Genomic DNA, 144,179 nt, shown 5'->3' with positions numbered 1-144,179 from the left:
CACTGCAGGGAATGTGTCTGTGTTCAAAACTTAGTCTGAATGAAAGGAAAGAAGTGTTTACCCTTTGACTAATTTCCTCCTGATTTATTTCTCATCTTGGAAAGCTTGTGGTTCATTTGTAATCTTATGTAAAGTACCATATGTGAAGTAATTTGACTTTCATCTAATCTGAAATGAGAACCCTAAATCAGGCCTCCGTTTCAACACACTGCAACCGTTTCTCTCGATAGTCTCAGCACTACGGCTTTCTTCTGTTCCTCCCTATTGACCTGCTGTATCTGTGGTAGATTCCTGGCAAGGAAAAAAAATGCATAGAAAAAAATGAATCTGTCAATCCATTTTGTGAATTATAACTGTAAACTTTAATCACATTTCTCTTTCTCCAGAACTGAGGAATTTTTAGAGTCCTATTATCAACAATTAATTAAATCAGATGTGACAGAAATGCTGGATGAAATCCTGGCTCCATTGACATCAGTGGGGCCAGAATTTCACTTGCTGTGTTTTGGAGTCTCATGATCATTATATTATTTGCATTATGGTAGCTCCTGGAAACCATAGCAAAGGATCAGGCCTCATGGTGCTTGGTGCTGCCCAGGCATGTAACAAAGATAGAAAGCTCACAATCTAAATGACAAACAGGACGCAACAGGTGCATGAAATGGACAGCTGGATGTAGGTAGGTTGGAAGGAAGAGAGAACAATAAAGCTAACAGTTTGGCATAAAAACGAACAAACTTTAGTAGAAAAACTTGTCACAATTCCTCTATGTCTCCCTATACTTTGGGTCAAATTTTCAAAAGTGCCTGACTTTCAATGGGATTCCTAAATGACTTAGCATCAGATTTACAAAAGTATTTTGGTGCCTAAAGATGCAGACAGATAGGCACTGCTGAAAATCCCACTAAAAACCTAAGCAGGATGGGCACCTAACTCCCATTTAAAATCAATGGGAGTTAGGCATGTTACCTGTTATAAATCTCAGTTGGCACCTATCTGTAGGTGCCCAAATGCCTTTGAAAATCTGGCCCAAAGTTCCTTTTGAAAATTTTACACTGTGTCCATAGTATTTTATTGCACAGCAGTTGCTATACTGCTATTTATCACTGTACATGCCAGTAAAGAAGATAGATCATGTAATATCAAGGAGTGACAGCTAGAAATTAAACCTCAGAGTATAAAATGTGGATGGGGAAGAACCAAGCTATCAAGCCCCAGCTGGATTCAGTTAGGTACCAAAATCTGAAACAGACTTTCAGTTGGCCACAAACCAGCCTTTGACGTCTCATATACAAATATAGTACAGACATCTGTTCGCAGATATGAGCTGTACAAATACTGGCTCTGAAGCAGGAAATGGATGCACAGGAATTTGTGTTCATATGAGTTATAGATTATGGCTGAATATCTGGCACTAGTCGTTTTAATAACTACTCGATGTAGGAAACCTAGGATGGGAGAGGTTGTTTGGATGATCAGGATTTCACATGCCTAAATCACGGAAGTTGCATGGCCTAGGAGTTCATGAGCGGGACCAGGCTGAAGAAGGAGATCTGGGTTTTCCTACTAGCTCTGTCACTCAATTGCTGTGTGACTTTGGAAAAGCCGCTTCACCTCCCTTGCTTATTTTCCCTATTGGGATATTAATGCTCACCCACCTCACAAAATCTCAGTGGGCCTGGTTCCACACTATTAGAGCAAATGGTAGTTTTGCTATTGGTTGCAATGGCAGCCCGGTCAGGCCACATTTATTTAAAATAACCTTGAGGAGAAAGGCACTAGATTAGGTGATCTGATACACCTGGACAGGCATACTTCAACCAGCAAAATTTGATAAGAATTAGCATCTGTAGGGATGTCTCCATGATAGAAGCTGAAGTAAGTGATGTTTAGGGATAACATGTTGAATGAGCAATCTAAACAATGCAGCAGAAATTGCTGTGAATGTTTCTGGATCAGTGACAAAATAATATCCCATTTCTGCTTGTGATATCATTAGGCAAGCTTATAAAGCAGACTGAGATATAATGTGGAATGACTAAATGGGAGTTTAGATGCTACCAGGTTTGTGATGATAAACCAAAGAGATGCAAGGATGTACACAGTTAAAGCTGAATCCTCTGTCCACATCCAGCCTCTTCATATCTAGAAAGACTAGGAAATCTAGGAAGATAAGATTTGAGTGCATTGATCTGTGTGTACTCTGGGAATTGTTTCAGAGTGGTAGCTGTATTAGTCTGTATCAGCAAAAACAACGAGGAGTCCTTGTGGCACCTTAGATACTAACATAAGCTTTTGTGGGCTAAATTTGTTAGTCTCTAAGAAGCCACAAGGACTCCTCATTGTTTCTGGGGATTGTGTGCCTGCAAGTCAGATGAGCACACTTTTAAATATGGGGGCCTTTCTGTTTCCCAGTTACATCTTCCCTGGTGTGGAGTACAGTAGGAGATGAAGAGTTATGATCTCTATTCCCATTGCAGCTCTGCTGTTCCAATCTCTACAGCTGAGATTTTGAGGTTGGGAGAGGAAGGAAGTGAAGTCCTTGTGTGCTGGCCCAACCTTCTCTCTGGAGGTTGCTCTCCCATTGCACCTGAGGTATATGCAGACTCCTCAGGCTCAAAAGGCCACTCCCAGTAGTCACCACTGAAAAGTCAGCAATTCCAACAGCTATAGTGAGAAATGAGGTTTCCACCATACTTAGAACAACAGATAGCTGTGACGGATGTGTTACCATGGCTGGTGATTGTTCTCTTTGTGAGGTCTTCTACCAGATATTTTCTGCCAAATGGGGCTCCAAGGCAGTTTTTAAAGTGACCAGTTCCAAAAGTTCAAACAGGCCCTGATACAGGACTTGATCCTTCTCTCACTGAAATCAGAGACCTGACCAAGGGAAGGGGGGCCCAGTACATTTGTTGCTTTAATTCGGCTGATATTACTGGTCAATAAGCAAAGGTTCCAAATAGCGGAGCTATCATAAGAAGTACATTACGAGAGTGTCACGGAGTCACCGGGCGATGCTCTGGAACTGCTCCCCACCAAGCCAGTCAGGACTTTGGGGAGCCTCCTCTCCCTTGGAGCAGACTTGTTCAGGGCAAGAAGCTCACACGTCTTCACCTCCTGGGTCTCTCCTTGGAGCATTCAGCATCCTCTGCCCCTTCGTGCGCTTCCCACAGCAAGTCCACCCCAGCGGGGTCCTGGGGAAGCCACCGGGTTCTGCACCCCCACTTTGCAGTCAGACGTGACTCTCAGCCAGCCAGTAAAACAGAAGTTTATTCGACGACAGGAACAGGGTCTAAAACAGAGCTTGTAGATACAGCGAACCGGACCCCTCGGCTGGTTCCATTCTGGGGGGCAGTGAGCCAGACCCCCAGGTCTGCCCTCCACCCTTGACCCCAGCCAGCTCCAGACTCACCACCGCTCCCAGCCCCTCCTCTCTGCTCCGCTCCTTTCCCGGGCCAGGAGGTCACCTGATCTCTTTGTCTCCAACACCTTCAGCTGGCACCTTTGCAGAGGAGGGGCCCAGGCCATCAGTTGCTAGGAGACTGAGTGTCAGGCATTTGGGTGCACTGACCCTTTGCTCTGCTAGATACTTAAGAACTGCCATGGGGACACTGAGGCACCAACACAGTATTTAGAGAAAACATTAAGAACATTTCCAGTTCGTCACAGAGAGTATCAATCATTGCTGGGATCGGTGATGTATTTCTGCTCGCCAGAAGAAACAGAGGTAAGAATTATGATTAATGGATTTTGTGGGGGTGGAATTAGTCAATAATATGTGACCTAATCACTTTTTGTATTTTGAAAATTGCCCTTTTGTTATGGAAAAGTGGCTACTGCACATGCAAAGTGACCAGTTTCTATGTATACCATAATTTTCATAGCATCTCTGCATGGTCCAGTCAACATCCCAATTCTCCCCCAGTCACTGAGGGACTATGTGATGGAGTGGAAAGGCTGAGACCAGCTAAGAAATGATGAACAAGAGCCCATGGGCCCATCTAGCCCTACCTCACCGTACCTGCAGCCAGTGCCAAGCCTGGAGGGGGAATAAAGGAAAGAATCTGGCTCAGTTCCAGGCTGACTAGCAAGGAAGCAGGATGGAGCTCTGCCTCTTTGCATAAAGGGAGCTTTGCTAGTGGAGAATCAGGCCTGATACCAGGGGCATCCACTGGGGGAGAAACACTTAGCCCCCAGAACGATGCTCAAGTAAGAAGATGCTGAGGATGACCCAGTAGTGAGTTAACTTTACATTTTGCTTGAGAAGATTTTGGGGCTAAGCCCCTCCAGGCCCCCCCCCTGCAAAAGGAGTTAAGACGGTAGGAGTGTGCAGTGGACACAGGGGACAGAGACTTCCTCCCCTCCTAACCTCCAGGGAGACCCATGGCCACATCAGGATGCCGGTAAGGTCCACAAGGGGCCGTTACTCTAGCCGCACTATTACTGGGTGATAAAGGTGAACAGCTCTAAGATATATGATATCCTGTAGCTGCTGCTACTCCACAAATAACATGAATTTGCATGTATACGTTCTCTGTAAGCTTGTCTCCTTCACCAACAGAACTTGGGCTAATAAAACATAACATACTTTCTAAGTTTTTACCATGCATTTACTATCCTACTTACAGATCGGTGTATTTACAATGGCAGCAGGGTTTTGTTGCGACTTTCATCATGGTGTGATTTTTTTTTTTCCCCTTTCTGTATCACATACACCGCACACAAATTTGTTTCTCTTTCTCCCCCTTGACAATCCCTGCTCGACTGTAGTTCAGTTAGAAGACAGCATGAGGGCAGTATCTACAAATCATTGTTTAGTTCTGCACGAACAGTAGATGGCTGAAGAGTCAGACTTTCAAGTTCCTTTGGTTTCTCTCTGCACTGAACTATTAAGATCTTGCTTTAAAATTGAAGTATCAGTAAACAGGACCGCCGCCAGAACTATAGCCTGTTAGTATCAGAAGCAGAAGTATTAGTGGGGCTTCACATGGGATTTTAGGCTAATATGACAGATACCAGATACAGCAGGTTTGGCTCCTGGAATCTAAATTTGTGCTCACTACAGGAATGTGTAGCAACAGATCTAGAGGTATGTTTATTTTTCTCTCCCAGCTGTGCTTTTTAATCAGATAGCTTTCTATTTTGTCTTTAAGGGCTCAATTCAATTTGGTCCATTGGGAAGCAAAAAAGATTCTACTTGAGTCATCACCACAGTAGAGATGCATTTTGTTGTTGTTCTAGGCATCTTTTGGCTTGGAGCCATCAACTGTTCTCATGTCTTTGGAGTGGGCAGGCACTCAGGATATCTGGTGGTCTCACTTCGTGGATGGAGGAAGACATGGACAGGAAAAATCTGGGGCAGATTAGTTTGAGTGGTTGGAGTTTTGGGATACTACATCAATAAGGAAATAGGATGGCCTGCATTGCCCTCCACGTGTTCACAACATTCGCCACTCCACATTAAAACAATGACTGTAATTAAATCTCATGCTTCTGGGCTTCAGCCAGGCATCTGCAGGGGACAGGAAGGAATATTTTTGCCTGATTGTATTGTCAGTGTGGGGCGTTGTGGGCTAGCTCCTGGAACCACTAACAGTCCATAAACAACTTAGTGTCTACAGTGATGCTGCAGTGACCTAACTGCATCTGTACCTCTACACTGCTTGGGGAGGTGGTGTTACTAAATCAGCATAGAGAGGCACTTACATCGGTGGGAGCCAAATTTAAGTGGAGACACTTCCACAGTGAGGTGGGTGCAAGGCAGCTTACATCGACCTAATTGTGTAGTGTAGTCCAAACCACAGAAAAGTTAATCTGACAGCTTGTCTATACTTGAAATGCTACAGCAACACAGCCGAAGCTGCTCAACTGTAGTACTTTAGTGTAGACACTACCTCCATTGATCTAGCTACTGCCTTTGTCAATGTAAGAATTCTTCTATTGGTTTATATTGGTTTAACTACACCACTCTGGGATGGGGTGGATTTTTACACCCCTGAGCGACATAGCTGGGTCAAGCTAATTTTCTAGTGTAAAGCAGCAGCGGAGGGGTCGGTGCCTATATAAGGAGCCGCACATTAACTTCTGAAGAGCCGCATGTGGCTCCAGAACCACAGGTTGGCCACCCCTGCCTTAGGAGATGTCATGATATTTGAAGATGACACTAACAGCAGCATTACAAATAAATGAAATGCATGTCATCTATTTTTCTGAAAGGCTTTTAGGTTAAAGTCATTAGAATGCCTTTTGGATTATTACCATTGAGGAGATTAACAGAGTATCATACATTTATGTCGGTGTAAGTCACCTTACTTGATATGACTGAAGTAATGGAGAATGTCAACTACAATTTAAGGTACGGGAAAGGTTGGGTTATAAAATATAAGATGCTATCATATAGGAAAGCAAAGAAGCCCTTGAAGATTAGAAATCTGGAGTTCGTGGCTTCCATTTTATTACTCAGATGACTAGACTAGAAAGCTAGCTTGATCTACTGCAGAGCAAATGTAGTGATGTTGCTTCTCCAGGATTCTTGCAACTACATTTGAGATTAAACACACCCCAAATTGAAATCAAAACTCAGTCAAAAAGTTAGTTTAATCTCAAAATGGCAAGTCCCCCGTGGTTTTACATGAAACCATGAACCAACTGGCTTGCTCAAAATTAGTCTTCTCCACAAACCTATAGTGAGTGTCTTTTTAAAACCAGGCCTGTTTATGAGTTTGTAACAAAAACCACAGAGGAGGTGAATTTCATTGGTTTTAGGGATTTGCTGTGAACATTCCATATGGCTCCAGCTTGCATTGCAAAGAAAGAATGTAGCTGTTTTGTGAAATGAGAACATTTGCTATGGAAGGCACCAGTTGAGGATAAACATGTGGCTAGATGCAAGCTTGGGATGTAGCATTCAGATCCTGATACACACTTCCCAATTTGAACGTGTTTGGCCTGAGATTTTGGTTTAGTCCATTACCACATTTGAACTCTTCCAAGTTCAGAGTTTACTCAGACCTGGGATTCAAGCCCAGCTGTATATGCAATACCAAGGTATTGCAATTTTGCTCTCACAATTGTGGTATAATCATCTGCTTTAAATAGAGTCCAATGTGCGGAGTTATAACTCTTGGAAAAATGGGCATGTCATCTCACTTTGATAGCCCTGCTCAGAGAAATGCACAGGAAATGCACCTAGGTATTTAAATCCTGACCTTATTAAAACTGCAGGAAATGAATAACCCAGGTTGCAAAGTCAAAGAACCCTGGTTGTATGTAATCTAATAATAGCTGCCACTTGAAGAAAGGAACTAAGGGTACGTCTACACTACAGGATAAATTCGAATTAGCTAAAACTGATTTTATAAAACAGATATTATAAAGTCGATTGTGCGCGTCCACACTAGGCACATTAATTCAGTGGTGTGCGTCCATGGTCTGAGGCTAGTGTCGATTTCTGGAGCAGTGCATTGTGGGTAGCTACTGTAAAAGAATGAGGCCAATAACGTCGATTTGCATCCACACTAACCCTAAATCGATATAGTAATATCGATTTTAGCGTTACTCCTCTTGTTTTGTAGGAGTACAGAAATCGATTTAAAGAGTCCTTTAAATCGATATAAAGAGCAGTGTAGTGTGGACGGGTGCAGCGTTAAATCAATTTAACGCTGTTAAAATCGGTTTAACAGCGTAGTGTGGACCAGGCCTAAAACCAAAACACTCTCATTCAAAATATGTAACAAGCATATCTCTTCCTCCACGGCATCTCTATTTCCTTTATTACTTAAGTAATTGCAAAGGCTGTCATTATGACTGAAAAATCTTCAGTATGTTTATGGAACAAGCAAATGATAAAAACTTCAGCCAGCTGTCTTGTATCTTTCACTAATAAAGGAATGCCAACCTGTGATATACAGACATCTCAAAAAGAACAGGAGCACTTGTGGCACCTTAGAGACTAACAAATTTATTTGAGCATAAGCTTTCGTGGGCTACAGCCCACTTCTTTGGATGCATGGAATGGAACATATATTGAGGAGACATATATACACATACAGAGAGCATGAAAAGGCGGGAGTTGCCTTACCAACTGTAAGAGGCCAATTAAGTAAGGAGGGGAAAAAAAAAACTTTTGAAGTGATCATCAAGACAGCCCAGTACAGACAGTTTGATAAGAAGTGTGAGAATACTTACACGGGGAGCTAGATTCAATGTTTGTAATGGCTCAGCCATTCCCAGTCCCTATTTAAACCTAAGGTGATTGTATTTAGTTTGCATACCAATTCTAGCTCAGCAGTTTCTCATTGGAGTCTGTTTTTGAAGCTTTTCTGTTGCAAAATTGCCACCCGCAGGTCTGTCATTGAATAACCAGACAGGTTAAAGTGTTCTCCTACTGGCTTTTGAGTGTCATGATTCCTGATGTCAGACTTGTGTCCATTAATTCTTTTGCGTAGAGACTGTCCGGTCTGGCCAATGTACATGGCAGAGGGGCATTGCTGGCACATGATGGCATATATCACATTGGTAGATGTGCAGGTGAATGAGCCCCTGATGGTGTGGCTGATGTGATTAGGTCCTATGATGATGTCACTTGAATACATATGTGGACAGAATTGGCATCGGACAGTCTCTACGCAAAAGAATTAATGGACACAAGTCTGACATCAGGAATCATGACACTCAAAAGCCAGTAGGAGAACACTTTAACCTGTCTGGTCATTCAATGACAGACCTGCGGGTGGCAATTTTGCAACAGAAAAGGTTCAGAAACAGACTCCAACGAGAAACTGCTGAGCTGGAATTGGTATGCAAACTAAGTACAATCACCTTAGGTTTAAATAGGGACTGGGAATGGCTGAGCCATTACAAACATTGAATCTAGCTCCCCGTGTAAGTATTCTCACACTTATCAAACTGTCTGTACTGGGCTGTCTTGATGATCACTTCAAAAGTTTTTTTTTTTTCACCTCCTTTACTTAATTGGCCTCTTACAGTTGGTAAGGCAACTCCCACCTTTTCATGTTCTCTGTATGTGTATATATATCTCCTCACTATGTGTTCCATTCCATGAATCCGAAGAAGTGGACTGTAGCCCACGAAAGCTTTTGCTCAAATAAATTTGTTAGTCTCTAAGGTGCCAGTAGTACTCTTGTTCTTTTTGCAGATACAGACTAACACAGCTGCTACTCTGGAGACAGATCTCAGTGCAGATCCTTATCTCAGTGACTCTTATGCAAATTGGGGTAGCGCCATTAAAGTAAATGGAGATGAACCAATGTAAATGAGATCAGAATCAGTCCCACAGAATGTCATGGAAATCCAGAATCCAGTTCATGATCTGCATTCATTAGGGAATTATTTTAAAGTTTCAAAACAGTCCTGTGTGTTTTCTTTCTTTAATGACAACATCAGAGATAGCTTCAGAGGGGAGAGAAAGAGAAGAGAGAGGCATATTGTTCCCTGAGTTCTGAATGTGCTCAGGATGTGAATTTATACCTCAGGATCACTGCTGAAGGGGCCTACTCTTGATCCCACTGAACCCATTGGAAATTCTCCATCCTACTGATTTCTGAGGAAGCAGGAACAGCCCAAAGTTGAGCTGTGAGCTGAAACTGAGCACAAAGCACCACAGGATATAAAACAGGCAAGTTTTTTTTTACTCACCTAACCCCCTCCTGTGCTTCTCTTTAGTTCAGCTCTAACCTGTGGTGCTACAGAAGCAGCCAAATATTTGTCTTTCCACTTTGAGTAATGCCTGGGATACCAAAGCTCACATTTGTTTCTCTATGCCATTGACTGTTTGGAACTGGTTTGCATTTGTTCACTGGAAACTTAGACAGCAAACAGACTACATTCCTTTTCCAGTTCAAGTTCAGATTAATACCCTTTCCCAGTCAGTTAATCCAAACTGGACAGTCAGTCACACTCCTTTTATAGGCTAAATGGTATTTATAAACTTTTCACCTCTCTATTGGGTCTCACAACTCTTTTTTGACATGCAGTATGGCTTCCAAGAGAGGGAGCTACAATCAAATCCAAAGCCTATCATCGGGCGGATGCTCTTGGGGAAAAGCATGTTTGCAAAAATCATTGCAGAATGAGAATTGTTAGCTCAATGCTACGGTTCCAGGCAGAATGATCAGTTTGTATGTACAGCCTCAATTAAAGTACGTGTCCTTTTTAGTGAAATTGTTCAACATGTATTTCTTGTTTTAAATATACTCACTACCTAAACTGTCAAAGGTGTTTGAACGCAGAACTCAAGTGAAATGATTGATGTGTTACACGTGTTATCCAGTAGAGTGCATTGCTTTAAACTGACAATTATTAAAATACTCTTCTTCTCCCCTCTCCCCTGTCTACCCAACCTCTTTCTACTACCATCTTTCTTTGTTGTAGTCATGGGAAAGGAAGAGCGAACTTTACATTTTCTTCTGAAAGTACCAAGATCTGTGTTTATTTTAATATCCCATGGAAGTGAGTTCCCCAATGCTGGGTCAGCTGTTCAGAATGCTGGCTCTCATGAATTTCATCCTTGTAATTGACAGTTCAGTAGTTACACTGAGGGCTTTGAAGATTTGGAGGGAGACTTCGAACTGACCTGGTATTCTGTGAGGAGTCTGTGTAATGAGCTAGTGATGTACTCTTGGTGGGCTGTGTTGCTGAGATGTGCAGACACATTGTGGACCATATCAGGCATCTTTTAAGACCATCATTTTCATTCCTATGTATAATGATCTACCATAATGCAGCAGATTGACATGATCAGAAGGAGGTGCAGTCCCCTAGCCACCAAAATTTCGCAGTGGACTTGGTTACCCATGCTATTTCTGTTGTGGAAAGGAGTGAAAATTCATTCTAACTCTGTCACTGGAAGGTCAATGTCCAGAAGGGGGATACTGTCTCTCAGGAAGGTCTCTGGTAAAGAGAACAATATGAATCCCATTATTCCATTCTCTTTGAATCATATGACTCACGCACCACATAATAGCTCCCTGCATTTCTGAGGTTGGAATGGTTGAGCTTGAAGAATTCATGGAATGTTCAGCTTTCCTTAACTCACAGCCCTTTGAAGAGCTGCTTTCTTTTCTCTCCTGTCCCTTTTTTTTCTCTCTAATTGCAGTGCACTGAATCAAAGGAGTAAACTCTCTACCCCATATTTCTATTTATAATCACAAGATCTTATTTGTTGCCAGCTGGGCTAGTGAACCTTTACTCTTTTAATTGGTCAAGTCATTTCATTTTGAAGCCCTCTAGAATATGTATGGTGAGAACAATAAGAGAAAAAGGCAGATGAACACAATTAAAGTCATGTGCGAAGGGACAGTCATTGATGGTTATTTTTAATGCAGTCATTTTAATGGTCTTTCATTTCCTGCCATGGAAATGTGAAACTAATTAAATCTATGACATTTTTTAACTTGAGCAATAAAAAGTCCCTCATGTCAACAGAATTCTTTCCTAAGTAAGTGTCTTCCTGAAGGAGGGGGAGGGGGAGAAAAACCTTTAAATGAAATCATAAAATAAATTGGCTGTAGCCTTTCTAGATTCTGATAAAGATGTTGCTGTCATTGAAGACTAAGATTTCTCTAGTAACAAGAATGTTTCAGCTACACAATATCTGGGAGTTGGGCTGGAAAATAATAACTCACCACCTGATCTGGGATTTGGTACCAAGATAGGAAGAGAAGAGGAAAGAGAAATTTTAAGCTCCGTAGCAATCATGTGGCGAGTTCACATAGTCATCTTGTAGACTCAGGTCCTGGTGCTGTTCAGGTATGTCTACACTGCTGTTAGACACTCAAGGCTGGCCCATGCCAGCTGACTCAGGCTTGCAGGGCTCAGGCTTAGGGGTCAAGTAGGGCAATTGCTATGTAGGGGCTGGGGCTGCAGCCCAAGCTCTGGGACCCTCCTTCCCCACAGGATCCTAGAGCCTGGGCACTAGCCCCAGCCAAAATGTCTACACTGCAGTTAAACAGCCCCTTAGCTTGAGCCCAAGTCAGCTGGCTTGGGCCCACTGCAGGTTTTTAATTGCAGTTTAGATGTACTCTTAGTGAGCATCAGCTCTGAAATTGCAGCGAGAACCTTGTGTGGATATAGGTTATACTGCTGAACTTCTGGACCAAAGAAGAGATGGAAAAGATAAGACTAGAACTTTTCATCTCATGCTTCCCAGGTCTGTACAATGTGTGGCTTAGTGGATAAGTGCATTTGGCTCCCTCTCTATTACCTAGTGCTAGTCCACTAAAAGGATGAGAATCTACTATTACTACCAGCTAGCGAAGTTAGGCCTTACCTCAAACAGCAAACACATGTGCTGAAGGTCCCTGCTAAAAACCCATGGTGAGGGTCATTGCATCTATACTTGCGCTTCCCTATAGGAGGGAACTCCTTTTCTTCTTCATCTCAGAAATTTTCTATACCTATCTCTCAATATAGAGCAGTTTCTAGTTATGTCAGCATGATTTTCTTTTTTTTTTACGGTTGATTTAATTGGCAACAAAAGTCAAAGGTCATGTGAAATCCAGGCTGTTTCTCATTCTTTTTATTTCATTTATTTTGTCAGTAAGGAAATTCTAAACAGAGCTGTTGGAATTAATAATGTTTGAAATTAATAATATGGGAAATCACCAAACACCAAGTTAGCCCTAAATTCCTTTATTAAATCCAAAGGTCACAGGGTACTTTATGCAGGTTCTCTAAACATTCCAAAAAAGCCTAACTGATAAGCAATTTAATAGATCCAAACAATCACAAAACATTTTAAAACACATTTGATCAATATACTTTCAAAAAGGGCTAAACCCATGGGCTCAGTCCCATCTTGGTCGGCTCCAGCATGGTCAGGCAGGTATTAGCAATGAACCCTTTAAGAGTTTATTTTTTATACTCTTTAACAAACAAGTGATGTCATTGCCACTTATTGACTCCAGCTAAAATTTGAGACTGTTCACCCTTATTTCCAGGCTTAATTCAGATAAAATTTACAGTCTCTTTTCTTCCCAAAGCATTTCCTTTCTTATCTTCTTCCCCACTTCTTGCTTACTAGCAGAACAGTGGGAACGTTTGGGCTTGTTTCTTTTAAGACAGTTTTTCTTTGTCTTCTTACTGCATCTCTTTATTTTATTAGTTACTTTTGAAACCATACATCCTTCCCACACTACAAGTAATACTACTTATTATTCTCATGGCCTCTTTTACTTGCTGATTGGGGTCTTCTTTTCAACACATATTTATCCTTAACCAAAAACTTAAGCTAACTTTTAATTCTTTAATTTTATACTTATCCTACAAGAGCTAAGGCTTTTCCTCCTCCAGCCCTCTTGAAATGAAGAAACCAACCGTGAAAGAGAAATTCAGGCAGGGCTGGGTTTGCTGTTTTCCAAAGAGTGCTTCTTGACCTTATCAAGTTCCATGTCCCTCTTGTACATTTCCTTCATCTCTAGCAGATAACTGGCACCTGTAATGCCTCCTATACATGTTAGGGGCCAATCTTGAAAACACTGGTGCACCTGCTTAACTCTGCTCCATTAACTAGGCCCAGTGATGGCAGTGCAACTGCTCATATGCATGAAGTTATTTATAGTCTGTAGAAGTGTTTGTCTAATCAAAGCTCTAGACCAGGGGTTCTCAAACTGGGGGTCATGATCACTCAGGGAGTCATGAGGTTATTACATGGGGGTTCCTGAGCTGTCAGCCTCCACCTCCAAACCCTGTTTTGCCTACAGCATGTGTATATATAAATATAAAATAAAACATAATACAAAATAAATTTTTTAAAAGTGTTTTTACTTGGGGGGGAGGTCGCACTCACAGGCTTGCTGTGTGAAAGGGATCACCAATACAAAAGTTTGAAAACCACTGCTCTAGACTATAAACTTTAGTAGCAGGGACTCATTTTTATTTTTACCTGTAAAGTAACCAGCACACTTTTGTGGTGTTTACTCCTTCTCTTAATACAAGAACTAGGGTTCACCAAATGAAATTAATAGGCAGCAGGTTTACAACAAAGAAAAGGAAGTATTTCTTTGCACAACGCAGTCAGTCAGTCTGTGGAACTTTTTGCCAGAGGGTGTAGTGAAGGCCAAGGCTTAAAAAAACCCCCAAAACTAGATACATTCATAGAAGATAGGTCCATCAATGGCTATTAGCCAGTATGGGCAGGGATGGTGTCCCTAGCCTCTGTTTGCCAGAAGCTAGAAATGGGCAAGAGGGGATGGATCACTTGATGATTACCTGTTCTGTTCATTCCCTCTGGGGCACCTGGCATTGGCCACTGTCAGCAGACAGGATACTGGGCTAGATGGACCTTTGTTCTGACCCAGTCTGGCCGTTCTTACATTGCCACTATACAAATAAAAATAATGGGCTCTATTCTGTAAGATGCTGAGCATTCTGTCCCCAGTCCAGTAAAATCAGTGGGATTATTCATGTTCTTAAAGTAAGCACGTGATTATGCGCCATGTTGGATTGAGGCCAGAGCTCTCAGAACCTTGCAGGACTGGGCCCAAAAAGAGCAAGTCAGAGAAAATGGAAAGAAATCTGAGAGGAATCCCTTAGTTATTCCTGGAGTGAGATCTTAGGGAAGGTGTCAAGACAAACCACCAGTAAAGCCTGTGTGTTAGTTAAAGCAATTTACTGTAATTTAGTCTTCTGGAAGTTGAAGACACAAATCTCTTTCTGGCTGGCAATTTGGAAATCACTAGCATTCTAAGTGTTAAATGTAGATTGTCCTGTAAAAAGCACAGAACAAAGAAGATGAAAACAGTTCTGTAAAATGTATTTTATTATGTATCATCTTCCCCTAAAGTGAAACCACTTTGAGCGTATTCGGACACCAGCAGGAATAATTCATTGTATCATCTCCATTCAGGGTGGCAATTTGCTTTCATATTCCCTGTTGCTTTGAACGAATTAATGTTTCTATAGAACCTGTTGTCATCAAACAACTCCAATAATAATGTCTAGCAAGGCTCAATGCAAGGAAATTATTCTGACTTGAGGGGGAGGGAGATGCAGCTGTTTTCCATTGAGCAAGCCAGTTTCAGAGCACTGCCCCAATTTCCCTTTAAGATAGATTCGGCACTTGCACAAAGCAGGGGGATTTTCTTTGTGTCTGTTCGTGTTTCATTGCAAGTCCACCAAGCGTTTGACATGTAAACCACGTGCCCCACCCACACCACATACCTTCCAGCAAATCTAGTCATGGCTAATCATGCACAGTGGCAGGGCATATGTTTTGTTTAGTCTACTCAGTTTGCTTTGGTGTTCAGTCTTACATAATTTATGCCTGGTTTCTGAGCAGCGTCTGTTATTCCTAATTGAAGCTTATTGCAAGGGTCACAACAGAGAACAAAATGGGTGGTTCAGCTGAGCACGAGGTAATGAGTTAAAGTTGAAATAATGCACTTCAGAAAGGTTCCTCCTAAAACTCCCTATGACATCTCTACATTTCCTGCTGAAATCAGCGTTGAGCGTAATCTCTGAAAGGATTCCAACAATAAAGTATGGGAGGGAGGGAGAAGAGAGCTGAACAATAATATAGAATGGACCTTTTGAAGTTTTTCATGAAAAATAGAAAGAGAGAGAGACTCACCCCAGAACAGCCTAGTAGCTAGGATACTCACCTCACAGACCCAGGTTCAAGTCCTTGTGAGAACAGGGATTTGAATCAGGGTGTCCCACATTGCAAGAGAATGCCCTAACCAATTGCCTATTTGGAGTAGGGTTCTCTCTCCTCCTCTCTGGCTTTTACCAGAAATTCCATTTTGGACTTGAGAAACTTTCCCAACAAAACTGATAAAACTTTTCAGAGGAATGTGTTTTTGACAAATCAGTATTTTCCGTTGTCAAATAATTCCCCAACCAGCTCTATTCACAACAAGCATGCCAGCAAACCCCTCTTTCAGGGATCTCATTCTAAACACTGACCCCCTTCCCTGGGAGCAACTCTGCTGCACGAATTGACACGGGCTGCAGAGATTAAGGCAGAGAGCAAACTTCTTTGATTGCTGCAGCTCCCACAAAAAATCTGCCACAGAAAATCAACTCCAGCACAGCATTTTCTTCCAAGCCTGGAAACTTGCTCATGTACTAAGAAAAAGAACTTATAAGACTGTGTGTTTCCCAAATGCTTTCTTGTTTGCAGAGGACAATTCAAACAGAAGTTATGACATCTAAGATTAAGATGCAGGCATCTGTAACTTTCACTCCATGCATCTGAAGAAGTGAGGTTTTTAACCCACAAAAGCTTATTCCCAAATAAATCTGTTAGTCTTTAAGGTGCCACCAGACTTCTTGTGGTTTTTGTGGATACGGACTAACACAGCTACCCCGGATACTAACATTAAGAAAGATTGATAAATTTCTACAATAAAATAGGTGTCTCTCTGCAAAGTTATATTTCGCAAACTATCTCCTGCATGTCATATTGGAGTTCAACTGAAATATGCCAGTCTTGATGTGAAATTATTTATCTATTAAATGCAACATCATAAGATAACATGTTTTAAAGGAGAAAAAAATGTTTAAGAGGAAACTTTAAACCTTTCTTTCTTTCTGTTTATAACTGTTTGGAAACTTGAAACTGCTTTCTAAGCAAACTTTATATCCTCAGAACAAACAGTGTTTTTTTATTTATGGTTTCTCATGAGAAGCTCAGGTCCTGCTGGCTCTGAATTTATTTATTTACTCGAGGGAAATGCTGCAGTTGCTAATAAAAGTCTATAATGCATAACAGTGCTTAGTTTCTTGACCATGCGGTATTATAGTATAACATTTCTTCTAAAAGATGAACTAGTCTTTTTAATCTTTTCAGCTTGCCAGAAAAGTTAGATTTGAACAAGAAAGGAGGAATCTAAAATGAATTTTAAAAAATGTTTGGTTTTATTTGTGGAATGTGTGATCTGGGGAAATTAAGAAATTAAATCCATGTGGGTCTTCGTTGATCAAAATCTCCAAAGTCTATAAGCACAATAGAGATCAAGGACTCTAATGACATTGATGGTCTTGGAATAAACAGATTTTATATTAGCTTAACAATGAGTTTCATCTCATGTAGTTATAAGAAAGCCATCCTGATATCCTGCATCAGTGATTCTAACTGTTGTAGTGAAACAGACCAGTGGTCCACCTAATCTAATATCTGGCCTCCAACAGTGAGCCAGTCACAGATTTTTCAGAGGCAGGTATAATGTTCCCATAATATACATTTTGTAAAGATATGATACTGCATCATGGTATAAGGCAGTGCAGCTCTATGGAAATTAATGGATTTGTGCTGACGCCAAAGCTAGATTTAGCATTTACTGTTCAGTCTTTAAAAGGATGTCACTGTGACATATCATTCCATGTTCTTTATGAAAAGATGCTTATGATATGAATGTGATATAACTGAGATATACTTTATGCAAGATTGTTCATGTGAGATATCATTGGAAAGGTTGCAAAGAGTCCTGTGACACCTTATAGACTAATAGACGTATTGGAGCGTGAGCTTTCGTGGGTGAATACCCACTTCGTCAGATGCATGTACGCATCCGACGAAGTGAGTATTCCCCCACGAAAGCTCATGCTCCAATACGTCTTAGTCTATAAGGTGCCACAGGACTCTTTGCTGCTTTTACAGATCCAGACAAACACGGCTACCCCTCTGATATTGGAAAGGTTATGATTTACCAAATGCAATTATGCAGTTTGTTTGCCAGTGTCATTTCTGTATCTGAAGTTAGGAATATTGACTATGTATCTGTAGTTCCACTATACTACTTCGGGTGATGCCCAATGCTCTCTCTTCAGCTATAACAATGGAAAAGCCAGACAGGGCGGATGGCCCATCAGTGAATACAATGGACTGTGAAAAGCTTGGCCTTCCGATGGACACTCCATACTGCCGCTGACTTATGTACGCTGTGATCCTACAGAATCGAGTGGTCTTGTCACCTGATACAAGAAGTCCCAGGTAATGTTTTAGTAACTTTCCACTATAAGGAAGTGTGGGGGGGTCAAGTGTGGGGAACAAAGGATTCCCGCCTTATGTAAATCCTATTTCAGGGCGAGGAGGAAGGCAAACCGGACTCCTCCTCTCCATGGCTGTCTGCCCAAGAAGAAAGACTGCAAAAGCCACCTGAAGGGAAGGGGAGTCCAGACTGAGACAGGAGTCCAGTCTGAAAAGGAACAGAACTGGAACTCTGAACCACAGAAACTTTGCAACCTGCCTGCAACAACATCTAAAGTGAGAAAGGCTATTTGTAACCAATTTCTTTAGTGAAACTAGCTTAGTTTGAGTGTTTGATTTCATTTGGTCAGTAATCTGCTTTGTTCTGTTTGTTATCCCTTTTGCCACTTAAAATCTGCCTGTTATCGTTAATAATATTTGTTTTGTTTATTATTAAACCCAGTTTCTGTCATTTCTAACTGGGGCACAAGAAATGTGCACACCTCTCTCCACATTGAGGAAAAGGGCAAATTTCATAAAATCTTTGGGTTTGTACCCCTTAAAAGGAGTGAGCACCAGAATGCTGGAGCAAGTCCCTTAAACTAAGTCTTCCCAGAGCTAATCTGCAGCTGGGTGTGGCTGTGCCTGTGTGTGTGTTAGAGACAGACAACAATTGTAGTTCTGAGCAGAGGGCACCAGTATCATATTGTTTAGGCATGGGCTATAAGGTGGCTATGATGGGTTATGTGGCCCCTTAGGAAGCCACCTGATGTGCTGAGATACCACTGAGTCTACCTGTTCTGCCAGCTTGGGCCCCCTTTAACCTGTCTGGCTGTCCCAGACACCCAATAGATTAACCTGTCTGGCTGAGCCAGGCAACTGAAACTCCTCTAACACAGTGGTTCTCTGTCATAAACAGATAGCTAAGGGTTAATGTCTTTTTCACCCGTAAAGGGTTAACAAACAGTGACCTGCAACACCTGACCAGAGGACCAATCAGGAGACAAGATACTTTAAAATCTGGGTGAAGGGAAGTTTGGGTGTGGGTCCTTTGTTCTTGGGCTGTTCTCTCTCTGGGCTCTGAGAGTGACCACATGAATCTCCAGGTTCTCTAATCTTCTGTCTCCAATTTGTAAGTACAACGGTAGAAAGACAATAAAGGCTTTTACATTGTTTTTCTGTATTTGCAAATGTGTAGTTTGCTGGAAATAGTTTAAATTGTATTTTTTTCTGGATAAGGCTGTTTATCCATTCTCTATAAGCTAAAAGACCTTGTAACTTTTTACCATCTAAATTGCAGAGAAAAACCTTTTACTTTTTTCTTTCTTTTTTATTAGAAGTTTTGCTTTTAAGACCTGTCTGATTTTTTTCTCCTAGTTAAGGCTCAAAGGAACTGAGTCTGTATGTACCAGGGAATTGGTGGGGAGAAGGTTAAGAGAGCAGGGAGGGAAAGGTAAATTTCCTCTTTGTGTTAGATTCATGGAACTGAAGCTGTATTGACTCTGGGAGGTGGGGAGAAACCTGATCTCTCTGGGTTGTGTTTCAAGGAGTGGAAGCAGGGTAATCTCCTGGTGCACCCAGGCAGGAAAGATCTGGGAGGAAGTAAAGAGGGGAGAGGGAATGGTTTATTTCCCTTTGTTGTGAGACTCAAGGAATTTGGGTCTTGGGACCCCCCAGGGAAGGTTTTGGGGGAGACCAGAGTCTATCAGGCGCTCTTCTCTAAGTCCTGATTGGTGGCAGCAGTATAGGATCTAAGCTGGTAATTAAGCTTAGGGAAATTCATGCTAGTACCCATATTTTGGACGCTAAGGTCCAGATTTGGGAATTATACTACGACATTCTCAAAGTCTGTCCACTGCTTGCTCAGGGAAAGCCCCTGGCGGGCCGGTTTGTTTACCTGCCACGTCCACAGGTTCAGCCGATCGTGGCTCCCACTGGCCATGGTTCACTGCTCCAGGCCAATGGGGGCTGCGGGAAGGGCGGCCAGCATATCCCTTGGCCTGTGTCACTTCCCGCAGCCCCCATTGGCCTGTAGCGGTGAACCCCAGCCGGTGGGAGCCATGATCGGCCAAATCTGCGAACGTGGCAGGTAAACACCTTGTAGCCTATGCGTAAACAACATGATACTGGTGCCCTCTGCTCAGAGCTACAATTGCTGTCTGTGCATTATCATTTATAAACCCTTCCTTTGCCATAACACCAAACTGTTCCTGGATCTAAAATGGACCTCAAATTATAGCCCGCTGAAGATTATACAGTGAAACTCCCACTGATTTTTGTAAAACAAAAATGTTAAGTGATTAAAAAAAAACCTGGTTTGAAAAGAAGCGTAATTCATTCACATGTGGATAGTTCCTTTTTTAAAAAAAAGGAAGTCAGGTTGTAGCTGTGTATGTTCTTACCCAAAATTAGAACGAAGTGAATTTAATCTAAGATGTATGAAGAATCCATTATAAAGTTCAGAACACAAAATTTCAGGGTGGGTTGCATTTCCCCCTTGAAAATAAAAATCCTTCATCCGCAAACAGCTGGCCTGGTCTTTACTTACTCTTGGTGCTGACAAGCCTTCGAAACGATGGGAAATCCTGTGCTCATGTATCCCTGATATTCTGTTACATTGCAATCTGTGACCTTGCTGTCTGAGCCTGCTTGGGAACTGAAATATCTTTCTCGCTCACTGATTCCTGTCAGAGGTTGAGGTCATTAGAAGGGCAGTACACACAGCAGCTACGTTTTCTTTCTCTGAGTTGGGGACTCTTTACTACCAGTTTTCTAGCTTTCATGATCCATGTCATTTGGTACCTTAAACAAAATAAAAAACACAAAAAAAACATTTATCATAATGCAAAAAATGTGTTCTCTGGTAGCTTAGAAGGGCCCTTTACATACAAGCCATTCATTTGATTCTTGCAGTAAGCAGCACAATATTTTACCTCCGTTGTAGGAAAGGGAAATCTCCCATAAATTATAGTTGCAATTTAAAATGTTGGCAACTAAGCGGTCATGAACTTCCTTTAATCTTTGGAAGAGGCTCCTCTTGTTAGCTGCAGGGTACCTATTGTATGTGGTCTGGCGAGTGAAACATTCCAATGGCTTTCTCTGCTGTCCCGTGAGGGTCTACTGGTTGAAATGACACACACATTCAATCTCATTCACGAGAACATGCTCATGCAGTGGAACAAGAAGATGCCCCACTAAATAACAAAGACATGGGGGCAGGCTTTTATAGACTCAGCAACCACATCCCCTGCATTTTGCACAAGACAAAGGAATCAATCCAAGTGTCAGAGGAAACCCTGATTCTTGGCTCCTGATCCCCTAGGGTCCTAGTCTTATACAATCAACAAAAGGGGTTTGTTCAGGACCAACAACTGTTTTCCCAGTTTAGCTAAGTTTATGAGACTACAAGTGAGAGTATTCAAAACCTTATGCCCTCATTTATGTTTCACTTTGTAGGTTTTCCTTAGCCCTCATTTCACAGCTGCAGCTGTTTAACCATCTCTGGGCAGGGGGGAGATTCGCCTTTGCTAACAACAGTGTAAATCTGGAATGACTAAGGATTTACACCAGTGTAGACGAGAGCAGCGTTAGGCTCTTTGTCACTAATTTTGATCCTTGTGTTATTCTTGGTGCTGTATTATTTGAACTGAAGTAAAACAGCATAAATCTGGAGTAACTCCCCTTTGGGACCAGAGTTTACACAGAATTGTCCTTGTTCTTAAGGAATTTCCACTGCAGAGCTACGATAGATGACTTTCCATGTAAATTTTGGTTCTGGAATTGGTTCAATATAGTTGGAACATTCCAACTGGTAGTTAGGAGGTTGAATGATGTAGTTAATTTTTTCCCACTGTATTATAATATATAGCTGGTCTGTATTACAACATACAGTCTGTTCTTCCACTGATTGAACCACATTCCACTCTGATTCAGAACTGAGCAAGCCTGTTGAAGTTAATATGGGATGGCTGAAGTGAGTCCAATATGGGTTGAAAGTGATGCATTTATTCTGAAAACCTCCCAAGCCTTCCAACACGCTTGGGGGGAAATGAAGTGTCTGACTCCATGGTGTATTAGCAAAAGCTGCTAATGGGTTTGAATCACAATTGATGCAGTTTTTCTAAAGGAAAAGCCTTTCCTCAGAATCTCATCTCCACTCAGCAGGCAGCTTCCACAATCATGCACTGTTGCTCCAGTCAAAAGAAATTAAGGGGACTAACAGCATTTCCCTAAGGCTTTCCAATGGAAGCAGGGTTTGCTAATCTTTAGGAAATTATGCTAACGAGCTCTAGGCCAGTTGAACTGCAGGAGTTCAATACACCAGTCTCTGAAATCACTCACAGCCTCTAATCCATCAGGGCTTTAATGAACTAGAAAATTTGTGCTAAGCAGAGATAGGAAAGAAGCTGTAAAATTCCTCCCCTTCAGAAACTAGGTTGGTGACAGTGAAAAATGAAAGCAACAAAGTTTGGTGTCAATATCAGAAGGAAACTCACCTTTCAGACAATCTTCCATATTTCCTATTCTTTCAGGAGGCAGAAGCTGTGAGAGAGACTCTTAAAACACATGGCTGATCAAAACACAATCACTAGAAATGGCTGGAAAATTTAAAAATTAAGATGAAGTTTTAGCAAAATTTAAACTGCTTTTTAAAAAACATGTATTGCCCTATTTTCCCCAATGACCCCTAAAAGTTACTTATTTCCTGTGCAGTATTCTAGTCTGCTTGATTTCTATGGAATAATGTTGCTTGATTACTATGAAATAGTATTTCTTATTAGACAGCATGCAGGGTTGCTTGGTCTGTAAAAGAAATAAGCTGCTGTTGCACTCATGGTAGACATCTGGAGAAACTAGAAACAAATGGGGCCTCCTCCCCCTCTCATTTAAGGGCTAGAAGGCTGGTACAATTAGCCCTACCTGCCACACCTGGGAAAGGGGGTGGGGTTTAGTTAATAGAACCAGCTGGGTCTAGAGGAGATGATGCTCTGAGAAAGAACAGTGGGAAAGGGGATGTTTGGTGATAGGAAGAAAAGTTAAGCTCGGGGTGAGAAGGTTCAGCCAAAGCCTACTAAGGCAGGGAATGGCTTCTAGAAGTAAATGGACTTCTGTTGGGGGCTTTTAGGTATTAGGTGGGAACTGAGAGACTATAGAGCGAATTGGGAAAGATGACACTAACTGCTGCAAGTGAACAGGCTGTAGTCTTAGGGAAAAGACTCCAGGCAGGGAAGGCCTTGGAGGCCCTAGGGTGAAGGATTACATGGGTGGACTTGTGGGAGGTTTGAGAACACTGTTTTGGGATTGATTTGGTTACTTTTCTTGATAAATCCGGCCCCATGAAGAGGTTTGGCAAAACCAAAAAAGTATTTGGTTTTGAAGGTTGATTTAAGGAGCCCTGAGTTGAAGGAGCGTGAGAAAACTGAGGTAGGGCTGCTGCAGACTGACCTCACAAGAGGGTACTTGGGAGCTGGCTGGTCTGGTTACAAAGAGTTTTTACTCACAAGGAATTCTAACTGGCAATCCATAAGCAGCTTGTTTTAATTTTCTCCTTAAAAGAAGCAGCCTGAGAATTTTTTTTTCCACTGATCTTGCGAAGAGTTCAGAGTATATTCATGTGCCTAAAGTTATGCACATGTTAAGTCATTGCAGGATCAGTGCCTAAATTAAGGGGTCTCTGCTTTAAAGTTTATAAGACTAGTGCCTAAGCCATCCTCCTACTATATCCAACAAACTATAAAGCCTGCCAAGAGTGAAGGTGGGGAATAACTAGCTATTTTTAGAAGTTGGAGGAAAGTTTTTTTTGTTTTTTTTTAAGTTTCAGGAAAGGAGAATCAGAAAAATGTTGGTTTTTTTTGTTTTTTTTTTAAATATAGATAGGTGTGGGAAGAATCTTGGAGCTAATCACCATCCTTGTGGGGAGGGGAAGGATATTTTCATTTGCTTCTCTCCCTTGCCTTCTATTTCAAACACTTCTATTTCAAGTCACTGCATATGTTGGCCCCAACTCCAAACAGCTCTGTGGTGGTCTTCAGCAGCCCATCAATAGACTGTATACACTGTTTGGCGTAGCTCCAGCTTCTGCATGATGTCTTCCCCAAGAGAAGGCCAGGGAAGTCTGTGTGTGGGCTTTATATTTGAAGTAATTAAAAAAATAACACACCATCTTTGTTTGTTTTTTGGGTCAACTATTTAGCCTTCTAATCTCTGGGGGCAGTTCATCTAAAAACAGAAGGCCCTCAGTGTCTCAGCTGTATTGGGATGAAAGGAGTGTCAATTCTATCTTGTGTTTTTCTAATCTGGGACTGCTCCTCATCTCTCATCAGCAGTTACTGCTTTTATTCTGTAATCTCTGCCAGACACGAAGGGTCTAACAAAGCAAATTTAATGTTTATACGTAAACTGCAAAGATATAATACAACAATCAGGAGTTTCACATATTTCTGTTTGTCTTGACCCTTGGGAGATCACTTTGAAGCTTTTAATAAAATGCCCTACATGATGAAAGGGAAAGCGCCAATTTAAACTTGGCTCCAAATTAAAATTTTGTTAAAAGGCGATTCTGTGCCCCTCAAATGGATGGGAACTTTTCCATGCACAAACTTCCTCACGAAAACTTAGCTGAAAGCTGGTATTCACACCCCTGCAGTGCTTAAAACCCACACATTTCAGCATTGAGTCTGTAATTCTTGCCTTACTCCAGTCGATGGGCGTTTAGCTATTAATTTGGGGGAAGGCCAGTATTTCACCATAAGATTTGATGAACCTATGACAATTTATACCACCTGAGGATTGGCCCTCTTACTGTGAAATTGACCATAACTAAAAGCCAGAGGGTCACAACTTGAAAACCTGGCCTGTTTCAAATACAAATGAAAAGTTATTTCAGGACATTGAGTTCCCATTGCCAAATGTTCTCATTTTACAATCACATTTCCCTTTTAAAGAAAAACGTTTTTCCTGTTTATTTTGTGAAAGACTCACATGGACCACAGGGGCAACTGACTCCTAGATACAAGGGGCCTGGTTCTCAGTTATTCTAAGGACACTACACTGACTCCTTAAGGCACCTTTGTGTTACCAGAGCCATGTAAAGGAGCATCAGTGAGAATCAGGCCCAATGTGCTGTCCTGAGCACGAAGTAAATTGAAAAGATAGGGAGCTCGATTTCAATGTAGGGTGAAATCCTGGCCCCATTTAAGTCAATGAGAACACTCCTATTGGTTTCAATAGGGCCAGGATTTCACTCCTGATCAGTTCCAGTGATCTTGGGTGACACTTGCTTTTTGAGGCAGGGACTATCTTTTGTGCTCTGTTTGAACAGCACTCAGCACAATGGGATCCTGACTAGACTTCCAGGGCCCTATGGCAATATAAATAATAATACTTGTAACAATAGGCAGTAAAATGTTTTCAGGCAGGAGTGGCAGTTTAAAGTCTCTGGCTGTCCCTTGAAATTGGCCTTCATTGATTTTCATGGCCCAAGATGATAGAAATGCAAAAATCAAGGGCTTGTGTTTTACACAACAAACTACCACTTAAAGTGAATGTTGCTTCTTGCAGCATTTAGGGCCTCAGTTGGGTGCTGCTCAGTGTTTGCTCCCATGACTTAAAAAGGAGCTCCGCCTGTGTCAGGAGTCAGTGAAGATTCCAGGATTCAATCCTATGTCCTGATATTGGGCTTTTACCCCCTCTCAAAGCAGGAGCCTGCTTGCAGGTATGAAAGGATAATCAATGGCAGCACGTTGGGCCAATTCAACTCCCATTGAGTTCAGTGGAAAGATGCCAATTCTCACTGATGGGAGATGGATCAGACCCTTGATGGAGGGAGGAGGAGTGAGCTGGCCATGCTGCCTGGCAGCTGTGGGGCTAGAACAGCAAGCAGAGGTGCAGACATTACACATGTCCCAAGCTATGCAAGGATGGGGCTAAGAATCCATGTGGAACTTCATGCCCAGTTTGGTTCTGGGCAGTGCCTCCTGTCCTTTCCACTTCCCAGTGGTTCTGCCAGTAACTCAGCCTGGCGAATACCCATGTAGTATTTTGTGAACACTTTTCTCCCTTTTATGGGTTTTTTCCCATAGACTCAGAACATCAGGTTTGTAAAGAGCTAGTCTACAAAACTCTGAATCAAAAATTCACTGCTTCTCTATCTATCTATCCTTTTACATGTAAACCTTCTCCTCTGAAACTGTGAGCCCAAACAGCACTGGCCTAATGCATGAGGATGAGACAGTGAAACTGACTAGACCCCCTCACTCCCCTTCCCCCCACCACTGAAAAGTGAAACTGACCAATCCATTCCCAGTGTCTAAATTGAATGAAAAGCACTGGGTAAAAATATGGGGTAGGGGGGGATTAATGGCTTTTGGATGGAGCTATGGAACTGAGGGAACTTATCAGTATTTGGCAGGGAAGAGAAGAATTTTATCCTGGGAATGTGCCATGTTTCACCATCCACACTTGGAGCTAGGGGAGTGATTCCCAACTTGCACAGACACGCTCGCACTAGCTTTGATTGAGCTAGTGCACTAAAAATAGCAGTGAATCAGGGATAGCATGAGCTGGCTGTGCCACGTAGGTTAGTACTCCACACCGCTAGCCTGTGCCACTGCTCTCTGCCGCCCATGCTACCCCGGCTACACTACTATTTTTAGCATCCTAGCAGGATGAGAACTAGCATGTGCATCTATGCAAACTGGGAATAACACCTCTGCTCCAACTCTAGACACATCGTGAGATGAACATTTTTTAAGGTAGCCTTCTGTTAAATTACTGATAGCACATTACTGGGTAGAAGTGAGATAAATAATAAACCACCCTACTTTTGGGTAGCCACCTAGTTGAGCACAATTTCTACATATTCCTGTCCATCTCTTGAAGTGACAGCTCTGTTTAATGAGTCACTGCTTCAGGGGGTAGACTGTGCCTAATGCTTTAGTGTATGCATTTGGCTCATCAGCCCCCAGGGAACACACAGTTCACTAACAAACTCTCAGAATAAAGGGCCTGCTTCTGAAAACAATTACTCACATTCTTAAGTGTTAGCAGGATCAGGCCCTTAGCAAAAGAGTAATTTGCAAAGTGTCTTCATCCTCAGATACTGATAGGATTGAGGCCCTGATATTTATGTTTCTTCCAAAACCTGAACAAAATTAACCTATGACTGAGAGGGCTGAAAAAAGCGACTTGAACAGCTGAGGAAGTTATATCAGCCAACATCCAGATTAGCAATGACTCATCCCCTTCATTATAGGTGCACAGATTCAAAACGGGCACTGGTTGAGGGATCTTGCATTTGCCCACCTCATTCGATGGTCATAAAAGGTCTGCTAGCTGCCTACATTCAAGTCTCTGCAGTTAGACAGCCTTCTGCCAATTCACCACGTGCAGGGCCGGCTTTAGGCCAATTCCACCAATTCCCCTGAATTGGGCCCCGCGCCTAAGAGGGCCCCGCACCCAGTGAGAATCCCTTCCCTGGCTAGAGGTGCCTTTTAATTTTTACTCACCTGGCGGTGCTTCGGGTCTCCGGCGGCACTTCGGCGACGGGTCCTTCACTTGCTCTGAGTCTTCGGTGGCACTTCGGTGGTGAGTCCTTCAGTGCCGCTAAAGACCTGGAGCGAGTGAAGGACCCGCTGCCGAAGACTCAGAGCACCACCTGGTGAATACAAGCCCCACGTGTTTTTTTTACAGGTTTGTTTTGTTGTTGTTTTGGTTTGGTTTTTTTTTTTTAGTCATCCCTGTCGGGGCCCCATCGAAACTGTTCGAATTGGGCCCCACACTTCCTAAAGCCAGCCCTGACCACTTGTGTGGGAAAGCTATTGCACCAGTGCTCAGCAATATAGGTTAAAATGGACTAGCTGCATAATTTTTGGAAGCCATAATACTTCTTCAGGAAGCTTTTCCACCATTGCTGTATTGTTGCCAGGTTTCTTTTTATGTGATGGCACCTGTTGATTGCTGCATGTGCCAAACAGAATAACTGCATAGTGAGATTGCAAAGAAGGGGCCAGATTCTTATCTCAGTTACACTAGCATAAAACTGAAGTCAGTGGAGAATGAGATCAGAATCAGATCCAGGAGTTTTGCATCGTTAGCAGATTCCAACAAAACTGTGACATAGCAGAGAACCCAAGGACTGAAAGGAACAGCTGGATAAAGGAAATATATGTGATGTGACAGTTTCTGGTTTCCTGGCCCTCTTAGGGTTGCCAAATTTGGCTGGACATATTCCTGGAAGATTCATCATATGACATAATCTTTGAATAAAGATTAATCTTTAATTTCTGGAGAGTCCAGGACAATCCTGGAAGGTTGGCAAACTTAGCATTCTGCTTCAAGACATAAAGGAGCACTGGAGGATATAAGTCCAGGCACAAACAGTTCAAAATACCACAGCTCAAGGGACAAGTTATGCACTTACCATGAGAGGTCATCAACCAGGTTTAGATACAGCCTTCTCTGAAAGTGTTAAATGAAGGTAAAAGGCAAGAAAGAGTCTTTTGATATCATAGAATATCAGGGTTCGAAGGGACCTCAGAAGGTCATTTAGTCCAACCCCCTGCTCAAAGCAGGACCAATCTCCAACTAAATCATCCCAGCCAGGGCTTTGTCAAGCTGCACCTTAAAAACCTCTAAGGAAGGAGATTGCACCACCTCCCTAGGTAACCCATTCCAGTGCTTCACCACCGTCCTAGTGAAAAAGTTTTTCCTAATATCTGACCTAAACCTCCCCCACTGCAAGCCCTTGTTCTATCATCTGCCACCACTGAGAACAGTCTAGCTCCATCCTCTTTGGAACCTCCCTTCAGGTAGTTGAAGGCTGCTATCAAATCCCCCCTCATTCTTCTCTTCTGCAGACTAAACAATCCCAGTTCCCTCAGCCTCTCCTCATAAGTCATAATATCCTCCTCATAATATCTTTTTTCCAAGATACAGGAAGAGAAGACAGACCAGCTAACTCCTGATCTTAACAATAGGATGATATAGCTGGATGAGACTCGCAGGGCCCACAGTGCTTAGGTGCCTTCTAACAAGTCCTCGACAAGCATCCTTGTCAGACAGCAGTTGTTCCCCTGCAAGGTTGACTGGCTGCAGTGGTGTCAGTCCCTGACAGCCCCTTTACATGCTTCTTTCAGTGCAGTAGGGCCACAGTATACCAGGAGTAGGGTGATCAGATGTCCCGATTTTATATGAACAGTCCTGATATTTGGGGATTTTTTTAATTTGGCTTCTATTAGCACCCGCCCCTCCCACCCTCCGGTCCCGATTTTTCACACTTGCTGTCTAGTCACCCTAGTCAGGAGCATAGCTCAAGTTCTGTATTGCCAGCTCCGAGGGGAATGATTTGGCCACCGCTGCTGTGGAGAGTGTGTGACGGACTGAGGCAAAAAACTCTGGTTTTCACAGACATCCTCATGCATTTGCATTGCAAGAGGGGACTGGCACATTGCTCACAGCCACTGCCAAAGTGACTCAGTGCCTCTCGTTAGGCACAACAAAACCCGAAAGAAGCGGACACTGTTTTGAGGTGGTCACTTTGTTGAGAGCTGGTGTAAAGAGCTGCACAAAGGAAGCCGAGTGCGGTGAACAACAACAAACTCTATAGCAGAGATCCCCAAACTGTGGGGCATGCCCCCTAGGGGGGCAGGGAAGAACATACGGGGGTGGGGGGCACAGCAGGGTCCAGGCCAGTCCCCACGGGGAACAGAATGCCATCCAGCCCTGCTCTGCTCCGCTCCTAGATCTGCTATGATCCTGCTCCAGCCTCAGCCCTCAACCATGGCCCAGCCATGTCCCCACTCCCAGCCACAGTCTCTGGCCCCATCTCTGGCCCTGACCCTGGCCCCAGACCCACTTCCAGCCTTGGCCCCTTGAATCCTTTTTTCCCGCCCCACCCCATCATGGGAGCCACAGCTCCACTCCCAGCCTCTTATCTAATAACTATTTAACATCTATACAGCCATAGAGCACTCTCATAGCAGGGAATCATTTATCTCCTGAAATACATGTAGGGACCGTTCAAGTTCTCAGGGTGATGCCCTTTAAAAGGTGCATGCAGAAAACTGCCCAACTCCGTCCTGTTCGTGACTCAGCCACCCTGGGATCCAGGGATCTGGGCTTCCGGAGCAGGGGGCTCTGTGTTCTATCCCCCACTGTCCCTGTGGAGTTCTGACTACCCACAATATGGTGAGGGCTCTAGCGTAAAGATCGTGCAGTCCCAAGATCATAGCAGCCTCCACAGGGCTGGAGGAGGGCACAGTGTGTCAGACTGGCTCCTCCAGCCTATCTAGTCTTCACCTCTCCCCCCTTTACAGATTTTGAATGCTCAGAGAGGCCTCCTGGGAGGTCTGGAGAGGTGGGGGAGACAGCCACAGAGGAAATGGGCTCTGCAGGGGACAGTCCCACCCACAGGAGCTATTTTGGTTTCCCACAAGTTCTTCCACATGCCTACTGAAATAATAAAAGCTACTCGTACAAAAAAAGCAAAATTCTTCTCCAGATTGAGTAAATGTGGCTCGGAAGCTTGTCTCTCTCTCCAACAGAAGTTGGTCCAATATTACCTCACCCAACTTGTCTCTGTAAACTTCCCCTTTGTAAGTGGCAAAATGTTTTGAATACAAATATTGATGCTTCCTCTTAATTTTGTTAGCAGGACATAGTGTTTCCCTAATCAAATTCATTTGCCTAACGTATATCTTATGCACCATAAAACTAGTTAAGAACCAGTAACACTTTCTATCCCATTTACAGTGCTTTCCAAATGTCTGGGGCTGCTTATATTTGACCTTTGCAAGGCTTTGTGATGCCTGAGGCCAGATGCTTAAACAGAATCACCTGCCTGCATTTTACAGTCCCTTTCATCTTTTATTCCATGCTATAAATTCCCTGCACCCATTGCTAACAAACATCTGGCCCAGAACCCAGCAGCCAGCTTTTCCCACTCACAGAAGGAAACTATATTGAAAAGCAAGATTCATTATCTTCCAATGGTACTGAGCCTAAAACCACCACCTCAGAGGAGAATGGTGTCATCTGGACTCTGTGAAATGAGCAATGGCCTTAGCTCTGTTCTTGGTGGGCAGTTTTCCACCAGGGGCCAAATTGATTATAATTTTTTTTTATTGTGCTTTCATTCCCCCATTTGTCAGATTCCTCACCTATTGCTGGATGTTTGACCACCTAGAAGTTGCCATAATAGAAATAAATAATAACACTAATAATATTTAAGTGGAGCAATGAATATGATATAGTGGCTTTTTTTATTCTACAAGCTCAGGCGACCAATCTTGCATCCCAAGAGAGAGGTCCAAATTTCCAATTGACTTCAACTGAACTTCCGGGGCTTTGCTAGGTGAAAAAGGAAAGCAGGGCTTAAACTGCAGCAAGGGAAATTTAGGTTGGACATTCGGAAAAAGTTCCTAACTGTCAGGGTAGTTAAACACAGGAATAGATTGCCTAGGGAAGTTGTGGAATCTCCATCTCTGGAGATATTTAAGAGTAGGTTAGATAAATGTCTATTAGGGATGGTCTAGACAGTATTTCGTCCTGCCATGAGGGCAGGGAACTGGACTCAATGATCTCTCGAGGTCCCTTCCAGTCCTAGAGTCTATGAGTCTATGAGGATCAGGAGCACAGATTTGCATGCTTTGATCATAAGGCTTCATCTGCCAAGAAGAAGAAGAAAAAGAAATAACCATGGTAGATTTTAGCTCAATTTCCTCTCAGCCATTTTTCTCTGTGTGCCTATCCCCTTGCTCTAACAGAACAGAACCTACACCTGGATGATAAGACTGGAGGCAGTTCTCCTGTCATCGGAACATGTCTCAAAGTGAACAAGCAAGAGGGGAGTTTCGTGCGGTTGTGACTTTTTCTATAATATTCAGCTAGTCGTTTGTTCGTGTGGCTAACTTCTTGGTTATGTTTTCTGGTAACAACAACCCACCAGCTGCATACGTTATCATGTGATATGAATAGCTTTTACTGAAATCCATATGTGTTTCTGTGAGTTGAAGAATTCTCCTCACCCATAGTTCAGTAAGTGCACTTACACTTGTATTCCTGATATGAACAGTCATAAAGGGAATTTGGATTAGGCCATATATGACTAACTAAAGGCATTAGATCCCTAATGAGCAAGTTATCCAACAAATTAAATGGCCTAATTTTTTACAGACAACTTGACCACCTCCCTGGGCATCAGCAATGTAGCATAACAATCTCACTTAACCCCCAGCCTCACTACTGCCCCTTACCTCATCATACAGACTTCATCCAGCAGCTGGCAGAGAAAACAGAAGGTCTGCAAGCTCTCAGTGCAGGGAATTTGCGAGAGCCCCGGCATGAAGGAACTGTGACCGAGTCTGGCCAGAGTGAGTTACCCTATCCTCCAGAGTGGTATGAGAGCCATGTATTCTGAGGAAACACTCAGCCTGACTTAACCTTTCCCTAAGAGTCAGACCTTTCTTCTGGGAAAGGGGGAAATCTTGGCACTGTCTAGCCAACCTAGTCTGTTTTTGGCTGAACAATGGCATTTTTTCCATGGCTGCGCAAAACACCCTCTGAGTTCTATTTGGAGCCTCACTGAGAACATTTTTTTATTGTTATTTAATTTATTCTGGTTCAACAGTGAGAGTCTGACTCCAAGTGTGATTTTGTTCTCCAAGTCCTACGAAGTTGTCTTCCCATCCAAATGCTGCTAACCTGATCCATCACCCTGTGCTTCTCTGTAATGAATAATGCAGCAGGAACGCCTAGTCATGTCTCTCAGGTCTTGGGACCATAGGCAAGCTTGCATCATTGGATGGATTCTACAGGTCACATCCCATCATGGAGGCAAAGCCTTAGCTGCTGTGTATCATCATGACTACAATGGAATTACACCAATTTCCAGCACTGGGGGATCTGGTTTATACATTTGTTGATTGTAGAATTACACAGAGCCATGCGTGTAGGAAGGTGACGCTCCATGTTTAGGGCTACTCAGCTAGGGTGATGAAACTGCCTCATCTGACAGTTGTGAAGTCAGTAGGAGATTTGTGCCATGAAGAGAGAAGGACCAAGCCCCACAACTGTCCCATTGTTTTTATACACACTGTGAGTGGGAAAAACTGGACTCGTTGTGGAATCACATATCCCCAGGTTTTGTCCCATGATAAAATATGAAGAATACAGAATAAAATATTTTATTATGGAAACGATCTTTTACCAATGAGCCCAAGACAGTCTCTGGCTTTATCAAATATGTCTAAGACATGGGCTACACCTATTTTTTATGGTATAACTTTCTGTTTAGGGGGTGATTTTTCACTTTGGGGTTATACTGGTGTAAATATTTATGTGCACTCAATTAATTATACTGGTATAAAGGTGGCTTATACTGAGATAGCTGACTCCTTTTCCCATATGGGAATGACTATACTGATATAAGCATCTTTATATTGGTATAACTGCATGAATGGCACCAACTGGGGGCTTCGTGGGGGGAGTAACCCCCTGTTCCCCTCCACCAAAGGTTTTTGCAGATTCTCAAAATTCCATAGGTTGCTGAGACAGCAGGGGTCATAGCCATGATTCCATACTCAATTACTATAGACGCTAACAAAATGGTACGGAGCATCTCTCCAGCTGTGTGGCTGAAACACCACTGAACTTTGATCCAGCCTCTTTTCTGTACAGATAGATGGATGTCTGGGCCGAATTTCCATGAATAATGGTGTGATCTGGTACATGGAAACTGGCAGGAACCAGATTTTACCCCCCTCCATCCCCGCCCCACGAAATATCTGAATTGGCTCCTCTGAACTGCACCCCTACTAGAGGGATGGTAACACTTAAAATATACTAGTAACATTGCATTAATGCATGAACTCTCAGAGTATGAAAGGGTGAGATCTCCAGGAGTGACTAGGGCCTGCTTTCTCTGTTCCTTTTTCCCATCACTTGTAGAGGCCAGCCACAAGCTGAGCACAAGAACTGCTTAATTATACCCGTAGAGCTACAGAGGTACAACTTCTGTGTGCAGATAATTGAACAGAACAAGCGGTTAACATAATTCCTATGTTGCAATCTCTGTTTTAATACCTAGCAGTTAAAGTCATACAGTTCAGAACCTTGCTGAGAAGTAAAGACAGTTCAACTAAAGATTTCAACAGATCATAAGAAGGTTAGAGGATATTCCTTTTAAACTTCTAATTATTGCCAGGCTCTCTCTTTGCTAAGGATTTGTGCCTGATTCCGATAATTACATCACAGGCAGCCGAAATCCTGTAGACGGACAGCGAGAGCCGTAAACCTGCTGTAAACCACTTTGTTAAACTAGAGTTCTTCAGCAAGTCAAAGCTCCTTTTTTTTTTTTTTTTGAATGGATTGTTTAAATCCAAGCATAAAAGTGAATTTGACAAAACATAGCAACGGGGAACAAAGCTGCACCAGCTAGTGGGTTCTTACTGAGTCTACAGCAGAAATAAAGCAGCAGTTTCCAAGGCAGGAAGAAAGTGGAAACACTACCCCTGAATGAACCCTCTCAGAGGACAATTTCTCTGGCCCTGCCCTAGCCAGGGTGAATCTGCCCAAGTGGTTCCTTTCCATCTCTGACATCTGAGATTCTAAAATAGATTAGCATGAAGGGGCTGCGTCCTCTGAACCCTCAGGGGATTTTCTGGCTCTGTTAGAACGTATTGCAAAGAATGGAAGCCATGCCATATGAGAAGGAAGCTGGGACCGGTGTGAGGAATTCGTAGCTGATAGAGAGTATGGCTGATTAAGGGCATGGCTACGCTTGCAGATGTAGAGTGCAGGGAGTTAAACCAGCCCTCGGAGACGGCAGCAGGGAAAACGCTGCCGTGTGTTCACACTGTCAGCTGCAAGTGCAGTGGCGTGGCTACATTAGCAGCTCTCGCAACGCCACAGAGAGCAGTGCATTGTGGTACGTATCCCAGTGTGCAAGTGGCTGCAGCGTGCTTTTCAAATCGGAGGGTTGGAGCGTGACAGGGAGCATGTTGTGTGTATGTGGGGGGAGAGACTGTGTTGGGGGGCAGAGAGTGTGTCAGCATGCTGTCTTGTAAGTTCAGACAGCAGCAGAGGGAAGGGGAAAACCATGACATCAGCCCCCACCCCCACCCCTACCTCTCTTTCTCACACACAATGCACAAATGCCTGCCTCTGCAGCAGGAGCATTCCACAGTGATGGTTTGTTTTGTGTCCCAGAGCAGATAAGCATGCCGGGTGTCAGAAACCGAGCTTTGAAAGGGGATATCCGCATGCCTGCAGCCAGGGGCGACTCTAGGAATTTTGCCGCCCCAAGCATGGCAGGCAAGCTGCCTTCAGCAGCTTGCCTGAGGACAGTCTGCCGAAACCACGGGACCAGCAGACCCCTCGCAGGCAAACCGTGGAGGCAGCCTGCCTGCCGCCCTAGCAGGGCCGGCAGAGCACCCCCGGCGGCTTGCCGCCCCAAGCAAGCGCTTGGCGTGCTGGGGCCTGGAGCCGCTCCTGCCTGCAGCCGAGTTCAAAACAATGAGAAGAGTGGCTATTTGACTTCAAGGTATTATGGGACATTTCTGGAGGCCAATCACAGCACAGTAATGCAATACGTCATCCACGCTGACACCTGGGCATTTCAGCCAGGAAGGAGCAAGCTTTATGCTTCTTGTGGAGGTGAATTACCAGGAGCGCTCCAGCCGCGGAGTCCAGGCACTCTAAGTGCCTTGCCAGTGTGGACACCTCAGGAGTTAGGGTGCCCGGGACTGATTTAATGTGCTCTAACTTGCAAGTATAGCCAAGGCCTAAAATAGGTGGAACTGTGCTCACGTATAAAAACACTGGCACTGGGCCGGCATTTAACAATTTCTTTAAGTGGATATGGCATCATGGGAGGAGTCAGGAATCTGAGCTCCATCACCTGTTCTGCTACTAATTTACCCTGAGACATTCAGCAAGTCGCTTTAAATAAAAGCCAAAGAAACCCCCTCTTGGACTCAGTTTTCCCATCTGTAAAGTGGGGTTAATAATGCTCCCACAGCTTTGTAAAGTGCTTTGGAAATTTAGGATGAAAACTACCAAGTAGATAAGTGCTAAGATTTCTTAGAACTCATGTGTTGGCTAGTGAGATGAGGGCTTTAAATTGAGACCTTAACCACCTCCTAGATATTTAGTAATGCAAGGGAATTCCTACTTCCTCAGTGTGCAATCTATAAACTATAGATGAATGCCCTTATTTCTAGTGGATATGTGTCAAAGCTGCATATCTGCCAAGAAAAGGGCCAGCAAATGATTTCTACCCTGACCATTAATCTCTAGAATTAGTAGCTCCAAATCCGGCATGTGCGTGTATTCAACAAAATAATGAACTCCGGGAGATTTATAGTGAATAACTGTCATTTAATGCAATTTTTGGTTTCAGAGATGAAGAGAAATATCTACACAAGCATGTAGATGAAGTGGAAAAACTTTAATAAAAATCACTTGTTTCTTTCAAGCATTCGGTCCTGGCATTTATCACCCAACACACAATAGGCAGAATACTCAGATGTTAGCAATTGTGTATGATCAAAGCTTTATTAAAGTGTTCTTTATTATTAACAGCTACAAAAGGAGGAACCACATTCTAAAAAAGAATGAAAACAGTTTGAGGCACATAATCATGTCAGCTGAAGACAAATCTTGCTACTCAAGCTTTCCAACAGATTCTAAATCCAGCCACAAGCAGATGATTGATTGATTTATATGAGGGATAAATTTGTCTTTGGAGGTACTTAAATATCTGAGCCATCACGGTACTACTCCAGGTTTATGCTGGCGATTGATTTCAGTCGAAATTTAGGATTGATTCAGGGGTAGAGGTGATGGTGATTTGTAAAGAGACACAGGATGATGGGCTCTAACTTTGGTACTGGAACCACCCAGGGTGGGGCTCAATTTCCCAGGGAAGGAAATAGGTCAGTTCAAGGCCCTCACTGACTATAAAGACATGGAGTATGAGCCTGAGATCTTTGCCATCAGTGGGGTAACTGAAAGTAACCTGCTAGACTGAACCACAGCCATGAGATGGGCCTTATTAAACACAGAGGAAGCAGTGAAGGCTTTTGTGGCAAATAGCCTCCTTCAAGGAGAGCCAGCCCTTAGGTGCTCAGCACAACCTAGAAGGTGGTAATGCCTCTGCTTCCCAAAGTAAAGGAAGAGCTTTCTAGAATGGTCTAAGAGAGCACATTGGAGAGGCAAGGGGCATGAGGCAATATCTTTTATTAGACTAACTTCTGTTGGTGAGAGAGGCAAGCTTCTGAGCTACACAAGATTGTGTCTTTCACCAGCAGAAGTTGGTCCAATAAAAGATATGACCTCACCCACCTTGTCTCTCTAATATCCTGGAACCAGCCCAGCTACAACAACACTGTACATCCACACCTGCTTAGCTCTAAAGACTCTACAGAGCAGTAAGACTGAGCCTTCCATGAACCATGGAAAAGAAGGGCCTAGATCCTTGGCTGTGGCTAAGACGCATACATCACAACTCGGGAGGTGGGAGAACAGGGGTTAAGGCAGCTTTGCATTCTCAGGATCATAGGCCAGCAACAGGCCCAGCCAGACCTGCCGACAGGGGGCCAATTGCCTGGGCGATGCCAGGTTATTTAAAAGGGCCTGGGAGGGCTCCTAGGTGCGTTCAACCGCTCCGGGCCCCGCACTTTGGGGAGCCCCGCAAGCCAGTGCGATTGGCCAGCGTTGTCGGTCCCCGAAGTGAAGCCTTCATCACTTCCGCCCCAGGCCCCAACTCCCCATAGGGACGGCCCTGTCCCCAGAGTCAGGAATTGCTGTTGGCAGGCCTGTACCCAGCATAAGATAAAGCAGACCTGGAAGTGACACAACAAGAACTGGCCTGTTTCTAGGAGCAGCAAGATACTGGGGATTCAGTTCAAAATACTTTTCAAGACTCTTGGACAGAGAAGGAGCACGTCTCCCGAACTGCTGGGAGGGGGGCTGCTCCATGGGGTCCCACTGTCACTATCGACAACCAGGGAGGCCAGCTCACAGTGTTCACTGATAGTATTCTGCTTTCCATCCCTGGCGACAGACCGGTGTTAAAGCAATAATGTCTCCTTCCCTGGGCCACTCACCCTGGCCTCTGTAGGCAGGAGGTTAAGGTCATTCTCCTGAGGAGAGGGGTCACAGGAGGTCCATCCCCCCTCTGGCTGAAAACTCCATTGTTTCACTTTCATTTTCCTACCATGGTCGCAAAGCAGGCAAAACAACGTCCTGCTAATCAGCAGGTCACGATGGTGCAAGAGCAGCACAGATCAGGCAGCAGGGCCGACCTTAGGATTTATGGTGCCCTAGGCGAGATTATTAAACTGGTGCCCCTGTGCCTGATCTGCTCTTAGCAACACAAACATAAGCTTATAGTATTGGAAAACTTGCCACATTCACATTATTAAAACCAGTTTAACTTAATTAAGCACACTGTAATGCTGATGGACTAGCCCTAAAGAAGCAGCACTATAGAAAAAATTCTGATATGAGAGAATGATGCAAATAATATATATTTTTTTAATTTATCAAAATTTTATTGGAAATTTATATGAAGAGGTATTGAAACAAAGATTTGTTTTTAATTAAAAGCAATCTTTCTGGCTTTTTTGGCTGCAAAATCAGTAATAATGTCATCATATGACAAAGACAAAGTCGTGTCTTGTTCGATCGCAAGAATAGCAAGACCAGTCAAGCGTTCCTGACTCATTGTAGAGCGGAGATAGTTTTTAATGAGCTTTAGTTTTGAGAAACTCCGTTCTCCTGATGCTTCTGTTACAGGAATTGTCAGTAGAATACGAGTGGCAATGTACACGTTAGGATATATGTCAACAAGTTTGCGGGTATGAATAAACTGTGAAATGTCCATCACCGATTTTGCATGTGGCAACATTGATGACAGTGTACTCAATTCTTCGTACAGTTCAAGTCCATTTAAATCAAAACTATCACCGTGCTTCAGGAGGCTCTCTAGATTCTTGCACTTTGTCATTAGTTGCTCTTGTTTTCCTATTTTGTTGAATTTAGTTATGTCATACAAAAATCCAAACTGTTCATGGTGTACTTGCAAGGTGTTAAACCTTTCAACAGCAGATACTGCTTTATCCATCACAACATTAAAAAATTCAACCTCAAATTTCTTTTCTGGATCGTCTATGGGCATGATCTGCTGTACAGATTCTTCACAAAGAAGTGTCCCTGGCCTTTTTAACTCATATTAACTATGTATTTACTTTATGAAAGTTGGAGAAAACATTGTGAAAACGTAAAACATTGGCTGCCCAACTTCTGGGCTGGCAAAAGTTATACTGACTCACAGGGAAAAAAAAAAAAGCAGGAGAATCTTAGTACAACATATGGTCCCTCTACACCAGGGGTCGGCAACCTTTCAGAAGTGGTGTGCCAAGTTCACTGTAATTTAAGGTTTCTCGTGCCAGTGATACATTTTAATGTTTGTAGAAGGTTTCTCTCTATGTCTATATTATATAAATAAACTATTGTTATTATCTGAGGTCTTGGCCACCGGTCCTGCTCAGGCCACTGCCAGCTGAGTAAATGAAACCCCAAACCGGCAGCGGGCTGGTGGCTGGAACCCTAGACAAGGATCCCAGGCCCTGCTCAGCCCGCTGCTGGTCTGGGGTTCTGACCACCAACTCCTGCCAGCCAGGATCCCGGCCGCCAACCCCCCCTCAGCCCGCTACGAGCCTGGGATTCTGCTCACCCAGGCTGGCAGGAGGCAGAGTGGGGCCGGCGGCTGAGCTCCTAACTGGCAAGGGGCCGGCAGCCGGAACCCTGGAGTAGCAGTAGGCTGAGTGCTGCTGGCACCCCAGACTGGCAGCAGACTGAGCCACTCAACCCCCCACCGGCCCTGCTCAGCCCGCCACCAGCCCGCTCAGCCTGCTGCCGGCTGAGTGAATGGAACCCCAGGCTGACAGCAGGTTGAGTGGTTCAACTGGCCTGCTCAGACCACTGCCAGCCTGGGATTCCTTGGGGGTCCCCAGGCCAGCAGCAGGTGCTGAGTGGGGCCAATGGCTGGTATCCCAGCTGGCAATAGGGCAGCAGCCGGAACCCCCGAGCAGTGATGGGCTGAGCCGCTCAGCCTGCTGCTGCATACCATCAAAAATCAGCTCACCTGCCACCTTTGATAGGTGTGCCGTAGGTTGCCGAACCCTTCTTTATACACTAGTAAGGAGATGAGCATATTACAGTTGTTGGAGGGCTCTTATCAGGAGTAACAGGCTATAGGAAAGTCAGTCAACATTTTTTGTTTCTCTGATGAAAACTGACCCACTCCCTGCCTCAAACCAAACCTGTCACTAATAATTGTCAACAACTTAATTGTCTGTTTTTGGCTAAGATATTGATTTAAAAAAAACATTGAAATTGGATTCAGGATTGTTATTTGTGGCTTTGTCTTATATAGGCACCAATTACCCCCACCTAGAGTGACCAGACAGAAAGTGTGTAAAATCAGGACAGGGATGGGTGGGGGTGGGGGGGTAAAAGGAGCCTATATAAGAAAAAGACCCCAAAATTGGGACTGTCCCTATAAAATAGGGATATCTGCTCACCCTACTCCAATCCCCTATCCTGATTTTTCACACATCTGGCTAACCCCAGCCAAGCCCTGTGTGACATTCCAATTCTGGCTGCCTGCCGAGGAAGTGAGTTACTTTCACTTTCATTCCTCAGCAGGCAGGCAGGCAGGCTCTCCTCCCCCCACCTACCCCCAGCACCTCACCCAACCCAGCCCTGACGGAGGGGAGGGAGGAGAAAGAGAGGGGTGCTCCTGGGGAGGAGGGAGAAAGGAGGGGGTGCTCCGTGGGGCAGGGGGGAGAAGAATGGATGTTATGAGAGACAACAAAGGATACTGGTTCCAGAGCCACAGCCTCACCTGACCTCAGCCGGGGGGGAAAGAGTCACACTCACAGGTGAGCTCCTTTCCCAACCCCCACCCCCTCCCCTTCCCAGAGACCCCAGCAGCCAATCCCATTCCTCAGACTGTGCTGCATTCTACACTGTCTGGGCTGCCTGCAGAGTGGTGCCCCCAGGGAGAGTGAGGCCCTACGCGGCTGCCTATGCCTAAGGACGGCCCTGTCAGGCAGGCTTATTATGGGGAGTACACACTGGCCCCCATCAGTGCACTTTGTAACTCCTGCTCCACTGAATTCACAGGAGATTTTGCCTAGGTTAAGACTGAGTAAAGAGTTCAGAATATGTCCCTAAGAGGAAGAGCCAGGCAGGGCCCAGGCCTAGAATCTCAGCAGGGTGCTGGGAAGATCTGCAGAGGGAAGAGTCCTCCCATCAGAGCCGATCTATGGCAATAGAACTGTTCTACCAATGCCGTAGCCTAATGGTCTGATTAGACTCTGTGATGCTAACTCACTCACTCCGGGAGGAGTTATACAGTATGGGATCCTCTGCCCAGGCCTCACCTCCAAATACTTCCTGGACACTGCTGTGCAGGGACCTCCTGCAGATCTGCATTGCACAAAGTGCAGGGTTCCACATAGCCCTGGCAGCTTCTTCAAATCCTGTCCCCACACCTGGGGCAATGGAACTGCCCTTGTTCTATGCTTGTTGGGAGTATGGGGAGCAGGACTGGCCCCTAAGTGCATGGTCTGTGACAAACACTTGAAATCATTTTAACGTTCCATAAGTATTATGTTGCACCCAAACCACAGAGAGCATAAAGCATGGGATTTCCACTGGCATTTGTGAATCCAATCTTCAAATGTGGCTGCCTCAGGATTGGGGCCTAAATTCAGGAATCAGCAGCTACCTGCTTCTCTAGAGGCACCTAGGGTTGGATTTAAGTGGCTAAAACAGGAATGTAGGTGCCTAAATAGTGATTTCTGCAATCAAGTTTGAAACTAGGGCTCTATCTTGTTATCCAAGAGAACAGTCTCAAATCCAGTCCCTGCTCAATTCCACCCATTGTATGGCACTGTAAGCCTGCCATTCATTCCATATTCCTTAAATAAATTCCTTTCCCCTGGGCACAGCGTTTCCAATTCATTCCCAGCGCTGGCAGCTCATCTTTCCCCAGTGGCCCCCTCTTCCCCTAATTTAAATCAACCTTCAAATGAAAGCTAAAGTCAACTTGTTTTAATGACCACATCCGTTTGTTTATCGGGGTTTTAAAATAATTTCCTTCTGGAAACGAAGCCTCCTTCAGAGAATAAACCACCCTGCAGAAACAGGGTACATCTCCTTGGGGGGTGGGTGAGGGTACACAATAAGAGTACTTGTTTTCTTGGAAAGTTTGCAGCTAGAAGCTGCTTGGGGCACTCCTCCAAGACCTTTCTTTCCCCCTGTAGCAGCTGCCATCTGATCCCATGCTTTGGCTTTGAATGGAGCGCCCTGAGAGAGCCAGATGTTGTGAACAAAGGTCTAAAAATAATCTGTCCAGTGATCATGCAAGGGGAATATGTGCCTCGTGGGAACAGGAGATGGGAGAATCTGATCTATCCTTGAACAAGAAAGTTCAACAGCAGCTCCTGGCTCCTGATTCTGGGCTCCCAACGTTTTTTTGTTTGTTTTTTTTGCCTCCCAGAAGCTGCCCAGCAAAGAGTCGGTTGCTTCAGCAGTCAGTTCTCTCCCTCCCTCTGATTCGTCCGGCTCCTTGAAAGCTGGAATCCGTATTTTTTTTATTTCTCATCAGGAACATGGACTCCAGCAGCAATCGCCTGGTGCCCAAGCTGCATTTCTGCAAAAAGATCTTTGCTGCAGCCTTGTGTGTCTCAATCTTACTCCCAGAATCGGGCTTTGCAAAGAATCTCTGGAAACGTGCTCTCCATCTGAAACTGGCAGAGAAGTCTGATGTGAGTACCTAGCTGAGGGGGGCACATTGCATGTGAATTAGCGAGAGGCAGGCTTATGTAATGGTGTGAGTTCTTTCAGTCCAGTGTGTCCTTTGGGAATGATCAGTATTTGGATCCTATGCTTTTTCTGTTTGCAAGCTTGCTAGGCTGTGTTAAATTTTTACCACCTATTTGCTGCAACATGAGACAGACAGACGAGGGCACACTTTTATACACTGAAAAATAAATTTGTAATGCCATAGCCACAGCCCACAGAGGTGCTCTGCACTGGGAAAGGCTGGAGCAAGGAAACTTAAAAGGAGAATGTAATTGCAGGTGCAAAACCCATATGAATGTACATAGATGTGCTAGCATGAAATACCAAAAGGAAAGTAGCATCGTGCACTGGTTAGAGCAGGGGAACTAGGAGTCAGAATTCCTGGGTTCTAAGCCCAACTCGACCACTGGCTTGGTGTGTGTGTGTGTGTGTGTGTGTGTGTGATCTAGGGTAAGTCACTTCATCTTTCTGTGACTCATTTTACCCATCCACTGTAAAGTAAGGATAAATATGTACAAGGGTTTTGTGGCATTTAGCTAATGAACAATTTTGTGAAGTATCTTGAGATCCACACATAAAAGGTACTACGTATGTACATGTAAAAAGGTCATTCCAGTCATGGAGCAAGTAGTTCAAGGGAGAATCCATTCTCAAGTCTGCCTCCTCTTATAGAATCATCGAAATTCAGGGCTGGAAGGGATCTGGAGAGGTCATCTAGTGCAGCCACCTGTGCTGAGTCAGGACCAAATATACCTAGAACCATCCCTGACAACAGGTGTTTGTCTAACCTGGTCTTAAAACTGTCCAATGTTGGGGATTCCACAACCTCCCTGGAAGCCTATTCCAGTGCTTAACTATCCTTATAGTTAGAAATTTCACCGATATTTAACCTAAATCTCCATTGCTGCTGATCAATCTCCTTTCTTCTTGTTCTACCTTCGGTGGACATGAAGAACAATTAATCACTATCCTCTTTATCCAGCTATTAACATATTTGGAGGCAGTTAGCAGGTCCCCCCCCCCGTCTTTTTTTCTCAAGACTAAAGGTGCCCAGTTTTTTAAGCTTTCCTCGTAGGTCAGGTTTTCTAAACCTTTTATCATTTTTGTTGCTCTCCTCTGGACTTTCTGCAATTTGTTCACATCTTACTTAGTGTGCTGCCCAGAACAGGACACAGTGCTCCAGCTGAGGTCTCACCAGTGCCAAATAAAGTGGGGCAATTACCTCCGGTGGCCTACATACAGATGGGTGAAAGTAAAATTGAGCTCTTCTTGGTACCAGGCCAGCTCTGGTCCCCCCAGATGAGGTGGGGCCTTGGGTGGAAGGGGCGGGACTGGGATCAGTGTCCCCCAGCCAGTCCTCCTCCCAGCTCTCCAGCGGCAATTTAAAGGGCCCAGGGCTTTGGCCACCACAGCTGTGGTAGCGGCAGAGGCAGCTGGAGCCCCGGGCCCTTTTAAATAGCAGCCCAGGGGCAACTATTTCTTCCCCCTCCATTGGCAGCCGGGGGAGGGAGGGAGCACCAAAGGGGCAACGACATTAAAGCGCTGCCAAAGTCAGTGGTATGGGCCAGTTCTGATGGCTACTTTTTACCAGTACGCAGTACCGGCCCATCCCACTTTACTTTCACCCCTGCATACAGCGTTCCTGTTAATATACCCCAGGATATTAGCCTTTTTCACAACTGCATCACATTGTTGACTCTCATTCAATTTTCTACAGTACTACCACTTAGCCAGTTATTCCCCGTTTGGTAGCTTGTCATGTGATGGTTCCTTCCCGAGTGTAGTACTTTGCACTTGTCTTTAGTGAATTTCAACGTATTGATTTCAGACCAATTCTGCAATTTTTCAAGGGATCATTTTAAATTCTAATTCAGTCCTCCAAAGTGCTGACAACCCCTCCCAGCTTGGTGTCATCTGCAAATGTTATAAGCATATTCTCCACACCATTATCCCAGTCACTAATGACAATATTGAATAGCACCAGACCCAGGACAGACCCCTGCAGAACTCCACTAGATATGCCTCCCCCTCCCCCTCAGTTTGACAGTGAACCATTAATACTTCTCTTTCAGTACAGTCTTTCAACCAGTTTTGCACTCATCCTACAAATTTCCTCTAGAGATCACATTTCCCTCGTTTGCTTATAAGAATGTCACATGGAACTGTGTCAAAGCCTTACTAACAGCTTTGCTCCCTATCCACTAGGAGAGTAACCCTGTCAACAAAATAAATTAGATTGGTTTGGCTTGATTTATTCTTGAGAGATAAAGTGGGTAATGTAATAACTTTAATAAAATGTTTAAATCTTTTATTGGACCAACTTCTGTTGGTGAGAGAGACAGACTTTCCTTTTCCCCCTATGACTAGAGAGGTGTTAATGGGCCACTTCAGCTTGAATGATCCCTTGAAATGTGTGTCAACAGCACATGCTAAACAATCTGTTCCACCTTGCATTTAGCTGTGACACTCTGACTACACTTCCCAGACCTGAGGAAGAGTTCTGTGTAAACTTGAAAATTTGTCTCTCTCTCCTTGTCTCTCTAATATCAGGGGACCAACATGGCTATAACACTGCAAACGTGATTTGTTCTTGACTATTCTCTGGAAGTACCTCTTCCATTCTGCCTCCCCAGACGTCTGACAGGTGTTCATTAGCACTGCTTGCTGGTGTGGGTTTCTGGCTGACATGCCTTCATCTGGGACCAGCCACACTCTTATCTTCAGGCCATTATAGCTGAAAACAAACCAGTGAAATGCAGGAAACTTCCTGCAAAAGTACAACACGTTTTTCTAGCAAGACTCAAATGTTTCCTGCCCCGCAATCTAGTTGCAATGTACTTGAAAACCCTTTTTGCCTAATTAGTATGTTGCAAAGAGAAAACTAGCCAGGCAGTTAGTCTCCAAAGTGGTACTGGACACTATGACCACAGTGTTCCAGCTCTGAAAGATCGTCCATCAGGATCAGTAGCAGCAAAGCTAAGGGGAGGGGATGGGCCTGAGCATGTTTCTGGAGTTCAAAATATTCTGGGGCCAAAGGACTTCTCTCTGTATTGCCAAACATTCAAAAATCATGAGTCAGGCTCTTCAATAATGATGGCTTTAAAATCATGAGCTTTTGTAAAAAAACAATAGATTGGGGGCTCTTTTTATTTGCCTTCTGCCTTTTGAGTCTTTAGGTTCTGTGTTTAGGTGCACTGGGGTCACATTTTGAAGCTTTCTCAACAGTCACGAGGGCAAGAAACTTCCTTTTTCTTTAAGCATGAAGGCTGAAATCATCACATATCCACTTGACTCCAGGAGCTGGGGCTTTAAGGAAAACAATTATCATGAGACTTATGACAAAATCCTGAGAGTTGGTAACACTGTTCTAAACATCAACAAAAAGGGAGAAAAATATACAATTTTTGTAAAAAGAAAATTCCTGGTTAAAAATTCAAGGCAGCTATTTAAAGAGGATCTCAGAAAAAGTGTTGCTTTTTTGAAAGGAGCAAATTAAAAAAACAATTTCACATTGACTTGTCCTTTTAAAAGCCGACATTGGCCAATGCCTTTTGCCTCCTGAATACGTTGGGTCAAAATTTCAGCCATTGTTGAGCTGGCGTCTGTTTCTGCATGCTGAAGTTTGATTGGGCCCACAAAGTAGATGCTAAACTTGTTTTACGTGTGCACTGTTGGTGCAGGCACCCAGCTACTCCAGAGCAGCACAGCGAATAGGTTGTGCACACCAAGGGGTTGGGCACTCACATCAGGAGGCACAACCAAGAGCCACGAAGACAAAATGCCAGGGGCTATGGCCCAGGAGGCTGACAATGACATGTTCAGTAGCAGACTTGCTCTGCGCACACGACAGGTGTTTTGTGAAGTGTGGTGCACTGGAAAAAATACCATTGTTATTAACAATAATAATTCTGCCATGTTGCAAAACCACGATGAAGTCAAAATCTGAATCTTCTGCTTTCCACAAAAACTATGAAGCAAAAGACCCAGACAGATAGCTTGTTCTATAAAGGCACAGAATCCTTTCCCTTATGGATGTGCCCTCCTCCTTGAACCAGTTGCTTTTCAAAGGACTGTTTTTCTGGCAGCAGCTTATCCAGGTGCTACTGCTCTGGCAAGCTCAGGAGTAATCACTTTCTCTAGGAGCGGGTGGAAGCTGCATTTCTCTCTCCCTTCCCTTGCACGCTTGAAGAAGGAGAGTTCCAATGTCTGACTTTTCCCTTTGCAGAGCACTAGTCCTGGAGTCTCTCTATGTCTGGTGTATGGTTCTGCACCAATGTGCTGCATTGTCCATGCCTGGCTGAATGCACACCAGTCATGCAGAGTGGGGAATGTTTCTGTGATCAGCCTTCTTCTTTCTCCACCTAGACCCTCACATCTCATCGGACAGGGTTGTCTTATTGGGGAAGAGGGGGAGAAATGAGACATTGTACTTAGTCCCTTGTTTGACCTGCCCCAAGCTAATGTATTTATTGCCCCCTGCTTATACCAAGAACCGTATTTAGACTGAATGCAGGATCATGTTTCAGATTCTTTGCTTCTGGCAGCAAAAGGACGGAGTGGGAATATTTGGGACATTCCGTTTTAGCCATGTTAGATTTCAGTTGATGGAAGGAATGTCAGAGAAGCAGTCAGTGATATAAGAGCAGGCCAAACGGAAGAGATTGGGGTTGGAACAGCAGATTTGTGCGGTATTAACCTAGAATGGCAATCAGATGGAGTCCCGAGGGATAGGTCATAGTGAGACAGCAGAGGTCCAAGGATGTAACCCAGTGGGAATCCCCGTCAAGAGTGGGAGAAGTTTCCAAAGATCCAGCAGTAGCAGTGAAATGGAGATGATGTTCTAGCAGGTATTTCTTATCCCTCATTTCCATGAATGTTCACATCATGCACAAGATGTTTATTCTTTATTGTTTCAGGGGAAAGATGACTGGTGGCCATGAAGTGAACAAATCTCACCAATCATACAGCACATATTGAAATCAATGGCAGCACTCCTATTGATTTGTAGTGGGGACAAGATTGGGCTCTAAGCATTGTCTCACTAAGACAAGCATCTAGAACAATGAAAGGAAGCCAGCCTTGAACGTAAAGGATCTGACCCTCATCTGGTGTACATTGGTGTAGCATTATTGACTTCAATGGTGCTGTGCATATTTACACCAGATGAGAATCTGACCCTAAATCTCTCTCAACAGGAACCCCAACTAGAAATATGTCTTGCCGGATCCATTCTGCATTGTAATATCCTTATGTTGAGCAGAAATCTATTTAGATTTCCTGGGAGTTCAAGTGTCAGAGCATTGTGCTTAGAGGCAAACTGGTTCTTATTTGCAGACAAGAAAAATATAAGGGTGGATGGAATTTTTATGAGGCGGGTCAGATCAGATTTTATTGAAAGTCTGGGAATACAGTGAGTGATTTAGGATAATGAGGTTTCATTCCTTTTTTTTTTTTTTTCCCCTAGTCACTCTGGATTTGGCGTTCCAGGTTCCTCAGCTGAACTTTTAACTTTCGGCTGTTAACTAATTTTTGGAAGTCTTTAATGCAGATATTGCCATTAAAATGGGTTCATCAGTCTCCTGAGACAAACAGCAACTCGCCTCCAGGATTGAAAAATATCCTCAAGAGCAGAAGTTTTAAGACAGCCAGAGTCCATAATATTTAAAAATCCAAGTCATGCTCACAGCCAAAATGTAAATCCTAGGCAAGCTATTAAATAGGCATTCGTGGAAATCATTATTCCAAGACAGCATTAATACAAGACTTTGTAAATGAGGGAATTACTCCCCCCCCTTTTTCCTAAAAATCTTATGATATCCAAAGCAGTGGCAGCATGTTGATTAGTTACGTTTTGCAAATGTGCTGTGCAGCAGTTAATTTTTAAGGAACACTGAGAAAGTAAGGAGAAAACTTAGTAGGGAAAAGGCCACTCCGGGAATTCTTGGTCTTAGAACTTTTATTGTTCTAAAAGGGAAGCCACATTCGTTATGGTCAACTGTTCATTATGAATTTTGCCCTTTCAATTAGTGAATCATCTGTGAATCAATCTTATTCATTTTCTTTTAGTATCAGTTACCCATCTGCATTTGCTAAATATTTTGGGTAAATACATTTCAGACTATGGGTTGAGTGACAATAACGTTTTAAATGGGAGAATAACAAATAATGAACTTCCAAAATGAATGCTTTGATGAATAGTTGTCCCTGCTAAAGTCTATGGAACTTTTGGGATTCCTGAACATTTTCACAGATATCCAGTGTTTGGACTGGATTATGAATTATGGATAGACCTGGTTCCAGACAAATAAAAAAATATGTTGTGATTAAAAAAAAAAAAACTAATTTCCCAAAATTTTAACTTGGATTTTTTTTTTTTTTTTTGAAATTCAAAACTTCAAAACTGGAAGTTAGAGTTCTGACCAACTCTATTGCTGGTTAAAAATACAGGGGAGAGGGAGAAATTGGGGATAGCTTCGTCAAAATTTTTCTTTTTGTTGCTGCTGTTGTTGCTTTGCATTTGAAATCAAAATATTGAACTTGAAAAAAAATCAAAGAGCTCTCATGATTAATAATGTGACCCATCAATTCATAGGAAGAGATTCTGATGCCTTTCCTCACTTTGAGCAGCACCTTACTCCATGAGTAGTGCCTGTTAAATACATGGACTGCTAGTGGAATAAGGTGCTTGTCAACATGGTTACAGTAGGTATATTACAACCTGACAGCGTGAATAGACTTTGGGGCTTTCATTTGTGGAAATGCTGCTGAATTAGGTTTTATTCCCTCACTTCTCAACAAATTAAAAACCAATCATGATCTGGATTTTCCCTACCACACCTCATGATCTACAAGCTGCAATTGTTTGTTTATTTAGAACGTGGGTGGGTTTACACTACAGTTTCCAGGTAATATACTGGATGCATCTCGATCAGAGGGCATTTCAGACATCTGGGAATGTTTCCTATTATTAAGGGTGGTCCTTGTCATTGCACAAATGTAGGATATTGGCTGACATAAAGAAATACCATATCGTTGTCACTATATGTTATGCATGATCCATTACAAAGAAAGTGGAGGTAAAAACTATCATGTCAGCATTACAAATAATATACATCATTTCCCCTTATCGCGTTGAACTGAATTGCATCAGTTTTCTATTAAATGATCTATTAATTATTCCTGATTCCATTTTAAAATAACTGATTACAATCCAGTCATTCCTAACAACAAGGCCATAGTAGCAGCAGCCAGTCCCAATGTTAATAAATCGAGTTATTTGTGCACTGGCTCTCAACCGTTGTAAACTGACGCCATCTGTTGGAATCGAAAAGCATTGCAGTTAAGCCTTTAGTGTTTCCTTGTACATTGATGTAATGACAATACTTGAATCATAGAATCATGGAATGTCAGGGTTGGAAGGGACCTCAGGAGGTCATCTAGTCCAATCCCCTGCTCAAAGCAGGACCAATCCCCAGACCCCTAAATGGCTGCCATGATTTTTCCCTCTTAACCTATGTTCGCTGTGTGTATTTATTTGGAAAGGAGAAGAAAGAGTGATTGGAAAATCTATTTGCGTTCTTATTTAAACAAAAGCAGTTTCCCACATATAACCATCACCAGGCCCAAGGAGGGAGGCAGAAACTCTTGGCAAGCAGACTTAAGTGCAAACGATGGGAAATACTTATCCATTATACCTGATAAACATACTGAGTGTATTGATACTACAGGGCGGTATCCAGCTTGGGAGTTCAAGGTCACGCAGTGGATCTTATTGGTATCCTTTCCCAGGAAGTTTGATTTGACAACACCTAGTTCAATCGGCAGTACCCTAAAGACAAACATTTGCTTTCCAGAAGCGTTGTTGAGTCCCAGGGAGAGGATACCTCTGGCAGGGATGATTTAACAGTGCCCAGACATGGAGAGAATCTCTGTGTCAATCCAAGTTCCTCTGTAATCTGATGGTGCCCTCTTGAGAAAAGCTTGACTAGAGCGGTGCAATACAGTAGACAAGCGATCCCCAACCTTTTTCATCTGGCAGGCGCCAGACGACGAGCCATGGACGACCATGGCGGCGGATGAACATCCGCTGAAATGCCGCCGACAAGCAGCATCGTCCAGAGGCATCACCGCTGAAATGCCACCGGCCAGTACGCAGGCACACTTAGACGCCCCAGCGGGCACCATGGTGCCCGCAGATACTGAGTTGAATCTGCGAAGAATCTGGCCCTTTGTGATTGATTTGCAATGGCTAGGACATCATTATGAGAGTGTAGGTAGATTCTTAAACCAAACACTCTGACAGCAAGTTCTTTTCTTGTCTCCATTTGCAATAACAGCGTTTAAAAGAGAACTGGATAAATTCATGGTGATTAAGTCTATAAATGGCTGTTAGCCAGGATGGGTAAGGAATGGTGTCCCTAGCCTATGTTTGTCAGAGGATGGAGATGGATGGCAGGAGAGAGATCATGTGATCATTGCCTGTTAGGTTCACTCCCTCTGGGGCACCTGGCATTGGCCACGGTCGGTAGACAGATACTGGGCTAGATGGACCTTTGGTCTGACCCAGTACGGCCGTTCTTATGTTCTTATGCAGCTTTATCATTTTGGGCCAAATGCTGATTTCAGTTACAGGGTGTAAATTCAGAGTAATGCCTTTGGCTTCGGTGGAGCTTATTTGGCATTATACCTGTGTTCATGAGAGCTGAATCTGGCTCTATGAGTCTAGTTTGATCCCACTATTTGATTATAGTCAAACTTTTCTATTCTATTTCTGAAGTTTCCTCTGTTCAGTTTAGCTTAGTTTCACTTACGCTCCCCAGGTTCTCTGCCTTTCTCACGTGCTCACACACACTGACACCATATTCTTTTGCAAATCCAACAAAAGTTTTTTTTTTCATACTCCAGAGCATTGATAGACACTTTGCTGGTAGCACTTGGTAATAGTTAGATAGCAAAAGAGACAAAAAATCTTTGTGTCTGAAGAACATAAAAATTACTCTGAGAAGTGATGTATTATTTAGACAATGGGTCTGATTTTCCTTTCACTGAAGATGCTTTGCATTGTCCCACCCACACAAAGCAGCCCTAAGGCTGATGTAGCTAGCCAGGGAATGCTTGCCGTGATGTGTCAGAGCCACCTGTTGTGACATAGAGCCAGTATATCTGATCCTTGGCTACCCTCTTCCCAGCCCTCTGCCTAGCTTCCCAACCGCTGAGAAGAGGGTGGACCCAATCATATTCTTTTCCCCTTGGGGAAAGGGGTGTGATCAAGGGAAAAAGGCATGCCTGGGGGCGGGCTCCCCATATTAGCTCCTTAGGGAAGTTGGCAGCTAGTGCAAATGATAGCAGCTGCCAAGTTGCTCTAATTGACACCATGGGATGGGACTGGCACACAGAAAGCTGATGGTTGGAAGGTTACATAGGTGACTTAGAGCCAACTTTGTGTGCATGCACACCCGCGTACACGCACCCTTCCTTTGTTGTGCTGTGTGCTTCTCAGCTACAGACCAGGATCTGAGCCACTGAATTCCCTTTCCAGGGGGTGAGAGCGAGGTTCTCCTGATCTGAGCAGCCTGTGCAGAGGGGCTTTGCATCATCAGTATCTCCCAGAGCTGAGCGCACAAGTCCCTAGGCACCACCATAAGGAGGGAAGCACAGGAGTAGAAGCGTGGCTAGTGGGTGGGGCTGATCCACCTACACAGCCCCACCCACCAGGACAGGTGGAAGCTGAGGTAGCAGTAGTGTTTGCAGAACGCCTGAGGTGGGGAAATTTCTTCCTCCTCCTTTCCCACAGAACTCTCCCACCTCAAACAGCATGTCTGAGCGCAGGGATGAGGGGTTTGGCCCATGGTGAGTAGAAATTGGGTTTGAGTGGCTTGTCAATTTGTGGCACACAGAGAGTTGGCTCCTCATCCAAATGCCATCTGTGTGAATCATGCTACTTTGCATGCTGCTGCTTATGCTTTTCAGGGAAAGTACCATGCTCTGCTATTTCTGCTTGAGAGTTTTCCTCATCGTTTGTGTGTGATAGGCCGTATTTTCCCCATATCCAAATACAGTTTGACTCGGCATAGTATTAAATGGGCATGTGTCCTCCTCTGCAGCTTCTGGTACAAAGCTGGACGTTTCACACACAGGGAATCCCAAGTCCTGAGTGTTATACAAAATTTAAAAACAAAAACTTAAGGCCAAGCGTAGGCACAACTTTCAAAAATAACTGCTGATTAAAAGGCCTGATTTTCAAACGACACTGAGCACCTGCACTCTGAAAAAGAGGCCCCTTAAAGATGCCATATATTGGACATAAACTATGGCGTCCCAAATCATGACTCTTCCACAGGATTTTCAAAAATAAGAGACAATATTTAGCCTGCTTAATCCACAGGCAGACAGATTTTCAGACCTGCAGAACATCCCAGTCTTCCTCCAACCATGCTGTCACCTAGCCAGATCATCATGTGTTTGATAACATAGTCTTCTATCCAAAAATCTCTAATCCCATGGTGAGCATGCCTGAAAACTCCTATAACCCCACTGAGGTAAACTAGTTTAAAAGCTCAGAGGAGGGGCAAAGTAGAACATTCAGAACGCTGATACTACAGGTGAGGCATAAGATATTGGCCAGAAAGGGAACAGATTAAGCACCAAATGCATGAAAGAAAGAGTAAGCTTCTTTTCAAGGCCTTCAGTTACTAATCTCACTTTACAGGAAGGTTTCAAATTAGTAAAAGGCTGCTGGAAATAATCACAACAAACACAGAATGGTTATGAAACACAGGAATAATAAGGCCTCTATCATCATCTTCATTTCAATTTATCTTTCTTTCTCGTTAGAGTATTTTTAAGGCACCAGTTACTGAAGTGCCTACTGCCTTTCTCTCTTACTCTCTCAGACAAGTGTAATGGACATTTTAGGGATTTAAAAATTAGACTCCTGAATGCTTCCACATCATTAAAACAATGTAATAAATAGTAGTACTTGGGTAACCCATTTCATCAGCTGATCTCCAAACACCTTGCTAAGGTAGCGACAGATTAGAATCTTCATTTTACAGGTGGGTAAACTGAGGCACAGGGTGGTGGGGTCACTTCCTTGATGAATACCTGAAGTCAGGTGCTTCTTAATGCTCACTCCAGCTATTTCAGTTTGCAATATGTTTGGTGTTGACCAAATGTTCTCCCTTATGCCAAATCTGTGTTTTCCCTTTTTGTCTTTTTTTTGCAAGGATTATGAGTACCCTCTTCATTCTCACAGTGCCCACTACCAGAAGAATGACCGCTGCCCCCCGCCCCCGCAGACTTTACCAGAGCGAGCATGTGAGGTGCCCAGCTGCCGTTCAGATTCCGAATGTGAAAGACACAAGCGTTGTTGTTACAATGGGTGCATCTATGCCTGCTTAGAATCAGTACAGCCACCTCCAGGTATGGTGGGCTGTGAGATCAGATACAAATAGAAACAGCTGCAATAACAATGGTAGGCTGTAAAAGGGGGGTATAGCCCCATATATATTATGTCTAAATTAGGAGTTGGGGTTTGAGACTGAATTAAGAACTAAGCTTTGGTTTTATGGCGGTGAACAGTTGAAAGCTGCCCTTGTGTGATTTTTGGCTCAAGAGAAAGTTACACACGATCTGTTGATCTTGCAAGATTTCCACCAACTTGAATGGCAGAAATCACGAGATCAGTTATTTTCACTGTATTATACATTAGCCCAAGTTCATGGGAACATGGCTGGTAATGAGAGAGAGAGTGGACAATTTTTGAATATTCAAAATGTAAGTGAAAACTTTGAAAAAAAAAAGTGAGAACATTTTTTGCTGGTCTTCAATCAGTTTAGAACTTTTCCAAATTCAAAATTATGCCAAAAAGTGTTTGGAAAAGGTTTTCTGCATTTTTTGACCAGTTCTGCTGGTAACCTTTTTATAGGCAACGCCAAGCTGCTTTAACCAGCTACTTCCCAAAGTCAGAGATTTTGATTATTGTTGAGAACTAGCTTCAGGACAGTCATTTTTCTTTTTATTATAGTGGACACTCTTAATGTTGCAATGTATTTAGTCTCTGCCTGTAGACGAATTTATTTGAAAAGTTTGGGCAAAATCCTTTCTTCTGTTTCCAGGTTAAAGGACAGTTCAAAGAGATATTCATTTGCAGCTATGAAATAATTCTAACACCCAGGGCACCCAGAAGATTCAGGAGGCCTGGGGTCTTTGGCGGCGGGGGGCCCCCACTCTGCTGAATTGCTGCCAAAGACCTGGCACTTTGGTGGCGGGTCCCAGGGCAGAAGGACCCCCCGCCGCGGGTCTTCAGGGCACTTCAGCAGCGGGTTCTGGAGCAGAAGGACCCCCGCCACCGAATTGCCATCGAAGACCCAGAGCGGAAGAAGCTCCGAGGGCCCGGGCCCCGCAAGAGTTTTCCGGGGGCCCCAGAGCGAGTGAAGAACCCCGCTCCAGGGGCCCTGAAAAACTCTTGTGGGGGCCCCTGTGGGGCCCAGGGCCTGAGGCAGATTGCCCCACTTGCCCCCTCCCGAACGGCCCTGCTAACACCATATTTGTACACTTACTGCAGCGTGTACAGATGCTGCATACCCAGTTAGTACAGATATAAATAGCAGTGTAGATGGTGAGGCACAGCTTAGGTAAGTAGAGTAGAGTAAGTGCCCTACATGCCTGAACCCCCAGGGTACGTACCCGACATGGCAGTCTCCTTACCCAAGCAGTACCTACCATGCCTACGTTGCTATTTTTAGCAGTATAGTGTCTTGCTGCCGGAGCCTTTCCCCCTGCAGTGAAAGGCCCTGGCAGTGGTGAAAGGCTCCGTCAGCTCCCCACGGCCTCCTCCCTGCCAAAACATTTCCCGTTGCCTCCCAGCTGCCAGAGACAGTCGTTGCCATGTTGAACTATGCACTGCAGTGACAGGTATGGACACAGCCTGTCTGCCATGCAGTGAGTAGTGGCACATGGAATGCCTGTACTCTACACTCCAACGTAAGTTTAGACATAGCCAGGGATACAGTGAAAATGGCTTGAAATTTGGCACGGACATCGTTCTCTTTGAACTATGACTTCTCTTGGGTTACACAGGGAGCAAGAATGAAGCTTCTGAGCATGCTCCGCGGGGGTATTTGCTATGACTTTTAGCAGCACTCAGTGACGCCCTATCCAATTTGGGCCAGATCTTACAAGGTGCTGAGTCCTGGCTCAATCCAAAGCCAATGGAAGTCAACAAGAGTCCTTCCATTAACTTCAATGGATTTTGGATCAGGGTCTCAAAGGTTGCTCAGCATTTTGCAGGCTTAAGACCTTTGTGCCATCACGTTGCAGGGGTCCTTGCTGCAATCAGGCTGTGGCTGGGACATTTTGAATGACTGTGAATGTATATACGTCACTGAAACATTCACAGCAAAACCCTCCCTGAAGAACTTCGCCTGCCTTATCATCAGGGACTGGAGAAAATCAGTGGCATGAAAATAACTGTGTGCCCTGTGACTGCTCATCCTTAACAATGTGGGTTTTTTTAATAGTTTTAGACTGGTTGGTGCAGCCAAAACCACGTTGGCTTGGAGGAAACGGTTGGTTGTTAGACGGACCAGAGGAAGTTTTACAAGGTACTGTGAGTCCAACTCGGCATTTTAATCACCTGGGCATTGTGGGTTGTTGAATTCTGCAGGATGAAGGACATTGATTTGGAAAATAATATTCAAGTCAGATGCAGTTCAGTGCCAATAAATCAGCCCTTTTTTGAGCGAGAATAGTAAATACTTTGGTTTCAGTTCAGAGCCTCAGGCTCCTTTGAAACATCACTTAATCTACATTGCGGACTCAGTGTTAACGTGGAAAGAACACATCCTGTAAACTAACTGTCCATTAAATGAGATACAGATGTACAGTGCAAAAGGCCAAATAATAACCAATTTGTGATTGTACCCCATGCAGAAAGGTGACTCCAGGGCTTGTGAAGTGAACAGTATTTGAAATCTAAAGCAAAAGATTTGTTTTTAATACACAGCTCTGCTGAAAGCCTCCTTAGTAGGGGCAAAATTCTCCTCTTCCATCTGCCATGCAGATGCATAACCAGTGCTCATTAGTGAATGAAAATGTGATTAATGTCAGAGAAAGTGATGTGAACAGGATGAGCAAAGCATATACCCAATGCAACTTGTAGAAGAAGATTTTGCCCTCAGAGCTGGGTATGACATGATAGGATAACCTGACAATACAATATTGCATGTCATTCTGTATGCATAGGTGTTTGGGTTAGATGGACGGGTGAATAAGGGAGAGCCATTTCCTTCCCAGCTACATAGAACTGACTTACATGACTCAATGGCGAGATTAGTTTGTGTAGTGTATTTGGTGACAAACACAATCCACTCCCATTAAAGCTTACACAGCTTCATGTAGCCTATATTTTGTGCATTTTAAGACAGTGCTATTGCCACCTATGAATGACATATATGTGCAAAGAGACAAGGTGGGTGAGGTCATATCTTTTATTGGCTCAACTTCTGTTAGTGAGAGAGACAAGCTTTCAAGCCACACAGCGCTCTTATCTTACCTTGCCTCTCTCACCAACAGAAGTTGGTCCAATAAAAGATATTACGTCATTCCCCTTGTGTCTCTAACATCCTGGGACTGACACAGCTACAACTACGCTGCATATACATGCAAAAACAGAGAAGCCCAGGAAAATAATTGATCAAGTTACCTCTCCTGGCTCACTCCCCATCAGTACCTGGCCTGGGCTGTGGAAGCTAATGATCCAACAAGTGATAAATCCTGGTCGTGTGCTACCTGAGGAACATTGTGTATATGCTAAGAAGAAGGGACAGGATGATTTCTTTTACAAATCTCTGGCCTCTGCTACGTTCTTCCGCTGTGTCTTCTTCACTCTCTTGTTGTCTACCACTGTCTTTTATACCCTGTTCCGTGACTTTACTCAGCCTCAGTTACCTCATCTGTGTACCTACCCATTCTAAACCCGACTAAACATTTTTATGCATAAATCATAACTAACCTAAACTAATACATTTTTGCTTACCCTGTTAAAACTTTTTTTTTGTCTACTTCCATACTGATCTCCTTTGTATGCACTGCTGTTAATTTTACTGGCTCCATCTAGTTTTATCTTACTGGTTTGGTTTTGTGACCTTGGGTTTTTGCTTGTTAGCTTCTCTTAGGGGGCACCTGAAGTTAACAGTTCCCTCATGACGATCTGTTTCACTCTGCTATTTACATAGATAAGGTTTTACAAAGCAAGACACACAGTCTAAGTTTCATGGTTTACATAACCCTGAAGCTGTTATAACTAAGCTCTGAAATGTTGCCTCAGCAGGAACACACAGAAAAGCAAAAATTCCTTTATATTTTTCTGCTCTTTATATAATTCATTTCTCCAACACTGTTTAATATATACATTGGACTAACACAGTTCATTGCACTGTTTTCCAACACTTGAGATGCACTTTATTCAAACGAGTTTTAGATTAATAGATTTCAAGGCCAGAAAGGACTATTGTAACCTTCTAGCCTGATCTCCTCTATAACACAGACCAGAGGATTTCACACAGTAAATTCCTGCATCAAGCCCTTGAGCAAGTCATGACCCTGATCTGTGCCTCAGTTTCCCCATCTGTAAAATGGGGATAATGATACTGACCTCATTTTTAAAATGCTTTGAGATCTACTGATGAAAAGCTCTATGTAAGGACTAGATGCTATTATCTTTATATCATTTCTAGCCTGAATTTGTATAGTATCAGCTTCCAGCCACTCAATTTTGTTAGGCTTGGTCTTCTAGATTAAAGACCCCTCTATTATCAGAAATATTTTGCCTGTATAGGTACTTATAGATCATGGTCATGTCACTTCTTAAATAAAGATGAAATCATACCCCATTACCAATTATCTGAGCCATCCAATCCCACCTCAGTTGAGGAAGGTGTGGTCTGACCACGGGTCTGGAAAGTAGGAACCTGAGAATTGTCATTCCCAACCCTGACACTGACACCCTTGGTGGCCTTAAGCCAGTCTCTTGGGGCCTGATTTTCAGATTCCAGATGTTGTTCATGCAGTTCCGTGCGTGTTTCCCATGCATGCACAGCTGAGCATGCAGAAAGTAGGTTCCTAAAGTAAGAGCAGGCCTGAAGTCTGAAAATCAGGCCTTTAACCTCATTGCCTCAGTTTCCAGATGTATAAATGATCTGCCTCACAGGTTTGTTTAATTAATCAATGATTCTAAAGTACTCGGACAGTCTTGCTTCAAGGCTTATTAGAGACCAGAATGAGACCTAAGAAATGGGGCAGATTATCTCACATCTGTGGGGGTCCTTCCACCTTTCTCTGAAATATCTGTGGCTGGTCACTATCAGAGACAGAATATATGGAAGCCAGCTCTGATCCAGACTGGAAATTCCTAATGAGAAAAGTCTGTCTTCAACTCCACTGACTTCACTGGGGTTGTACAAGTGTCAGTAAAATATACCTCTCCTCCCCCTGTATTTATTTTTGACTCTTTTTTAATTTGATCACAGCTGAATGGAGCAGTTAGCAAGAAGTGCTCCAGAAGTGAGTACCCTCAATCAAGGCATGGGCATTATAGGAGACTCTCCTGAAATTAATATGCCAACAAATGAAAGCAAGAAAGTGTGGGATGGTCTTGTGGTTAAAGTACAGAAACCGGCATTAGGAGACCCAGGTTCTGTTCCCAGCTCTGATACACTCTTGCTGCATAATCTTGGCCATGTCACTTAACCTCTCTGTGCTTCAGTTTCCACATCTTACAGGTGGGGATAATACCGGGTTACCCCGCAGGAGTCGTGTGTGAGAATTAATTCATTAGTTAATAGATGTAGAGCATCTTGAATATTTTGGAACCATTTTGCCTTGCTGTGCCCAGCAACCTCTGGGAACAGAAGAAAGGGAGAACTACCAGAGAGTTGGTAATGGTTCCCTGGTTCTTGATCCAATCCCGGGTGCTGCTTAGAGCAGCTTGATGACTGCTCTAAACTGTGCCAGCTGGAGTCCTGAAGAGCCTACCCACTGTTCAGAGCACGGCCAGCCACCCCTCTTTTCCACCAGTCTCCAGCCCCAGCACACACCCTGTAGAATGGGTTGCAGGAAGAATGGAAAGGCAGCTAGCTAGGTTGGTTCCACAGCTGTGGGGCACTCCCCCTCATCAGGGACTCACTAGTTAGCGGAAGCAGTCATTCTTCCCTCTCTTTAAATGGAGTAAAGCAGATAGCATGTTGCGTCAAGCTCTCTATACGTGTTAAATATTCAGTATTATTGTTTGTAAAACTCTTTGAGATCTTTGTCTGGGAGGGGCTACCGAAGAACACAGCGGGATTATCCTTCTCAGGTTAGCCCAGTGTAATAAGATCTAGATTTATGAAACACAGGTTTGTTTTCCAGCGGAGGCCTGCAGCACCACTGAGGATGGGGATGAGCCTCTGCATTGCCCTACGGGATATGAATGCCACATCATCAATCCTGGCAACACAGCTGAAGGAATCCCCAACAGGGGTCAGTGCATCAAGCTACGTGGAAATCCCGGTCAGTTCATTCAAAAACATCCTTTCTCGCTTGCTCTATCCAACTTAGGGGCTATGCTGTGGGGTCTCTCGCCTGCCCTGAGGCAGATAACGGCTCAAAATGTCAAATCAAGCTAAGCAGAGTTCCTGGGTTTTCACTTCCTCCCTCTTTTAATCCTGGGTTTCTTCAGCAACGTATCTGATCTTTCCACCATGGCTTCATCACATTTCCATATGACAAAGGAAATGTTCCTGCTGCGTTGCAGGCAGCTATCCCTCCAGGAGTGAACATCGTCCCCTCTTGCAGCCTCTCCATTCCCTGCTGTCTCAGTCAAGTGGCTACTTCAGAACCCAAGTCTCACATGCACGTGGTGCTGGCAACCAAGTCATTGCTTTGGCCTGAAAAGAAAATGCCATAAGACCAAATGTGTGAGCTAAATTCGGGGGCTGGGGTGGGGGGGAAGTGAGGGAGTTCAGAGTGAGATGAACACCCTGTATAAACATGGGGGGCTAACATCTGAGCCTAGTTATACATTAGCCACCCCACTGTGAGAACAGTGGGTTGCCATTGTGTAACTGGGTGGCAGAATCCGGAGCATATGTTTTTGTGGCTAGTCTTTACTGTGTGTTCTTTTGATCATACTAGTATGATACTCAAGGATAAGGTGCCATGAGGATGTAGTATAGGAAACCATTTAATTGGGGGAACCACTGAACAGCTAAAAGCTGTCTATGTGTAACGCCTTAAATTACAAGAGAAAATTAAACTGCTGCCTTTGAAAAATGCAAAGGGTACAATCAATATAAATAGCTCATGTTCATGGTCTTTCAGGGCTTCTGGAAAGGTGCTGACTGACCTCAGTCCCCATGGAAGCCAAAGGGAGTTGAGTGTTTGGCACCATTCAGGATCAGCCCCTAAATAAATCCTAGCTGCAATTTACTTTTCTCTCTTTTTCTTCACATTTGCAGTACATGACATTCTGGACTGTAAGCCAAATTCTCAGTACAGCTCCACTGAACTCTTTAATTTACTTGGCATCAATAGAGCTAGGCCAATTTACAAGCTGAGGAATAGGCCCTGTAAATGTATTTTATCAATGTCTTTGCATTTGCATTTTGGCTGGAACAGGAAAGCATTTATTCCCATCTACAGACATAGTAAACCTCAGCGCATTCTATTTAAATACCAGCCAGTAAAGTTCTTAAACAACAGTAGAAAAATCAAGATTGAAATTGTTTTCTGTCATCTGCCCATAGTTTCTGTTGTTGTCCGAGTCACAAAGATCATCCTTTTTTTTCTCCACTGGACTGTTTACCAATAAGGGAGCTCACACACGATGTGTTTTCTGAGACTGTTTTCAACCCGTACAAGAGTGTGCAGCTTCTGTGAAAGATTAATGGACTGTATACTCTGATGCAACTCATCACAGCCCAAAAACATCAGCAGCTCCTTTTCCTGCTTAACCACAGTAAAAACCAGTAGAAGTATCAAACCAGAGCCCTCTTTTGTTGTTTTTTTTTCTGGCCATAAAGACTAAAGGCTTAAGAATTTCAACTTCCTTTGCCTTTCTTCTGTCTTTTGGGTTTTTTTTTTAATGTCCTCTAGTGCAGTGGTTCTCAAAGCCAGTCTGCTGCTTATTCAGGGAAAGCTCCTGGTGGGCCAGGCTGGTTTGTTTACCTGCCGCGTCTGCAGGTTCAGCCAATCACGGCTCCCAGTGGCCTCGGTTCACCGCTCCAGGCCAATGAGGGCTGCGGGAAGCGGCACGGGCTGAGGGATGTGCTGGCCACGGCTTCCTGCAGCCCCCATTGGCCTGGAGCGGCGAACCACGGCCAGTGGGAACCATGATCAGTCAAACCTGTAGACACGGCAGGTAAACAAACTGGCCTGGCCAGGGGCTTTCCCTGAACAAGCGGCGGACTGACTTTGAGAAAATACTGCTCTAGTCACTAATGAAATGATATGTACCTGTGTTTACGGTGTTCGTGCACTAGATGTCTCTTTGAGCTGTAAAAGTTTCAGACACAGTGTGGTCCCTGGTAAACAAAGGAGATGAAGCTGGAACTTGAACTGTGCAGAAGCCAGTTATATTGTCTCAAATTCTAGCTATGTTTTCTTTAATAAAATGCTTTCTGTGTAAGAAAGATTGGTTCCTTAGATCATGACTACTTTTAATGGTCAGAGTATTTAGGAGGAGGAGGTGACTGCATGGACCCGTTGGTCGAAATGTACTGGTAGGAGCTGCATAGCAGCCTACGGATACCCAGATAACACAGGTGCAGCCATGGGAAGGCGAGATGCATGCTCTGTTCCCTACCCAAATGTTGAGGGTAGGAATCTTGGTCCCCTTAGTTCCCTGTAGAGTTTTCAGGCTCTGCACAGGGGCCAGGATTTAATCCAAAAGAAGCAGTTAAGTGTGAAGCCTGGTTGGATACATTATCATAACTGGGCTTGGACGGATTCAATTTTTATCAGTAGGTGTCGATTTCACCATACACCCAAAAACTGATGAAAAATACTTCCGCCAATAATATTCTAAATGTATAGATCGGCGAAGTAAGAAAAGTGCTGCTTGTGAACTTATCAGAGTTTGATTTAAAGATATTTACCTTACATATTTTGTGTTAATGGTTATCAAGCTTTATCTTTTTGAATCTCAACACCTACTGTCCTTAAATAATTATTGTCTGACCTCCCCACACACACCCTAATTTTCAGTGACTGTGAAAATTTAAATTGATGAAAATAGCCAACAAAATTGCTTAGAAACCATAATTTTGCACAACTGTAAAACATTTAAAATCAATAAAAATAGAGAAAAATGCTTAAAAATAAAGATGGATAGCATCTGTCAATTTTTAAAAAATCAAATTCTGCCAAACCTGATCATAATGTATCTTCTTGTTTTGCAGATGGACGCAACCTAAGGCATAAATATTACAAGGAGTATTTTGGTAAGACACCATCTGTGGGTCTTTGGTATTGCTGAGCTTTACACTGGTCCAATTGTTTATGAGGAATTTGCTGCTTATGAAATGGCACAATGGGGAGACATTCCTCGGAAGCTTCTCAGCACCCCTTTGCCAGTGCATCTCAAAGCAGACATGTGAGGCCTTTACCTCAAGGTCCTCCAGAGCTGAGACTGCCACCAGTGCTGCAATGTATGGTGGGTTTATGACAGGGATGTCACGTTTGGAATGGGAAACACCTAATCAAATTCATTTTAACCTTTGATTTAATCAGGAAAGGAATCCTGTTCTTGGAAGGCGAAAAGTTAGGAAAAGCTACCCACTACTTTGAACCTTTTTTTTTTTTCATCTTGCTGGTTTTCCATACCTTAGATCATGATAACTCTCAGCTCTAGAATGGAATGGTCAATCTCCCCTTGCTTAGTCCTATGCAACCTAACTGATGTGCTGGGAGTAACCAAAGGCAGAATTTGGGGACTTCACTGGTGTAATTTAAACCTACCACTGCTACAACAGCCCCACCAAAGAACTGGAAAATAAGACACAGACCATTTAAAATATGCAGCTAGAAATCTTTCTGAAGCATTCATTACTGAAAGGATATGCTGTAAACCCTAATTTGGCAGAGTTTTGTTTTACAGGGAGTAATTCCAATAATGTACTTGGCTATGTGAAACAACAGCAGAAGCACTTAGGTTAACTTGGGTAAGTACCTTCTGAATAAAGGAATGGGTGTGTGAGAATTATATGCAGATATACTGATCTCATAGAGCTAGAAGTGACCTTGAAAGGTCACTGAATTGAGTCCAGTCCCCTGCCTTCACAGCAGGACCAAGTACCATCCCTGATAGATTTTTACCCTAGATCCCTAAATGGTCCCCTCAAGGATTGAGCTCATAACTGTAGGTTTAGGAGGCTAATGCTCAAACCACTGAGCTATTCCTTCCCCCTGTGCCTGACAGCTCCTCAATGTACAGTGATTTAAAGACATAGTCTTTTACAGGAGAAATTACCCCTCTCTAGCATCAGGCATATTGTTCACTTAGGTGTCCTTAAAGCCCTAATGGTGCTGAGACCATAAGAACGGCCATACTGGGTCAGACCAATGGTCCATCTAGCCTAGTATCCTGTCTTCTGAGAGTGGCCAGTGCCAGATGCTTCAGAGGGAATGAACGGATTACACTGGCCCTCCGCACAGGGTTGAAATTCACTCTAGGGGTATGTCTACACTACACTGTAAGCCCATGCTCAGTCTCAGTTTTGAACCCAACCCCCCCTTCCATCCACACACAAATCAGTCTAACTCAGGCCAGGACCCCCACTGGACTCAGGCCGGTGAACCCTGCTGGACGGGTGGGTCAGAGCCTGAGTCCTGCTAAGGCTCGAGTCCAAACCCTGTCATTTTGCAGTGTGGATGCAGCTCAAGACGCAGACTCCAGTCAGAAGAGCTGCATGCTGCAGTGTGGCCACGTTAGCATGACTGTGAGACCTGGGTCCAGCAATTTTAAACCCAGGTTTACGATGCAGTGTGGATGCTCAAGCACGGGCTTGGAAAAATCAAGTCCACAAGCGCAGATCCCACAGCCTCAGAGTTACAATGCCGTGCAGACATACCCTAAGTGAATTTAGTTGAAAGGCATATGCTGACAAACAGGAAATGTTATTCACCATCCCAAGGCTGATCTGTGCTGCGGAGGGATCTCTGCAAAATATTCATAGTGAAATTCATCTCTTCAGGTTCCTTTTCATTTGGTTTTGATTTCTCAATATTTGTCCGGCTTCCTGAAAAAACCTCTTACATTTGGTGGGTTTTCTTTTCTCATGTAGAATAGGATCGTGCACCAGAATTTGGGGATTCTCAAACATGTCAAAACAGCAGTTAGCCAAAGATTAACGTTCATGCCCATGCAATGTGTACAAGTCTTTTTATGGTAAATGCCCAAATGTTTTATACTGCATGTCTAAGGGCCCAACTCTAAGGCAGCCACATCTGATCCCGAATGAGAAAACGCAGAGACCGGTAGTTTAGAAGGAGCCTACAGTGGAACCCAACCTTGCAAACACTTAGGCATGGGAATAACTTTATAGTAGTGCTACTGAGCACCATGGATTCTTCACCTGAATACGCACACTCACACAGGGCCTCATCCAAAGCCCACTGAAATCAGTGGAAAGACCTCCAGTGACTTCAGTTGGTTTTTGGGTCAGGCTCATATGTAAGAATTTGCATTATCAGACAATCTGTCCCAGACTGATGGTGTCTTTATCTTTCAGAATCAGATGCGGCTGCGTTAAAACAACAGGGACAAAATGAATCAATTAACTTTTCATTAGGCCTAAGTGAGACCAATTGCTGAGGTTACATGGTTGGGTAAGAATATGTTCTATGCAAACACCACAGCGATAATAAACATTTAAATCCCTTTTTTTTAAAATTTGATTTTCATGCAGTGGGACCTAACTATTAAGGAGCTTTTAAAGAAAGAAATACCCAGTAGTTGTCTGGTTCAGATGAACTGCAGCCCTCGGTCTCCAGATACAGCTATTCAGCATCTTCCTGATCTCTGCAAGTTGTTAATTAAAGACCTGCCTGGTGCAAGAGCAGCTATTCTAGAACTCAGCCCGGTGAAGAGGGGGAGAAATCCATTCCTTTGACGGCAGCTGTCCTGTTTATGAGCAGCACATTTACAAGTGAAACAGATAACCAGTCTGATCCACAATTTCATTTCAGATCTGTATCAGCACAGTACATACTATAATGCACATGAGGGGACTTGAGTCTGATTTCGCTTACGTAGGTGTAACTCAGGAGTGACACTGGTATAAAAATGGTGCACGCAGGTTTAAAATCAGGCCCTAGGTATATACAGCCTGCATGATGTTTCTAATATATGTGTGCTGAATACAATCAATGACTTTCATACTGCACGTACATCATATTAACAGAACTCAGAGGTTTCTTACCTTAAAGGAAATGAATCGACTGGTAGTTTATGAATAGCATGAATGACTTTAATATGTTCATTAAAGAAAATGGGACAAATTTGTCTCTGTTGTGTCACCACTGAAATCAGTGGAAGCTACACCAGGGATGAATTTGCCCCAGTGAACAACTGGGAACAACTATCCTTTTATGATTTAGTCTACAAGGTGATCTATGTGTTTAACAGCATTAGGCTGGAAATGGCCTGCCATGATGCTTTGTCTAATATTCCCTTAAGTACTATGGTATATGCAAATATTTATTCTTCCCCTAGAGTTTGGAGTCCCTATATAGCAAAGGGGAAGTTGAAAATACTGAGTGTTTCTTTCTGTTTATTTTTTGACCAGTTAAAATTGTCAGGTTTTGAAAAATTTCATTCCAGTGTTAAAAGAACAGGAGAGACTGAGGCCAGAAGGGACCATCGTGATCATCTAGTCTGATCTCCTGCACATTGCAGGCCACAGAACCCCACCCATTCCTGAAATAGACCTCTAAACTCTGGTTGAGTTACTGAAGTCCTCAAATCATCGTTTAAAGACTTCAAATTACAGAGACTCCACCATTTACTCTAGTTTAAGCCAGCAAGTGATCCCTGCCTACGCTGCAGTGGAAGGAGAAAAAAAAAACAACAACCAGGGTCTCTGCCAATGAAATTCCTTCCTGACCCTCCTCCCACAACCCCCCCCCGTGAAAAACGTGTACAAAACATTTTATTATTTTTAGATCAGCTCTAGAGCTCAGTGCCCTCAACTCCTATTGGTTTCAGTCAATGGTACCTGTTTTAAGGACCTTTCAGGATCAAACATCTAGGCTCTGGTCTCATTGAGCAAAACACTCGAGCACATGCTTAACTCGAGGTGGGCATTTTGCTTTGCAGTGCTAGTTAAGCTCATGGCTGAGTACTTTGCTGGATAGAAGCTGTAGAGCAGGAATTTAATCATTGCAAAATGAATCTAAAAAAACAAAAAGGTGGAAAACTGATAAAATAAGGTACTGCTGAATGTTTATTGTTTACTACATGCTGTAGAAAATCCAGCCTACCTAATGGTGCTAGGGTGTTAATTTTTCTTTTAAAGTTCTTTTAAATTGTCAAACTTAGCCTTCAGATCTCCACTCCGGCTGATTTTTTCTAAGTTTCCAATATTAACATTCATACTACTTTTGACGACACCATATCTTGCAAGACAAATTTTCCTGAGTTCTTACTGCTGCCCAGAAAACAAATGGTTTTAAGGCAACACTGTAAAAGCTCAATAGGAAATTGGTAATGTTAGCTTTTAAATATGTGTGTTTGGTATATTTTAAGGCTTGTCTGGTGCTACAATAAACTTTTCATGTAACGTTATATGCTCACGGTGCTCATGAGCTGCCAGAGTCTCAGCTGGTGTCAATCGGTGCCTTCAGTGGAGCCGCTCTGACCTCCACTACGTGAGAATCTGGCCCAAAGACTCATTCCATACTATAACTCATGTTTTGTACTGCTTGTGATTAGAAATGTAGGTTCTCCTACCTTGGTGCTCAATAAAAACAAATCCAGTATATTTTTCAACTCTGTCTAGTTTCAGGTGTGTGTTTTTAACACCAACTCTGCTCTTCTTTAAAGTAAAAGAAAGTAAATTTTACGATGAATTTGAGTCCTTGTGAAAGCTGCCAGAGCAAAAGCCCCGATGACCGAAGCCCTTCATTTATCTGTAGGACAGTATAGCTGGCAGCAGCCTGAGCTTTCCTTAATCTTTGCCCTTCTCACTAACGTACCTTGACCACCTGAAGGCAGGGGTGCTGGAACAATTTGAGAGCCACTGAACCAAACGGTAAACCCTGTATATGCTGGACACCTCTTCAAGGCAGGGGATGTGACAGCACCCATAGTTCCAGCATCTATGCCTGGAGGGGCCAGAAGGTTGAGTTGCCATGGGTCAATCAGTCCTTGGCTTTTCTGCTGCAAGAGCCCACTGGTTATCAGGGTGGATTATTGCGATGTTGCCAGCTGGGAACTGATTCCACTCAGCTCATTTCACTTACCTCACCAGCCATTGGCTTGGAAATGTGTGGTCACTATTGATGGGCTTGAATGACGAGAGGCTTCACATCCCATTAGAGATGCCCTACTCTGTATCAAAGGCCATGTCTACATCTAAAATTTTGCAGCGCTGGTTGTTACAGCTGTATTAGTACAGCTGTATAGGGCCAGCGCTGCAGAGTGGCCACACTTACAGCAACCAGCGCTGCAAGTGGTGTTAGATGTGGCCACACTGCAGCGCTGTTGGGCGGCTTCAAGGGGGGTTCGGGGAACGCGAGAGCAAACCGGGAAAGGAGACCAGCTTCGCCGCGGTTTGCTCTCGCGTTCCCCGAACCACCCTGCAAACCGCAGGGAAGGAGACCTGCTTGTTCGGGGAACGCGAGAGCAAACCGTGGCGAAGCTGGTCTCCTTTCCCGGTTTGCTCTCTCGTTCCCCGAACCCCCGAGCAAGCAGGTCTCCTTCCCTGCGGTTTGCAGGGTGGTTCGGGGAACGCGAGAGCAAACCGTGGCGAAGCTGGTCTCCTTTCCCGGTTTGCTCTCGCGTTCCCCGAACCACCCTGCAAACCGCAGGGAAGGAGACCTGCTTGCTCGGGGGTTCGGGGAACGAGAGAGCAAACCGGGAAAGGAGACCAGCTTCGCCACGGTTTGCTCTCGCGTTCCCCGAACCACCCTGCAAACCGCAGGGAAGGAGACCTGCTTGCTCGGAGGTTCGGGGAACGCGAGAGCAAACCGGGGAAGGAGACCAGCTTCGCCGTGGTTTGCTCTCGCGTTCCCCGAACCACCCTGCAAACCACAGGGAAGGAGACCTGCTTGCTCGGGGTTCGGGGAACGAGAGAGCAAGCCGGGGAAGGAGACCAGCTTGATTACCAGAGGCTTCCTCAGTTATGCTGGGATACCTGCTTATTCCACGGAGGTCAAGAAAAGCGCTGGTAAGTGTCTATACTTGATTACCAGCGCTGGATCACCAGCGCTGGATCCTCTACACCCGAGACAAAACGGGAGTACGGCCAGCGCTGCAAACAGGGAGTTGCAGCGCTGGTGGTGCCCTGCAGATGTGTACACCTCCTAAGTTGCAGCGCTGTAACTCCCTCACCAGCGCTGCAACTTTCTGATGTAGACAAGCCCAAAGTGAAGAATGTTTCAGGAGAGTAAGGGCTAAATTATACCTTCCCCTATGTGACTGAGCTAAAGAAGGGGGAAAGGGCAGAGAGTCTCCACTCCAGCGCTCCCACCAGACACCAGCTCTCGGCACCGGCTGGTCTCAGCTCAGTGTGGAGTGGGGGGCTGGGTGCTGCTAACCAAGGTGTTTCTAGATGCCAGCAGAGCCCTGACCCCATTCCCCCAGCTCTTCCACCCACACTCTAGATGGGTGCACTATATTTGCTGCTCCTGTTGTATAGGTATAGCAAGGGGTGCAGCTCCTCTCACATCTCCATAATTATAAATGTAGTAAGAGCAATGAACCATCAGTTTACTCACCGAGGAGAAAGAGAATAGTTTTTAATTGTGTTTGGGGAAGGGGTTCAATGGCATTGGGGTCGGATGAGATCAGATGGGAATAAGATCAGAGTTTCTCAAACAGGTGTCACCGCTTCTGTAGGGAAAGCCCCTAGTGGGCCGGGCCGGTGTGTTTACCTGCCCCATCCACAGGTCCTGCAGATCATGGCTACCACTGCCAACAGATTGCTGCTCTGGGCCAAGTGGATTTGCTGGAAGCGGCGGTCAGTACGACCCTTGGCCTGCACCGCTTCCAGCAGCTCCCATTGGCCTGGAGCAGCAATGCGTGGCCAGTGGGAGCCAAGTTTGGCCAGACCTGCGGACGGGGCAGGTAAACAAACCGGCCCGGCCCACCAGGGGCTTTTCCTACACATGTGGCGACCCCTGTTTGAGAAACCCTGCGGTAGATCTAGTGCTAGTCCTGAAATATTCTGCTTTTAACATGGCTCAGCAGAGCAAGAAAGTCTGGTTTGTCTGTTTAGCTGGGGAGCCTCCTTCAAGCCAACTGGTTGGATCTAGCTAATGCATATTGATTGTATAACCATCTCACACCCACACTGAGCACTCCGGTTACATTCTTCTGTGGGCTATGTCAGATTCTTTTATTTTATGACTTTTCCAGCTTACACAAACACAAGAGGCACAGTGAGGTCCAAAGGCTCCACACACACGCTTCCCTGAGGCCAAAGAGAGGATTTGGGTAGCAGGCTTGGCTTCAGAAGGCTCACTGGCAATTGGCAAAACAATTTTCATTTTATTGGGTGCTGCTTCTCTCATGGCAGAACAGATCTCACTGTGAGGCTCACAGCACAGAAGCATAGAAGTGTAGGACTGGAAGGGACGTATATCTAGGTTTTTGGTTTCTACTGATGGCACACATCTGCACATTACATTGACAATGGTGCACGTAACAAAATTCATTCTGCACAAGGATGGGAGAAATTAGAGCAGGGGCTGTCAAAGGTACAGTTAACCCTGAAACTGTGACACTATAGTGGGAGCGGGTGTGGGGTCTATGATGGTGTGAATTGCTGTAAAGTGCCAACAGCAGGAAACAAGTACTGTAGAAGGAAAAAGCATCACAGAGAAAAACAATGATAAGAATAATGCACAGATTTAACTGCACACTAAAAATACCAGGAATCACCCATCAGTTTGTGGGGCCTTGGTGGGGCCTTCTGTGAGCACGGGGGCTCCCCTTGGACAGAAGATCCTGTCTGTTTGCTGGATTAGAAAGAGGCCCTGTGTCAGTTCAAGCTCAGCTTTTTATATCAAAAGTCCTTTCCTCGAGGGGTGCTTTGCAGCAGTTGTTTACAGTCCCCGGGGTAATCATAACTCATCTGTTTTTAGTTCCTGAAGGAGCTGTGGTAAGCATCCCCCATGGAATAAAACACTCTTTTACATAAACCATTCATAAATGCAATACAGTGGTCCCCAAAGATACTGCATAGGGTTGCAATATCTGTCACACTAGCCATACGCAATACCCCCCGACACACAAACCTTGAGTTCTCTGCTCTGCACAGGACCTATCGCTTACTAGAAGAGAGCTTCCCTTGAAAGTCTTGTGTAGCTCTACGCCTTTTCATGCTGAGGGCAGGATTTGGCCTGTGCCAAAAGCTGGTTGCCCAAGACTAAATAAAGCCATGAGTCAGCCGATTTTGAAATGGTGATGACACATATTTGCAAGCATATCTCCATTTTAGTCTCTCTTAAATGTTAACGTTTCATTGCTATGAGTCACATATACATTATCCTCATTAACACAGTATGCAGAGAAGCCTCCTTAGAATACTGTGGAGCCAGATATTAGCCTTCACCCCTCAATTTGCTCTCTTTGACAGAGGGTGCAATTGTGTATTACATGATTCCCTGCTCCTTGTCACCTTATGTAACTACAGACTATTTGCCTTAATAGTGATCAGCTTTGCTTTAGATCACTGGCAATCGAGTGGCATCTTACTTTTCCCTAATGTGACATTTTGCATTCCTGTAGCCTAGAAGAATGTTAATTTATAATGGTTCTGCCTTTTGTGTGCTTTGGAGAAAAAGAGATTCCTGCCTATTTAAAATATTAGCTTTCCTAGATTTATTTTACTTAAAAAAAACAACCCAGGCATAATATAATAAAATAATAATAATAATAATAAGATATAATAAGGATCTGAGTTGCTATGTCAGCACTTAGGAAATACAAGTTGTATCAGGGCCTTGTTGTTAATGTTACTGTCTGTACAAGGATTCTTTGCACCACAAATTTTCCGTGCATTGTAATGGCCAAAGGAGTGGTACTTCCTTTTAAGTGCATGACACATAGAAATCGAAAGCAACAGGAAGAGAAAACTTCATCCACTCCATAATTCCTGTGAAATGTCTAGTGAATATTCTGAGTACACATTCAATCTGTATTTATTCAGCTGTATAATTCAGCTAAATGGATACTAAAATACAATTGATTCAAACAGGCCTAAATTAACAGAGAAAGGCTGACAAAGCTTGTCCAGTTGTACTACTCCACTTCTGTGGTCGGGCTGTCTGTGTTTTTTGTCATACTATACCATTCTATCTCCTCCGCACAGATTATTCTCAGCTCATATAATGTCAAGGAAATGAAAATTTCAGGCCAAAGGGTCCCATGGTATAACTGGATTCGAAGTCAATAGTACTGCACTCATTTACACAAACAGACAATTTGGCCTTCCATCTGCTTTTGCCAGACAAATCAGTGAAGCATAGATATCAGCAGATAATAACTTGCCAGCCATCTGTGCCTGGCTAAGGAAACCTGTGTTCAGGCACGTTGCACAAAATACATGAATTGTATACCCGGTAGGAAATTGACATGATCATAGGGTTGGAAGAGACCTCAGGAGGTCATCTATTCCCACCCCTTGCTCAAAGCAGAACCAATCCCAACTAAATCATCCCAGCCAGGGCTCTGTTAAATCTCCAAGGATGGAGATTCCATCACCTCCCTAGGTAACCCATTCCAGTGTTTCACCACCCTCCTAGTGAAATAGTGTTTCCTAATATCCAACCTAAACCTCCCCCATTGCAACTTGAGACCATTGCTCCTTGCTCTGTCATCTGCTACCACTGAGAACAGCCAAGCTCCATCCTCTTTGGAACTTCCCTTCAGGTAGTTGAAGGCTGCTATGAAATCCCCCCTCACTCTTCTGTTCTGCAGACTAAACAAGCCCAGGTCCCTCAGCCTCTCCTCCATGTCATGTGCCCCAGCGCCCTGATCACTTTCATGATCTATATATTGGCCCTGCATGTGGGTCCCTAAGAGAGTGATTGCAGTAGACTAGACATGTGGGTGTCTGGTGAGATCTATCAGAAAAAATAGTCTCTTTGTTAACTAATGATGAAAGAAAATATTTCCAGATGCTTTTGCTATCTGGGAAACCGGGAGCCATCTGGTACGGTCCTGAGACTAAAAACTGCAACAGACACATTCAAAGGAGTAGTTAATAACTCACCTTCTGAGCAGAATTTATTTCCCTGACAAACAGCACCACCTACGCTTTATCTGCACTCAGCTGAGCCAGCTGGCTTTTGTCTAGATCCTTACCTATTCTTAGGAAATCAGGAAACAGAGGTAAAGCAGATATGGAGCTTAGCGTCTTTAACATACTGGTGACACCATGGCTCTAAATACCGAGCAATCTTGCACAGGGTCCTCCCTCAAACAATTGAACAAGAGCTGGGGGTGACAGATCTGAAAGTATAAGTGGGCATTCACCTACGAAAGCTTATGCTCCAATACATCTGTTAGTCTTTAAGGTGCCACAGGCCTCTTTGTTGCTTTTTACAGATCTGAAAGTAGATGTCCAACACCATCCTCTGGTGTCTTCCCAGGTGAATAAGCATAACCACATTCCAGTCATTCATTAAATCCTTTCATTTAGCCTATGGCACATCCAAATCAGTTCAGCAGGCAAGGACTTCTCAGTAGGCAGCAGATGGCTAAGAATAGTATAACTGTGTTCAATACTCTAAGGAACATTCTGTTTAAAGGTCTCCAAATGATCTGCAATCAATCAATTACATTTCACAATACCCCTCTGAAGTAAGAACTAGCCCATGCCTTCTCCACCTGGAGCCGTTCCCATAATCTTTGAGGTAGGCTCAATGGAGATAGGTCTGTAGCATATACCCTTTGAATGAGATGTAATTTCTGTGATGCCCAGGGCTCCTGGAAGTCCTGCCTGAGACATAAAGCTTCCAGATATCCCATTGGGATGGTGCATTTCCACTATAGCTGGTTGGAAATTTTTAATGAAACATCTTCCCATTAGAAAAGGACAGATCATGGAAAATGAAAATTGAAATTTTGTCAATGTGTTGCTTTTGACAAAATTTGAGACAGAACCGAGACAGGATTCCTACCTGGCAGGCTGCCGCAGACCTGAGGCTTCAAGGATTTTAGGGCACCCTGGGTCGTGGCTCCTTAGCAGCTCACCAGGTGGGTTGCAATGGAGCCAGGAAGCTGGGACTGGACGTTTTTGAAAAATTCCCAAACTGATTTTTTTTAATGACCATTTTGCGGGAAATTTTGCATATCTGACTTTTCATTCAGATTCAGAAGGATTTTTTTTTTCAAAAATGCAAAATTTGCTGGGGGGAGGGAAATTCTATTTCCAGAGCAGCTCTAATCTTCATACCACCAAAAACTCTGGGCTGTGCTTTAATTAAACAAAGTTAGACCTAGCTAGCAATTTAGAGCGAAGTGAGTTACCTAACAAGTCAATGAAAGTATCATGGAGAGAACCCAGGAATTCTGATTCAGCTGCTCTGGTTCAAACCACAAGACAATGCTCCATGTCAACAGATGAGAATTTGTGAGCACAGAAAAGGGGTAACTGATTAAGTATTGTTCCAGCAGGTTGTAATCCACCACAGAAATGCTCCCCAAATAGGGAAAGGATGTACAAGTAAGCCTACATAAAATTAAACAGGACATTTTTATTAGGAGACAAACATCTTGAATTCATGCCAGTTTTTAACAAGTTGGGAGTGTCACAGTCTTCCAACAAGTATATTAGGAGTTTGCAGTTTCTTCCATCTTCCCTGGCACTGATATTCTTCACCTTGAAAAGTCCTTTAAATATGTGTTAACTATATGCTAAGCAATCTGTTCCATGTTGTATTTAGCTGTGACACACCAAATAAGTTTCCCAGACCTGAAGAAGGGTGCTGCCTCTCTCACTAAGGGAAAAAGGTCCAATCAAAGATATTCCCTCACCACTCACTCACACTGATTCAACATTTCTTAAGGCAGCTTTTCCCCAGTGATTTCCCCACACTCACCTTGTGAACTTACAAACAGTGAATAAGGAAGTGTTATTTACCCCTTCACATAACACAAGAACCAGGGGTCACCCAATGAATTTAGTGGGCAGTAGGTTTAAAAATAATAAACTGAAGTATTTTTTCACACAACACAAAGTCAGCCTGTGGAACTCATTGCCAGGGGATGTTGTGAAGGCCAAAGGTATAATTGGATTTTAAAAAGAATTAGATAAGTTAGTGGAGGATAGGTCCATCAATGGCTATTAGCCAGGGATGCATCCCCCTGCTCTGGGAGTCCTTAAATATCTGCCTACCTAAAGCTGGAACTGGATAACAGGGAGGTGGATTACTTGATATTTGCCCTGTTCTGTTCATTCCCTCAGCTCAGCAGTGACTATAACCTGCATTTGCATGGAGCTGCCTGTGGAAAACAATCCACCATTTCTGCCTAATGCTGAAATGCAGCACAAGGTGCTTCTGTTGCATTTTATCAGAGAGTGTAGAAAACAATAGAGCTAAAAGACCTCCAGGTGCAAAAGTTAATTGCTTTACACTCCCTTAACAGCTTTACAGCTAAGACTGCTCCATACAAATACTAACCACGTTTTTGACTAAGCACACACAGGAATCCTTTGGCATGGCATTGAATAAGCTGCACACTCTGTAGGTATCTGCTGTGCTGAGCAGCCAGAGTGAAGGAGGGTGTGTAGCCTCTCCCAAGCACCTGTAGTGGGCGTGGCTTCCTCTGTAGGCATCAGGTAACACCTGCCTATCCCTCTTGCCTAGCTACAACCCTAGGCTTGCAAAGGAATTTGAGCTACAGTCAGGAACAGGTGACATTCTAGCAGCAGCAGAATGAGGAGCTGCTGCTGCTGAGGCAAAGCGAAGATGGTAGAAAGATGCTTCTCCAAACTCTTCCAGAAAGAGTCACCTTTCCACTTAGCCCAGAAATACCAGCCAATTGGGAATGGAGTGCCAGAAGGGGAGGTAAGGATTCCCTATGCCTCTTGCCTGTGAGTTATGAAATGTGGTATGTAGATGGGGCTAAGCCTACAGTGCATTGCTGGCAATGTTACATTTCTATAGCTATGGCAGTTTTGCGGTGCTACTTTGTTTTATCATCATATGTAAAATGGAGGATAATATTAACAATGACATTGGTCTGCCTATTGGAGTGTTATGTGGGTTAATTAAAGTGTGTGCAAACTGACTACTTCTGTGATAAATCCTAAGTATTAACATTGATCTTTATGTCAAGACTTAGCTAACTATACTCAGATTTGAAGCATATGTCACTGTGTTTGCACTGACTTCAGGGTCAAACAGATTTAAACAATGCAGGCCAGTATTCTGAGCAAAAAGGGCCCAAGGACGTGAATGAGTCCTGAGGCTGAACTTTCAAATGGGTGATTCCTTTGGTTCAGAATAGAGCCTATCAGTGGGTGGGATGAGACATCCAGCTGCTCAGATGGCACTTTATCATTTATTTTTATTACAAAATAATCCATGGACACTTTCAAAACATCACTCATTTTCAGAATGATTATTTTGTTTTCTCAAAAATGTTCTTGAAATGTGGTTTGGAACCTTTCTGAAATATACAGTTTTGGTGTCCCCTCTATTGGCCACTGAAAGTGAGAGAATGAAATTGTTGGTTTCTGTTGTTCAACTTTTCTTCTTTTACATTTTTTCTCTGATCACTCTGTAAGCTCTCTGAGGCTGTGCCTGCCTCTTATTACTATGGATTTGTCCAGTGCAATGGTGCTCTGATTTCTGTTGAGGTCTCTAGGGTCTGTTGTAATAGAATTAATGATAATGACAGGATTGGATATTTTCAAGTAACAAAGTGTGCGCTGAATCCTGATCCTTGCCAGGCTCGTGTGAGGTGTTGACCTTTGGACCCATTCACATGGGTAAGAGGAATCTGATTCCATCCTTTCTTCCATACCTGGACTGATACTTTCTGGTTATAGCACCACTTTGCTTTCCCTCCTTGGCATTTGCACCTTCCAAATACTTATAGGCAGTTATGTGCCCCTTAATCATCATTTGCCCAGGCTCTGTATATTGCAGATAATATTCTTAATCTCTTTCTTCAGAAGCTATTCCCTCCAACTCTCTACTCTGCTCTTCATTCCTTCCCATTTGTTATCTTCTTTCCAGTATCAAGTTGGCCAAAACTGTAGCAGTATTATATGTGTGAGAGGGAGACCGAGACCATCCTTTTTCTGTGCCTGTACGTGATGTTACGGCATACACAGCCCAACTTCACAGAGTAAAATGGAGACATGGCTGGGATGCCAAAAATTATTCTGATCTTGCTGTGATGGGAGATTAAGACAGCAAAATAATCTCTCTCTTTTGGTAACCCAATAAAGAGGAATGTAGATGCAGTTTTTAAACTCCGGTCCACTGATTTGGCGAATATTCGAGTGACGGTCCAGTCACTTGTCCACAGTCAGGGAGCTATAGTCAGTCAGTAACTTATTCTGAATTACAACTTGCGGTCTTCTGGCTCTGCCATTCTCTCTACAGCATTGTAAATAAATACAAATATTTGGGATCTCTGTGAGCACATGATCTCCTTGAATTCCAGTTTAAGTCTATGCAGAACATGATACCACTATAATATGACACTACAATGTGGACTAGCATGTGGGGGAAAAAAAGTGATCCTGTGCATACAGTGTATTTGTACCTTCAAAAAGCCTTTTACCAAGTCCCATGCAAAAGGCTCATAAGCAGTCCTGGGATAAGAGGGTGGGCCCTCTCACAGATCAGTAACTGGTTAAAAGATAGGATACAAAGGGTAGGAATAAATGATCAGTTTACACAGTGGACAGAGGTAAATAGGTGGGTCCCTCAAGGATCTGTACTGGGACTGGTATTCATATTCATAAATGATCTGGATAACAGAGTAAACAGTGAGGTGGCAAAGTTTAAGCCCTGGCTGGGGTTGGTCCTGCATTGAGCAGGGGGTTGGACTAGATGACTTCGAGAGGTCTGTCCCAATCCTAATCTTCTATGATTACACAAAATAGTTAAATCCAAAGCTGACTGTGAAGAGTTACAAAGGGATCTCACAAAACTGGGTGACTGGGCAACAAAATGGCAGATGAAATTCATTGTTGATCAATGCTAAGTAATGCACATTGGAGAACATAATCCCAACAATGCATACAAAATGATGGAGTCTAAATTAGCTATTACCACTCCAGAAAGAGATCTTGGAGTTAGTGTGGATAGTTCTCTGAAAACATCCACTCAGGGTGCAGCAGCAGTCAAAAAAGCTAACAATGTTAGGAAGTATTAGGGAAGAAAATAGATAATAAGACAGAAAATATCATAATGCCACTATCTAAATCCATGGTACACCCACACCATGAATACTGCATGCAGTTTCTGGTCGCCCCATCTCCAGAATGATACATTAGAATTGGAAAAAGTACAGAGAAGGGCAACAAAAATGATTAGGGGTATGGAACAGCTTCCATATGAGGAGAGATGAATAAGACTGGGACTTTTCAGCTTAGAAAAGAGACAACTAAGGGAGGGGCCTGGGGATCTGATAGAGGTCTATAAAATCTTGACTGTTATGGAGAAAGTGAATGAGGAAGTGTTTTTTACCCCCTTCACATAACACAAGATCCAGAGGTCACCCATTGAATTTAATAGGCAGTAGGTTTTAAAAAAATAAAATGAGTATTTTTTCACACAATGCACAGCCTGTGGAACTCATTGCTGGGGGATGTTGTGAAGGCCAAAGGTATAATTGGATTAAAAAAAAAATAGATAAGTTAATGGAGGACAGGTCTATCAATGGCTATTGGTCAGGATGGCCAGGGATGCAACCCCATGTTCTGGGATTCCCTAAACATCTGCCTACCTGAAGCTGGAACCGGATAATGAGGGTGGATCACTTGACATTTGCCCTGTTCTGTTCATTCCCTCTGAAGCATCTGGCACTGGTTGCCATTAAAAGACAGGATACTGGGCTAGATAGACCATTGGTCAGACCCAGTATGACCATTCCTATGTTCCAAAAGGCCTACATTTTCAGTGTAAACCTGGGAAGAATCTGAGACAATGGGAAAATGATTTCCATTCAAGACCACAGAGACCTCATTACAATGTCAGAATGATTTCAGTACAAGTCTACAAAGTTACTAAAATCATTTAAATGTACAACTGGAGACCTTTCCACAATGTCATTAGGATGTGATATTAACACATCAAAACCATTTCAGTGGTAATCCATGGAGAATCCATTAGGATGCCATTATATTCTGAAAGCATAATGCCAAATATGGTTGTTACATCCAAGTGGAAGAAAGGTTTTAATTTACTACACACACAAGTGCTCAAAGACTTTATTATATTGGTGCTATTGACTGTTGTTGTTGTTGTTGTTATAACCATTAACATGGCATAATTTAAACAATGTGATAACTCAAGACTAAATTCCCTGCTTTTGTTATTATCTGGTAATTGACTAATATGCTGTCTACTTTCTAGTTGGAAACACTTTTTTACTGTGACAAATAGAGGGATTAAAAAAGTTCAAGCCCCACTTGACCCAGTCTCTGCCTATTATGGTGTAACGGTTAAGGCACTAACTTAGGACCTAGTATACTGAAGTTCAGTTCCTACTTATGTCATCACACTCGAAGTCATTTAATATCTGTGTGCCTCAGTTATTCATCACTAAAATGGGAATAATAATTCTTTGTTTTTTCTATTTAAATTTGTTGTTTAAACTTCTGTTTAAAATTGTTAATGTCTCAGATCTGAGTTTGTTTCCGAAAATACATGCACACAGGGCCTAGGAAAATGGTGCTTTGATCTCAGTGTCTGGAGTAACACAAACAGCAATTATATGTGAGCTAAGGCACAAACATGATTCAAACAGGAAACTTAAAAAGTGGAAAGTTTAGAACAGAGGGTGGAGTTTGTCCACCTCTAACCTCCATGAACAACACCAAGTGATGGTCTCTTCTAAAACCAAACTGCAGAGATCAGTTTCTGAGCTGTGTTATAGTAGTTTCACAGATCTCTAATGGTGCTTTCCCCGCACAGATGGTGCTTGATATCAAATGGAGATGAATCTGTTCAGTAGCTATCATAGTCTCCTACTGCAACAACACTCCCAGGAGGAGAATGATGGTTGGCCTGCAAGGTTTGCTTCCTATCTAGCTTCCCTTCAAGGGGATGGTGCTCCAGACCATAGTTTGCATCACCAGGGTGCTGCTGGGGGGAGGGATAGCTCAGTGGTTTGAGCATTGGCCTGTTAAACCCAGGGTTGTGAGTTCAATCCTTGGGGGGGCCACTTAGGGATCTGGGGCAAAAATCAGTATTTGGCCCTGCTAGTGAATGAAGGGGGCTGGACTCAATGACCATTCCTTCCAGTTCTAAGAGATGGGTATATCTCCAATTATTTTTTTTTATGCTGCCACTGGCTTACCCCTGTCCCCATCCTCCTCACTTTCAGGCTGGAAGGGAGAAAAAAGTCAGTGGGAGGGTTAAAGGTTTATGAAGAGGCTCAAAGGGGAGTATGATGCATTGAGTGGCTGCTCCCTAGATCTCCAACATGCCTCCACAAATATAGAGAGACCCCAACACATAGTATGCATGTAGAGGGACCTTTGATGAGCTCCTGGAGTGGGAACCAGCACCATTAATCTGATGCTTCCTTCTTTTTCTTTCCTCTGTGAGCATTGTTGGATACCATCCAGCCCTGGGAAATTCTGCTGCAAAAGAGAGTTAGGTTAGATATTAGGAATAACTTTCCAACTAGAAGGCTAGTTAAGCTGTAGAATAGGCTTCCAAGAGAGGTGGTGGAATCTCCATCCCCAGAACAGGGTTTTAAGAACAGGTTGGACAAACCCCTGTCAGGGATGGGCTAGGTTTACTTGGTCCTGCCTCAGTGCAGGGGACTGGACTTGATGATTTCTCAAGGTTCCGTCCAGACCGACATTTCTATGATTTCCATAGCTTTGTGTGCATGAGCATTGTAAATACTGTAGAGAAGATAGAGACAGATGCTCAGTTATATATGAACATAGGTGAGGCGTTTCCCTCTCTTTTAAGAGGGAAAAATGCCCTCTTTGCCTGGAATTATCATTTGCTGCAGTCACACAAAAGCCACTAACAATGACATGGGCCTCGCAAATATAATCTTTCAATTCCAAAGCCCTAGGCAAAGATAGCGTAAACCCTGAATCAATACTTCTGAAATAAAGTCAAGACAAAGTTGACTATCTAACATTTTGGATGGAATTTTCAAAAGGTCCATTACCCCTGTTTCAGGCAAAATTTACACCTAAAATATATGTGACCAGACAAAATGAATTAGGGTTCAAATCAGATTCCTTGCATCTCCAGTTAAATGTTTGCTCCCACAACTGGATTGGAAAATGTGTCCCATTCCACTGAAGAACTTCTTAAACAGCAGCGCTTGTTTAAAAATGTCAAAGCTTGACATTTTTTGTTGGGGTGGGGAGGAGGAAAAATGTCATGATACGTTTCCCATTTTTCTACCAGTTCTATTGCTCAGTCTGTTTTTCCGTTCCTTTCATTCTGCTATGCCTTGTACTTGTTGTGCTTATTCTGTGTTGCAATTTATTCATGTCAATGAATTTTTCTTAATTTAGTTTCCTCTTAGTGGACCGGGTACTGCAAACACTCACACAAATAGCTCCAGGACTGTAAGGATTCCTCACATGCATACACACTGGGTCAAAATGTTCCAACCTGTTTGTTTTTTAACAAACAATGCAATTTTATTGAAAGTTGGAATATTTTTTTGAAAATATTGATTTTTATTTTTTTTCTAAAAAAAAAATATTGAAAAGAAACAAAGCAGTTCATTTCAAATTATTTTTGTTGTTTAATTCTGGTGTTTGAAAACCCAAAACAAAATTAAAATTTCCATTCAAAGCAGAATAAAAAATGGTGTGGTGAGGGTTTTTTGATTTTAAAAAAAATCAAAATCTTCTACAAAACATGTTAAACAAAACCATTTGATTTGAAGTTCTTCATGGAAACAAAACTGGTTTTTTTTCTACCAGCTCTACAAATATATGTATGGGTTTGCAGGATCAGAACTTAAGTTTCCTGTCCATCAGGCAACGGAAATGGGTTGGCTTTTGTTCTTTGCCCTAAATGTAGTGCTGAGTTACAATTCCAGTATAAGCCTGCCTTTTTTTTTTTTTTTTTTTCCCCAGCATCTACTGTAATGGGGTATGTGTTTTGCCCTGCTACTCATTCACTTCTCAACAGAGGTGTAGGGGACGGCCCATTGTTATCACTCTTTACTTACTAGTTTTATTGCTCAACTGTATGTTTATACACTGGCAGTGAAGTTGGTAAAATGTGCCCTTTAGAAGAAAATTACAGGAAGGAAAGGAGTGCTGTTTAAAAACAGACAACGTCAGCACAGCATATCACACATTAGCAAAAAGTCAGAGCCTATTTACATAGTCTTTAAGCATTTGATTAAAGATTTTCTAAAGGAACAAGTTTGCTGGCTGACACATTTAGCTCTTTAGGGGTCATCTTGCCCTTGATCCTTCTGAATTTGCCCCCAGAAATACCAAAGGAGAAAAATGCTGCCATGGAAACCAGTCTATTGTTATAACGAATACATTTTGGTTCCTAGTCAGGTGCCAGAGTCTTTGGCAAACACTAACTTCCTTTAACAAAAAGAAAAGCAGCTTGTCCCCAACAGGCCATGAAAAGGAGCAGTAGCCCTAATGTTTTCCAGCAAGCTGGGGGTTAACTTCATTCTCTGCAGCTCCCACGCAGGTTTACAGGGTGGAGTAATGAAGCAAGGCTGAGGCTTGAAAGCCCAATCAAGCCCTCAGCGGAAACCCAGGAAACTCTATAATAAGCAGCTACCTTACAAAGCTGAGCTTCCAGGGTCTCACCCTGTTGCTGAGTGGAGTGGGTGGAACTGCACTTCGTGTGGATCTGTGTTTAGGTTAAAAACTCCTTGTGGTTGTAATCTGCACCCTCTAAGGCATGAGTGAAGTACTTCCAGTCTTCCTGTCTTTACTTTAAAGTCAGGAAACACAATGAGAACAAAAAGGAACACATTTAAAATCTCTCTCAAGGGAAGAGTGGGAGAGCACTGTGTGTTTGCGTGTGATATGCTGTGTGGCAGCAGTGTTGAACTAACTAATGGAGGGGGCAAGTGGGCTGGGGTGAAGGGGTCTCTGTACGTGGGACCTGTCAACTGCATTGCTAGCTGCAAACATTCAAAAGCCATGAGTGAAGCCGTCAAAATCATGAGCCTGGCTTTAAAATCATTTTAAAAATATTTTTAAAATATATTTAAAGTTTACGTGTCTTGTGGCTTTACAACCATCCGCATTCACATTTTCAGGCTTATCTCTGCAACCATGAAGGCTAGAAACTTTTTTAAGTGAAAGCTGCAATTCTGGTATATTCACAGGACTTCAGGGCCTAGGGCTGTAAGAAAAACACTAAATATTGTGAGACTCGCAACGAGAGTGGAAGAATTGGCAACAGTACTTAAGCAGGATTAAACAGCACTAGTGACACAGCACCACAGATTAGGGAGGCGGGGGAAATATCTTGCTGTGGGATTCTAGTTTTCTTCCCAGGTTTTTGTACTAGGTCCATTGCTGTAGTGCCATGCAGAATAGAACTTTTCACTCTTGCAGCTTGCACTTCACCAAATTGCAATCTACTGCCCGACTAAATACAAGAAGGAGAAGGGAGCAAACAATACCCCAGAATGAACAACCCTAACCAAAACAGAAACTAAAAGTCTTCATATGCCCTGGTGAATGGTGAGGAGATGAGCATTTGAGATTTGTAGACAGCTCTGCCTTTATCACCCTTTCCAGATTTGCTTTGTGTCCCAGTGTGATCTGTAATGAATCATAGATCGAAAACAATAGTAGCCAGAGAGCTAAAAGAAGATGTGACCTTTTGTAAGGGGTGGTGGTGCAGAACACTAGGCATGACTTGTAGCCTAAATGTCTGCTCCTTTGTAACTTGCAGCACTGTCTAAGCTTGTCAAACAATAGTTACGCTAATAATTTTTATTTTCTCCTGGCAAACCCTCCTTGAGTGACGCACTCTTTGTTGTGTTTAAAGTAGATTGTATCTACATGCTAGTCTAGCACATGCCAACTCATTTCAAACACTGTGGCTTTGCAAGACAAAGATCATTCCAAGTGTCCTGTCCCACTACATGCAGATAAACTCATTTTAATAATTATGCCTTTGTAACAATACAGTTTATTTAAGCAAAACCTATAACTATTTATCAGCACAATAAAAAATGTAATGGCTTTCTATGTATAACTCAGTCCAAATTTCAGATCGGTGGGTATGACATCTGTCCACCTTATTAAAAAGAGTGAATTACAATTATAGATAATATTAAAGAGATTATAAAACATCTAGATAAGGCACTAGGTTGGGACTCAGGTGACCAGGGTTCTATATGTGGCTCTGTCATTAATCAGCTGTGTGACTCTGAGAAAATCACTTTCCTTCTTTGTGCCTCAGTTTCCTCCTCCACCCTTTGTTTGGATTGCCTATTTAGACTGTAAAGGTACAATCTATCACTACTTCTATATACAGTTTCCAGCACAACGGATTCCTATCCTCAACTAAAGTGTCTAAAACCTACTGTAATACGAATAATACTTAATAATGAACATGACATTGCCTAACCACCACTGTTTCTGTAAAGGAAAATCACGCTGTTTCTCCCTAGCAGAATTTTTTTCTATCTATCCATGTAGGGGCATGTCCAGCTTTCATTGGGGTGGTATCTGAGTGCTTTAGAGGGAGTCAACACATTTAAAGGACAAAGAAGAACTGTAAATTTATCTGGATACTGATATAGTAGCGAAATGTGTGCCTAATCTAGCTGCCCGACCCAGCAACCTGAGACTGCTGCTGCACAAAGGAGTCCAATGGACTTGGGATGGAAATCCTGAATAAAGAGTTTGAGAAACTAAATGAGTTAAAGAGGCCCCAGTCCTGAGGTACTGACGGTACGCACTAGAGCCAGGTCTATGCTACAAGCTTGGGTCAACACAAGTTATGGCAGCATAAAGCCATCATAGTTAGTATATCGCTTGTGCCAAGTTATCCTCAGATGACTCCAAGGAGGGTATCGATGCAGTCCTCTTAAAGCAGAATGGTCAAAACTGGACCATACTCAAATACCAGAGGTCAAGTGGCTTGTGCGTCAAAGGTGCTAACAAAAGCTGAGTGTCAATATGCTCAGAGAAGAAGGCTTTGACCTCAGTCCATGTGTGTAAAAAGTTTTGTTCTTTATTTATGGAAAGACAGTGTTAGCTGAAACTGACCATAAACCACTTATTATTGCCAAAAGGGCCTTCCCCTTCCCCTTCACCCTCCTGCCGAGAATACAGATCTTAGTTTTTCACTTAAAGGTGTGATTTGCAAATTCAGTACAAACCTGGGAGAAATTTGATGGCGCCAGACGCTCTCTGGAGAGCATTCAGCCAAAGTAACATGGCACAAAGTCCAGAGCTAGCCATTATGCATGTCAATTTGATTTTTAAAAGAAAATTCTCAGGTCTCACAGGCCATGTGGACTGTGATTGCCAGAGCAGCAGCTCAGGATGAGAACCTGCAGAAACAGAGATGATAACATGTACCTGCCACAGGAGGGGGAGAGGGGTTGCAAGGGTTAATTATTTAACTGTTAGATAAGTGTGAAAACCTCTATGACTGAAGGATAAGGGAAGAGAGGCCAGATAAAGGGAGGAACCAAAAGATGAATGAAATGACTGTACTAGCTAAGTTCTTCTTCCCTAACAATTTATCTATATTACTCAGACAGATGAAGAACGGGCACTGACAGCAATTGAACAAGAGAAAGAAGTGATAGCTCTTCCTCCCAAAGAAGCTTGCAAATGTCACAAAGAAGACTTGGCAAACAGTTTACATGTAAGGCTCATTACATAATGCATAACTGTACTTTGTGGAAATACGGACTCACCCCAATATCCCACATTATTTTACTTAGAGAGGGGGCCAACCTGTGAAATTCATGTCTAGTTTTAGATGCAAACTTCCTCAAGGGTCTGGTGGGGTTCAGATCTGTCCTTTTCATTTGGGTGGCTTTCTGAATGAACAGTTGAATTCAATTAATGGTTGAATAATTGATTTACTTTGTTCTGATTAGTGATGATGGTGAGTTAAGTGAACCTCTGAACTGCAAATGACTTGAGTTAAAGCTTGGGCAGCACAGACAACTAACTGCTCTTGGTCCATCACCAACGGGTAGAGGATTTAGCATAGTTATGCAAATTTATGTGCAAGATGCACAGCTCTTCAGGTGTCACACTCTGCCCCAGCTCAGTTCTAGCAAACTCGTCATAAAATCTTAGTGCATGTAGGCCACAGGACTGGAAAGGACCTGCTGGGTCATAAAGTCCAGCCCCTTGTTATTGCAGGCAACCCTGTCATGTAATCCCTTTTTTAAATTTTATCCAGCTCCATCTTAAAACTTGTTAGGTGGTTTGCCCCCACTATTTCTATTGGGAGGCTGCTCCATGATGGTTAGGAACCACCTTCTAATTTCCAGCCTAAATTCATTCATGTCCAGTTTATACCCAGTTTACACTCATATGGTCCTATTTTCTTCCCGTAGTCCCACAGCATTCCTAGCATCTAAATCAATGATATTCATGTCATGGCTCTAGAACCATAGACAATTCCGTGAAATATTACATGGGGCTTTCACTGGGCTTGGATCACGTGATTTACAAATAGCCATGTGTAAGAGATGATGTGGGGGAAAGCACACATGTACACTGCCCTGAAAGGAACACTGGATTGCATTCTATCTCTGGAGGAATATTTTAAATACTCAATGGGGAAAATTAATAATATACTGTAAGGAATATATACATGATCATATATGTATGAAAAAAATATGCTGGAGGATAGAAATCTAGGAAATGCTGATCCGCTAAAACTAGGAACCAGGGAATATTGTAGTACTGAGTATTTGATATTTTTTGGTTTATTCTCCACTGCTGCCATCTCTCAAACTTGCAGACACAATTTATTTCCATGTTTATTTGCTCTTTTTTTTTTTTTTTTTTGGCAAAACATTGATTATTTTTTCTTGTGTTTCTAGTGAACCTAGCAGTTAGTTTATTTTCTTAGTTGATTTTTATTTTGTCATTCATCAAATGGCATCACAAATCTGGAAATTAGGGTGACCAGATGTCCCGATTTTTATAGGGACAGTCCTGATATTTGGGGCTTTTTTTTTTTTTTGTATGGGCTCCATTTACCCCCCAGCCCTGTCCTGATTTTTCACACTTGCTGTCTGATCACCCTACTGGAAATAGGATTTGTTAATGAATTTGTGCTCCCTTTACTGGATCTATGATAGTAGCTTCCAAAGATTTGTAGTTGGTACAAAAGCAGTGGTTGTCTTTCATGTCTGATCATTCTGGATATTTGATCAGTGCCGTACACCCCACACAGATAAATGAAATCTGTAAGACTTGGTCAAATATTAGATCTGAACTTCTGGCCAAACTTATTTATTATTTTTAATGCAGCTTGATTGCATGATGCAGTTTTTTCCTGGATCATTTTACACTGATTTTAACTTCCCACCAGGTTGATTTACAAACTGGACTCTCTGAGTTTTCTGTGCTACAACGCAGAATAACGCATGGCTGGAACGAGTTTATAGTAGACAATACAGAACCAATATGGAAGAAATATCTAGACCAGGTAAGGATTACATGTGTAGCTGTGGTGCAGCCCATTAAAAGGTGGTTTCAAATTTCTGTGGTACACAGTAGTACTCACCAGTGAGAAAATCTGTTCTGATCAGATCTGAGCCATTTCCATATATTAGAAATTGTATGGCTTTCTATGGCCCCAATCCAGCAATGAGCTCTGCATAGAGACACAGGGACTCACTGAGCCTGGGGGAAAATCATGGCAAGATCATGGTCCATGTGTGTATTGCATGGAGATAGATTTAAAGATCCACCCTTTCCTTAAGATGCTGCATGCTCTGTATAAATCAAGAGACTTACCATGCTTTGCACCAGCTGCAAAACAATAACAATATTGTTATTGAATAACGATATTCATTTCCTTCTCAGGCCAATGATAAAAGAAAGGAAGTTTCTATAAAGACAGTGATAACTGAGGCATATTCTGATTTCAGTTACGACACATTTCAGTGCATGAAACTGATGAGCACTAAATCTTCAGCAAGAAAGGATGAAGTTAACTTCAGCTCTTGTGCAAGTGTAATAAATGCAATATTGCGATATCCCTTTGAAGATCGAGTGATTCAAATAATGGAAGAAACAAACTATAGGGGTGATGTCTTTAATCTTATTCATCCTAGGCTGAGTTATCGTTCATTAGGGGCACATGGAATCTCATGTGTATTAACGGATCTCACAAGCTGACTGTAACTTTCGTCTGTGCCTTGGAGCTTTTACCAAAACAGGGATTATGTTTTGATAGAGATTTATTGTTTTGTTTTGACTTTTCTTACTAATCAGTTTTGCCTTTGGTTTCACTTTAGATGGATGCTAAGGATTGTAAACTTTGTTTATTTTATTTAAGGGTTCACTTTTGTTTCACTGATTTCATTCCTCTCCTCCTTATTCAGAGTCCTTCAAGCAGCTTCATATAACCATCTATAAATTTTCTAAGCTTGTTTTTAAAGCATACTTTGCACCTAATTAAAAATGACATATTGGTGCTTTGCCCTTCACCAGCTTGACCCTTTTAACAAGGAATTTTCTTTTCAGAGTACAGAATGGATTTTTTTTTTTTTTTTTTTTTTTTTTTTTTTTTTTTTTTTTTAGTACAGTCATGCTCTCTAACAACCCTTCAGTCTCCTTGGAAGTGTTACTTGTTGGAGTACACAATTCACACTCATAAATTTGAATGACCCGTAACATGCATTTTTAAATGTCCAATGGCCTGGCTCCTTTCACTTACTATATGTTATGCATCTATGCTCAATCTTTTGTTAAGAATGGGAACTAAGGACTTGAGTTTCATGAATGATTTCAATGAGAGCTGGCTCAAGCCCAAATTCCTATAGGGTGTATCTTCATAACCTATTGTGTGTGTGTGTGTGGGGGGGGGGGGGGGAGCGTTTCTTTTCTTTTTTGTTCTTTATCTTACTTAATTCAATTACATCACTTCCAGTGGTTACTAAGGCCTGGTCTACACTGGGGGAGGGAATTGAACTAAGATACGTCAACTTCAGCTACGCTATTCTCATAGCTGAAGTTGCGTATCTTAGATCAACTTAGATTGACTTACTTCACGTCCTCGCGGTGTGGGATTGACGGCTGCTGCTCCCCCATGGACTCCACTTCCGCCTCTCGCCCTGGTGGACTTCCAGAGTCGCCAGGGAGCACATTCGGGGATCGATCACTACTCGCCGGATTGGCGGGTAGTGTAGACATACCCTAAGTGAGGTCAAGATTTTCACAAATGAAGCTTAAAATTAGGCTCCTAAATCCATATTTAGGTCCCTAAATAAGTGACAAGGTTTTCAAAAGACCCGAGCATCCAACAGTTCCTATTGATTTGCAAGAATGATGCAGTAGCACTAATTAAAAGAATTCTTCATCCCATTCACGTTTGTTCTTCTTTGTAAAGAAGTCCGTCATTAAAATGTGTCACTAACAGGGAACTAATGAGCCTTATTTTTTTTAAATGGTTTTTTGAACTAAAACCAAAATCTCTTATTTCTTTATTTTAGTTTAAGAATCCACTCATTCTATTGCTGCTGGCTTCTGCGTTAGTAAGTGTAATTACTAAAGAGTATGAGGATGCTGTGAGTATTGCAATGGTAAGTTATTCACCTGGAAGTGGAATCACCTGGAAATTGAAGCTAGACAAATTCAGACAGGAAATAAGGCAGATGGTTTTAACAGTGAGGGTAATTAACCAGTGGATCAGGTTTATGGAGAATTCTTCATCACTGGCAATTTTTAAATTGAGGTTGGATGGTTTTTTTCTATAAGAGCTGCTCTAGGAATTATTTGGGGGAAGTTCTATGGCTTGTGGTCAGACTTAGATGCTCACAGTGGCCCTCTCTGGCCTTAGAATCTCAGAATCACCTGTAATGCAAGCACTGCATTAGTTGCAATTAACATGCCCATGAATTTAATACCTCTTTCTCCTTAGGCAGTACTAATTGTGGTTACAGTGGCCTTCATTCAGGTATGTCCTAAGAATCCTTAACTTTGCAGCAGAGCTCTGCATCTCAGTTGATGCCCCGTTTTGGAGTAATCCTGCTTTTGTAACTTAGTTTTATGCTGCTCTCTCATAAGGAGTATCGCTCTGAAAAATCTTTGGAAGAGCTCAACAAACTAGTCCCCCCAGAATGCAACTGGTAAGTCATGCATAGGTATTCATTTTCTTTTAGTTCCAGTTGTGGGGGAAAAGCCAGATAATGAAGGCAACAATTCTGATGCTTGTGCATATAATGAATTGCTGATAACTGTCTTTTTGGATGGGGCATTTTACAGATGTTCAGTTGGTAATACATTGCCTTAGTGCATGGAATTATATCTCCCTCTTATAATTTGCCCTGGTGTTTGCAGTTGCAGGAGTTCTCCTATAGTGGAGATGGCTGAAGTTCGTGTTTTAGTGCTTACGTTCCTGGGTTTGAGCCCCAGTGATTAGCATGGGGTTTATATGCGAGTAGCCAAAGGTTCCTTACACGTGATCCAAGGGACGAGCTAGCTTCAGTCAATAGGACTGAGAGTCCAGCTACACCTGCAAGTCAATACTGGTTTCTCAGTTGTGCAGTAAACAAATTTTTGTCAGTGAGCATATGGAAATAACCATTAATCCTAAGTTGGCATTTGTGCCTGATGGGCTGAGAAATGATCCTACCATATTCATTAGGCTTCCCAACTCCCACTAATGTCCCCTGGGGGGGAAGTAGGATTTCTCATCCTATTTTATACAAATCTTATTTCCATTTCCTTTTGGTTTTTTGGCCCTGTGACTGAATCCTTGAACTAGTCTCTTCCCCCTACTCTTGTACCATCTTTGCACCACTGCTGTCTGTAATTCATATGGACTGAGTTGTACCAGCTGCCAGCGATCCACCCGCTCCCCAAGGATAAATCCATCATCTGGAAATTCCTGAAGTGTAAGGATGGCCCAGACATATCCCCTTTTCCTTGGATACAACCCCTCCTAAACTGGAAGCTGGAGGGACTGGCAAAGGAGTCAGTATAGCATGTTTACACCATCTGATGATTCCCCAGTACAGGGAGAATCCCCCACTGGCCATAGTCTCTGACATTAGGATACCTTTGCCCTGGGAGACTCACAAAAAGCAACTCTAATAGACTGAAGGACCTGGCCCATTGGTGTGCATATTAGGGATTTGCATACATCCAAGTAAATCTCGCCCTCGGAGATGTCCCAATAAGCTTCTTTCACAGACTAGACTCCTTCCCAGTCTGGGCCCAGTCTTTTCCCCTGGTACAGTCCTCATCTGTTCCAGCAGGCATTTTAGGTGAAAAGCAAGGGCTTTCTCATGACTGGGACCACCCTTCTTCTGCTCCATCCACTTTTATAGCTTTGGCATAAGGCAGGAATCCTTTGTCTCTCTGACTCCCCACCCTCTTTCTAAATGGAAAAGCAGCAGGTTTAAGATGAGTTCCAGTATCATGTGACATGGTCACATGTCCTGTCAGACCCCTAGTCTCCATTTTCTAAAGGGCTGGCCTGCACGTACCCTGGAAAGTTTGCAAGTAAACAGCCATTTACAACCAATTGTCCTAGTCAATGGGAGCCATCAAGATTTTAAGCCACCATTAATGGCCCATACTTTGCATAATTACAATAGGACCTCAGAGTTATACTTCATATTTCTAGCTTCAGATACAAGAATGATACATTCATACAAATATAACCTACTGAATACATTCATCCTAACCTTTGTAATGATACCTTACAAGAGGCCTTTTGCATAAAGCATATTCCAGTTACATCATATTCACATTCATAAAGCATATAGAGGGCAACATCAGACTTGTATCTTTGAAAATTAGTTCTGTCATGACCAATACAAAGAAATGGTTCGTGTTGAGGTTATAATTATTGTGTCAAAAATGAGGCGTGGTCTTTTCTACTTCAATGGTCATTGAACTTTGTACCTTACAAATACTCTGGTTACCTTTGCCTATTTCCTCCAGTGAATTTCACAGAGTAGGTACCTTATCTTTTCAAAGGTGAACATTTATTACAACAACATGGAAAAACACCAGTTCAGTAATTCTACCTTTAAACAGCTTGCCAAGTATTATAGTCCCTTGCATCTGCCTGTAAGCGGTCTTTAAAGTTCAAACGGGGGGAAAGCACTCCAATTCATGATATTCAGGTTAAATGTACATTATTACTGAAATCTAAAGCTTCCATAATCCACTCATGTGTTTGTGCATTAAAGCTAAATTTGGAGTAGGAATATAATCTCCTTTCCTCATCCTTAGTTAGATGATAAACTCTTATTTAGATCGGAATATCTCTGGGGCAAGGACCTGCTCCTTATATTTGCCTAGCACGCTATTTGGCCTATTTAAATAGTATCATTTTCTCAATGTACTGCAGCATAAGGGAAGGAAAACTGCAACATCTTCTCGCCCGAGACCTGGTCCCAGGAGACATTGTGTGTCTTTCTATTGGAGACAGGGTTCCTGCAGATATCAGACTGATAGAGGTAAACACCAGTTCACACATAAACGATAACGTCGATTTGTTCGTCTATATTGTGATAAAGGTTCCATGTAGTTACATTTTTAATTAGGTTACAGACCTGCTGGTGGATGAATCTAGTTTTACTGGAGAAGCTGAGCCTTGCAGTAAGACTGATGATCCCTTACTGGAAGCCGGAGACCTAACAACGCTGAATAATGTTGTTTTCATGGGAACACTGGTGCGATATGGGAAGGGAAAAGTGAGTCCTATATACTCTCCATATCATCCACCTGTAAATAATAGCTAGAGAGTCTTTTAAGTAAGGTCAGTATTTTGCGTGATTCTCATTGCTATTTTCCTAATCCAGGGGATAGTTATCGGAACTGGTGAAAACTCACAGTTTGGAGAGGTGTTTAAATTGATGCAAGCAGAAGAGGTAAGGGACAAGAATTCTGTTTGTTTTGTTGGTACAGAGCTGTGTGGTACTGTCGTAGGACCCAAGTCTCCATATTGTTACTCAAATACTGAAGGTCAAAGTGCTGTTTGTAGGGAGGGTGGTCACAAGCTTCAGGCGTTGCAATAGGATTTAAGAGAGCTGGATTCAAGTCCCAGCTCTGCCACAATCTTTGGTGATCTTGGGCATGTCACTTATTCTCTCCATGCCTCTGGTCCCTATCTGTGAACTGATTAATGCTTCTGTCTTGTCTATTGAGATTATCAACTCTAATGGGCATTTTTCTCTCACTGTGTATATGGTGTACAGTGCCTGCACAATAAGCCCCGGATCTCAGTTTAGGGTTGCTCCAGCGATGATAATCCATGGTTGTATTTCTTGTCACTGATTCTACTCATGCGCCTCATTTTACATAACAGAAACCAACTTAGAGTTTTTTTTCTCTTCACGTTTTCAGACCCCTAAAACTCCTCTACAGAAAAGCATGGATAAACTGGGGAAACAACTTACTCTTTTCTCCTTTTGCATAATTGGTGAGTTTGCCCGAATGCCCTGTATAAACTATGATGCATTCCATTATGAATGCATTCCCGGGTCCCTGGAGCAACTTTTTCTAAAGGGCCCTTTTACATAGAGTGTCTCAGTTTTTGAGTGTCTGGCCTGCGACCCCTTGAGATGAGAAATCTCTTGAAATCCCTCACAGATTCTTAACTTCCATTTTTCAACTGGCTTTTCTTCCCCTCTCCTAGGTTTAATAATGCTGATTGGCTGGTTGCAAGGAAAGCATCTTCTCAGTATGTTCACTATTGGAGTGAGGTGAGGATTGGAAAGAACTCTTTTATTATTACAGTGAAACACGTCCCACTGAGTGGTTGCATTTAAGAGGTTGCTTGAGACAATGGAAGGCACTTTTTTCTGTGGGGGGGGGGGAAACCTCAATATTTGTGTTAGTCTGTAAATATGTGGCTTGGTTCTGCACCACAGAAGCCAATGTGAGTTTTTCTATTGATTTCAGTGAATGTAGAATCTGACCTTACTATTCATTTAATGTCAAATGAAGGAACAAAAGAAGGCTTGAGGTTTTATTTTATTTCGATGGGGCAACAAACTGGTACATAATTTCCCTAATGTCCAAATTCTGCCATGAACATATTTCTACTGAGCTTGGAAGAATCTACATAAGAATAGCCTTCCCCACCTTGATCCCTGCCATAAAAGTCCTGGAACGTCTTAAGAGGCAGCAATTTTAAAACAAATACAAGAAAGCACTTCTTCACACAATGTACAGTCAATCTGTGGAAGTCGTTGCCAGGGGATGTTGTGAAGACCAAAAGTATAACTGGGTTCAACAAAGAATTAGATAAGTTCATGGAGGATACACCCATCAATGGTTATTCAGCCAAGATGATCAGGCATACAACCCTGTTCTGGTTGTCCCTAAACCTCCAACTGCCAGAAGATGGGACTGGATGACAGGGGATGGACCACTCAAAATTGCCTTGTTCTGTTCATTCTCTCTGAAGCATCTGGCACTGGCCACTGTGAGACAGGATACTAACCTAGATAGACCATAGGTCTGACCCAGTATGGCCATTGTTCTGGTCTTATGTCTGTGCTATAAATTAAGAGGAATGTTACATTGACAAATATTCTCCCTTCTCTGACGTGTTTATAAAGCCGGGGATGTTACATTTGTACCTGACACATGGCAATACATGCACAACCCCTTAATCAAATACTATAAACCATCTGTTTGAGTAATATTTGGAAAATGTATCCTTAAGTGTTGCCATAGCTCTAAGATTATTCATTATCCAGCACTGTGTGGAAATAAAAATATGGGTGGAGGTCAGCATGGAAGAAACTAAAGTAGTTTGGTTTCACACTCACAATGGCTAAGGGGACATTGACAAAGGAGAAAAGTGTTTGTCAGCATTTCTTGACTAAGAATTTCACAGGTGCTGAGACACAAAGCTCCAACTCACTCCAGTTGGGATTGAATCTGGGTCTACTACATCCTAAGCCAGTGCTCTGACCACCAGTTTATTGGCTATTCTGGGGTCTCTTGCTCTCTTTTTCACACACACAAAAAAAAAAAAAAAAAATTCCAAAGGTCTCAGTTTCACTCCTTATCTAAATGAAAACAAATTTCAAAGTTTCAACATTTTCCGCAAAATGGAATTGTTGCTTTCTGGCCAGCCTTAGTACTAATCACCCCAGGAAACTGAGCCTGCCCGAGTTGTCTGAAATTTGACACCCGGAAATTCAGGCAATTAAATTCAGTAGTCACTTTTTGAAAATGTTTGCCTTAACCCATGTTTTAATCCTGAGCTAGTTTTTATGCTTAATATAAACATTTATTGCCTTATAACACCAGATGTCCTTTATGACCCATTCGTACCTGCCTACAGAACAACAGAGGGTTATAAAATGATTGTCAGTTTGTATTTTCTCTGGCATAACTGTGCACAATGCCAGAAGCCAGTCTGGTTTTCTAGGGCTTTGTCTACACTACCACGGTAAATCAACCTATGATACGCAACTCTAGCTACATGAGTACGGGGGTCGAGTGTAGAGCGATCTGCTGTCAATTTGGTGGGTCTTCACTAGACCTGCTAAATCGACCACTAGTAGAGTGATCTCAGAGTGTCGATCCCAGCTGTAGGGTAGGCATAGCCTATGGCACCAAGAGATCATTTGGGATTCCAGGCTGCTCAGAATAGAATTAACTCTCTGAGTATGGCTTTGATGCATCTAGGAGAGTAAGTCAGTGGGTATGATTGAACCATGCTGCCAAGCAAAGTTGAACCTTAATCTTCAGAAATTAAAGATCCCAAATTCCCAGATGTAAGGAAATGTAAGCAATGTTCAAAATTGTGCTCACTCTTCAGACTCATTTAAATGGAGAAGGACATGTAGAGGATTATTGTACATATTTTATATTTCATTTATGTATTGGGAATTTGAGCTGCTAATATTCAACGGTCACAAGATTTCCATTCCAGACCGTCCTATTCAAGAGGACATTCATGCCTTCTGGAAATGCTTATTTGCCATGTTCGAGTGTATGCTTGGGTGCAGTGCCTTGTGGTGTGACACGTTGTTGTAACTGGAAACCTATTCTTTTGCTATATTGCAACCCAGCCTGGCCGTGGCTGCCATTCCAGAGGGGCTGCCCATTGTGGTCACGGTGACGCTGGTGCTGGGCGTTCTAAGGATGGCCAAGAAAAGAGTGATTGTGAAGAAGCTGCCCATAGTAGAAACTCTAGGTAAGGCTGCTGATGGTCACATCCAAAAACAAAGCCATGTATTCATCTGTCCAGTCTATACAAATCTGCAGCTCAATTGGCTACTAGCTTGCTTAGCTAACCCAGGGGACTGGTGTTGTGATTTGAACCAAGGGCTGGAGCAACCCAATAACCCAAATTCTTTGAAATTGTCTCTCTCTTCCTCTTCACTCTCCAATATGTTCTTCATCCCCTTCTTTAGTCCCAAGGGCCACTAAAGTGGCACACCAGGAACACTGCTGAGATCAAAAGGCTAATGTGCTGTTGTAACCCTTTCTTTCCATGGAATTGGCTGTCCTTGACCAGCTGTTCTCTCCTTCTAAGACCTGCCTATCTTGCTAATGCACCCAGGTCTGCCTCTTCACTTCCATCCCACTCTGTTGATCCATATGCTTCTCCTGTCCTGTACCTGGCTGGAAGACAGCTGCTGCCCCTGCACTAGAGCAACTGACACAATGGTATAGGCCAACTCAACTGCTGTTCTTCCCTGTCTACCTGCCCACCTCACTGATACTCCTCTGCCTCCTCTTCACAATGGCATGCCTAAAATTACTGTCTCCTAGTAGGGTCTCTGGCCCTGTGGGTTAGTACGGAGCATTGCATGAGGGGAAACAGAGATTTCCTATATTGAGCACCACTCTAAATTCTGATGATGGAAGGCATTTATCTACAAGGGTCTAGGAGCACAAGATAGCATCATGCAGCTTCACATGGCTACTGAAGAGCCTTACCCATCATTTATGACACAGATATAACTCCCGTTGACTCAGGAACACGGAACGTAGGACTGGAACGGATCGCCTGTGTAATAACCTTAGTCCCAGATTTGGACCTTAGCGTCCAAAATATGGGGGTTAGCATGAAAACCTCCAAGCTTAGTTACCAGCTTGGACCTGGTACCTGCTGCCACCACCCAAAAAATTAGAGTGTTTTGGGGCACTCTGGTCCCCCTGAAAAACCTTCCCTGGGACCCCAAGACCCAAATTCCTTGAGTCTCACAACAAAGGGAAATAATCCTTTTTCCCTTCCCCCCTCCAGGTGCTCCTGAAGAGATACACAGACACAAGCTCTGTGAAACTACACAAAGGGACTCCCCCTCTCTGTTCCCAATCCTGAAAACAAAAAGTACTTTCCTATTCCCCCAGAGGGAATGCAAAGTCAGGCTAGCAATCCAACACACAGATCTCCCCTTTTCTTCCTCCCACCAATTCCCTGGTGAGTACAGACTCAATTTCCCTGAAGTAAAGAAAAACTCCAACAGGTCTTAAAAGAAAGCTTTATATAAAAAGAAAGAAAAATAAGTACAAATAATCTCTCTGTATTAAGATGATACAATACAGGGTCGATTGCTTAAAAGAATATTGAATAAACAGCCTTATTCAAAAAGAATACAAATCAAAGCACTCCAGCACTTATATTCATGCAAATACCAAAGAAAAGAAACCATAGAACTTACTATCTGATCTCTTTGTCCTTACACTTAGAAACAGAAAATTAGAAAGTAGAACTACTTCTCCAAAGCTCAGAGAAAGCAGGCAGACGACAAAAGACTCAGACACTCAATTCCCTCCACCCAAAGTTGAAAAAATCCGGTTTCCTGATTGGTCCTCTGGTCAGGTGCTTCAGGTGAAAGAGACATTAACCCTTAGCTATCTGTTTATGACAGCCTGACTCTCTGAGTCCGGTCCCTGGCTATCACAGGCAACCCTGTCTCATAATCCCATTTATAAATTTATCAAGTTCCATCTTAAAACGAGTTAGTTGGTTTGCCCCCTCTACTTGCATTGAAAGGCTGTTCTAGTACCTCACTTCTCTGATGGTAAGAAACCTTCTAATTTCCAGGCTAAATTTATTCATGGCCTGTTTTAGTCCCATTTGTTCTTCTGCCAACATTGTCCTTAGTTTAAATGGTTCTTCTCTCTCCCTGGTATTTATCTCTCTGATATTGAAAGCAGTTGTGTTCCTTTTTTACCCCTGTTAGGTCTCCAGGATCAGGGACCCTGCTTGCTAAGAAACAGTCCTCTCACCCTTATCTCCATCTTATCTGCACTGATTCTAATGCCAGGACATGTGGAGCTGCCTGCCTCAAACTCATAAAAGAATTGATTGGATTCCAAAAATTGCCAGCCCTAAATGGGCCTCTTCAGCCAATAACTAGAACCTTTGTGATAATGTCCAAGCATTACAAGGAGCAACGTTCTTCTACTTGTTAACGACACAAGTCCACAGAACTTTTGTAAAGAGCATATTTGTCCTTCATTCAACTTTTTATTTAATTCTGCAAATAATTAAATTCAGACTAATTAAAGATAATGATTTGGTCTGGACTAATCCTTCAAAATTGCAATTAACTTAATCACAGGCCAATCTGCTTTCTTCTGTCTGGGTTCTTATATGGCACTCGTCATTATCACGGTATCTGAGCTCAACTCATTTTGCCAGCTCTGGTGGAAATGATTCCATCCATTTAAGTGACTAAAATTAGAGGACCTGATTTTCCTTTACATTAAAGCCTCTTTGTCCTGCTTTAGCAGTGTAAATTGGCCCTGCAATGGACATCAGTCTAATTCACTCCCACTCTAAATCTGCTTAAATTGTCAGTGCAGTGCAAAGAGGCATTAGTATAAATGGGAATCAGGTCCAGAATTTGTGCTGAATTATATTGTATTTGTATTGAGTGTTTATTTTTCAAATTGAGTATTATTATTTCAAAGCAGAGTTTGAATGTGGAATTGCCTCTCTCAGCATCCTATCTGCCTTAGGGACTCTTATGGCCCCCATTATTGTCATAACTAAGAGTCTCTCACAATCTTCAATATATTTATCCTCACAACACCCCTGTGAGGTAGGGAACAGCTTTTATCCCCATTGTACAAATAGGGAACTGAGGCCTGGTCTACACTGGGGGGGTGGGATCGACCTAAGATACGTCGACTTCAGCTATGCTATTCTCGTAGCTGAAGTTGCGTATCTTAGGTCAACTTACCTTGAGTCCTCACGGCGCAGAGTCGACTGCCACTGCTCTGCCGTTGACTCCACTTCCACCTCTCACCATGGTGGAGTACAGGAGTCGATGGCAGAGTGATCGGGGATTGATATATTGCATCTACACTAGACGTGATAAATCGATTCCCCAATAGATCGATCACTACCCACTGATCCAGCGGGTAGTGTAGACGTACCCTGAGATACAGAGGGTATGTCTAGACTGCACCAAAGCACCCGTAGATGGCCTGTGTCAGCTGACACAGACTTGAGGGGATTGGGCAGTGGGCTATAAAATTGTCATGTAGCTCTCCGAGCTCAGGCATTTAAATTGCAATTTTGTAGCCCACAGCCCAGGCCCTGCAAACCTGAGTTAGCTGAGTCGGGCCAGCTGTGGGTGTTTTATTGCAGTGTGGACATACCCTGTGAGGCTAAATGACTTGCCCAAGGTCCCATAAAGAGTTTGTGGTGGAGCAGGGACTGAATCCATCTTGACCCAAAACAAAAATAAGTGTCATTGGGATCCCCCTTGCACCATCGTCCAAGAGAATGATGAACTGCTGAGTGAGTCTTCGGGCACCTCAGCACCCATTGTCTCACCATCTCTCTCTTAGGCTGCTGAGTTTTTATCTTTTTTTCCCCATATTTCCTCTCAGCTTGTCAGTCATGACCTTGCAGCTCTGAGAAACTGATCGCTCTCTCAGAAATTAACACCTTCTCTGAACCATGCAACATTGATGTTCAAGAGTGATGGAACCTTCCTTCCAACAGCTGTCTCCTACCAGATCCCAAACCCAAATCATATACATGGTAGTAAAATGCCTTATCAAGCCACGAGAGAGGCACAAACATGTTTGCACTGGTTTTCTCTTAGCCCTTAATGAGGGGTTAGAAAATTCACCCAGCTTTTTGTATTTTGTTCTTTCTCACACATAGATCTTTGCCGGTAACGGCTCGTGTTTGTAACGTACAAGTAACATGTTATAACATTTCTATGTCATTTAATCTAGTTGCTTATTTGCATATTGTATTAGCTTTGATTAAAAAAAAATGTTCCTCCCATCAGGTTGCTGCAATGTTATCTGTTCAGATAAGACAGGGACTTTGACAGCCAATGAGATGACAGTAACTCAGCTAGTAACCTCAGATGGATTCCAGGCAGAGGTATGGTCCATGAAATTATACAAACTTCATAGGTCAAGCCCACAAAAGATTGCTCAAATTCCAGTCCTGGACATCCAACAGTCTCAGTTCTTTGCATGGTCAACTCCTGTATAAGTTGTTCTAAATGTACATGTATTTATATTAGACTACGGGCTCATTCCTTGTGCATTTGAAGTTCCCGCTTACATGAATGAGAGAGTGGGGTGTCAAAGGAGTGCAGAATGAGGCCCCATAGTCACAGAAGCTGCTCACACAAAGTGACCATGCTGTACTTGAAAGAGCGTGTGTGATGAAATCACACATCCTTTGCACACAACGCTCCCAGCAATATCATGAGCATAAACACAAATGTTAGAATATTTAGTTGTTCCTGCCACCAGTGCCAATACTGCTGTTGGCATTTAGAGCAGAAACATTTTCAACCATTTTCTAGCAGGTTGACCCTCCTTTTTTATAGTTATTCATTATTTTTATTTATAGCCATGGGGCCTGATTAGCCATGGCCTTACATGTTGTCATCACACCAGTGCATACTGGGTGTAAACTACTACCATATAAGACAGTGAAGAATCACACCTTCAATAATCATAAAAACAGAAGCATAGGTTAATCTATTGTATTCCAGCTGGCAAATCTAATGTAGCTGCACCTAACTAAGAATTTGGCCCATTGATTGAATGGTACGCATGATGAACAAATAGGACTGAAATACTGCCAAGTGAGTTTTCTTATCCCTAGACAGTACTGCACTTTGATTATTACAGCAGTTGCAACCTTAGCTATAAATATTGCTCCCAGCAAAACACATTAATCCCAGCATGCTTTGAAAATAGATCCTAAATGTCCCCAGAGATGTTGTGCTGTAGAAGGAGAAAATATTGATAGTCATATATTTCAGCTAGATGCTGGCAAATTTTATGTATGCACCTTCCAAATTTATTTCCCCCTAGGTGAGCGGGGTTGGATACAGTGGGAAAGGAAGTGTATGTCTGTTACCATCAAAGAAAGTTATTAAGGAATTTTCCAATGTCTCAGTAGGAAAGCTAGTGGAGGTAAGTATAAAATATAAGTCAAATTGCTCCATTTTCACTTGATTATAGTTTATGATGCTCTCCTTGTACAATGAATGTTATTGAAACTGCACTTTTATTGACTCTAATTGAACATGTCCTTGCTACAGCAAGAAGACCTAAAGAAGGACTTTGTGCTGTTACTATATCAGACATGACAGTAATTTTATAGCAGGTGACAGTCATCAAAAATATCTAGGGAGAAGCCAGAGACATTGGCTTGCAGAAATGCTTTCCAGTTTTGGATGAGAGTTTGTGCAGTGGTGATGCATAGAGCAAGGAGCAATTAACATTATACATTTTTATTTCTATAGAGTAGCTGCAATTCCAAAATACAGCCAGCTGGTTAGGCAGAATCTTTATTGATTTCAAAGGGTACTGGGGATCTGATTTTTAAAGACACACATGTGCAATTTTACCACTAATTTTGCACACACCATTGTATGCAAAAATCAGATACTTGCATATGCAAATGACCTAAACTGGAACCTCAGATTTAATCCAAACCCACCCCTCAGATTTATATTTCATGTTAAAGCCACAATTAGAAGGGACTAATCTTTCCAGGTCTGATTTGTACAGCTGATTCAAAGAGGGGGAAATTATGAAAATATAGTCCACCATTTTCTTGTTCATTTTTCAAAATTCGAAATATTAAATATTTTTTTTACCAGTTCTACTCATTTGGAAGTGCCTCAAAATGGTGGAAAAGTGCAAGAACCATCTTGTGAAATAGCTAGTATTTTGATCCAAAATATTATGCGATGGTTGTGCCCCTGAACTTGATCCTTAGCCCTCAGATTCAGCCTTGATGCCAAATTCCCACCTCCTTAGTTTCGCTCTACTTGACATGAATTGAAAGTTGTCACAATGCAGCCATTATAGCTCTGCAGTATCTTACCAACTAATTAGAGGGAGATATGTAATGTATACTATTTTATATAAAAATAATGTATGCAAATATATCACTTTTAGGCTGGCTGTGTGGCTAATAATGCTATTATCAAAAAAAATACTGTGATGGGTCAGCCAACGGAGGGAGCCCTTATTGCTTTGGCAATGAAGGTAGGGTTTCTTATATTTGTTTGTCTTTTGCAGATTTCTTCAAGCTAGAGTCAGGTTCTGTGTAGGCAGTAAAATAATAGCTCCCTTATAAGTGCTGGAGAGAAAGATAGAGAATATGATCCTTTAGTAACCCAAAAACTTGCAAAATAAACTGAATTTGTTGGATATTATTAATTGTAGAGAGTACTCGAACTGACTGACTTCAGATTCTTCTTGCTTCTTTTTGGTCCTTCTTGCAAGAACCTTTGTCTCCTCTACCCCAGCTTACACACACAGGCATCTACACTAGCCTCCACAGGCAAAACACCTTCTCTGAGCGTTTCCATGCTATAGCAATAATGGTTTTACTTGGCTGGTTTGTGTAATTACACTGCACAATGGATGTCTTTTGGGCTGGAATCAGTCTCCTTTCCATTGTTTTGCAGACACCAGTGAGAAAACAGCAGACAAATGAACAGGCACAAGTCAAATTAGAAGTCATGGCCTAGGGTTTTCTTCTGTATTTTTGTCATCTGCTACTTTCTTACCTTTTTTCCTACAGTTGTGGAAAAACAAAGAATTCTGTTGAATGTTCTGTTGACCTTCTTGTGTGGAGTGCAAAATACTGTCCACAACAAATAATGGGCTGATTTAGCACTTCATTGCACCTTATGTAGTCACTTTCGCCTGTATGAATGCTACCACTGTGATTTGGAAAAGTACCAGAGCTGAGTGGACTTTTACAAGGAGTCAAAACCAGAGTGGCAGGAAACACACCCCAAAACAGAACTTTTGGAATGTAGCAGTCTTATTTGCAGTGCAGGGCATGTCTTATTTGACTCTGTGATATTCAGCATGTTAAATATGAATCGGTGTGTGTCAATTTGGACAGAATATATTTTTAAATTTGAATTGTTTTTCAAGTTGTCAGCTCCCTAGAGGAACACCCTGAGGGGGCTTTTTGGAGTTCAAGTTCCTTTCTAAGCTGAGACTACAGGAAATAAATGAAACCATGACCCATTATTTGTAGTCTCCCTCTTTTTTGAAGGCTGGAATGTGAATGAATCAACAGAACTATAGTCCTGTAATTAAAGCACAAGACCAGGAGTTAGGAATTTTGGTTTCTATTCTGAGCTTTGACACAGACTTGGGAAAGCTACATAGGCCTAAATTTTCATAAATGTTGATTAATTTTTGCATTCCTGGATTAAGACACCAAGGCCCTGAATTTCAGAGTTGAACATCCACAACTGCAGATGAAGTCAATGAGCATCATGGCTACTCAGCATGTCTGAAAATTGGGCTTTTCATAAATTCCAAAGGCAGGAGGAACCATTGGGATCTTCTGATCTGACCTGCGGCATAGTCATAGAACTTCCCCAAAACAATTCCTAGAGCAGATCCTTCAGACAAACCTCCACACAGGCTTAAGATATATCAAATTAGGCAGCCCAGATAAGCAAAAGCTTCTGAAACTGTGGGCCTTGATCTCTCTCTTTGCTTCTGTGTCCTCATCTGTAAAACACTACTGCATAAGGACATGTGATCATTGTTTAATCTTGGTAACTCGCTGTATGTAAAAGTGCTATACAGAGTATGCGCAAAAACTAGCATTGTTTAGTATTACAATAATATTTTTAATTTCCTTATTTTAGATGGAATTAAGTGATATAAAAGATATTTATATAAGAAAGAAGGAAATTCCATTTAGCTCGGAGCAAAAGTGGATGGCAGTAAAATGCATGCTGAAAAATCAGGTACAACAGTTATATAGACTGGTTTCGTATTTCCTATCTTGTATGTAAATATCTATGAAAATGAAATGAAGTTTCATAGGCAGTAGCCATACACAGGGTTCCAGACACAGGTAGATGGTGCTTTCATAAATTACATCATCATTTTCAAAAGCCACTATTTCAGTGACACTTTGTTTTGACATTGTGAATAGCATTGAAAAAAAAAACGGATGAGATTTCAATGTGAATTTTTGAGAAAAATTCATCCTGTTTTGCAAACAACTGTAAAACTAGCAAAAAATCATTAACATTTTTATTTTATTTTTTACATCAAAATTTCAATAGGGAAAAATAGACATTTCTGAGAAACTGCATCCTTTGTTGTCCTGCCTGCTTTAATTGAGTTAATTTTATTCTCTATTTAAAAAACAAAACAAAACAAAAAAACTTTTTTCACTACAAGGGTCACTCAGATTCAGTATATAAAGCGTTCACCACAGAAATGATGCATTATTTAAGAGGCAAGTGTCTATGTGTTTTATGGGATAGATAAAGGCACAAACAAGGGAACCTGCACATCTAAGATGTAAAGGGTTTAATATTGTCAATATTTTTTAATGACGTAACTTGTCTTCTTATTTTAAAGGGACAGGAAGATGTTTATTTTATGAAGGGAGCCTTTGAAGAAGTTATTCAGTATTGTACCATGTATAACAATGGTGGCATCTCACTGCCTCTCACGCCACAGCAGAAAGCCTCCTACGTCCAGGAAGAGAGAAGAATGGGATCTCTAGGCCTGCGGGGTCAGTTAGTATTGCATCCTTTTAAGCTTACAGGTTATTCTTTCTGTATATTTTCGAATAAGAATAACTCTTTGCTTCTCTAGTGCCTCATGCACAAGTTGCAGGAGAAGGATGATTCTTTATATAGCAGCAGTAAAGTACTTTTCAGTGAGAATCACCCCCGATTTTCACCCCATAGCAATAACCAGGCATCTGCCAGTGTCCTTGCTGTCTCTAAAAGTACTGGCCAGGAGAGGATCTGGCCCATTGTAAAAGCCTCGGGTGCAATTTATTCCTGCGTAGTGAAACATAAAAGGATCAGTCACTTGGCCCTTATGTTAGTTGTCCCAAGGAAGGGCCGGGTGTTTTAGGGAAATCAGCACAGACTGAGAGTCAGGAATTCCTGATTTCCAGGCCCAACTCTGGTAGTGACTGTGTTTTCAGTCAAGTCACAACACGTACCTGCTTCAGATCTCGCTTGTGAAATGAGCGCAAGAATACTTACTGTATTTAACACTAGGAAGTGTTTGGCGGAGATTGTTAGAAAATATAGTGTCAGTTATTATCATTACTCCCATGAGTAACAGCAGCAGGATCAGGCCTGATGTTTTTATATTTCCCCTCTGTTTCCAAGAGCCTTGTTCTGAGTGTGTTGGCTGCTCATTTTCTAATAAAAATCTTTGTTTCTTGGTGGTTTATATCAGTGAAATGCAAAGGGACTGTACACAACCACTGAAGAGTGTGAACAATTGTCCTCCACAAACAGTTGCAATAGTCTGAGACACAGGTTAATGTTGTCACTAACAAACTGAACACCGTACCTTGCATAGTCTGTTCTGTAGCCAGATTTTGGTCAGAGAAGCTATTTCAACAGCAACAAAAAGCACATTTGGAAGTGATGTATGGAAGCCAATGGGAATCTTGCCTTTTGTAAAGACTGATCATAGTCTGTGTCAGGATTTCAGGACTTAGCCCTGTGGGCCGGCTGCAGCCCCATTTGAAATCCTTCCCATTGATTTCACTGAGAATGGGATCAGGCCCTATATTTCAGCATCAAGTTTTTACAAGTGAAGTTGGTTGATTGATTGTTTTGTTTTTTAATTAGGGAAATATCTTGCCCTCAGTTTGACTCTTACTTCATATCAACATATAGTCTGTCTGTGGGACACATAGAATTGGAGAAATGTCATAGGAGCCTCAAGAGGTCATCTAGTCCAGTCTCCTGTGGTGAGGCAGGACCAAATATATCTAGACTATCCCTGCCAGGTGTTTGTCTAACCTGTTCTTAAAAACCTCCGATGACAGGGATTCCACGGCCTCCTTTGGAGCCTGATTCCAGTACTTACCTATCCTGACAGAAAATTTTTCCTAATATCTAACCTAGATCTTCCCTGCTTCAAACAAAGCCAATTACTGGACATGGAGAGCAATTGACCACTGTTGTCTTTATAGCAACCTTTTAGAGGTTTGAAGACTGTTATCAGGTCCATCCCACCCCTTGGTCTTCTGTTGTATATAAATACATGTATTTTTGAATATTTATAAATTTCACAAGTTACAAAAAGCAGGCGACACAGGAACATTACCATGATCTCACAGTATGAATCTTGAATTACTGTCCTGCAGAAAAGTGATTGGCCCAGGCAACTGATGTGGCACTTGTGATGAGTGAGAAAGATCATTTGAAACACTTTCATACACACATCTGATGACATATTCTGAAAGTTACATCTGTAAATCAATGCGATAAATTCAAGAACTATAGAATTAGATTTTTAGACACAAATTACAGCATCTAAATGTTTGTGGCCTTGTCTACCTGGAAAGTTGCATAGTTTTAACTAAAGATATGACTTTTAACTGATTTAGTTCAACTGATGCAAGCCTCTGTGCAGACACTTATTTTAATTGAAGTGTAGCTTATTTTGGTTTAGCTCCAGTCAAGGATCCTGGTCTATGCACAAGTTTAAACATATAATTTTGTCCTGATTTACTTAAATCGGTGCACCTCTGTGTGTAGGCACTCTCTGACCAGTGTTGGTAAGTTTACAGACTCAACCTGAACTAAGAAACTGAATTTTAAACCAAGAGAAGAGAATCCACACATGAAAGTTGCATTAGTATAACTAAACCAGCCCAATTAAGCCCTGATAAATTCGTGACTAGATATGGTCTGTCTACCTGATTTTCATCTGCAAAAGTGGAAGTCTGATTAAGAATCTTTGAAAATGTCAAACTAAATGTAATATGGATTCTTATATGGAAACTAATGTGGAATAACTTGATCCTTTCCCCCCTCTCTCTCTCTTTCTTTAGTACTTGCTCTGGCTTCAGGTCCAGAACTTGGCAGACTAACATTTTTAGGGCTGGTTGGAATAATTGACCCACCAAGAGCCGGAGTTAAAGAAGCCGTTCAACTCCTCTTTGAGTGTGGTGTATCCGTGAAGATGATAACTGGAGATGCCTTGGAAACTGCCATGGCTATCGGTAACAATTTAGCTATTTTCCCACATTTTGCATTGTCTGTCTCTCAGATCAACACCAAATCTTATATTTTATTGAACTTCATAAGATAAACTTAGCCCATTTACCTTTCTTTTCATTTCATAGAATCATAGAAGATTAGGGTTGGAAGAGACCTCAGGAGGTCATCTAACCCAACCCCCTGTTCAAAGCAGGACCAACCCCAACTAAGTCATCCCAGCCAAGGCTTTGTCAAGCCAGGCCTTAAAAACCTCTAAGGATGGAGATTCCACCATTCTCTAGGTAACCCATTCCAGTGCTTCACCACCCTCCTAGTGAAATAGTGTTTCCTAATATCCAACGTAGACCTCCCCCACTGCAACTTGAGACCATTGCTCCTTGTTCTGTCATCTGCCATCACTGAGAACAGCTTAGCTCCATCCTCTTTGGACACCCCCTTCAGGTAGCTGAAGGCTGCTATCAAATTCCCCCTCACTCTTCTTTTCTGTTGACTAAATAAGCCTAGTTCCCTCAGCCTCTCCTAATAAGTCATGTGCCCCAGCCCTCTAATAATTTTCATTGCCCTCCGTTGGTCTCTCTCCAATTTGTCCACATCCTTTCTGTAGTAGGGGGCCCAAAACTGGATGCAGTACTCCAGATGTGGCCTCACCAGTGCCAAATAGAGGGGAATAATCACTTCCCTCAATCTGCTGGCAATGCTCTGTCTTATGCAACCCAATATGCCATTAGCCTTTTTGGTAACAAGGGCACACTGTTGACTCATATATCCAGCTTCTCATCCACTGTAATCCTCAGGTTCTTTTCGGCAGAACTGCCACTTAGCCAGTTGGTCCCCAGCCTGTAGCAGTGCATGAGATTCTTCTGTCCTAAGTGCAGGACTCTGCACTTTTCCTCACTGAACCTCGTCAGATATCTTTTGGCCCAATCCTCCAATTTTTCTAGGTTGCTCTGGACCCTATCCCTACCCTCCAGTGCATCTACCTTTCCTCCAGTTTAGTGTCATCCGTGAACTTGCTAAGGGTGGAATCCATCCCATCGTCCAGATCATTAATGATTTGTTGCATTAGATTCCTTGAGTTCCAGATGTGACGTTATACAGTAGTGCACTTTGTCCAGCTATGTCGGAAGGTCAGGAGATGCTGGGCATGGTTTAATTAGCTTTATTCCTGGCAGATAAAGTTGTACAGTGCAGATAATTCCATGATCATTTATATATACCTGGGGGGCTGCTGGTAGCCCTCCCCTGTACCCATCCTGGTCCCAAGCCAGTCTGCTGCTGGGACCTCATCCCTCTTGAACAAGAGTTAAGGGGGGAAGGGGAGCTATAAAGGAGGACAACATTGGCTCCTTGCTGTACCAGTCCTAGAAGCCCTGAACTCCCATTGTTTCCACTCTATTAAAGAATACCTCCTTTAAATCCTTTTCCAATCCATTTGATCAGATAATTGTATCCATTCCCATCGAAATACCTGCACTGGACATCTGCCCCAAGCTTACATAGAAATAAATCATGCAAGCAGCAGAAACTGGAACAACAAATCCTCAGATGGTGTCAATTTTCGTTGCTCTAACTATAATCACTGGAAATTTGCTGATTGACGGCAGCTGAGGGTCTGGCCCAATGATCTCATACTTAGCCAAGTGTGACTCTTTTCTGCTTACTGTATGTTCAGGAGATGAATCCATTGCAAAGTCCATGGCAGGGGCATTTAAATGCTGCCCTGTTTTCACCCAAAGAAAACGATTAGAAGGAGTCTCTGCAAATGAAACACATGAAGTATCCTGTTCTTTCAAAAGGTTATTCCCCTGCAAAACCAAATTACTCTCTGTGGAAATGCACCTTAATATTGTACCCAGTTCTGTTCATCTAACGCTTCGCTCATGCAAAATTCTCAATGAGTAAGAAATGCATGATTGACACATTAGAGACCTCAAAAGAATTTTTTTTCCCATGCCTCCATAAGTGACACCAGCTCATAGTCATTTTCTGTGATCCTCTTAAATGGAGTCTTTTGTTTCAAATCAGAAAATAATTAGCCACTCCTGGTGGTAATGGACTGCTCTTCTGTTGGGTTTTCTGTGCAGGACGAAGTATTGGACTCAGTAATGGGAAACTGAAAGCCATGTCTGGGGAAGAGCTGGACCATGTGGCAGAGTCAGAGTTATCATCTGCAGTCAAAAATGTAAAGCTTTTTAAACTGTTTCCAATAGTGCTGTAGGATTCCACGTAAAACAGCATGAGTCTGAGAGCTTTTTTCCTCTTCATTGTCCAGGTTTCTGTTTTCTTCAGAACAAGCCCAAAGCACAAGCTAAAAATCATAAAGGTACTGATTTCCTCCCAACACTGTTATATGAAATGGAAACCCAAACTAGGGCACCGATACTGTTCCAGCCCATGTCACTGGCAGGTCTCCTGCTGAATAGGACCGGGCTCTTTGAAACAGCAGTCAATAGAATAGAGCTATGATTACATGGGCAGCTTAATATCTATGAGAGTGGAAGTATCCACTGCTCTAGCTGAAATACTGGGGGCTGTGCACTTCTAGAAATCAACCCCTAAGTAGACTATCTCAGTTGTTTCTCTGTGCACTACCCATGGTACTTTGTGCACCTCTGGGTTGCTAAAGTCCATATTCCCATCTGAGATGTGCAACCCTTCTTCTGCAGTGGAATATAAATTACAAACATTGTAACCACTGCAGGACCACGTTTATTTTGAAGAGCCCATCCTGGTGGCATTGAATTTATTCATCTCTCCATTTCCACAGGCTTTGCAAGGCACTGGTGCCATTGTGGGAATGACAGGGGATGGGGTCAATGATGCAGTGGCCCTAAAATCTGCTGATATTGGGGTTGCAATGGGACAAGCAGGCACAGATGTCAGCAAGGAGGCTGCCAACATGATACTGGTGGACGATGACTTCTCAACTATAATGTAGGTTGCGCTTCAGATATTTTCTTGACATTGAATGCAATGAGTTTCTGTGTGACTAGCACTGAAAATATGTCAAAGGCCAGATCCTCACCTGGTGCAAATCTGCATGCAATCTATGGAGTTATGCCAATTTACACTCACTGCTGGTCTAGCCCATTGTGTCTTTGGAGGCACATATGGAGGATTACATCCACCATATCTTGCTCCATTTTGCCTGCCTCCCCAGGAAGCTCATAGAAAGGACTCCTGTAGCTTCTAATGCCCTGCGGTTCACAAGAATAGAGCCAGCAGGCAGAGTGGTCAGAATGACATATACTTCATGTACACTTTTATGTCCATGTACCAAAACAGAATGTACCGATCTCATCTCAGGCTTCCTAGTTCCAACAGCAACCCCTTAATCAAAGGGTTGTATAGATATCCCTGTCATGTTAGAATTGTCCTAACCTGATATTGGACTTGCATTGAAATGAAAGGGAAGGGGAGGATATAAACTAGGAGGCTGTTCTCTTGTCTATAAAATTTCTTAAGTGATTACTAGGTTAGATATGAAATGTCATGAATACCCATCAGTTTATAAATTACCACATCTCTCCTTTCCAGGAATGCCATAGAGGAGGGAAAGGGAATATTTTACAATATAAAAAACTTTGTCCGGTTTCAGCTTAGCACGTAAGTAGACACTTGCTGAAGCTCCAGTGATTGGCAGCTTTTTGGCTTGGCTGGATGAAGTAATGTGGTGTTCCTGCTCCATCTGCTTTGCAGGAGCATTTCAGCATTGAGCTTAATCACTCTGTCGACAGTGTTGAATTTACCAAATCCACTCAACGCCATGCAGATCTTGTGGATCAACATTATAATGGATGGACCCCCAGCTCAAAGGTAATGAAATTACACATTGAGCCAAAATTAGCCTTGGAGAAAAGTGGTGCAACTCCATTGACTTGAAAGGCATTAACAACGCTTTAACAAAAGCTGTCATGGTCAGGTGCTGGGCCTCTTGGGGTGGAATCGCCAAATTCTTCCACCTATAGACTGGGAGTGGATCCACTACCCTGTGTGTACCCACCACCAATCAGATGCAGGTCCAGCTGGGTTTTGGTCATCTGGTTTTCTTGCCTCCGGCAACCTGTGTCCAGTAATATAGCACCCAGCAACTTTTTAAAAACAAAATATGTTTATGTAGCATTTGAAAGAAAGCCTTCATGCCTTGTAATCACTGGTCTTGTGACTGAATCTACCCATGGGTTGGTGTATAGAAATTGTCAGCTCCCCTGTTTAATCCAGCACAACATTTTACAAGTCTAATACATAAATCACATGTTGGGGCACAAATCAGTAACTCCTTACTAGACACCCCTACATTCGCCCCCCACCCATCCCGGACAGGATTGAGGCATGACGACACCATAGAGGAGCTAGCACTAATGTTTCTCGTGCTTTGCACCTTCAGCGACTAAGCAAAAGATTTCAGCCTCCTGGGCTTTGTCTGTTTCCTTGCACCAGCACTAAAGTTTTAGAACACATGTAACAGATCTGTATCTGCTAAACATGTTGCATGTTGTTTTGTTTGATGACAGCCTGGGAGTTGAACCAGTTGACAAAGATGCCATCAAACAACCCCCTCGAAATATTACAGATACAATTCTCAGCAGAGCATTGATCCTGAAAATTTTTATGTCTGCTATAATTATCATCAGTGGGACCCTCTTTGTCTTTTGGAAAGAGGTGAGAAATATTTAATCCCATCTTGTTTGCACTGACATGGGGCACAATTCATCACATTTTAAGGACAATTTTCTCAGAAGGTAGAATGTCCAGTGGAGAGGACTCCAGACGACGGGTCAAGAAACTTGGCTGTGCCACTAATTTGCTGTGCAGTCTCTTCACCTTTCAGTATCTGAGTTTTCCACCTATAATATGAGGATGAGAATGCTTAACCTCCCTTCTAAAGATCATTGAGGTCTAGAGATTAAAAGTACTATGTCCGTGTCAGGTACTACAAATACTATTATTAGGTATTTCAAGGAGTACGTTTTGGCTGCAGGATTTTAGCTTCTGACTTTTTATGCCACAAAATTTAGCTTCAGTGTAATCTCTATTTATTTTTGTTTGCAAATCTTTGCAATTGGGTCCTTCACTGGAGTATCTGTACCTGAGTAAAATCACCATAAACCACACAAGTATCAGTTATTACCCTTCTGAAGGGAAATGTCAGGCTACCAACTGATCCTGATGCCCAGGTTCAGTAATATTAGGTTAATCCCAATTACTGAGAAACTTAAAATTACAGCACTTGACCCCTAAATGAGACACCTCTATTATGATGCTAGATTTGGAATATATTTTATCTGTATAGTAGTACATAAATAATTATTGCTAATTAGACATAACATGAAAATAAATTCTCTAAAGGTCTTTTGGCTAAATTCAACACTGATTTTAAAATATTTGAAGATTTGATTGTAAAACAGAAATAGTGGCAGTAGTGAGAGAGGCCCAATTCCACAATGGTATTTAGGTACCTGGCATTGAAATCTGAGGTTGGTGCTCACTGCAGTGCCTGGAACTACTGTTATCTCTCCTTTTTATAAATGGATTAGATTAAGTTGATCGTGACTTCTTTTTAAACAAAGTGGCTATTATTAAACTAAAGTGCTGTGTTAACGTGCTTTTATAAAGCCCAAACTTTTTTTTAATAACTTTGAATTTTACATGTGTTTTTCCAGATTCCTGAAAGTGGCACAACTCCCAGGACCACAACAATGACTTTTACTTGTTTTGTGTTCTTTGACCTCTTCAATGCCCTGACATGTCGTTCTCAGGTGAGACAGACGATGGCCATGTCAGCATTGTCTTTAAATAGCAGCTTAAATGTATGCTTCAAGTTAGTGGTAATTTAAATATTCTGAACAGGAAGTGGCATGTTTTCTTCATTGTAACTGGAAAAAAAAAGTTCAGGTTTTATCTTATTAACCAACTAGGTTTTGTAACAATTAACCAATTTACAACAAAGTTACGCTTGCCTGAGTTAGCATACACAACTTTAATTTGTTTAACGGGATATTTATGTTGGCTGTTGGACAGGCAGACTGACAAACATGTAGATTCACATACAAACAAGAAGCAGAAAGATTTGACATTTCATTTTTTTTTTCCCCAGACAAAGTTGATCTTTGAAATTGGCTTTTTCCGAAACCGCATGTTCTTATATTCTGTGCTGGGGTCACTGTTGGGGCAGATGGCTGTCATTTACATCCCGCCTTTACAAAAGATCTTCCTAACAGAGAATTTAGGCGCATTAGGTAAGTTATTAGGGAAATAGCAATAATCTTGTGGTTTTAAGCTATTTAAGAGAAATATGAGATTTACCAGATCAGATTAGACCTCTGTGCCATCTCGTGCAGCTCTGATTGTTACATGATGACTCAGAAGAAGGTGGGGAAACAGTGCAGCCAGCCAGCTGTGTTTGTTGCACATTGCTGGGGAGGAGGAAGATTCTTCCCTGCAGGCTATCAGTTTGATTTGATTGTTCTTATTTCTGGTTGCACAGGTTATAAATGTTTATGTTCATGCCCTTATCCAACTCCCCTCATATACCAGACAAAATATCTGAGTGGTTGTATTCATGTTTTCATATTTAGACACATCAAGTGCTTCACACAACTTTGTAGATTAGCCTCAGTCTCCATTAGAGACATTTGTGCTGGTGGAACTATCTTGAATCATGACACCAGTGCAAACCCCTAATGCACCTGTGTCAAGGTTTATGTGAGTGTGTTTTTACTACCAAACTAAGTCATAGCAATTTAAAGCCTCCTTCACACTGGTGCATAAGTGGTCGTGCTACTCTTACTATAGCAGAACTCCTATTTTATGAAGTAACTGGGGAATGAGGAGTTCATAAAATCCAAAAGTTCGTAAAATGAAATATGTCCAAATGACAGCAGGGCCAGTCCCTGAGTTATTTTTTAATCATTCAGTGATAGTGTACATAACAACTGGTAATGAATGGATACAGCGGGCCTGATTTTTCTCTTTGTTTGAGAAAGCTGCATCTCTTCTTTGCTGCCAAATCTCTCAGCCTTTTCAAACTGTACAGCCGCTTGACCATTAACTGAAGGATTGAAATCACATTTGGCAGCCAAAAGATGGTCATATAACTGGTTGTTTATAAGATCCGGGTTCAGCTGTAGATCAATGTTGTTACATCAGTGCAAATTTCTCTAATGTAGACAGAGCCTTATCTGAATACTCTTGCCCAGCACAAAAATGCAGCTGACCCACTGTGTTCCCCTTTCTTCCCTCACTCCTGGGCAGATCTGTTGTTTCTCACTGGCCTGTCGTCTTCAGTTTTTATTGTGTCGGAGCTTATCAAAGTGTGTGAAAAGCATTGCTGCAGAACGAAGAAAGTGAAGAATCTTCATGAAGTATAACAGATACAGACCTCTCTAAAGAATGTTCTTTGAATTAAACTGCCATTTTGTAATTCAAATGCATCCTTTTGTGACTGTGCAAATCCTTGTGGAAAGTATTAAAGTGAATCTAGATCGATAGCCCTTCCCATATCAGATAATATTCCTGCCACTTTCATCACCCAGGCTATTTCAAGCGGTCTGCCCCAGGGTGTAAGCACTACCTCTGTTGCACAGATTTATATATATTTTCATACTATGCTGACCAGTCCACTTGTGCAGAGTGATAGCTCCAGCTCAATGTGGCCATGCACCTGTACGGAACGATCTACTGCACATAGCTGATGTTTGTTTATTTAAATCACAAGGATTTTTGTTAATAAAATCTGGATTTAAAAAGTTAACTAGTGATTGTCTGAGGGAGAATCTTGCTGTTATTTAGGCCAGGGGTGGCCAACCTGTGGCTCCTGAAGAGCTGCATATGGCTCTGAAGTTAATATGCGGCTCCTTGTATAGGCAGCAACTTGGGGGCTGGGGCTAGAGCTAGAGGTGCCAACTTTCCAATGTGCTGGGGGGTGCTCACTGCTCAACCCCTGGTTCTGCCACAGGCCCTGCCCCCACTCCACCCCTTCCTGCCCCCTCCCCTGAGCCTGCCATGCCCTCGCTCCACCCCTTTCCCCCAGAGCCTCCTGCATGCCACGAAACAGTTGCTCGGCAGGTGGGGGAGGGAGCGGGAGATGCTGATCGGCTGCTGGTGGGAGGCGCTGGGGGCGGGAGCTGATGCGGGGCTGTTGACATATTACTGTGGCTCTTTGGCCATGTACAGTGGCAAATTCTGGCTCCTTCTTAGGCTCAGGCTGGCCACCCCTGACTTAGGCCGTAACCTCCACTTTTAAAAGTGTCTCTCCATTCTTTTGCCTTTATTACCAGGACACCTTATCTCATTTCCCTTGATGAAGGCTGTGACTAGCTGACATTGATTCAGCAATGGTCTTAAACAAGTGCCTAGCTTGGGGATACTTACATTCATTTTTCAAGAGCTGTACATGCTTGCTGAATAGGGGCTTAACAGGGGCTTTGTTTTAGGTTGTCCTCCCCAAGCCTTTCAGCTGCCTTCACCTTATAGGAGTGTAATGAAGCAAGATCCCCGGCAGCTTCATCTGTGACTCAGCACTGCTCATCTTCTTTCACACCCCTACAGTAATCTTTAGATCAAAAGCTTCTTGGATTTACAGGCTGTGGGCCAGATTTGTAAAGCTAGTTAAGCATTTCTGTGCTCAGCACTTATTGAGGAGCCTAGATCTCATTTTTTAACTGAGATTTAAGCATTTAGGAGCCTAAATCCTATTGACAGTTGATGGGGTTTAAGCTCCTAAACGCTTCTATCCCTTTTGAAAATCAGATTTAGGCTCCTAAATCAGTTAGGTGTTGCAGTGCTAAATACAGTAATGGAGCATCATGGAACGATGGTTATACTGACCTAGGAGTTGCTGCCCTTCATCATTCAAAGACCTTTACCATAGCCTAGGATAGGGGTTGTGATACAGCTTACTGTTGGCCAGTAGATAAGGTGCACAATATTTTGGTGGGAGGGAGGCATTATGAAAACCCGGAACAACAATAAAAACCTCGGAGGGGATGTTTTCATTGCTAGCTCATTCCTTTCTACATCCTTGCACTGGAATGCAGTGGTGCATGGGAAACAGCCTTGGGCTTGACAGACAAGTCCAGGGGGGAAAGATACTCACTTGCAAATAGACTGCTTGTTTTGTACACTGGCGTGTTCTGTTTCTGTACCCCCATGTCTGCAGCTTAGCAGATTGAGTTAAATCTCAGGAAAAACTTCCTAACTGCAAGAACAGTAGGACAATGGATAGGCTGCAGAATCTCCTTCACTGTTGGTTTACAAAAGGAGGCTGGATAGCCATCTGTCTTGGATGGTCTAGATACAACAAATCCTACATCGTGGCAGGGGGGATAGACTAGAGAGGCCTTGTGATCCCTTCTATCCATAAGATTCTATGTAATTACAGAACTTGGGAGCTTCATTTCCATACAGAAGATATTGCTGAAACACTTCTTGGAACATCACTCCATCCCTAAGTTTGTTCGCTTTGTTAAAGTTACACTTGCTGATGTATGAGGGTTTTTTTTTTTAGAACTGCTAAAATATAAAGCAGTTTTTGTTCCCTTTGTTTAAACAGCATGGAGAGGGCTGGGCAAGGTTATTGTGGCAGAATACAACTTTTGCAATACAGTAAGCATTTTGTCAGCAATTACAACATCCAAAGTTCCTTGTTCACTTACCAGGAAGTGCCTTGTATCAGCATCATCTTGCTGGGCAAGTCTGTAAATAGATCCTCCTTCAGAACACTCACTAAAAGCATCACCCTGTTCGAGTTCTCTCTCCCCCACCAACCACCTTCACCTTATATGATCTGACTGAAAGATAAAAAAGTTCAGCTCCTCCAAGGTCACAAATCACAGGACTTCAATGCAGTCAAATGCTACGCTGATGTACAATAAAGTGTAGCTCAACATGAATTTCCTTCACAATACCAATCCAGTTTGGCTCCTTTTTGCGCTGACTCAGACTGGTTCAAAGACAAGTCAGATCTTCAGATGTTAAGTTTTTGGTGAAGAGCAGTTTTCTGCAATTCACTAAACAAAATTAAACACAACTAACCACAGTAGCTATTCTTTGGTGACAATTCTTTTGTTCCAGCTTATCAAAAACTATGAACTGGCTCTTTGGTTTGCTTAAAAATTGCTTTAACTCCCCCCTCCACCTCCCAGATAACTTACTAAAGTTTTCTTCTAGAAGATTCCAGAAATGTAGCAATCTCTGGCATGGAGCCCAGAAGCTATTTTAACAGCATTCAGTCACACTACACAATCGTCCAGTTCAGGCAGTGAATAATAGTTAATTGAAATTGTTGGGGAAATTTCAGGAGGCAGGATGTAAAAAAAAAAACAAAAAAAAACCTGTTACAGAAAGAACCAAATATATATATTATTTTATTTTCTACAGTAGTTTGGCTACATATCATTTAAAAATTATTATAAAAACATTCAGAGGACAAAACATTTGTGTAAAAATTTCAGTATAATTACTCAACATAGAATTTTGAGCACATTAAAGATTCTGGAACACAACGATCATTTAGATAAACACATAATATTAGCGTAGGCCTTCCCAACATATACTGATGAATAGGTACCACATATACTCTAACCCCAGGGAAGCTGCGGCCAGCACATCCCTAGCCTGCACTGCTTCCAGCCATCCCCATTGGCCTGGGACAGTGAACCGCGGCCAGTGGGAGCCATGGTCGGCCAAACCTGCCGACGTGGCAGGTAAACAAACTGGCCCGGCCCACCAGGGTGCTTACCCTGGCGACCCACGTGCCAGAGGTTGCCAACTCCTGCGCTAACCATTATTATGGGTAGGGTATAAAATGCATAGATGATTACCAGGGTCTACAGCAGGAGGGATTTGTCCATGTTCCCCTTTCAACAATAATTTATATATAATAATCATGAATACCACCTACTTCTCACATTATAAAGCAAAGGCACAAATACAAGCTAATTTGAATGTCCTACTTTGGCACCCAATGAAGAAGCAGATAGCTAAGGGTACACCAGAAAATACTTTCAGGGTGGCATTAGAGTTCTTTGGAACTTGATCAAAGTAGTAAATGACCATATACACTGTTAAAGTATATTTTGTGCACCATGCAGTGTCAACAGGGAAAACCTAGACCCTTTATATGACAGTGAATCCAGTCTAATACAAAGCTGCTTTCATGTGATGATCTGCTTTACTGGGAGAAAGAGTCCTCAGTTATTCATATCGATAAAGAGATAAATACTTGATTTTCAATTCCCCATGTCACTTGCTGGGGCGAAAATTCTAGTTCTCAGTAGAAGTGGGTTTGTTTGGCAAGTAAATTACATAGCTAGAGGGTCAGCAATACTCAAGGTACTGAAATATTGATAGCTGCCAATGGATTCTAGTAGAATGTGACTGATTGCAGCTACTCACCAGCACAGACGAGTGTTGTAAATGACAGAGAAGGAGCAAAAAAAAAAAAAGATAGAAGTCAACATATTTTTTTAAAAATTAGTGATCATTGATTTCATTGCAATAAAATCTGTAATTAGAAAATATTTTCAGAAGTTATAGACATTAACGCCAACGTTTTTAAGGCATTTGTATTGGATTTTAGCTGTACGACGCCTTATAGCGTAATCGCGCACTCCAGTCTCAAGCGAGACTACCTCTGAAGGCATTTTTCAAGAGAATTTCCATTGACTTCAATGGGAGTTATGCCTGAGTAAGAACCACAGGACTGGGCCCACTGATAGGAGTCTCTGCGGTTGAATCCCTGAATCACTCTAAAACTATTTTACAAAGGGCCAAATTCTGTGCTGGCTTATTAATTAAGTGAAATTTCACTCAAATGAAATCTAGCATAAGTCAGTGCAGAACTGGATGCAGTGTATCCAGAGTTCTAGGTTTCTGCGTACAATCCATATACCGTAATTTATGGAAAAGCTGAGCTTAGAAATAGATCCTAATTTGAAGCAGCTTTTACAGCAACAAATCAAATGAAGCACACCCTTTATAAAGACTGAACTGGACGGTTCTACAGATATCATTTTAAAATAACGATTTGTACACTGCATAGACATTTAAATAATGAAGCTGATTTCACTGCATGCAAGGAATTATTTTCAGCTGAGGTATCAAAAGCTTGACATCTTTAAAATTCTATATATAGTAACAGTTAATACGCCAGGTGACTCAACAGCAATAAAATTTGTGCTTAATATCTGCACACAGAGAGAAAAATGAACCTATTGCAAATGCTATCAAATTTATTTCCAGCTACAGCCAGGAGTTAGCCAGCTATCTAAATTCCCACTCTTCCAAAAGAAACCACATGCAGTCATGACATCTTCCTGGACTTATTACGCTAGTACTCTTTACACTGTAATTTTGTTTCAGCTAATCATACAAGTGGAAACAGATGAGAAAATATCCTGTCCAAGGAATATCAGCACTTGATGGGATCAAGCAGAACGATCCAAGTCACATGGGTCATCTTAGTTGTCGTCATCATCTTCAATCTGCTCTCGCAAACCATCGCTCTGACGACTTTTTCCAGTCATTTCTAACAAGGCCTGAGCCTCAGGGTCTGTATCGAGGATGCTCTTCTTACCCTTTATCTTAAACAAAATCAAAAAGGCAATTTAAAATGTCATCACAAATGACAACAAGGTCAGGTCACCTTGAATATCCATAAGCTGTTTGTTTGGTTTTAAAGATTGTCATGATGATTTCCCAGGTGAACGTAAACAGAAAAGATTCATTAGGACATACCAACTACTTTGTGCCACTCCAGTGACACAAGTCAGCTGTAAAGTTGGCTCAGCAGGCCAGTTTACTGTTTACGGTTGCTTTGGTTTACAAACCAGTCAGAGTATACTGGTTAATCTGACCCAATATTTCAAGTACAGACATGAACTTTTAAGTGGTTCAAATACAATTTGACAGTCTTCCTAAAAGACCAGTTCTGTTTCTATTTACAGATGTGTGTGCACTGTATAGCCTCTGGGCATGTTTACATAATGTGAAAAGAAAATATCAGCTGCATAAAATAGACAATGTAACAGGCACAACTGAGGAAGATTTACTATACAGAGTTCTCAACTTGGCCTCAGGAGCAGAGAAACTTTCATGCAAGTTTATTTATGCACATCATAGGCAATAAGACCTTCCCCACTTGTTCTTATTGAAACCAAGCCTCAGAAAGATTTCCTGCACCCCTGACTAAATTATGGCTCTCTAGATTCTCTTCTCTTTAACACCCAAAATAATCCCATTGCCTCCTTGATATTTACATACTTCAAATATATAGTATGATAGAGTCATTTAATAGGATTACAACAGCACAGCCAATGTTTCATACAGACAGCTGCAGTAGTCCTGGTTTGTTCCATTTATGCCTCTCGTTCCAGTTGGCATACATACTTCATGTGTTTTACATTTCTGCAAGTATTTAGCTACCATAGCAATGGGTGCTAAAGAAATAAATAAAATGTGATTTCTCACAATATGGACAAAAAGTCAACATATTTAAAACATCATCGAAATATGTTCAATATATTCTCCCTTGTATGTTTCTACACATGTAGGTGAATTTTGCCAGCGTTTGAAACACTGTATTCACTTACCACTGTGCCTTCTGGGAGATCTCCCACTGCCCACACCTCCATGGCATCTAGCGTAAAGTTTTCATTAGCTGACAGCTGAGGACTGTTGTAGGTGGTACAGGTAGGTTTCGCTCTGCTGTGTCCCTTCCCATAGTTACTGTCTATCCAGAGCCCAAAGTAATCATGCTGTCCTCCCATGCCCTGTGAAATAAAGCATCACATTAAATGCTTATTCAACAAATATAAACCAGAAACTAGGCCAGGGCTCAGGGGTAGATTGTAAGTTGCTAGTTTTAGTATTTATGGCCAAATTTCCAAAGCTGGTAAAATGGGGCATTTCAGATAAACTTCTGTTTACATATCTACATTGAATCTTTGCGTGTGCAAACTATCTGTACAATACCCACCTTGCATGTCCTATAGGACCGTGACAATTCTGCAGATACATCAGCTGTACCTTGCTTTGGAAATGTAACCCGCTATGTAGTCTAACAGCTACTGTTTGTTTGACAACATACTCGTTTTAACAAGGCGATACCCATTTTAGCCAAGTCTTTCCCATTTAAAGCAACAAGAACAATTTGATGTGGCCTTCTTTAAAGCAAGATTTCACTGGGATGCAGTGATTACTGAAGTAACTAATGAGGCAATGCTGACACATTCTGTCTTAAAACATTTGCCTGCTTGTTTAAAATAACTGAAATCCACCATGGTGCTTATAACTGGTGCAAAAGTCCTCTCCACCTGTAAGACCCTGTGTGGGACTCAACAGAGAACTTCCAGGGAGTAGACACACAGAGACAAACTTTACAACCTTTATGCATAGTTTTTGATGGAGGTTTCTTTATGCCAGCCATGCATAAACCAGCATGAGGATGGCAGTGAGTAGAGACTAAGGATGGGTCATATGGATCTTCAATTATGCAGGTCTAGGGAATCTAACACCACACAAGTGGTGTGGACATGTGCAACCAACTCTTCCAGCCAACAGGTTGGAGTGGTCGCATCCAGATGGGTGCACACCAACACTGAACATTGTTCACAACCTGAGGATGGATTCTACTCCTTAACTCCCCAGAAACTTCACCTGCCCAAAGCCCAGTTACTTGGGTTAGAAATGCATCAAATGGATTTTACCCTAAACAATTTACTGTTTAAATATGAACATCAGCTGTAAATAATCAGATAAACTGGCATCTTTACTCTGAATGAAAATGTATTAAGGTGAGAAATCCTTGTAGTAAAAGTGCTGAGCGAATACACAAGGTGAAAACTTCCTTTAAGAACCACAGCACATGAAATATGTCAGCTTAAAAAGGCAGAAACAAATAAACAAATCACTTTCAAAGACCAGCCACGAATCTGATTTCCAAACTGTCATTTCTTAGTACTTACGAGTCCATTTGGGATAGTTTGCTGCCCGTGATTCAAATACATGTAGTGGTCATTGTATCCAGTGTATGCGTACACCATGAGAGAGGGAGAAACGGAGAACAAAAAGCATCTGTTGTCACCTATAAATCGCATCCGTGTAAAGTATCAGAGACAAAACAATGGACAAAGTGTGACTTACTTATGAATAGGACAGGAAAGCAAGATCCCAAAAAGGAACAGCAAAACAGTTCAGAACAAGTACGGGTATGTCAGCAGCACGAGTACCGATGCTTAGTCAAGACACATAGCCAAAGTTCTCCGTTATAACTGTGCAGCACTACAGACATCAATGGGATTGCATAGCTGTAAATGAGGACAGAATCTAGAGACCATGGGTATGTTTGATTACAATGTAATGACTGGGCTACCCACAAAACATGCACGGGTTCACCTACATAGTTTTTAAATCCATTCAGTTAGAGCAGTGCAAACCCCTATGTGTGGACACTCCTGGTTCTATCTACAACTGGGATGCATCAACTCAGCTTGATCGACGTAAAAAACTTTTATAGTTAAGCTTGATGCAAGTTTAATATGAAGGTGTAAGGGACTGATGCTTCACCGCCTTGCACCACTGTTGTTGTTTACACCTGTACAAGCTAGGTGTAAAATGCCATGTAAACAGCATGTAGCATATTTTTCTCTTGTACAGGTGTATTTACACACAGTACAAGACATTGGCGAATCAGGGCCTACGTTTTCCAATTCAGCAAAGTATGTGCTTAAGTTCTTTGCTGAATCAAGACCTCAGCTAGCATTTTCCCTGAGTTTAAGAAACAGAACTAAAAATATGAAACAATATCTTGGATAATGCCCTACTGAACAGTTGGCAAGGGATCCAGACTGGAAGGTTAATTAAAACGAGCAAGGTTTTAAAAACGAGTAATATGAAGTCAAATGAGTAAATATATAACTTAGGGAGTTGTATTAATAAATGAGAACGTTCAGCAGGGTAAGTTATCTATTAAATCAATGCAAACAGAGTTTCTACACTCACAAATCAATTTTCTCTGCAAAACTTCACAAGGATTTTAATCAAACCTCATTTTTCCTGTCTAATTTATCAGGTCAAGGTGTGTTTGAATCAATATCTACAAGTTAAAAAGTGTCCCCTGCAATAAGATGTCATCAGTTTCTGCAACGTGTCTGCCATAACTGTTCTCTAAGGGCAACTGCTAAAGACCTGGTGCATGAATTCTCACCAGAAAATAACAGTGATAACTGCATGAGGCAAGCTGCATTTGAAAAGAAAACAACTTAGCCATTTAAAATTCTTCAAATCCTCGCCTCTCAAATCCCAGCCATCCCAAAGGCACTGATTAAACCACATGATGAGCAATTGGCAAGGCAATATATTTTGTAAATTAACCTGCTGGAGTGAGAGAAACACAAAAATCATATTTATATGTTACCTTGTGTGTATTTTTTCTTCAGTTACTACTTCAAAAGCTAAAGTCCCCTCTGCCCAAGTTTTGTAAAGGGAAAATAAAGGGTTCAGCTAGCATGAGTGAGAGCTTTTAAATCCAAGGGAAACCCCTTGTTGCTGTATTTTAAATAGGAACATAAATATCCATCCATCTACAGAAATATCCATCTGTTAGATGTAAACATACTGAGACAAATTCTGCTGAGCTTCAGCAATGTAAATCTGGAGCCATTCCAGCGACACAGAGCGGAATTTGGCCGAGCGTGTGTGTGTATTGGTATATTTTTTCACTGTGTAGAGCAGGGGTAAGCAACCTGTGGCACAGGTGCCGAAGGCGGCACACAAGCTGATTTTCAGTGGCACTCACACTGCCCAGGTCCTGGTCACTGGTCCGGGGGCTCTGCATTTTATTTAATTTTAAATGAAGCTTCTCAAACATTTTTAAAACCTTATTTAATTTACATACAACAATAATTTAGTTATATATTATAGACTTATATAAAGAGACCTTCTAAAAACGTTAAAATGTATTACCGGCACGTGAAACCTTAAATTAGAGTGAATGAATGAAGACTCCGCACACCCCTTCTGAAAGGTTGCCAACCCCTGATGTAGAGCAACAGCCAAACAAACACAAGACCGCCATCTAGTGGACGTTTATTTTAATCTATTAAATAATGAAATCTGGTATAAATCTCTCATTAATACCAATGGCGCTCCAGTGAAGTCAGTGGGTAGAACTGAAAAGATAATTTGTTCTAGGGTATTTATTTTGTGGTCAGTAAGTCCTGCGGATTTAAAAATTGTCAATGAATAACAGATACAAACTATAAAGCAACCATCAGTGTTGAGTCTGCATTCGCAATAGGACAGAGGAACTAGCCATGTTTTTACCAACATACAGAATTATAATTTCATTTTGAAGTAAGGAAGCAAGCATTTCCTACGTTTTAGAGAAGCATGATATCTTAGCCCAGTAAAATTCCTGAGTTCAGGAAGTAGATATAGAAAGGTATTCCTGCTAAACAACATGCAATGCAACAGATACCGATGAACCACACATCAACGACCAGTATGGCTACATTCTGGTTTTGTTAGAGCATCAGCCGAGCAGGTGAAGAGACATTTTCTAAGGGAAAACAATAAACGACAGAAAGCATGGTATGATTAAACTATGTTTTGTAAGGGTTCATCTGATCATAATGGTCCCTTCTGACCTTAAAGTCTATGATTCTATCTACCGGATGTTCTCGTACCAATATCATGGGCAACTCTGTATGTGAGAAAACAGAAAATAAAGAGTGGAGAAGAACTACAGGGTCAACAAATTATTCTTCCACTGAGACAGATAAGCTTTTGAAATTAAGTCAAAAGATAGCCACATGTTAACATTTGGAAGAGGACAGATTCAACTGTCTTGCAAGAGTTCCTTTCCCTTCGCTCCCTTGATAAAAAGTCTTCATTAACACATGCCATGCAGCTACTCTAAGCCATGAGATTTTGCAGAAAAATAAAGAAATTCTTACCTTGAAATTGTGGTTTAACTTCCCATGAGTCTGATGCAAACCCACCAAAGATATATCCATCCAAGTCCTTTAAGACTAATATACAGGGACCCTGATTTATGATTTGCCCACAGAGCTGTGAAAAACTTTCTCCGTGAACCCGAGAAGAAAACAAAAGCCTCCACTTATGCTGTAGTTCCGAGGGCAGGTGGGAGTTGATGTATATGATGGAAGGGATGTCAAGAAGACTAACAAATCCTCTTCCTTTGATGCCCTTGCACTTTGGAACCAATTTGACGAGGTCGTTAGCCTGATCTGGGAGTGAATGCAGGACAAGGAGCCCTTGCCTGATGATAACATTGAGGAAAGTAGAGATCTGTGGAACCTGGAACACCCAGTTCTCAATGGTACTTTGATCACACATGGCATCCATGAGAGGAGGTCCCACGAGTTTCTTCCCATCTACATAATGAATGCATTAACACAAGATAACTTGTACATTTCTCACAAGGGATCTGCAAAGATGCTTATCGCATTCAAGTATATAGTTACTTGCCTTCTAATTTTTTACAGTGGAAACACTTATTCGCATTTGTTCATTATTCAAACAAATATTAAACTGCATATGGAAGGAGCTAATACTGTCTGCAAGATTAAGTGAATGTATGCATTGGAAAGGGGCAGAACTCTTGGTAATTTGGGACATCCTCTAGCTGTGCTGGAAAGATGGTTGAAAAATATGACGCCTCAGTTATAACATATCAGATGGCTTCTACAAGATCATGGAATCACAGAATATCAGGGTTGGAAGGGACCTCAGGAGGTCATCTAGTCCAACCCCCTGCTCAAAGCAGGACTGTAGTGGGGCGGACTGCCCCACTCCCTGGGATGATAGGCTGTGGCAGGCCAGGGAGCCTGCGCAGCCTGGGAGCCAATCAGAAAAGGGCTTACGGGGAGCCAATCAGGGACCAGATTGGAGGGAGCCAATCAGGGCCAGGCTCACCCATATATAAAGGCTGCTCAGGAAGGGAGCAGTCAGTCTGTCCCAGGCCTTTGACAGGGGAAGGTCAGTCTCCAAGGGGGAGAATAGCACCGCGGACATGGCGGTGCTGGGCAGGCTCAGGGAGGCTAGAAGGCTCTAGCCCATAGCTGCCAGGCTGCAGGCCCTGAAGGGAAGGGCCTAGCGGGTGCAAGGGGCCGTAGGGGAAGCAGCCCAGGGGAACAGACAGAGGAGGGGAAAGAAAGAGGACAGCGAGGCTGATGCCAGAGGGTCCCTGGGTCGGGACCCAGAGTAGAGGGCCCCTGGGCTGGGACCCCCCCCCTTCCTCCTTGCAGTACACCCAGCCATTAGCCGTAGGGAGCGGCCATTATAGACTATGCCCGATCCCTGACAAGAGGGATTAGACTTTGGGGTGTGTGGTTGCATATGGTGGCTGGAATGTTGAACTGCTGATCCACTGATCCCTGGAAGGGGGTCCAAATGGACTAAGGGACACTGCTGGAGGGCAGTGGCCTCGAAGAGGACGCCGCCGAGCAGGGAGCAACGCGGGTCCAGCGACAGCAGAGGGCAGAACAATGGATGGGACACCACCGGGGGGGCCACTCCACTGGAATTGAGCTAATTCCCGAAATCACCAGCAGGAGGCGCCGCGGGTGGTGAGTCCCAACCCGTTTACAAGGACCAATCCCCAGACAGATTTTTGCCCCAGATCCCTAAATGGCCCCCTCAAGGATTGAACTCACAACCCTGGGTTTATCAGGCCAATGCTCAAGCCAGGTCTAATACCATGGCATAGCAAAGCATGGTCTCGTTCATCCAGCATAAGCAAAGACAGCCATAAATGGATATAAATGCACAAAACATCAATCAACTGTAAGCCATGTAATTCTACAACGCTGATGAGACCTAATGAGATAAAACACGTAGCCATAAATCTGCATGACTACAAATTAGATTGAACTGGGAATTCAAACTCAAACGGATCCCAAATTCTGTCAGGAAGTGTAGGTGGGTAATTAAAATCTCCAGATCTGAGTTCAACCCTCTTGTTTTGGTTCTTAATCTGAATTTCGAACTCCAGGTCAGAGAGAGTAAATATCTTGCAAAAACGGCTGACTCTGCAATATTTGCACCATTTTGGCATACATTATTTCAGTAGTTTCACTGCTTACCTTCAAGTTTCAGTTCTGATAACAGCTGAGAAGCCAGAGTTTTTACTCCACTGGTAGGATCTTGAGTCATCTCCAGATTCCAGCCCTTCAGCAGATTCCTGGATCTCAGTACATGGACTACAGAGGTGATCAGATCCTCTGTGAACTTAAAGGGCATAATGCTGCCATTACAACCTTCTTCTTTCCATATTTAAAAGAAAATTTGTCAAGAACACCACAGAGCACCCCACAAGGGTATTAATCGGTGCTTATCACAGTGGTCTGGGCGATATGGACGTCGTTGCCATAAGTAAATGTTATGAATAACACCTGTCCCGTATAGTTAAATTTCATAAATAATCATAGTTTGCATTTGTTAAGCACCCTTCCCCCAATGATCTCAAGTATAAACCTTAATTCTCAAACATCCTTCCACGGTATAGTAACTATTAAACAACTTTTACACATGGGTAAACTGAGAAGAAACAGAGGGTCAGATAGTGTAAATTACACTATCTGGCCTATATTGGGGGTGAAGTGGAGCTATACTGCCCCCAGAGGGACTTGGGAGCGCTCGGGCTGCATCATCCCATTTGTTTGTGCAGCTTGTTCTCCTCCCTCTGGGTTCCTCTACACCCGCTTTGGGTGTGTGAACCCTGAGTGTGCCTCAAGGGAGCAGTCTATATGCTCCTCCCCGTGCAGCCACTGACTCTTGAGACTGATTCACAGGGGGCTTACGTAAGTCCATCCCCACAGCACTACTGCCAGATTATTTCCCCAAGGTCAGGGGGAGCCAGTGGCTGAGCTAGGAAAAGCCCTGGAGTCCTGAATCTCAGCCCGGGGCTCTGACCACTACCTCCCCAAAACACTTAAGAAAACCAAAATACACACAAATGATTTTTTTTTTCCCTTTACCTCTTGGATTTGTTTTCCCTTCACAGGCCCTTCGATACTAGATATCATTCTCATTATTATGCTACTCTTCTCCTCTACGTTGCCTTTTAAAAGGGCTGACATAAAAACTATGAACTGCTCCTTAACAATCTGTTCACTTGAGCCAGGTGACTTCCCAGTCAGGTCAACACTTTTCATTCCATTGTATAGCCTAAAGGTCATTTGCTCTGGTAATGCTTCCTGGATGTGGGCCTGTCAGAGAAAAAAGAGTTAAGGACAGATTTTTAACTGGGAAGAACAAGACATCTATAGGCAGCTAAAACAGTCCAGCTGATCTGTGCTTAGGTGTACTGGTTAGGAACTGAATATCCCACTATCTAATATATATATTAGAGTGAAACCTTCACAGAAGATCACTTCTCAAAGAGGCAGTCTCCATCTTCATCAACTACTTTATAGTATCCCTCAGGCTTCCAGCAGAATTTTGTAAGACCTTTAGTTACTTAGAAATTAATAGGCCATTGTTCAAAACAAACAAAAGGAAGTATTTCTTCGCACAACACACAGTCAACCCGTGGAACTTGTTGCCAGGGGATGTTGTGAAGGCCAAAGGTATAGCAGTGCTAAAAAAAGAATGAAGTAAGTTCATGGAGGATAGGTCCATCAATTGCTATTTAGCCAAGATGGTCAGGGATACAACCCCATGCTCTGGGAGTTCCTAAACCTCCAACTGCCAGAAGCTGGGACTGGAAGATGGGCTGGATCGCTCAAAAATGCCCTGTTTTGTTCATTCTCTCTGAAGCATCTGGCACAGGCCACTCTCAGAGACAGGATACTGGTCTGGATGGACCACTGGTCTGACCCAGTATGGCCATTCTTATGTAAAGGCCAGGGTCATTTTATTGTAACTATCTTAAACTAGAACTTGTAAAAAGTTAAAAACATGCAAGTGAAGGATTTCCATAAGAAAACACCGTTTCAAAGACCTGTGGTTCAGTTAGTGAAACCAAAGTTTTGAATGTATTATGCCAGTCTAAGTTGCGTCTTTTTGGAAATATAGCTCACAAATGCATTTACAGAAATAAGTAAGTGAAATTTCCCCTGTCTAATTTTGCCTTAAACTAAATGCAGACAAGATAATTAACTCTGAAAAGTAACTAAGATGCATGTATAGTAACTATCTTTAGAAGGATTTTTACTCTGCACAGCATATTAAATTCAGTCATTGGGCCAAATCTAGTTCACCTTACTCATGTAAAGAGTCCAACTGATGCTGTACAACAGAAATCAAAGGGACTGATCAGGAGAGTAAGATGAGCAAGAATTGGATTACTGTCTAATTTCTATAGAGCTTCATAGAATATATCATAGACATAATATTCAAGGAGATCTCTGGCTCTTGACTTGAGAAGCTTTCACAGTATATAAACTAACTAAAGTGTACAAAATATATACATACACTAGAACAGAATGTGATTACATAGCATAATACAAAGGTGAGCAAACTATGGCCCGCGGGCTGGGGACCTTTTTATCCAGCCGTTGAGCTCTGGCCAGGGGAGTGGGAACAGGGGCTTGCCACGCTCCATCTGGGGGAGTGGGGCCACGGGCTTGCCGCGCTCTCTCTGGGGGAGTGGGGCCGGGGGCTTGCCATGCTCTGCCTAGCGCTCCCAGCCCCGACCTCAGTGATGAGCAGTTCACTTTGAGCATCATCTTCTGGGAAGATTCTTCTGGCACGCAAAACGCCACATTGCACAGGTATGACTTCACCACCCCTATGCAGCAGTGTGCCAAATCCCCTCCTGGTTTCCTATGGCCCCACCCTCGAGAGCCTCGAGTGGAAGGTAACCGCCCAGGGGCCGCAGCTGCTCCCATCTTAACTCGGGGGGCCTCCGCATGTGGCACAGCTGCCTTGGTGTCACACTTCCAGCAGGGCCCCTAGGAGTCCCTGGTACCGCCCTGTGGAGCCCCCCCATGCACCACACCTCATGAGTCCTCTCACCACACCGCGGTAACATCCCTTACTACATACAAACGTTTAATGAATGCAACAGTGTAAACAGAACTCAAAGTACAACAGTAAGAACATTTTTGGGGGAAGGCTGGGGCATAAAGTTACAGGTGAGTTTACACCTGCCTCTTTTCGTTCACATGGGTTTTGGGATAGTGTGCCATGGCTCAAAATTGTCAGGGGCACTGACCCCCGACAAATCCAGGCTAGCGAGAGGGCCCAGTTTTTTCACAGTGCATGCCATCTTGTAAAACAGCAGTTTGAAATAAGGGCAGCAGTTAGGATTTTCTTTTCCCTTTCAAAAATGAGTGCTGCAAAAAAAAAAAAAGGAAAGTGGACAGTGAGTGTTGGGTTTTCAACAAAGAATGGAACGCAAAATATTTTTTCACAAACGTGAACTCGAAGGCTGTATGCCTGATTTGTCAGGAAAGCATCGTGGTGTTCAAGGAGTACAATTTGAATCACCATTTTTCTACTAAACATCCTAATTATGTCAGCAATTTAACAACTGAAGAAAGGGCAAAAAAAGCTGAAAAACTCACCACAAACTTAAAAATTGAGCAAAATACTTATGTGCGACAAGCTGCAGTTCAGGAAGCCACTACAAAGGCAAGTTATGTTCCGGCATTTAAAATCACTAAACAAAATAAGCCTTTTGCTGAAGGGGAGTTTTTGAAAGAATGCATGGTTGGTGTTGCTGGCATGCTGTGACCAGAATACCAAAATACATTTGAGAACATTAGTTTGCCACAAAGAACTGTTACTCGCCGTGAAGAAGTAGCTGATGAACATTTGGCTTCTGAGTAGAACAAAAAAGCACAGGGCTTTACATTGTTTCCGTCAGCTCTCAATGACAGCACTAACAGCAAGGACACAGCAGTTACTGAATTTTGTCAGAGGAATTGACAACAAATTTGAAATCACAGAGGAATCTTTATCAATGGAATCAATGAAACACTCAGCTAAGGATTTATATGAGAGGTGTCTGGTGCCTTGAACATCTGAAGCTCCCCTGGAGTAAACTGGCAAACATAACCACAGATGGATTACCAAATGTAACTGGGAAAAATGTAGGACTTTTCAAAAGAATTCAGGACAAAGTAAAAGAGTAAGACCCTGATAAAGACGTGATTTTTCTGCATTGTATTATATACATCTGCAAAAATGTTCTGGACATTGATTGTGTTGTTCACACAGCAGTGAAAAATAGTGAACTACATAAGAGCGAGGGGACTTAATCATCAGCAATTCATTTCCCTTCTTGAAGACACTGACGTCCAACACCCTGACTTACTTTATCATACAAATGTCCGCTTGCTCAGCCCTGGAAAGGTATTGCAGCAAGTGTGGGAGCTCAGAGATGAAATTTGCACTTTTCTAGAGATGCAGAGGAAAGAAAATTTCCCTGAATTAAAGAATTCAAACTGGGTGTGCGACCTTGCTTTTGGTGTGACTATCTTGACACATCTAAATGAACTCAGTGTAAACTTGCAAGAAAAGAATGTGTTTGTACACAAATTGTATTCTAGCGTGACAGCTTTCAAAGCCAAGTTAGTCTTGTTTTCAAAACAAATTAAGGACAAAGTGTTCGCTTACTTTCCAACAGTGAAATACTTGGAAGTGTCACCAAAACAGAGAGAAAAGTACAGCAAAATTTTGAGTGACTTGCCCAGAGAATTTTCTCATTGATTCTCTGATTTGAGAAGATAGAGAAGACAGCTGGTGTCATGCCCACTGTCATTTGACCACAAGAAAGCCCCACAAGAATTACAATTGAAGCTTATTGATCTCCAGTGCAATTCCACCTTGAAGGAAAAGTACAATTCAGAAAAACTGGATGAGTTTTATGCCTCCTTGAGAGAAACAAAGTTCCCAAATATCCGCAAGGTGGCACAGAAAATCCTTGTTTTGTTGAACAAACATTTTGTTTGTGTGTGAACAAACATTTTTCCCTGCCGAATTACAATAAATCTCGCTACAGATCCCATTTAACTGACCAGCATCTCAGCTCAGTATTGCAGAGTTCCGCAACGAGAATGACACCGGACTTTGATGCCATTGTAAAAAAAGGTGACTAGCTGCACTGTTCACATTATTCAAAGAGGGCATGGAAAGGGGTTAAGTTTGGTTTAATTATTGTAATACATTGTTATGATGGCATATTTATAAAAAATAAGGTTTTATTTTTATTTCCACTAAAATGTATCTTTATTCAATAGAGTTTATTTGAATATCTCGGAATTGTTAATTTCGTGAGCGTTCATGGCCTGCTATACAACTTCCATACCCAGATGCGGCCCTCAGGCCAAAAAGTTTGCCCTCCACTGGCATAACACCTAAGGGAGAGTATGTAAAGCACTTCACATAATATGTTCAATACCTTCAGCCTAATTCATCTCTAATTTCCACTGGTGTAAAAGCAGTCAGAGATGAGAATCAGGTCCCTTCAGTGCAGTGCCCCTTCTAGTAGTCCCAGTGAAATAAATGTCCACACTCCTGTGGACATCTATGGAAGCTGGACCACACGCTATATGTACAGCAAAGCCAATATGTAGGGCTCAGTCCCACTCCCACTGATCTCAGTGGCAGAACTCCCATTGATTTCAGCCGCAGCAGAACTGGAACCCACAGCCTTAGGGCAGGTTTACACTGCTGCTTAAGTCCATCTAACGTATGTCGCTCAGGGGTGTGAAAAAGAGACACACAACCCTACCCCCTAGAGTGACACAAGTTACAGCAACTCAAGCGCTGTCCACTCCGGCACTATACTGACAGGAGAACGCTCTCCTGTCAGCACAGAGCATCTTCACCAGATGTGCTACAGTGGTGCAGCTGCACTGGTGCGCCAGTGTAGAGCTTCTAGGTTAGACCTGCCCTTAGACATTATAATATATTATATCAAAAGAGGGACTGACACCTAGGGTACTGGTATGTAAAGAGGTTTTCTAAAAGTGCCATAGGATCCTGAAGTGAGACAAGTAGCAGGAACTTATGCCATGTCTACACTGTGGATGCTAGAGTGCACAGCTGCAGGATGCCACTATCGGGTGTAATGTAAATGCGTCCTATATTGATGGAAGGGGCTTTTCCGTTGATGTAGGTAATCCACTTCCCCAAGCAGTGGTAGCTAGTTCAACAGAAGAATTTTTCCATTGACCTAGCTGTGTCTACACCAGGAGTTGGGGGGCTTAATTACACCACTCAGGAGTGTAAATTTTTCGCAGACTTGGGTGATGTATCTAGATTGATGTAAATTTAGGCATTTGACTGCTGTCACACTAAAGTTGTCAAATGCTACAAAAATATTTTTCCCCCTTTTACTTGATTAGAAAATTAATGCAAAGTTAATCACAGAGTGTAATATATGTTAATTTACATGGTTTAATCACGCAAAATTAAATGTTCTCACTTCAGTACAAGGGTGAAGATTAGTGGCTGTGAGAGCAGTCAAGAAAGACATAACCAAACATGAATCTAATTATGTTACAACTTGCCAAGAAATTCTGTAAATTACAACACACCCATAAATTCTGGATAAGAGAAATATTCTCTCCATTGGTTGGCTTCTGCAAAGCATATTCATATTGCTGCTAAGATACATCAGAATCAGATCAGTTGTTTTCAGTTGGGTGCAACTGAAGAGATATTGAGTACAAATAAACCTCAGTTATTAATAATCTTGAACTGTAAGAAAAAAAATTAAATATATCCTTCCCCCTCAAAAAGAAATATTTAACATGCAATTAAAATGAAACAACACCTAAAATTAACTACCCATTAATCTCTTTTTTCTCTAGAAAAATATTCAATAAATTACATTACAGATATATTAAGCATGATAGGTTTTCTTGCCTTTAACATTGCCAGGGTCACAGCTTTTCTGGGAGCTTTTCCAATCTTTACTTCTCCTGATCCATCCAACCCAGATAAGGTATCAAATACTCCATCGATATCTGTCTTTTCCTCAGGAAAGAACCTTGAAAGGTGGTTCTCATAGCAACCGCTTTCCACATTTCCCATCTTTTAAAAAAAGTGATGGAATCCTATGAGGAAGATGAAAGGAAAAAAGAAGGATAAAAGCACGGGAAAAACAAGTAATTTTTTTGAGGGGGAAATACCTCAACACTGAATAGAAAAAAATCCTCACATATACAATAACTCCCCACTTAACGTCCTCTCGCTTAACATTGTTTTGATCTCATGTCTCTGCTCAATTACAGACCATGCTCCATTTAAAGTTGTGCAAAGCTTCGCTATAACGTTGTTTGGCTGCCTGCTTTGTCCACAGCTGGCAGCCCCCCAATCAGCTGCTGTACCCCCACCCCACCCCACACACACACAGCGCCTCCCGCCTGCCGGCAGACACCGCGGATCAGCACCTTCCCTCTTCTCCTACTCGCGGCAGGGAGGAGTGAGAACTTGGTGCGAAGGCTCTCCCTCACTTCCCTGCCTCCTGAATGCCGCAAATCAGCTGACTGCCATGGGCAGGAGGCAGGGGAGGGAGGGAGGAGCCTATGCGCTGAGCCCTTGCTTCTCCCCCCTCCCTCCTGAATACTGCAAACCAGCTGATTGCCACAGGCAGGAGGGAGGGGGGAAGAGCGAGGATGCATTGTGTGGACTAAAGGGAGAGGAGGGGAAGAAGAGACAGGTTAAGGGTGGGGGCTTGGAGGAAGGGGTGGAGTGGGTAGGGTGGGGGTTTGGAGGAAAGGGTGGAGTGGGTGGGCCGAGAGTTGAACCCCCGCCCCTGGTGCTTGCAGAGTAGAGAAGCTGCTGCTGTGCAACGTGCTTCTCCTAGCCTACAGCACCTTCAGCCTCCTTGCCTGCCTCATTGTCTCCAGTGCCAGTGGGCTGTGCCTGTGTGGGGTAAGGCAGGGGCACCTCCTAACTATAGTACTGCACTCTATGGCAAAAAAAAAATAATTCCCTGGAACGTAACCCTCCCATTTACATTCATTCTTATGGGAAAATTGGATTCACTTAACATCGTTTCACTTAAAGTCACATTTTTCAGGAACATAACTACAGCATTAAGTGAAAAGTTACTGTATGTGCAAGTTTTGTGAAGGGGGGAAATAATCAAATTAGTCATAAAATATCGCCGTTAGGACTCTGTGAAAACAGGGATTGAACACACTTGAAGAAAAATGTGAACATTAAATAGGATTTAAAAAAAACAACATGTAGTGTAAGTGTAAGAGCCCACCCTTTCTACCAATACAAACATCATTTGCGGCTTATCAAATGGAAAAAATAATATGATTTAATGATTAAATTAGCTTCAACAGAGTTAATGTAAAACTGTCAGTTGGAATACATCAGTAAATGCCAGTGAACAAGTTGGTTATGGAATCTTTATGATGGATTATGTTATTTCTTTCTGATGGGTTTATGGACTGAAGACAACTCTGCCAGTAGAACATGACAGGAAAAAACACATCGGTCATAGGTAGGGTCTCAGTGAAGAACAGCTGCTAATTTCTTTTTCTATAGACTGACTTCATAAGTCATTCAAACAGCAGCCAAGGAAAATGACATGACAAAGCACTCGTAGATAAGGGCTCAAGAATCTGGTTCGTATGGTGCTGGTAACTTATGAGAGATAGTACCCAACCCACAGGATTATTATGTTAAACTACAACACCCCAATGCTAACATGAGTTTCCATACTATGTAGATAGGTAATCTGCTTAACACTATCCTGAGTAGTAGACACTTCCTCTGCAAAGGAGGAAGGGAATGGTGCCTTAATGTCTAATTTTGAACAAGACAGTTATTAAGGACTCTCAGCAAATGAACAGGCCTAGCCCTGGGAGCACAAAGGGACAGCTGCAACCCACATGAAACTAGTTCTCTCCAGAGCTCAAGAGGAAAATTTCCAAAAGCACAACAGCCATTTCAAAACTCAAAGGCTGAGAACTTTGAAAGGGCGGAACAAAAGGAACAGGACCTACTTTTGGAAAAGCCACCTTTCCTATACCTCCATTCTATTTCTGCGTTGAGCATAGTTCAGCTAGGACCCTCAATAGGGCTCCGCATATTTTAGGAAAAGATTTGCTAACTTCCATTTAGTTTTGAAAAAGGTATTAGTGATGAATAAATCTACTTTAGTGGCTACCAATAAACCTTCTTCATCCACGCTGATTTAGACACTTTTTTCAAAGTTTGCAAACCCTTCTTGGCTTCTCTAGAACCAAAACCCCCTCTCCTAGATGCCACCACCACCACCTTTTTACCCTTCTTACTGGACAACTCTACAGTCTAAGAAGTCATCTATCTACAACGCAGTGGAATCAACAAACTACCAAAGCTTTACCTGCACATTTGCCCCTCCCCAAGTTACCTTTCCATACAAACACACAAAGCTAAATATCAACAACTTCTAGCAGACAAGCCACAGGGAAATAGTAAAGGAAGGAAATTCAGCATGAAATGATTTCCCGGGCCTAATTTCTAGCGCTGCTGAATTAATTCTGATGTGGTGTTAGCTAGCTATTTGAGGCAAAGTTGAAAACAGGCTGTGACGAGATCCCCAAGGTGCAGCCTGAGACTGTGCCCCCTTCTCTCTCTCCAGCCTGGGCTGTGTCTCATAATGCCTTGCTAGTGACCAGCACCAAACCCCTCCAGGTGCTGTTATCACTCATCACAACCGGATGTGGAGACTCAACACCCAGCTAGTTTGCGTGAATGCTCCCAGAGCCACTCATGAATAACACAGAGAAAGGCACCAGAGCCAAATCTCCCCAGCTCCCAACACTGTACCTCAGGAATATATCGTCTTGCACTGCTCGAGACGAGCAACGCAGATTTATTAATTGGTTCACCACTTCATCAATGGAAAGTGGACATACACCAACCTTTGCAAAACCAGAGCAAATTTGCCACACACTTCATACAAACTCACTGGTAAAGATAAACAATAAAACAAATTTATTGACTACAAAAGAGAGATTTTAAGTAAAATTAAGTGATAGGCAAAAAGTCAGAGTTAGTTACCAAAAGAAATAAAATATAAGCATACAGTCTAAACTCTCAACCCTATTAGACTGGGCAACATCTAGATTAAGCAGTTTTCTCACCCCACTGGATATTGCAGTTCATAGTATACAGATTTCACCCTTGAAATCTGAGCCAGTCCCCTCAGTTAGAGTCTTCAGAGTGTCCTTGTTGCTTGCAATGGAGGTCGGTGAAGGAGAAAGGCCAAGCATGGGCCCCCTGTGTTCGGTTTTTATCCTCAGTTCAGGTGCTTGGAAAACACAAGTCCAGGCACGTCTGGGTGGGCATTGCTGAGTCCCCAGGCAAGGTTGAGCAATTGTCCTGGTGTGGACTCATGCAGATGAGTCATTGCATTGTAGCTCCCTTGCTGTACAACGGTTGTTGATGGGTTGTTTGACACCCAGCCCCTGTGTTGGTTACTTTTCCTGCTGTTGCCTCTGGGGAGGTAATATCTGGCTGATTCCCCATCTTACAGCATGTTTTAGTGACAACCATATAACATACTTCTCATAACTTCATATACATTAACGATATACATATATGTAGGGTTATCAGATAGAAACCTGTGAAAAAACAGGATAGGTGGTGGGGAGTAATATGCGCCTATATAAGAAAAAGTCCCAAAAAACGAGACTGTCCCTTAAAAATGGGACATCTGGTCACCCCAAATATATGGATAGAGAAATGAGTTTCAGCAGATCATAACCTTTCCCCGATACATATAAAGCATATAAAATAAGGTAACATCACGATTATATAAAATGAGGAATATGAGGATTCCAGGACACTCCCCCGAGGTACAGAATATCACAAACGCACACTAGAAAACAAATCCTGGTCTCACTCCCTCCATGGCTGCAGCAGAACTGATGAAGGTCTACTTTATGGAGAGCAGAAGAGAGGTAGGACCACATACGGGGTTTTGTATTGCCCATATACTGCAGAACTGTGTTCTGGATGGGCTCCCTGTACTCCAGAGTGCAAGGGTTCATGTGGGAGGGGTAAAGAGACTCATATCCATAATGACAGATATCAGAGTAGCAGCCGTATTAGTCTGTATCTGCAAAAAGAACAGGAGTACTTGTGGCACCTTAGAGACTAAAAAATTTATTTCAGCATGAGCTTTCATGAGCTACAGCTCACTTCTTCAGGTGCAGAAGTGAGCTGTAGCTCACGAAAGCTCATGCTGAAATAAATTTGTTAGTCTCTAAGGTGCCACAAATACTCCTGTTCACATCCATAAGAAGATGCTGGGTGAACAGGGGTGGGATGGATTGGAGATGGGCTGCTGCCCTGTGCGCTGGGGCAGTTCAGCATGCACCCACGCAAACTCAAGGCTTTTCAGAAAATCCAACAAACCACAGGCTAGCAGCTGTTGGGACAAGGATCCTTAACTAAGCAGATCCACTAGCCACTCCTGCCTGGGCTACTGAGCCTGGAGGAGGATTCCCTGCCCAGCCCCCTCATCCCCTGCAGATCTCCGTGTGCACAGCCTGGTCACTCAAATTCTGAGCAAGGGCTGAGATTCAGCCCTATGGAAGCACTCAAGAGTTTCAAACAGATTTACTGTCCTGTCCTAACAGCTGCTGGGCAGGAGCTTCCTGAAAAGTCTCACACTGAGGCCACCCCTGGGTGCAGGCTACACGACCCCAGCCAAGAGAACACCCGCCACTGCCCAGCCAGCACCTCCAATGGACATGAGCAGGCTTGGAAGAACCAGAAACGTTGATTTCACCAGGCAAACAGCCAATAAACATTTCCGTGGATGATGATCAAAACTAACAGACGGGCAAAGCCATCTGCTTTGAGAGCACTGCTTGAGAACTTATTAGAGTTTGATGTAAGGATATTTATTTTATGTAGTCTGGCGCTGACAATGTGTGTTTTAATGGTTCAAAAGCTTTGACTCTGTGACTCTCAGTACCTGCTGTCATTAACGAGTTCCGGCCTGTGCGTCCCCTCGCCCCCATCTCACAACCGTGAACACTTGAAATTGATACAAATTAAAAAAATGCTTAGAAATAAGCATCATTGTTATAACAAAAATGGACAGTTTGTTTTGCCAGGCTCAAAGACAGATGTTCGGCCAGGCCTAAAGTGGCACCTCGGGGCCCCAGGCCAGTAATCCCTGGGCTCTAGCAACAGGAGCACTCACCACTCCCCATTCGTGCCATGAGCTCTCCCCTAGGGGTATTGCTAAGGGGGCCACCAATGCAGCCAGAGGCTAGAATCTAGGGCCCCCGTTATGAATATTAATGTGACAATCTCATTCATATTGATAATTAGCCCTGGTTAGACACCCGCCAACTAATTAATATGCACAGCCGGCCTGTGAATATACGCGACCCACCCCTCGTTAATAGGCGCACCCTCTGCACAGGCGCACGATATGCAGATTAGCTCCTGATCCGCATTAACGAACAGCAGATGTCATTAACGGTTACTAATAGTTACGGGAGGGCCCCTCATTCATAATATTACCCCGTCTCAATGAATATTCATGAGCACGCCCCCTCATTAATATTCACAAATCCCTTTGTCCCCGATTCTCCTCCCCTCACCTGGCCGCGGCTGCGCTCCCCGGCGTCTCTCCGCAGCGGCCGCCTGACTCCCGGTCCCGAGCGGCAGCGAATGACGTCCCCGCCCCTCAGCCTAGACGGGCCCCCTGCCGGGGCGGCAGCGAGCCGTGAGGGGCGGGCCCGAGGCCTGACGGATGGGTCGCTCCGCTAATAGGAGGGAGGCTCCGGGTAGGGTCCCAGTATCTGTGGGAGGGGCTCTGCCGCGATCATGTGAGTGGGCCGGGTCTGAGGCGTGACGTCAGGCTGGAGGGCGGGGTCTCTGCTGCAGGGTTTCTCCAAAGATGGCCGCCTTGGCCACGCCCCTTTACGTCATCGCTAAGGCCGACTTGAGGTGAGGGAGTAGGGTTCTGTGCCTACGAGAGGGAGAGGGAGAGGGAGGGCCCCCGCCCCCTGCCAGGGGTCATAGCCCAGTACTGCAGGGCCAGTGCATGTGTCATAGGCCCTGTACTGCAGGGCCAGTCCATGTGTCAGAGGCCCTGTATTGCAAGACCAGCCTGTGTCTCATAAGCCCTGTACTGCAGGCCAGCCCATGTGTCATAGTCCCTGTACTACCAAGCCAGACCCTGTGTCACCAGAGTCAGCCCGTGTGTCAGAGGCCCTGTGTTGCGAGACCAGCCTGTGTCTCATAAGCCCTGTACTGCAGGCCAGCCCATGTGTCATAGTCCCTGTACTGGCAGGCCAGACTCTGTGTCATCAGGGCCAGGACCAGCCTGTGTGTCAAAAGCCCTGTGTTGCAGGACCAGCCTACATGTCATAGGCCCTATTGTGCCAGGCCAGCCCCCGTGTCATAGACCCCAAACTGCTGGTCCCTTAGGGAGAATCCCATACTGCTCTAGTGCTGGGGCCAGCCTTTGTTTCATGGGCAGAAGGGGCCAGCAGTACAGAGCCTAAAGTGGGGTCAGCCTATGCCATAAGCAGTGTGCTGCTGGCCCTTCAGAGAGTCTCCCCCTATAGTGCTAGGAGGGGTCTGCTCTGGGGCAGGAGGATGTAGGCTTTCTTTCCCGCTTGTCTCTGTTGTTGCCATGACATTCTGTATGTCCCCTCTGTGCACCTCAGGGACAGCCATGACGTAGGTAGCCGTGGATTTGTGACAGTATCACATGGATTTCAGCCTCTCCTTTACTGCGTGATTTACATCATGAATAGCACAGGGAGAGGCTGCTGTGAATCAAGTTTTTTAAATAACCTTCAGGACTACACACAGCTTAAGTTTACAGGGGCCTCAGATACAGTGATCATGTCTTCTGGTTTGAAAAGCTGAGTGTAAAACACAGGGATAATGGACTTTAACAAGACTGGTGTAGAAATATTATGATGCATTTAAGGAAATTGGTTGGAGCTGATGGGAAATCAAAAGTGGAAAACTAGGATGAATTACAGATACTGTTCAGGAGCAGAGCCCACAGTCAGAGACCATTCTTGCAATAGGGCATATAAAGAAATTCTAGTACGCTCATACAACCCATGATTTGGACACTAGTATATACTCACATATATCAGGACTTGCACACACATCAGTGTCTTCATGCAGTCAAGTTGAATGCTTGCAATAGGTCAGGCTGTTTTAAAAGTTTGACCAAACAGGTCAGTAAAATCTGGGTAAAGGGGGAGGTGAAATCTGTAGAGATGAAATGGAATATTTAAGAAATCCAAGACCTGGGAAGTTCTAATAGGAACAGAATAATAAAAGAAGATAGATGGTGAACTGCAAAAAAAAGAACAGCCCTTTTCGAAGAATGAATAAAAGAACCCCCTGAGTTATTTAAATTCAGGGCTGTTCATCTGGAAATAGGATAGGAAGTGGTAAATACACTTTTTGCTTTCCTCTGTACATAGGAAAAGATGACTTCTGCCCAGGTCAGGTAAGAGAAAGGATAAAGAAAATGGTATAAGATATAAAAAAAGAATAAGATTCAAAGTCCCTGGTCCTGGAAGAAACTTATGGTCCTTCTTTATTTATGTTGATTCATAATTCTGCCTGACCCCCAAAGGATTAACCATTAATTATTAAACATTTCTTAAAGGTCTGCAGTTAGACTGCTATGGAGCACTGTTGCAGGAGGAGGGAGAATTTCTCATCACTAGGAGGCAGAGTCAAGTTGTGACTTGACTGCAGTGAGTGTTGACTGGCCTCACCTTGCGGTAGTGCTAAGGTTATGCAATTAACAGCCAGCAGGCAGTGATTCAGCAGGAAGCTTGCAAGAGCAGCTAAACAGGGCTCAGTGGTAGCTAGATGTGGGGGACTGTAGAAAGAGCTTTCTTGCAAGACGTAGGAAGGGCTAAAGATATAGCTGGGAGAGACTAGGGACAAGAGGGTGGGATATGAGAGTAGAGCAGAGTTTTCTTGGCACGTCCTTCAGGTTAAAACCATTAGAGGAACGATATACAAAAAACCTCAGGTTCTAAGAGTTAAGCTGCAGTCCTGCTGTTGGAAAAATGATTAGTCTTATGCCAGTTTGCTGACTGCAAAATAAAGGCTATAAATAATGTGCTGAGAGTGGAAAGCAAGGTTACAGAGTCAGTGCTGGGAATGGGACATTCTTTGAATCTGAAATATAAACATTTATGAGACTATTATTACCTGACTAAGCTGAAGTTGATACATAATTGTTCATAGAACTTGCTATTTTCAAATCAATAATTGTTTCAAGGATTTCTTTTGACTTCAGGGAAAGTAACCTTCAGCAGAGATATGCTGCTTAAATTGCCCTTATTTACCCCCTTTCTAGTTCACTTTTTTGGTCTCCCATCCAACTTCAGTGCTGAGGCTTAGGCTTGAGAGGAAGATGAGTAACTTCCTTCAAAGCCATTGGTGCCATTTCACAAATCAGGTGCTAGACAGGGGACTGGTTAGCAGCTTCATCATTTAACATTCAATAACAGTCATGATTCAGCCTCTTCTACACCCAACCATGTCACTTTTTCCACACACAAGCAAATTAGAGACAAATCTATTATAATATTTCAAGCAGATTCTTCATCACTTTTCTTTTTAAACCTTTAATGTGGAGTTCGAGTCCTGCAGAAATACTCGTGCTGAATGCATCCTATTAAAACTGGAGGGTTTGACCTCAGGACTGGGACTCCGGAGACTGTGGGTTTTATTTCCAATTCTGCCACTGGCCTGCTGGGTGACTTTGGGCAAGTCTCTCCATGCTGAGAATACTGACCTCCTTAGTAAAGTGCTTTGAGATCTACTGATGCAAAAGAGTGCTTTCTCTATGTATAATGATAATACCTCGCTCTGGTATTAAATCAATAGAAATTGTTTTTTGTTTTTTTTTTTTAAATTACTGTTACTAATAGAGTTAAAAGTTATTTGATGGCACCATAATCCTTAGAGCAGGAATCAGCAACCTTTGACACATGGCCCGCCAGGGTAAGCCCCCTGTGAGACTGGACTGGTTTGTTTACCTGCCGTGTCCACAGGTTCAGCCGATCGCGGCTCCCACTGGCCACGGTTCGCCACTCCAGGCCAATGGGGTCTGCGGGAAGTGAGGCCAGCACATCCCTTGGCCTGTGCCGCTTCCCGCAGCCCCCATTGCCTGGGACGGCGAACCGCGGCCAGTGGGAGCCACGATTGGCTGAACCTGCAAACGTGGCAGATAAACAAACCAGTCAGGCCTGCCAGGGGGCTTACCCGACCACTTGTAACTGCTGAAATCCCATGGTGCTTTCTCTAAAACACAAGGGTGTTATCTTATTCTAATGTGATTAATTACATTCTGCCTACCTTAAAGGAAATAATTCCTCTTGTCACTTCAGTGATGTACATAAT

The 144,179-nt window shown here is 42.8% G+C and overlaps 3 protein-coding genes across 8 annotated transcripts; 2 read left to right on the top strand and 1 right to left on the bottom strand.

Moving 5' to 3' along the window:
• Nucleotides 1-42,236: 42,236 nt before the first annotated feature.
• WFDC1 (WAP four-disulfide core domain 1) lies at nucleotides 42,237-67,382 on the top strand. Of its 3 annotated transcripts, none has more exons than XM_050923275.1 (7): nucleotides 42,237-42,768; nucleotides 54,031-54,226; nucleotides 56,326-56,409; nucleotides 60,215-60,355; nucleotides 63,244-63,285; nucleotides 63,942-64,005; nucleotides 65,752-67,382. In XM_050923275.1, the coding sequence occupies exons 1-6, from the start codon at nucleotides 42,613-42,615 to the stop codon at nucleotides 63,998-64,000; spliced, it is 678 nt and encodes a 225-aa protein (XP_050779232.1). In that variant the 5' UTR covers nucleotides 42,237-42,612; the 3' UTR covers nucleotides 64,001-64,005; nucleotides 65,752-67,382. The 3 variants fall into 3 exon arrangements, with proteins under 3 accessions (XP_050779232.1, XP_050779233.1, XP_050779231.1); XM_050923276.1 differs by having other exon boundaries at nucleotides 42,238-42,768; nucleotides 66,666-67,382; XM_050923274.1 differs by having other exon boundaries at nucleotides 42,238-42,768; nucleotides 65,575-67,382.
• An 8,543-nt stretch (nucleotides 67,383-75,925) lies between these two features.
• ATP2C2 (ATPase secretory pathway Ca2+ transporting 2) lies at nucleotides 75,926-115,515 on the top strand. Of its 3 annotated transcripts, none has more exons than XM_050923247.1 (27): nucleotides 75,926-76,081; nucleotides 85,947-86,053; nucleotides 87,746-87,862; nucleotides 89,874-89,963; nucleotides 90,302-90,337; nucleotides 90,448-90,509; nucleotides 92,744-92,852; nucleotides 92,940-93,089; nucleotides 93,198-93,266; nucleotides 93,742-93,817; nucleotides 94,034-94,100; nucleotides 96,429-96,553; nucleotides 100,623-100,720; nucleotides 101,671-101,772; nucleotides 102,766-102,855; nucleotides 104,490-104,591; nucleotides 105,217-105,373; nucleotides 107,669-107,839; nucleotides 109,922-110,019; nucleotides 110,110-110,160; nucleotides 110,605-110,771; nucleotides 111,375-111,443; nucleotides 111,537-111,653; nucleotides 112,352-112,499; nucleotides 113,501-113,596; nucleotides 113,935-114,076; nucleotides 115,092-115,515. In XM_050923247.1, exons 1-27 carry the CDS (start codon nucleotides 75,994-75,996, stop codon nucleotides 115,205-115,207), a joined length of 2,820 nt encoding a protein of 939 aa, XP_050779204.1. In that variant the 5' UTR covers nucleotides 75,926-75,993; the 3' UTR covers nucleotides 115,208-115,515. The 3 variants fall into 3 exon arrangements, with proteins under 3 accessions (XP_050779204.1, XP_050779203.1, XP_050779206.1); XM_050923246.1 differs by having other exon boundaries at nucleotides 85,943-86,053; XM_050923249.1 differs by lacking the exon at nucleotides 75,926-76,081 and adding an exon at nucleotides 76,946-77,007.
• A 2,659-nt stretch (nucleotides 115,516-118,174) lies between these two features.
• MEAK7 (MTOR associated protein, eak-7 homolog) lies at nucleotides 118,175-140,531 on the bottom strand. 2 transcript variants are annotated; one of them, XM_050923272.1, is made up of 8 exons: nucleotides 140,384-140,531; nucleotides 134,682-134,872; nucleotides 128,840-129,070; nucleotides 127,946-128,090; nucleotides 125,795-126,235; nucleotides 122,804-122,922; nucleotides 121,430-121,609; nucleotides 118,175-120,421 (listed from the first exon to the last, which is right to left on the bottom strand). In XM_050923272.1, exons 2-8 carry the CDS (start codon nucleotides 134,847-134,849, stop codon nucleotides 120,299-120,301), a joined length of 1,407 nt encoding a protein of 468 aa, XP_050779229.1. In that variant the 5' UTR covers nucleotides 134,850-134,872; nucleotides 140,384-140,531; the 3' UTR covers nucleotides 118,175-120,298. The 2 variants fall into 2 exon arrangements, with proteins under 2 accessions (XP_050779229.1, XP_050779228.1); XM_050923271.1 differs by lacking the exons at nucleotides 134,682-134,872; nucleotides 140,384-140,531 and adding an exon at nucleotides 132,124-132,208.
• Between the last annotated feature and the right edge of the window lie 3,648 nt (nucleotides 140,532-144,179).

The sequence above is a fragment of the Gopherus flavomarginatus genome, chromosome 14 (genome assembly GCF_025201925.1).
Source record: "Gopherus flavomarginatus isolate rGopFla2 chromosome 14, rGopFla2.mat.asm, whole genome shotgun sequence".
Taxonomy (NCBI): domain Eukaryota; kingdom Metazoa; phylum Chordata; order Testudines; family Testudinidae; genus Gopherus; species Gopherus flavomarginatus.
This window is presented reverse-complemented; position numbering and strand designations above follow the sequence as displayed.

Bases quoted from the DNA above. Each gene is read 5' to 3' on its own strand.
- WFDC1 (XM_050923275.1), top strand. From the start codon at position 42,613: ATGGACTCCAGCAGCAATCGCCTGGTGCCCAAGCTGCATTTCTGCAAA. The intron at 56,410-60,214 runs GTACTGTGAGTC...TTTGTTTTCCAG, and splicing joins ACCAGAGGAAGTTTTACAAG to CGGAGGCCTGCAGCACCACT. The intron at 63,286-63,941 runs GTAAGACACCAT...TTTGTTTTACAG, and splicing joins ATATTACAAGGAGTATTTTG to GGAGTAATTCCAATAATGTA.
- ATP2C2 (XM_050923246.1), top strand. From the start codon at position 75,983: ATGGTAGAAAGATGCTTCTCCAAACTCTTCCAGAAAGAGTCACCTTTC. The intron at 87,863-89,873 runs GTAAGGATTACA...TCTTTATTTTAG, and splicing joins GGAAGAAATATCTAGACCAG to TTTAAGAATCCACTCATTCT. The intron at 113,597-113,934 runs GTGAGACAGACG...TTTTTTCCCCAG, and splicing joins CCCTGACATGTCGTTCTCAG to ACAAAGTTGATCTTTGAAAT.
- MEAK7 (XM_050923272.1), bottom strand. From the start codon at position 134,849: ATGGGAAATGTGGAAAGCGGTTGCTATGAGAACCACCTTTCAAGGTTC. The intron at 122,923-125,794 runs GTAAGAATTTCT...TGCGATTTATAG, and splicing joins AGTTAAACCACAATTTCAAG to GTGACAACAGATGCTTTTTG. The intron at 121,610-122,803 runs GTAAGTACTAAG...TTTATTTCACAG, and splicing joins AAACTATCCCAAATGGACTC to GGCATGGGAGGACAGCATGA.